Source organism: Bufo bufo, chromosome 1 (genome assembly GCF_905171765.1).
Source record: "Bufo bufo chromosome 1, aBufBuf1.1, whole genome shotgun sequence".
Taxonomy (NCBI): domain Eukaryota; kingdom Metazoa; phylum Chordata; class Amphibia; order Anura; family Bufonidae; genus Bufo; species Bufo bufo.
In genome coordinates this window covers 715,068,275-715,212,453 of record NC_053389.1, presented here as the reverse complement: position 1 = coordinate 715,212,453, position 144,179 = coordinate 715,068,275, and the positions used below count along the sequence as shown (strand labels likewise).

At 42.1% G+C, this 144,179-nt stretch overlaps 1 protein-coding gene across 1 annotated transcript; it reads left to right on the top strand.

The window, feature by feature from the left end:
• Positions 1 to 65,368: 65,368 nt before the first annotated feature.
• Positions 65,369 to 111,901, top strand: LOC120987176 (cartilage intermediate layer protein). The gene is given in 27 exon segments (XM_040415783.1): positions 65,369 to 65,464; positions 71,187 to 71,244; positions 92,592 to 92,704; positions 98,821 to 98,916; positions 100,320 to 100,589; positions 102,880 to 103,065; positions 103,577 to 103,885; positions 105,571 to 105,679; positions 108,302 to 108,459; positions 108,807 to 108,857; positions 108,860 to 109,089; positions 109,091 to 109,237; positions 109,239 to 109,657; positions 109,659 to 109,710; positions 109,712 to 109,798; positions 109,800 to 109,862; positions 109,864 to 109,953; positions 109,955 to 109,990; positions 109,992 to 110,057; positions 110,060 to 110,129; positions 110,132 to 110,199; positions 110,201 to 110,420; positions 110,423 to 110,611; positions 110,614 to 110,760; positions 110,763 to 110,870; positions 110,873 to 110,931; positions 110,933 to 111,901. Coding segments are annotated over 25 exon segments (3,354 nt in total). The 5' UTR covers positions 65,369 to 65,464; positions 71,187 to 71,244; positions 92,592 to 92,643; the 3' UTR covers positions 110,996 to 111,901.
• The last annotated feature ends 32,278 nt before the right edge of the window (positions 111,902 to 144,179 follow it).

The following is a 144,179-nucleotide window of genomic DNA, read 5'->3' as shown; positions in this document are numbered from 1 at the left end:
TCCATGAACTCACTATGCCCATCAGCGAATACCTTGGGGTGTCTTCTTTCCAAAATGGGGTCACTTGTGGGGTAGTTATACTGTCCTGGCATTCTAGGGGCCCAAATATGTGGTAAGGAGTTTGAAATCAAATTCTGTAAAAAATGACCAGTGAAATCCGAAAGGTGCTCTTTGGAATATGGGCCCCTTTGCCCACCTAGGCTGCAAAAAAGTGTCACACATCTGGTATCTCGGTATTCAGGAGAAGTTGGAGAATGTGTTTTGGGGTGTCATTTTACATATACCCATGCTGGGTGAGAGAAATAACTTGGCAAAAGACAACTTTTACAATTTTTTTATACAAAGTTGTCTTTTGCCAAGATATTTCACTCACCCAGCATGGGTATATGTAAAATGACACCCAAAAACACATTCCCCAACTTCTCCTGAATATGGAGATACCACATGTGTGACACTTTTTTGCAGCCTAGGTGGGCAAAGGGGCCCACATTCCAAAGAGCACCTTTCGGATTTCACCAGCCATTTTTTACAGAATTTGATTTCAAACTCCTTACCACACATTTTGGCCCCTAGAATGCCAGGGCAGTATAACTACCCCACAAGTGACCCCATTTTGGAAAGAAGACATCCCAAGGTATTCGCTGATGGGCATAGTGAGTTCATGGAAGTTTTTATTTTTTGTCACAAGTTAGTGGAATATGAGACTTTGTAAGAAAAAAAAAAAAAAATCATCATTTTCCGCTAACTTGTGACAAAAAATAAAAAGTTCTATGAACTCACTATGCCCATCAGCGAATACCTTAGGGTGTCTACTTTCCGAAATGGGGTCATTTGTGGGGTGTTTGTACTGTCTGGCCATTGTAGAACCTCAGGAAACATGACAGGTGCTCAGAAAGTCAGAGCTGCTTCAAAAAGCGGAAATTCACATTTTTGTACCATAGTTTGTAAACGCTATAACTTTTACCCAAACCATTTTTTTTTTACCCAAACCTTTTTTTTTTATCAAAGACATGTAGAACAATAAATTTAGAGCAAAATTTATATATGGATCTCGTTTTTTTTTGCAAAATTTTACAACTGAAAGTGAAAAATGTCATTTTTTTGCAAAAAAATCGTTAAATTTCGATTAATAACAAAAAAAGTAAAAATGTCAGCAGCAATGAAATACCACCAAATGAAAGCTCTATTAGTGAGAAGAAAAGGAGGTAAAATTCATTTGGGTGGTAAGTTGCATGACCGAGCAATAAACGGTGAAAGTAGTGTAGGTCAGAAGTGTAAAAAGTGGCCTGGTCTTTCAGGGTGTTTAAGCTATGGGGGCTGAGGTGGTTAAACACGAACAACAATTAGTACAGGATACTAATCTTGTTATCCCAAATAATACGGTTAGTGTAGACAAATCCAGTATACTAAGCTCCGGACCACACCAAGCAGCTCATAAAATACCACATAGACTTAATCCACCTCAGAACAAGTACTAGAAAAAACGTAAATCTAAGTACACATACACTAACAGCAAAAGGTCTACCAATCACTATGGACCACGCACACATCACAAGCCCCAATACCACAAAATACCACCCAATCAATTTCGACAACATACCCAGAGTACAAATAGTTCCTCATATCAACCTTCTGTTACCACCGAAAATATCACTAGAACACCAAATAATATGCCTCCCAAAAGTGATTATTCACCCAGTGTGGATACACCTACCCATCCATCTGGCTATTTCATGGATTCTTCTAACCTGGAATTCAATACCCCGCTACCCATACCAGGTAGATTGCTCATACCTACAATGGATAAAACACTTATTCCATTTGTCTCTCCGTCTACTATTTTCCCCAAGGACATTATGGCTGAATGTGGCCCTCTCAATTTACCACTGACTTTTCTGTCCACCCTCATATACTTTAACAAAAACTGGAATTTCATTACTATCAAAAGGGCTATCTTTTTGTCCAACGAGTAAGATTAATGGATTTGATCTATTTTTAGATCTTAATCGTTTCATAAAAAAACTCACTGTAAAAAGACATTTCAAAATCCAAAAAAATACCTCTAGAGTGTCACAACCTGAACAAAACATCACATCACCGAGTAATGACCCTTCTGAAACAATGCCCTCAGGTCTTAAACCAATATCTAACTTCTACTCTACTCACCATAAGGGTAATTTTCCGGACATATTTTATTCTGTGGTGTCAGATGAATTTAGATATATGAACCAGTAGTCTAATATTAAACATTACCTCAAACCATTTGAAAAAGTAGCTTTGAAAAAACTACAATCCAACACTAACATTATTATTAGAAACGCAGACAAACGCGGGGGCAAAAGAGTGAGAATCCAGCAGTCCGACTGCCCCCCGGAACAATGCCAGAAGATGCCAGTAGCTCAAAGGTTAAGAAATGACAAGCTCAGATTCTTGTCTACAAATGTTCGCAGTTTAGGGAATAAGATCAATGATCTTGAGGCTATAATGGCATCTAAGAATATAGATACGTGGTTCAATGGGAATAATGACTGGGATATAACAATATCAGGGTTCTCTCTATACAGGAAAGACAGAGAAGGCAAGAATGGGGGAGGGGTGGCCCTGTATGTGAAAGATAGCATGAAATCTAAATTGATACAAGTTAGCGAGACCAATTTAGAGTCAGTTTGGGTTACCTTGCAGCTTGATAATCATAAGGTAACTCGTGTAGGTGTGATATATAGACCACCTAACCAAGTCAAATAATTAGATGATCTACTAGTTGAGGAAATAGCTAAAATGACATTGAAGGGGGAAGTTATCATTATGGGAGACTTTAATCTTCCTGAGGTAAATTGGAAAACCAAAATAGCTAGTTCTGCCAGGAGTACAGATATTCTAAATTCCCTACTGGGATTATCTCTACAGCAAGTAGTTGAGGAGCCAACCCGGAATGAGGCCATTTTAGATTAAGTATTCGCAAATGGGAATTTGGTATCTGATATTACTGTAGGGGAAAGCTTGGGATCTAGTGATCACCAGTCAGTGTGGTTTACTATAAGTACAGTGACTGAGTCACACCACACAAAAACAAAAGTTTTAAATTTTAGAAAAACTGACTTTTCTAAAATTAGATTAGTGGTATATGAGTCCCTATCAGATTGGAACAGTTTCAATGGAGTCCAGGAGAAATGAGACTACTTAAAAGTGGCACTATTGAAGGCAACAGAAAATTGCATTAGGCTTGTCAGTAAAACCAAAAAAAGGAAGAGACCACTGTGGTACTCAGCAGAAGTGGCCAAAATCATTAAAAACAAAAATATAGCATTTAGTATTTATAAAAATATAAATAAACGAGGATGACAGGCAAATTTATAAGATTAGGCAGAGAGAGGCCAAACGAGTTATAAGAGCTTCTAAAGCACAGGCAGAAGAGAAATTAGCTCAGTCTGTGAAAAAAGGCGATAAGACATTCTTCAGATACATAAATGAAAAAAGGAAACTAAAACAAGGAATTACCAAATTAAAAACAAAAGAAGGAAGGTATATGGCAGAAGATAAAGAACTAGCTGACTGCCTCAATGAAAACTTCTGTTCAGTTTTTACAAAGGAAAATGAAGGAAAAGGACCTCAGTTAGGAAAGAAGACTAATGAATCTTTTGATGCATGTGTCTTTACAGAGGGAGACGTTCTAAGTCAGTTGTCTAAAATTAATACAAACAAGTCACAGGGGTCTGATGGGATACACCAAAAGCTATTAAAAGAGCTCAGCGGCGAACTAGCAAAGCCATTAACAGATTTATTTAACCAATCACTGGCAACAGGAGTCGTCCCAGAAGATTGGAAATTGGCAAATGTTGTGCCCATTCACAAGAAAGGTAGTAGGGAGGAATCGGGCAACTATAGGACAGTAAGCCTGACATCAATAGTGGGGAAATTAATGGAAATCATACTTAAGGAGAGGATTGTGGAACATCTAAAATCCCAAAGATTGAAAGATGAAAAACAGCATGGGTTTACTTCAGGGAGATCATGTCAAACTAATCTTATAGATTTTTTTGATTGGGTGACTAAAATAATAGATGGCGGAGGTGCAGTAGACATCGCATATCTGGACTTTAGTAAGGCTTTTGATACTGTCCCACATAGAAGGCTTATCAATAAATTGCAGTCTTTGTGTGTGGACTCCCATATTGTTGAATGGATTAGGCAGTGGCTGAGGGACAGACAACAGAGGGTTGTAGTCAATGGAGTATATTCGGTCCATGGTCTTGTTACCAGTGGGGTAACTCATGGATCTGTTCTGGGACCCATATTGTTTAATATCTATGGTAAGGTGTGTCTTTTTGCTGATGACACAAAGATTTGTAACAGGGTTGATGTTCCTGGAGGGATACACCAAATGGAAAAGTATTTAGGAAAACTAGAGGAATGGTCAAAAATCTGGCAACTAAAATGTAATGTTGATAAGTGCAAGATAATGCACCTGGCGCGTAAAAACCCAAGAACAGAATATAAAATCAGTGATACAGTCCTTTCCTCAGTATCTGAGGAAAGGGATTTAGGGGTCATTATTTCAGAAGACTTAAAGGTAGGCAGACAATGTCATAGAGCAGCAGGAAATGCTAGCAGAATGCTTGGGTGTATAAGGAGAGGCATCACCAGTAGAAAGAGGGAGGTGCTCATGCCGCTCTACAGAGCACTAGTGAGACCTCATTTGGAGTATTGTGCGCAGTACTGGAGACTATATCTCCAGAAGGATATTGATACTTTGGAGAGAGTTCAGAGAAGAGCTACTAAACTAGTACATGTTTTGCAGGATAAAACTTACCAGGAAAGATTAAAGGACCTTAACATGTATAGCTTGGAAGAAAGACGAGACAGAGGGGATATGATAGAAACTTTTAAATACATAAAGGGTATCAACAAGGTAAAAGAGGAGAGAATATTTAAAAAAAGAAAAACCGATACTAGAGGACATAGTTTTAAATTAGAGGGGCAAAGGTTTAAAAGTAATATCAGGAAGTATTACTTTACTGAGAGAGTAGTGGATGCATGGAATAGCCTTCCTGCAGAAGTGGTAGCTGTAAATACAGTGAAGGAGTTTAAGCATGCATGGGATAAGCATATGGCCATCTTTCATATAAGATAGGGCCAAGGGCTATTCATAGTATTCAGTATATTGGGCAGACTAGATGGGCCAAATGGTTCTTATCTGCCGACACATTCTATGTTTCTATGTTTCTATGTTTCTAATGCCCTCAGGTCTTAAACCAATATCTAACTTCTACTCTACTCACCATAAGGGTAATTTTCCAGACACCTTTTATTCTGTGGTGTCAGATGAATTCAGACATATGAACCAGGAGTCTAATATTAAACATTACCTCAAACCATTTGAAAAAGTAGCTTTGAAAAAACTACAATCCAACACTGGGGGTGACAGAAGCCCTTTAATCAAATCAGCCGAATCGATTTTAAGCAAAAAAGAAAAAGAATATATTTTAGTAAAGGGACCAACTTTGGCCATCTTCTATCATCTCCCAAAAATCCACAAGGATATCAATAATCCCCCTGGGAGACCAATTATTTCGGGAGTCTCCTCCCTAACCCGAAATTTATCTCACTATATTAATATATTTCTACAAATATATTTCCTTAATCTCAAATATTCCTGAAGGATTCAACATCTCTCATTACACAACTAAAAGACATCAAATGGGAAAATACCTATTATTGGCTCACTTTGGACGTTTCCGCACTATACACCAATATATCACATGACTTAGGGATAAAATGTACGTCCACTTTTTTTGAAAAAGACCATCAGATGCCTAATCAACAGAAGGAATTCATCAATAAAGGAATAGAGTTCATTCTCACACACAAAATCTTTGTATTTCAGAACCAAATTTACAAACAAATACGGGGGACCGCTATGGGTACTCGCTTTGCACCGAGTTATGCTAATCTTTTCATGGGTGCGTTCGAGGACACTTTCATTTATCAAACAAATTTTTGGTCTTAAAATATTACTTTCTTCAGAAGATATATACAGGGGAAACTTTTCAAGATGGGTGGTGACCATGGCGGCCATTTTGAAGTCGGCCATTTTGAATCCAACTTTTGTTTTTTCAATAGGAAGAGGGTCATGTGACACATGCAACCCTCTTCTCCCACTCTTCACACACTGATAGCAACACCGCAGGAGAAATGCTAGCACAGGCTTCCAGTATCCGTAGTTTCAGGTGCTGCACATCTCGTATCTTCACAGCATAGACAATTGCCTTCAGATGACCCAAAAGATAAAAGTCTAAGGGGGTCAGATCGGGAGACCTTGGGGGCCATTCAACTGGCCCACGACGACCAATCCACTTTCCAGGAAACTGTTCATCTAGGAATGGTGCACCACCACATTATGGGTGTCAGGTCTGAGCATTCCTAGATGAACAGTTTCCTGGAAAGTGGATTGGTCGTCGTGGGCCAGTTGAATGGCCCCCAAGGTCTCCCGATCTGACCCCCTTAGACTTTTATCTTTTGGGTCATCTGAAGGCAATTGTCTATGCTGTGAAGATACCAGATGTGCAGCACCTGAAACTACGGATACTGGAAGCCTGTGCTAGCATTTCTCCTGCGGTGTTGCTATCAGTGTGTGAAGAGTGGGAGAAGAGGGTTGCATGTGTCACATGACCCTCTTCCTATTGAAAAAACTAAAGTTGGATTCAAAATGGCCGACTTCAAAATGGCCGCCATGGTCACCACCCATCTTGAAAAGTTTCCCCCCTCATATATACTAATGTGCCACAAACAGGAAGTTAATATCACCAACCATTCCCATTTTATTAAGGTGTATCCATATAAATGGCCCACCCTGTAGATGATTTGATCTTCATCTGGGATCGAGACCAAATTTCCATAGAAAGATTAATTTCCCATCTAAATGCTAATGACTGGGGTATTTCCTTCACAGGGGCATACAACAGGGGTAAAATAGAATTTTTCAATGTAGAGATTTTCACCCAGGGTAACAAAATCAGAACACGCACATTTTTTTTAAAAGTGGATAGTAACAGTTACATTGACTACACCAGTACACACTATGGGAAATGGAAACATAATATATCCCTTTTAGTCAATTTAAGAGGATAAGACAAAATTGCACATTAGAAGAAGATTTTACCCAACAATGCGATACTCTGGCCTCTAGATTCAGCCAAAAGCGGTACCCTGACAGTATTATCTCCGGTACTAGAAGAAAAGCATCCACACTGACACAATTGGAATGCCTTGCCCCCAAACCGAAACAAGAAAAAGATATTGATAAAAACTCATATAGCTATAATTTCATTACCACTTACAATCAAAATCACAATGCCATAAACACAGCCCTAGGGAAGCATTGGCATATTCTCAAGAGAGACCCTATTCTCAGTAAAATCATTCCGGATGTACCTTATTTAACTTATAGAAGAGCAAGTAAGCTGAAAAATATTCTTGCACCCAGCAAGATAATCCGTATATGAAATTCCAGTAGTAACCCAGATAGAACACATCTCAAAGGCAGTAGAAAATGTGGACATCCTAGATGTTTGTGTTGTATGATTATTTGTCAGAAAACCACTTTCAACAGCAGGGTCAATGGGGAGTCTTTCCCTATTCTTAGCAACCTAAACTGCGACTCCACACATGTGATTTACGTACTGGAATGTCCATGTAATTTACAATATGTTGGACATACCATTCAAACACTGAGAAATAGATTAAATAAACATCGCTCTAACATCAGAAAAAAGTACCTTAAACATAGTGTCTCTAGACATGCGGCTGATGGCATGAAGGCAGTCCGGTTGGCTTTACGATCACGCCAATAGAATAAATCCCGCGACACCAACAGAAGGACGTCCAGTATATCAGACGACGAGAGATTAACCTTATTTTTTTCCTTTTTCATTCTATTAATATTTATTTATTTTATCTATATATATTACTATATTAATTCATTCATATACAAACTCCTTTTAAGGGCTCTTTCACACTTGCGTTGTCCGGATCCGGCGTGTACTCCATTTGCCGGAATTACACGCCGGATCCGGAAAAACGCAAGTGAACTGAAAGCATTTGAAGACGGATCCGTCTTCAAAATGCGTTCAGTGTTACTATGGCAGCCAGGACGCTATTAAAGTCCTGGCTGCCATAGTAGTAGTGGGGAGCGGGGGAGCAGTATACTTACAGTTCGTGCGGCTCCCGGGGCGCTCCAGAATGACGTCAGACCGCCCCATGCGCATGGATGACGTGTCCAATGTGATCACGTCATCCATGCGCGTGGGGCGCCCTGACGTCACTCTGGAGCGCCCGGGGAGCCGCACGGACGGTAAGTATACTGCTCCCCCGCTCCCCACTACACTTTACCATGGCAGCCAGGACTTTAGCGTCTTGGCAGCCATGGTAACCATTCAGAAAAAGCTAAACGTCGGATCCGGCAATGCGCCGAAACAACTTTTAGCTTAAGGCCGGATCCGGATTAATGCCTTTCAATGGGCATTAATTCCGGATCCAGCCTTGCGGCAAGTGTTCAGGATTTTTGACCGGAGCAAAAAGCGCAGCATGCTGCGGTATTTTCTCCGGCCAAAAAACGTTCCGGTCCGGAACTGAAGACATCCTGATGCATCCTGAACGGATTTCTCGCCATTCAGAATGCATTAGGATAAAACTGATCAGGATTCTTCCGGCACAGAGCCCCGACGACGGAACTCTATGCCGGAAGAAAAGAACGCAAGTGTGAAAGAGCCCTTACCATCAATTTTTTTTATATACCATCTATTTAATATCCAATTTTTTGTATACACAATATCAATTATATTATTATCTTTTATTTATATAAAAATCAATTGTAAGTGCATTGTTCACCATTGTCCGATTTATAAACCTTCCTGTGTGATGCTGCACTGCTGGAGTCCCCAACTCTATGGTAACGAGTCATGTGACCACGGGAGCGGCGGTCATGGGACTCCCTTAAACATGACATGCGCCTTTGACCGCCAGAATTCTTGCTATCAGGTAGGCATTTTGTGCGGCCGCAGGCGCCCCATCCACGTGATCAGCCCCAACCGACATACATGTTGTATGCCGACCCTTCCTCTCTACCCACCTGAGACTGGTCACATGGTCCAGCCATCTGCCTCCTCCAGCGCCGGACTAGCGATCATGTGACCGCTGGACTAGCGATCATGTGACCTACTAATATACTATTTATTTATAGTTTTTTTAATATAAAATGCAGCTCGTTTTGGAATGGAATTCACATATAGGATCTGCAGATGTGTATGGAAGATGCACATATATCAAAAGTACAATTTTAATAAGAATATGAATTTATGCTAATGATCCAGCACCTGTGGACTGCCCCACACCTATGAGACAGCCCACAGGCTTGGTTTTTTGGCGTTTCTTAGGGTTTAAAAACCCACATGTATAATGTGTATAGAATTACTCTGTAACTTGATGAAGGGGACCTCAGATTCCCTAAAATGCGTCGCTTTATGTATATGCATTGCGCTAATTCTTGTCAATAAAGATCTCTTAATACTTCATAGACTGTCTACGCCAGTGATCTTGCGCCATAGCAGAATCTTCTTCTCCTCAATATACATTATGGCCCCTCATAGTGCCTACCAGTGTTATAAATGGCCACCAATATTGCCCCCAGTATTATAAATGGCCTCCCATAGTGCCCCCAGTAGCATATATGGCCCACAGTGCCCCAAGTAGCATATGTGCCCCCATAGTGTCCTCAGTATAAATATCTGTTTCTACATATATAATGGTAGTGATGGCCATTAAAATAGAATACCTCAACCACTTGCACGCACAGTGACACTTGCTTTTCACTGGAGGCAGCAGGACCTGATGCTCCCAGCATGATCATGTGACGTCATCACACTGGAAGCGCAGGTCCTTCTGTATTCAGTAAGAAGTGAGTGTCCCTGCATGTGCAAATGGTTGAGGCAAGTATTTTTTATATTTTAAACCCTGAAAGACCATTTGTTTCACTAGGGTAAACATTTTGAATGGCCGTTAGATGGGTGCACTACTGTCCAAAGGCCCGTTATTTACTAGTAAATATGTTTCACTCTGGAACCTTACTGTGATATCACAAGTGTACTTCAATCAAAAAATAAGTTACAGTCAACTAAACCACTGTGAAAGATGTATATGTCTTGCCACCAGTGTTTCTCTCTTATGGATCACCTGTATGATTGCATAACTGACAACAAAACTACCTAGCTGTTTTCTATGGTTAGTGTAGACTACCCACAGGATCTTCCTCTCCTAAATGTTATTTGTGCTGACTCTTCTAAAACCTTTTTTTGGATCTCTTGATTGGCCTTATCCTATGTGCCAATGTACCATGTAGTTCACTTCTCATCATCCGATATATTGCTTGGAATCCTTGGTCCCCTCTGATTTTATGAGATGAAAAAATATGCTTCTCTCAGGAACCAATTTCGCTTATCCTTTTCTCTAAAGCAGTATCATAAGTCATAAGTCTGCTTTAGGAAAATTTTTGGAATGCCATTTGGGAATTCTGCTTTTGAAGCCCACTGAGTTCTGAGTTTTGGTATACCTAGGTTCTCAGATATCCATCTGCCATTTTTTAGAGGTTGATATTTAAAAAGTTCAGTTGCATTTCATGAATTTCACATGGAAATATGGGGTCAAAGTTGTTTGGGGAACACAAGAACTTTTCAAAAGGTATCCCTTGTTAACCCAAGGACTCATTAGCACATGAAGGTGCACTAGAAGCGGTAACCATGAGCTGATGATAGAATGTTATGTGGTCAAGTACAAAGTTATTGTGTTGACTTAGGTGGGTATCTTATATAGCCAAACTGCTCTTCATTGTTTCAAACCCTAGATCAGAGGATGGTAACCTCTGGAACTCCAGCTGTTTCGAAACTACAACTCCCAGTATGCTAAATTCATTTCTATGGGAGTTCCAAGAACATCCAAGCAAGTATACATCTATAACTTGCTTCACCTTGTGGCGTCCTATTAGTCAAGATACAGTATTGTGACTAGTGATGTGCAACAGGGGCAATATTTAAATTTGCAATATTTCGTGAATATTTGGGCAAATATTTGTCATGAATTCGCCATTATTTTCTTGATTGCGAAAATCTGCAATGTAATATGCACGTATTGCGCGCGTAATACAGGTGTGGGTCACTTTTGCTACATTTTTCAAGCTGCTAGAAGTTTCCTGGGACTGGAGAAAATGGTTGGCACGGCAGAACATTACAATAGCTTTATATGCAGATAGAATGCTCCAATATATTTGTGATTGCGCAAATCGGCAATTAGTGATACGCATATTTTGGCGCCATACGTGCAACTTCACATTTTAACAGGTCTGACTACATATTACTGATTGGTGCACCAAGTATTGTTGTGAACTTGTGGTATCACAGCACTATTTCTGTAGCATGTATGTATGTATGGACAGAATAGCTACACTATATCACTATCTAACCTACACTATCTCCCACTAACTATCTGTATTAAATATATAAGCTAACTATCTAATGTAATGACACAGGAAAGCAGAGAGCACAGCAATGACACTGCTGTCTCTCTCAGAATTGAGTACAAAAAACCCTTATAGTACCGAGGTAATCCAAAAAGAACATAATTTTATTAGAAAATCACAAGACATGATTGACACAAGTCACACAAAGAAATTTAACACAGGTCACAATACATGAACGTATTAAAAACCAAGAGGACCGATGGTGGACTGCTGGTATATATTAATAAAGTGCACATGCACTAATCTTGACGGGTCATCAGTAAAAAGGTGTATTACACCTAACCACTATGGCTCCAAATTACATGATACAACCCATATGCATGTACTGTACAACAGATACCAAAATTTGGGGGTGATAATACACACCACAAAGGCTAACTGAGGCAATATGGTGACTAGAATTGTAATAGGCACATAGAAAATACTGACCAAGCAGCTTTAGTATACCACACAGGAACACCACCGGTCCGCTCCCCAACGCACGTTTCGCTTTTTCAAGGGGTAAAGGCGAAATAATTAAACACAAATAATTAAATATTACCATGTTTTTATTGAACACACCATGAAAACATTCATAGTGCAGGTGGAAAAAGTATGTGAACCCTTAGACTAATGAGTGAGGTGTCAGCCAACTGGAGTCCAATCAATGAGACGAGATTGGAAGTGTTGGTTACAGTTGCCCTGCCCTATAAAAAACACACACCAGTTCTGGGTTTGCTTTTCACAAGAAACATTGCCTGATATGAATGATGCCTTGCACCAAAGAGCTCTCAGAAGACCTACGATTAAGAATTGTTGACTTGCATAAAGCTGGAAAGGGTCATAAAAGTATCTCCAAAAGCCTTGCTGTTCATCAGTCCAGGGTAAGACAAATGGTCTATAAATGGAGAAAGTTCAGCACTGCTGCTACTCTCCCTAGGAGCGCAGACTGCTCAATGAGGTGAAGAAGAATCCTAGAGTGTCAGCTAAAGACTTACAAAAGTCTCAGGCATATACAAACATCTCTGTTAGCGAATCTATGATACGTAAAACACTAGAAAAGAATGGATTTCACGGGAGGATACCACAGAGGAAGCCACTGCTGTCCAAAAAAACATTGCTGCACGTTTACAGTTTGCACAAGAGCACCTGGATGTTCCACAGCAGTACTGGCAAAATATTCTGTGGACAGATGAAACCAAAGTTGAGTTTTTTAGAAACACACAACACTACGTGTGGAGAAAAAAAGGCACAGCACACCAACATCAAAACCTCATCCCAACTGTGAAGTATGGTGGTGGGGGCATCATGGTTTGGGGCTGCTTTGCTGTGTCAGGGCCTGGACGGATTGCTATCAACGAAGGAAAAATGAATTCCCAAGTTTATCAAGACATTTTGCAGGAGAACTTAACGCTATCTGTCCACCAGCTGAAGCTCAACAGAAGATGGATGTTGCAACAGGACAACGTCCCAAAGCAGAGAAGTAAATCAACAACAGAATGGCTTAAACAGAAGAAAATACGCCTTCTGGAGTGGCCCAGTCAGAGTCCTGACCTCAACCTTATTCAGATGCTGTGGCATGACCTCAAGAAAGCGATTTACACCAGACATCCTAAGAATATTGCTGAACTGAAACAGTTCTGTAAAGAGGAATGGTCAAGAATTACTCCTGACCGTTGTGCACGTCTGACCTGCAACTACAGGAAACGTTTGGTTGAAGTTATTGCTGCCAAAAGAGGTTCAACCAGTTATTAAATCCAAGGGTTCACATACTTTTTCCACCTGCACTGTGAATGTTTACATGGTGTGTTCAATAAAAACATGGTAACATTTAATTCTTTGTGTGTTATTAGTAGTGATGAGCGGCAGGGGCAATATTCTAATTCGCGATATTTCGCGAATATTTGGGCAAATATTCGCCATATATTCGAGAATTCGCAAATTCATGATCTCTAAGCATTATTTTCTTGATTGCGAAAATTCGCATAAAATTCGCCTAAAGAATTCGCATAAAAATTCGCATGAACTGGTATTTTTATAAAAAATCGAATATTCGCGATTACAAATATATTTTGCGATATTCTAAATATTCGCGAATTCTCGAAGTGCCGATATTCGCGATTAAAATTCCTAATTCGAATATTCGTGATCAACACTAGTTATTAGTTTAAGCAGACTGTGTTTGTCTATTGTTGGGACTTAGATGAAGATCAGATCACATTTTATGACCAATTTGTGCAGAAATCCATATCATTCTAAAGGGTTCACATACTTTTTCTTGCAACTGTATATGCACAACTGCATATGGGTTTGAGCACTTCCTGCCTGTTTAACACTAGAGATGTCGCGAATATAAGATTTTCCGTGAACGGGAGGAACCGGGCGAACCGCCATAGACTTCAATAGACAGGCGAATTTTAAAACCTACAGGAACTCTTTCTGGCCACAATAGTGATGGAAAAGTTGTTTCAAGGGGACTAACACCTGGACTGTGGCATGCCGGAGGGGGATCCATGGCAAAACAACCATGGAAAATTACGTAGTTGACGCAGAGTGTGGTAAGTTGAATTCGCAATGCGATTAATATAACCTGTATTAATCGCATTGCGATTACAACTTAGATCTGAGTTCCTAATGGTTGTATTGCTAGAATTAACGAATATAACGAATAGAGCACTATATTCTCAATCTTCATTATATTCTAGCAATACAACCATTAGGAACCCAGCTCTAAGTTGAATTCGCAATGCGATTAATATAACCTGTATTAATCGCATTGCGATTACAACTTAGTCAAATTTGTGACACTGCAGCTTCAGAATGAATCTAAGATGGATGCTGTCCTTGCTTTTTGATAGGAGGTGGGAGGGTCTGGGAGGAAGGGTATGCTGATTGGCTGGAATGTGTCTGCTGACTGTGAGGTACAGGGTCAAAGTTTGCTCAATGATGATGTATAGGGGGCGGACCGAACATCGCATATGTTCGCCCGCCGCGGCGAACGCGAACAAGCTATGTTCGCCGGCGAATAGTTCGGGACATCTCTATTTAACACCACGCTATTCTTGTTAGGAGGTTCTTATATAGTAAAGGGGTAGGCAACTTTCCTATTGGTTGCTAGGGATGCTGCTAAGCTCAGACAAAGACATTGCAGCCTTCTCATTGGCCTACAAGCAAGAAGCATGGCGGGTTAATGGGTTCAGATGGAAAAAAAATCAATAATATTCACGAATACGAATATATAGCACTATATTGTAAATCTTCGCAAATTCTCAAAGTGGCAATATTCGCGATTCGAATATTTGCACCCAACACTAACTGTGACATCACAAGTAGCTTTTAGTTAGGTAAGCAGCTTTGACATCACAATAAGGTTTTAGTCAGGTAAACTGCTGTGACATCACAAGTAGGTTTTAGTCAGGCAAGTTACTGTAACATCACAAATTGGTTGTAGTCATGTAAACTACTGTGACATCACAAGTAGGTTTTAGTTAGGTAAACTGCTGTGACATCACAAGTAGTTTTTAGTTAGGTAAACTACTGTGACATCACATGTAGATTTTAGTCAGGTAAGCTACTGTGACATCACAAGTAGATTTTAGTCAGGTAAGCTATTGTGACATCACAAGTAGGTTTTAGCCAGGTAAACTACTGTGACATCACTAGTATATTTTAGTCAGGTAAACTACTGTGACATCACAAGTAGGTTGTAGTCATGTAAACTGCTGTGACATCGCAAGTAGCATGTAGTCAGGTAAACTGCTGTGACATCACAAGTAGGTTTTAGTCAGGTAGGCTACTGTGACATCATAAGTAATTTTTAGTCAGGTAGGCTGCTGTGACATCACAAGTAGATTTTAGTCAGGTAAGCTATTGTGACATCACAAGTAGGTTTTAGCCAGGTAAACTACTGTGACATCACTAGTAGATTTTAGTCAGGTAAGCTATTGTGACATCGCAAGCAGGTTGTAGTCAGGTTAGCTACTGTGACATCACAAGTAGGTTGTAGTCATGTAAACTGCTGTGACATCACAAGTAGGTTGTAGTCATGTAAACTGCTGTGACATCACAAGTAGGTTTTAGTCAGGTAGGCTACTGTGACATCATAAGTAATTTTTAGTCACGTAAGCTGCTGTGACATCACAAGTAGATTTTAGCCAGGTAAACTACTGTGACATCATAAGTAGGTAGTAGTCAGGTAAAATGCTCTGACATCACAAGTAGCATGTAGTCAAGTAAACTCCTGTGACATCACAAGTAGGTTTTAGTCAGGTAAACTGATGTGACATTGCAAGTAGGTTTTAGGTAAACTGCTGTGAAATATTCAGCTACTGTGACATCACAACTATGGGGCACATTTATGAAGACGGAGGTTTTAGATGCTGGTCTTAATAGAGGCCCATAGCTGACGGTGGATCTGCCAAAGTTATAAGGAGGAGCCGGCCTCTCCATAACTTTAGCGCATCCAGCACCAGTTCTAAATGTAAGACAGCTTCCGAGCTGTCTTACATTTAGACCATTTTCTACATCTACAACAGGCATAGAAAATTATGAATGAGGCAGGCCTGCTGGCCCATCCCCTTCCCCACCCACGCCACGTCCACTTTTATAGACCTGGCGTGTGCAAGGGAGAAGTCGCAGAAAGTGGCGCAACTAACCACTGCGCTGCCATCTGCGCCTCAAATACATCTAATTTTGGCGGATTTCAGATTAGTAAATGACCCTGTGCATCAAAAGTAATCCTAGTGTGTAATGTTGTGCATCACAAGTACTTTGTATTGTATACTGTACAACACTGTGGAGATACAGTTGCAAGAAAAAGTAGGTGAACCCTTTGGAATGATATGGATTTCTGCACAAATTGGTCATAAAATGTGATCTGATCTTCATCTAAGTCACAACAATAGACAATCACAGTCTGCTTAAACTAATAACACACAAATAATTAAATGTTACCATGTTTTTATTGAACACACCATGTAAACCTTCACAGTGCAGGTGGAAAAAGTATGTGAACCCTTGGATTTAATAACTGGTTGAACCTCCTTTGGCAGCAATAGCTTCAACCAAACGTTTCCTGTAGTTGCAGTTCAGATGTGCACAAAGGTCAGGAGTAATTCTTGACCATTCCTCTTTACAGAACTGTTTCAGTTCAGCAATATTCTTGGGATGTATGGTGTGAATTGCTTTCTTGAGGTCATGCCACAGCATCTCAACCGGGTTGAGGTCAGGACTCAGGACTCTGACTGGGCCACTCCAGAAGGTGTATTTTCTTCTGTTTAAGCCATTCTGTTGTTGATTTACTTCTATGCTTTGGGTCGTTGTCCTGTTGCAACACCCATCTTCTGTTGAGCTTCAGCTGGTGGACAGATGGCCTTAAGTTCACCTGCAAAATGTCTTGATAAACTTGGGAATTCATTTTTCCTTCGATGATAGCAATCCATCCAGGCCCTGACACAGCAAAGCAGCCCCAAACCATGATGTCCCCACCACCATACTTCACAGTTGGGATGAGGTTTTGATGTTGGTGTGCTATGCCTCTTTTTCTCCACACATAGTGTTGTGTGTTTCTTCCAAACAACTCAAATTTGGTTTCATCTGTCCACAGAATATTTTGCCAGTACTGCTGTGGAACATCCAGGTGCTCTTGTGCAAACTGTAAACGTGCAGCAATGGTTTTTTTGGACAGCAGTGGCTTCCTCTGTGGTATCCTCCCATGAAATCCATTCTTGTTTAGTGTTTTACGTATAGTAGATTCGCTAACAGGGATGTTAGCATATGCCAGAGACTTTTGTAAGTCTTTAGCTGACACTCTAGGATTCTTCTTCACCTCATTGAGCAGTCTGCGCTGTGCTCTTGCAGTCATCTTTACAGGACGGCCACTCCTAGGGAGAGTAGCAGCAGTGCTGAACTTTCTCCATTTTTAGACAATTTGTCTTACCGTGGACTGATGAACAGCAAGGCTTTTGGAGATACTTTTATAACCTTTTCCAGATATATGCAAGTCAACAATTCTTAATCGTAGGTCTTCTGAGAGCTCTTTTGTGCGAGGCATCATTCACATCAGGCAATGCTTCTTGTGAAAAGCAAACCCAGAACTGGTGTGTGTTTTTTATAGGGCAGGGCAGCTGTAACCAACACCTCCAATCTCATCTTATTGATTGGACTCCAGTTGGCTGACACCTCACTCCAATTAGCTCTTGGAGATGTCATTAGTCTAGGGGTTCACATACTTTTTCCACCTGCACTGTGAATGTTTACATTGTATGTTCAATAAAAACATGGAAACATTTAATTCTTTGTGTGTTATTAGTTTAAGCAGACTGTGATTGTCTATTGTTGTGACTTAGATGAAGATCAGATCACATTTTATGACCAATTTGTGCAGAAATCCATATCATTCCAAAGGGTTCACATACTTTTTCTTGCAACTGTATGTGTATAATATAATCGAATAATAATAAAGTCATCTCATAAAATTGACAGTTTTATTGGCAGAGAAAACTTTAGTCCTATGTAGTAGCTGATACGCATAGACAAGCAGGAAATACTTTTTCTAGGAAAGCATACATTTCTGATACCCCCAATGTTATAGTGCAAGAATTCCTCATTTTTGCTTTGCATCACCAAATATCACCATGCCATAATTCTAGATCATCAGATGTGTGAATCATCAAGGCCTAAGTATCAATGTGTCACGGTTTAGAGCGCATGGGGGGAATTTATCATAGACATACAGTAAGTCTATGATATCCCCATGTACTGCTGGAAGCTGCACCTAATTCATGACGAGGCTCGCGCCTCATCATAAATGAGGTGCAGCTCTGATAGTCCGTAAACTGAAATCTATACCATGTCCCCTTTTCTGGAAAGTGGCAAGGGCATCAGAGAAATGGCATTTGTGCATGACGGGTTGGGGGTGATAAATGCATTGTACATGTATTCATTTCCCAGGTATAATAACCCATACAGAATATAACTTTTACAGCTGCAAAAGTCTAAACTGAAAATACAGGAACAATTAATATGTCATCAACTAAGAAACACGCATATATGGTTGGAAACGTGAACCTTCTATACATATTTAATGTCTGCGCTGTTTTCCCCATGTAACCCATCCAGCTTCATTACCAATTTCTGGTTTGAACCTCTAGTCACAACTTCCTCAGTGAGCAAATTCCATAGTCTGATAACTTTTTGGCTTTTTCAAGGGATATTATTTGTCATTGTGGTGGAATTCACATTTTATTATTGATGGATATCTACTGCACGGTTAACAGATAAAGAGGGTGTGCGTGTACTAAATAGAACATGTCACTGCTTGTAAAGATGCAAAAAAATAGAAAATAATAAATCTTTATTGATAGTATCTTATAAAAATAGGGTGGCACCGACTCACAGGCCTCAAAGACATAAAGGGTCCCCCAGACTCAATAATGCTCATAGAGTGTATTAGTCCCCATAGATATCGGGAGGCTGCACGTCCAGGAGGACGATATCAAAGTAATAGAAAGGACCCTCCAGTATTGGTGTTAGGCAGAGCGTTCCCTATAGTTAGTGGCGTAAACTCTGTCTACACTCTCTCATAATAGGGGCATTGCTAGGGTCTCATAAGATCCCGGGCCGAAGCCCCAATGCATATGGCCCAATTCTCTAAGTCGACCAACCGACCCCTAAGCCCGCTATGCAGCTATACAGCACCACGTACCTTTCACATCCAGTTCCTCCCAGGTAACGTCTCCTCTGATGTAATCTTCTCTGTCATCATCTTCTCCATTCCGTCCGGACAACTTCTCTCAGCCGCGCCTCGTCTCTACAAAGTGTGACACACAGACATCTTAGCTTTCCTCATTTTTCAGTACCCCCAAATACTATCCTGAAGAAAAATGAGTGCCCCCCATAGTAATAGTGCTCCTCATAGTCCCACCAATTCCCTTCTAGAATGCCCTTATTAGTAATACTGCCCTCTACAGTGCCCCCAACTGTGATAATGCTCCCTAAGAGTGCCCCCATTAGTTGAAGAGCCCTCCAGTATTAATAATGCCCTTACAGAACCCCTAGTAGAAATAAGGCCCCCCTATTGTTACTCCAGTGGTAATAAAGCTATCTACTAACCCCTCAGTAGTAATAAGACCACACAGTGCTCTTAGTAGAAATAATGCGGATCTATAAGTCCCTCCTATAGAGCCCCCAGTAGTAATAAGAACACCTAATGTCTCCTGGATTTAAAATGCCCCCACAGTGCCCCCAGTATTTATAATGCCCCCTACTGTTATAATGCTCATTGCTCACCTTGAAGTGCCCCAGTATTTATATCGTCCCCTACTGTTATAATGCTCGCCCTGAAGCCCTCCCAGTATTTATAATGCCCCCTGCAGTGCCCCCTGTAGTTATATTCCTCTGTTTACTGTTCTCAAAATTTATAATTCCTCAGCCCCTCCTGTGGCAGGCGTAGCACTATGAAGTGCCTTTTCCGCTGTGGCATTAGAAGAATTTTGATATCTCTGACTGTCTATTACTCTGTAATTACTCTAGCGACGTTCTATGGAAACAGTAGGTTTAAAGAGCACACCAAATGCTTGAAATAACTTCTTTATTAACTTCAACTTTTCTTCATATAACACTGCCGGCTCCGCAGCAGATAGTCCATGTACATAACACGTGTTGAAAAGATATCACAAAATGGCGGTATGATTAAGATGGTGGTTCAACTGTTCAATCTTGTCATTTAACATAAAATGGTGGATATATTTCTCTCTTCAGTATCTGTACTGTCAATTTGTTATTTAAGCACGTTATGATCTCTCTGAGAGGTATATCTGAGGTCTAACTAACAGTTCTACTTGCAGTATGCAGTTAGCAGTGACTATTTGCAGATTGGTTGAGTATGATCTGGTATGGTTGCATGCAATTTGGATTGCAATATGGAATCTGAATGCTTGCAATTGTATGCTTACAATTTGTAGCTTGCCATTTGTATGGAACTGTAAGTAAACACTTATATATCTAGTTCAGTATACAGTTCTAAACACAATACTAACAATATGAACATTATATAACTGTTTTAACTACCTATTTTGGCCTCTTGTTACCATAAAACTCAGCTCTCAGTGGAGTGAATGTCTCTTCAGCTCCTGTCTCTGGTGAATAATGATTCCAGCAGCTCCTGCTAGGGGAATTCCCAGAAAGGCTGTGTGTGAGGCTGGCTGTGATTGGTGAAAACTCTTGCTGCGTGAGAAACTGGCTGTGATTGGTCTAGACTTCTGCCCAGCAACAACAGATTAACACTATGCTTTCTGTTGTTTCTGCTGTCACTGAGCTTACCTTACATTCCAAAATGAATCTTAAAGGCATATTATCTTTTTCTGCTTCTGTGAACACAATATATAACAGTTATATGACATCCAAAACATGAAGTCACAGTAAATAACTCTGCTTTTGTCTCTAACACATAAACATAGGAGCTGTATTAAGGTTATTGGCAGGTCCAGCTGCATAAACACACAAGCTATATTAGCAAACTAGGACAGGTCTTAGCTGGCCAGCTACATCTCCACCATACAGTCCCATGTAAATAAGATTATTTCCCTTCTCCGCCATAGAGTGCCATGTAAATACCATCACACCATCTCTCCAGCCCCCTCCAATATACAGTCCCATGTAAATAACATCCCTTTCTATCTACAGCCCCCTCTAAAATACAGTCCCATGTAAATAACATCACACCATCTCTCCTGCCCCCGTCAATATACAGTCCAACATAAATAACATTACCCCCTCCCCAGCCGCCTTCAACATACAATCTCATGTAAAGAAAAACATAACCCCCTCCTCAGCCGCCTTCAACATACAGTCCCATGTAAATAACATCACCCCCTCAATATTCAGTCCCATGTAAATAACATCACTTTCTCCCCCAGTCACTTTCAACATACAGTCCCATGTAAATAAAATCACCCCCTCCCCAGCCACCTCCAACATGAAGTCCCATGTAAATCACATTACCCCTCAACATTCAGCCCAACATAAATAATATCACTCCCTCCCACAGCCACCTTCAACATATAGTCCCATGTAAATAACATCACCCTGCCCCCACTACCTCCAACATGCATTCCCATGTAAATAACATTACTCCCTCAACTTTCAGTCCCATGTAAATAACATCACTCCACCCCACTGTTCCATGTAAATAACTTCCCTCCCTTCAGCCCTAACATACATTCCCAGTTAAATAACTACAACTCCCAACATTGCTCTGCCTCTCACACTGAGAAATCTACCCCTTTACTTACATCTCCTCATGTAGCAGAACTCACCGTAGCTTCTTCCCAGGACTTATCTTCACTGCTGAGCCGTCCTCTCCTGCACTGGTCACATGACGGTGACATCATCGCAGGTCCTTTTCAGCTACTGCATTTAGCACTGATCACATGACCTGTGATGTCATCACAGGTCCTTCAGCTCTTGCAGGGCATTAGATTCAATTGTATTGCAGTCCTGAGGATGGCAATACAGTTGTATCTATCAGGCAGGCAGTACATGGGACAAAACATCAGGGACCCAGGACCCAAATGTTTTAACCTAGCAACGCCCCTGTCTGACACGCCAATAAAGTGGAGAGGCGTCCTATACACCCTATTACTGCAGTGCTAACTTGGCACTGGCCAAATGCTAAAGTTAGCACTGCAGTAATAGGGTATATAGGATGCCTCTCCACTTTATTGGTGTGTCAGAGAGTGTAGACAAAGTTGGGACACCACTAACGCTGCCTCCATTCACTCTGACTCGGTTTCCATTACACCCTATAGGGAACGCTCTGCCTAACACTAATACTGGAGGGTCCTTTTTATTACTTTGATATCGTCATCCCGGACGTGCAGCCTCCCGATATCTATGGGAACTAATACTCTCTATGCCACCCTATTTTTATAAGATACTATCAATAAAGATTTATTATTTTCTCTTTTAGCGTCTTTACAGGCAGTGACATATCTACTGCACATGGATAATCTAAAAGCAATGTATATAATTTATATAGCAGCAGGAATAATAATTAATTTAGCTTTTGTCGTCCTCTTATTGTAGGTTTGAGTTACATAGTTGATAAGGTTGAAAAAAGACAAAAGTTCATCAAGTTCAACCAAGGGATAAGAGGGGACGCGAATCCCAGAAGGAAGTGAGACTAAGATTTCTACAAGTTTTCATAAGCATTAATGTTGTTTACTTTTAAGAATTTATCTAAAAACACTTTTTAAAACTGTCCACTTCTTCTGCTGTGACCACGTCCTGAGGAAGTCTATTCCACAGTTTCACAGTTCTTACAGTAAAGAAGCTTTGACGCTTCTGGAGACTGAACTTTTTCTTCTCCAGTCGTGGCAGTGCCCCCTTGTCTTTTGAGGGCATTTTACATGGAACAGTATTTCACCGTATTTTTTGTATGGCCCATTTATATATTTGTATAGGTTAATCATGTCCCCCCTCAGACGTCTCTTCTCAAGACTAAATAAATTCAATTATTTTAATCTATCTTCATAACTAAGACCCTCCATGCCCCTTATCAGTTTAGTCGCTCTCCTCTGTACTTTTTCCAGCTGCAGTGCGTCCTTTCTATGGACTGGTGCCCAGAACTGAACTGCATATTCTAGTTGAGGCTGCACCAACGCTTTGTAAAGTGGTAATATTACATCCCTGCCCCATGAGTCCATGCCTCGTTTAATGCATGACAGTATCCTGGTGGCCTTAGAAGCAGCTGATTGACATTGTATGCTGTTATTTAATCTACCATCCACAAGGACACCCAAATCTTTCTCTATAAGTGACTCTCCCAGTGCAACATCACCTAGGACATATGAAGCACAGAGATTATTACTACCAAGATGCATAACTTTACATTTGTCCACATTGAACCTCATTTGCCAAGTTGATGCCCAATCACTCAGAGTGTTTAAGTCAGCTTGTATTTTATGGACATCTTCCATAGACTGTACAGTACTACATAGCTTAGTGTCATCTGCAAAAATAGATGTGGTGCTATTAATCCCAACCTCGATATCATTAATAAATTAAATAATAGAGGGCCCAGCACTGAACCTTGGGGTACACCACTTATAGCCCGGGACCATTCTGAATAGGAATCATTGACCACAACTCCCTGGACATTGTGCTTTAGCCAGTTTTCAATCCAATTACAAACTATACTTTCCAAGCCTATAGACCTTACTTTACCTATTAAACGTCTATGAGGGACAGTATCAAATGCCTTTGCAAAATCCAGAAACACTACATCCACAGCCGCCCCTCTGTCCAGGCTACTACTCACCTTCTCATAAAAACAAATCAAATTAGTCTGACAACTTCTGTCCTTGGTAAACCCATGTTGGTTATCACTTATAATATTTACAGTCACATACTCCTGTATATAGTCCCTTTTTCCCCACAACAGAAGTTAAACTAACTGGTCTATAAGTACCTGTGGAGGACCTAGATCTTTGAATATGGGCACCACATTTGTGCCAATCACTTGGCACTGTACCAGTACCTAGAGAATCTTTGAAAATTATAAACAGTGGCACAGCAATGACTTAACTGAGCTCTTTAACCACTCTTGGGTGTAATCCATCTGGACCAGGAGCCTTGTTCACATTTACCTTATTTAACTTTTCTTGGACCATATCTACAGTTAGCCAATTGAGTATATTACTGGATGTACTAACAGCCCCAGCACCACAGATATCAGCTTCTATGTCTTCTTTTGTATAGACAAAGCTAAAAAAAACATTTAGTAACTCTGTTTTTTCCTTATCTTCAGTGACTACCCCCCCTTTACCATTATTTAGGAGACCTACCTGCTCGGACCTTGGTTTTTTAGCATTTATATATTTAAAGAATTTTTGGGGATTTGTTTTGCTCTCTTTTGCCACCTGCTGTTCGTTTTGTATTTTTGCTAATTTTATCTCCTTTTTACAGATTTTATTAAGCCCTTTGTAATCTTGAAACGATACAGCTGACCCCCTCAGATTTGTATTTTTTAAATGCCCTTTTTTTGTCTTTTATTGCCCCTTTTTACCGTAGCTGTAAGCCATGGGGGGTTTAATGTTAGCCGTTTATACTTGTTACCTAAAGGAATAAATTTTTCAGTGCAATTACTCGAGGGGATTTAAAGCTCTCCCATTTAGCCTCAGTATTATTATTTGACAGTAGCTGCTCCCAGTCTATGCCCTGAAATGCTGCCCTCAATCCAGGGAAATTAGCCTTTTTTAAATTTAGTGTCTTTGCTCTGCCTGACAGAGTTTGCTTCTTATAGTTTAGGGGGAATATAATTATATTGTGGTCACTATTACCTAGTTTTTCTCGAACAGTAACATTTCCAACAAGCTCTGCATCATTAGAAATTACCAGATCCAACAGAACATCGCCCTTAGTGGGAGCTTCTACAAACTTGCCCATAAAGTGGTCCTGCAGCAAATTGAGGAATTTTCTCCCCTTTGCGGTTGAGACAGAACCATGAACGCGGTCAATGTCTGGGAAGTTAAAATCTCCTATTATGACCACTGTACCAGCCAGTGCAGCCCGCTATATTTGGTTATACAGTTGCGTTTCTATCTCTTCTGTGATGTTAGGGGATCTATAGATTACACCAAGTAATATTTTTTCAGTGTTTATATCCCTTTGAACTTCCACCCATAAGGTTTCCACATCCTCACCCACAATTGCCTCTTTCACACTTGTCTTCAGATCACTTCTCACATACAGGCACACGCCACCTCCTTTTCTATTGACCCTGTCTTTCCTAAATAGTGTAAAACACTTAATATTTACAGCCCAGTCATGCAAAGAATCCAACCATGTCTCTGCCACACCAACTACATCTATGTGTTCTTCTAGTACCATAACCTCCAGCTCCCCCATTTTGCTAGCTAGACTTCTGGCATTTGTGAAAATACATTTTAAATTACTTTTACCTGTAAAATGAATATCTGATATTTTTGGGTTACCTTGGTTGATGTTTGTATGTACCAGGTTCTTGTTACCAGCAGTTCTATTTTTCATCGGTGAATAGTTCTGCCCAGTCTTCTCCTTACTTTCCTCACTAACCCCAGCCCCCACTAAATCTCCACTGTCCCCTCCTATATCCCACTCTCTATCTACACTATCTACCCCATTATTAGTATGACCACCCACCCTCCCCCCAGATCCTAGTTTAAATGCTCCTACAGCCATCTAACCATTTTTCCCCCAGGGCAGTTGCACCCCCCCCCCCCCCCCCATTAAGGTGCAGCCCGTCCCTATTGTAGAGCCTGTAACTGACAGAGAAGTCGGCCCAGTTCTCCATGAACCCAAACCCTTCCTTTCTGCACAAGATTCTGAGCCACTTATTTAACTCACTAAGCTCCCGTTGTCTCACTGGTGATGCTCGTCGTACTGGTAGTATTTCTGAAAACGCTACCTTGGAGGTCCTGGACTTGAGCTTCTCTCCTAGTTCCCTAAAATCATTTTTAAGGACCTTCCATCTCCCCCTGACTTTGTCATTGGTGCCAATGTGTACCACGATTGCCGGGTCTTCCCCAGCCCCACCCAGCAATCTGTCAATTCGATCCGCAATATGTCGAACCAGAGCACCCGGAAGACAACACACTGTTCGGCATTCGCGGTCTCGGCGACAGATGACCCTGTCTGTCCTCCTAATAATAAAGTCCCCTACCACCAGCATCTGTCTAACCTTTGCTGCACTCCTTTTCCCATCCTTCCTGCAGCGGTCATCCTCCTGTTTGCTAGGAGAAATGCCCTGCTGCAGTGTTGCTGGCCCTGGACTTTCATCCCTAATATCAGCCAAACAGGCATATTTACTAGGGCGTTCCAGCTCAGGACTAGCCTCCCTGGCACTTTTCACTCTACCCCTTCTTCCTACATTAACCTAACTGCTGACCTGATAGTCCTGATCTTGCCCTCCCCTTCCCGCCTCCATTTCACTGACCCCAGTCAGTGCCTGCACATTGAGGTCTAAGCCTCTCTCCAGGTCTGCAATGCCCCTAAGTGTTTCAATCTGCTTATTTAGGTCTAAGATCTGGGCTTCCAAATATGCAACATGATTGCATCTAGTGCAAATGTATTCACCCTTGAATGGCTCTTCAAGGCACGCATACATTGCACAGGACACACACTAGGTAGTATTGTCCATGGAGCACATGTAAATGGGGATGAACAGTGAAGAAGGAAAACAGTAAATATGAGCTAGAACTAGACCGTCCGCTGTAGTTGGAGAACTAGCTAGAATCAAGCAAACAATACAGAAGGAAAGTCTATCAAACCTTAGTTTCTTGCTCCTTGTCTTAAACTCTGGTTCTTTAAACTCCACTTATTCACAAGCCCACTTAGTACAGCAAGCACAGGTAGTGCGAGTTGCAGTATGGGTTTTTGAAATGGGATTTATTGCAGAGCACTAGAAACGAAACACAATTTATCTGTATATGTCAGCAATGAACCATCTAAGCTGCGAGGCTGCGCAGCTTTTACAATGCTCAGGGCTTCTGTAGACCTTGTCACTGCCACAAGCCGGCCTCAGACTAGCACTCATAACGTTCTGAGGCTAGTATCAGGACGATCTGTGTGAGGCTCAAAGCTGGTGCTGCCTCCTCCCTCTTGCAGAGTTGCAGCTACCAGAAGAGGAGGAGATCACAGCAGCGCAGCAAGAAGAAGGAGGAGACGGCGCCAGGTTTGAGCCTTGCACATAGGTCGATACGTCCAATGTCAGGTGACTCTGTGATACCCATGCACATAGGACTTGAGGTTCCATCTACTACGTTATCTGTACACAGAGAGTTATCACTGTGTTATCTGTGTTGTTACATAGGAGTGCTGGTAATGACTATCTTATTTGTAATACAGATATCACTGACCGTATCTGTTTTGCGTCCATAAACTGCAAAATACGGACCAAACACATTTTTTTGCAGACCAGAATAGGACATGCTCTATCTCTTACGAAACAAACATACAGATGCTGACAGCACTCAGATGACTTGTTTTCAAGTTCCAGTGGCTACAGTGCAAAGTATTATAAAAAAAATACAAGATGTTCCGCACTGTGGAAAATCTCAGAGGACGTGGTCGGAAGCCAAAAGTGACACCTGTGCTGGCCAGGAGGATAGTTAGGGAGGTGAAAAAGAATCTAAGGATCACCACCAAGGCCATCCTGGTGAATCTGGGCTCTGCTGGTGGCAATGTCTCAAGGCAGACATACACTGCATTCCACGAATGCAGACCAAGGAGGACCCCACTTCTCCACATTAGGCACACAAAAGCTCGCTTGGCCTTTGCAAAAGCTCATCTGGACAAAGAAGAAGGCTTCTGGTCTTCTGTGTTATGGTCAGATGAAACCAAAATTTTATTGTTTGGTCACAATGATGTTTCCTTCATTTGGCATAAAAAAGGAGAAGCCTTCAATCCAAAGAACACCATCCCCACTGTCAAACATGGTGGTGGGAACCTAATGCTTTGGGGGGGGGGGGGGGGGAATTTCAGTCAATGGACCAGGGAACCTAATCACAGTAAGCGGCACCATGAAAAAAGAGCAATACATAAGGATTCTCAACGACAACATCAGGCAGTCTGCAGAGAAACTTGGCCTTGGGCACCAGTGGACATTTCAGCATGACAATGACCCAAAACACACAGCAAAAGTGGTGAAGAAATGGTTAGCAGACACAACAACATTAACGTTTTGGAGTGGCCCAGCCAGAGTCCAGACTTGAATCCAATTGAGAATCTGTGGAGGGAGCTAAAGATCAGGGTGATGGCAAGAAGACCCTCCAACCTAAAAGATTTGGAGCTCATTGCTAAAGATGAATGGGCAAAAATACCTGTGGAGACATGCAAAAAGCTGGTCTGCAATTATAGGAAGCGTTTGATTGCTGCAATAACCAATAAGCAATAACCAATAAAAGATTTTCTATTGATTATTGAGAAGGGTATGAATAATTTTGGACTTTTTGCTCAAATGTAAATAAAAGCTGAGAAATGTTTTTTTTTTCCACAATAATGCCTCTTGTACATCGTCTTATTATCTTGTGTGAGACACCTATGTCATTTCCAGTCAAAAAATTACTTGCTGGTTGAATAAAAGTAACTTTAAGTCAAAATTTGCAAGGGGTATGAATAATTATGGGCAGCACTGTAAATACAGTGGATATAAAAAGTCTACACACCCCTGTTAATATGTCAGGTTTCTGTGCTGTAAAAAAATAAGACAAAGATCAATCATTTCAGAACTTTTTCCACCTTTAATGTGACCTATAAACTTTACAACTCAATTGAAAAACAAACTGAAATCTTTTAGGTGGAGGGAAGAAAACAAAAAAACTAAAATAATGTGGTTGCATAAGTGTGCACACCCTCTTATAACTGGGGATGTAGCTGTGTTCAGAATTAAGCAATCACATTTAAAATCATGTTAAAAAAAGCAGTCAGCATACACCTGCCATCATTTAACCCCTTCAACCCCGGGCCTGTTTTCACCTTCCTGCCCAGGCCATTTTTTGCAAATCTGACATGTGTCACTTTATGTGGTGATAACTTTAAAATGCTTTTACTTATACAGGCCATTCTGAGATTGTTTTCTCGTCACATATTGTACTTTATGACAGTGGTAAAAATAAGTAAAAAAAATACATTTTTATTCATAAAAAAATACAAAATGTACCAAAAATGTTGAAAAATTTCCAAATTTCCAAATTTCAATTTCTCTACTTTTATAATAGATAGTAATACCTTCAAAAATAGTAATTACTTTACATTCTCCATATGTCTACTTCATGTTTGGATCATTTTGAAAATTACATTTTATTTTTTGGGGACGTTAGAAGGTTTAGAAGTATGGAAGCAAATCTTTTTAAGGACCAGTTCAGGTCTGAAGTCACTTTGTGAGGCTTACATAAAAGGAAACCACCCAAAAATGACCCCATTTTAGAAACTAAACCCCTCAAGGTATACAAAATTGATTTTACAAACTTTCTTAACCCTTTAGGTGTTCCACAAGAATTGATGGAAAATGGAGATGAAAGTTCAGAATTTCACTTTTTTGGCAGATTTTACATTTTAATCAATTTTTTTCCAGTAGCAAAGCAAGGGTTAACAGCCAAATAAAACTCAATATTTATTACCCTGATTCTGCGGTTTACAGAAACACCCCACATGTGATCGTAAACTGCTGTACGGGCACATGGCAGGGCGCAGAAGGAAAGGAACGCCATATGGTTTTTGAAAGGCAAATTTAGCTGAACTTGTTTTTAGATGCCATGTCCCATTTGAAGCCCCCCTGATGCACCCCTACAGTAGAAACTCATGGATAAGGTGCCAGTTTTATTGGTACTATTTTGGGGTACATATGATTTTTTATTGCTCTATATTACGTTTTTTGTGAGGCAAGGTAACAAAAAAAATTATATTTTGGCACCGTTTTTATTTTGACAGCGTTTAACCAAGGGATTAGGTCATGTGACTTTTTATAGAGCAGATCGTTATGCACGTGGCAATACCTAATATGTCTATTTTTTCTTATTTATTTAAGTTTTACGCAATAGCATTTTTGAAACCGAAATAATGATATTTTAGTGTCTGAGAGCCATAGCTTTTTTATTTTGTGACCGATTCTCTCAGGTAGGGTCTCATTTTTTGCGGGATGAGGTGACGGTCTAACTGGTACTATTTTGGGGGGCATATGCCTTTTTGATCACTTGCTGTTGCAATTTTTGTGATGTAATGTGACAAAAATGTATTTTTTTTACACAGTTTTTATTTTTAATTTTTTTACGGTGTTCACCTGAGTGGTTGCGTCATGTGATATTTTTATAGAGCTGTTTGTTATGGATGTAGCAAAATCTAATATGTATACTTTTTTTTATTTTTTTCACTTTAGCCAATAATAGCAGTTTTAAAGCAAAAAATAATGATATTTTAGTGTCTCATAGTCTGAGAGCCATAGCTTTTTATTTTTTGACCGATTCTCTCAGGTAGGGTCTCATTATTTGCGGGATAAGGTGACGGTCTGATTGGTACTATTTTGAAGGGCATACGCCTTTTTGATCGCTTGGTGTTGCACTTTTTGTGATGTAAGGTGACAAAAATGGCTTTTTTTTACACCGTTTCTTTTATTTTATGGTGTTTATTGGACAGGGTGGATCATGTGATACCTAATATTTGTGGGTTTTGTTTGTTTTTTCAGTTTTTTATTATAAAATAAGAGTAAAGGGGTGGTTCTTTTTCTTTTTTTACTTTATTAATTTTATTACTTTATAAATTTTATTAAAAACACTTTTTTTTTAACTTTTTTTTACTTTACTTTATTCATGACATTCACTTTTGGGGGTCTGATCCCCTCTGCAATGTATTACAATACATTTGTATTGTAATGCATTGCCTGTTAGTGTATGACACTGAGTCATACATTAACAGGTTGCCTAGGAGACCCAGCCTGAGGCTGGATCTCCTCGGCTCCCGTAGAAGGCAGTTCCCGATGCCGTGCAAGGCATTAGGCAGCCTCTGCACGGCATCTCCCTCACCCGTCACAAACCTCTTCTATGTCGCGGACAGCGCGGACCGCGGTATAGAAGGGGTTAATCTACCACGGACTGCCGGGCCTCTGCAGATACAGCAGGGGCCTGGCTACCACGGACTGCCGGGCCTCTGCAGTGATCGCGCGCGCACCGCTCCGGTGCCCGCACGATCACTATGACATACTATTACGTCAAATTGCGGGAACTCAGTGGTTCCCACAACGTAACAGTACGTCAAAGGTCAGGAAGGGGTTAAAGTCCCTCTGATTAACCCCAAATAAAGTTCAGCTGCTCTAGTTGGTCTTTTCTGAAATTTTCTTAGCCGCATCCCACAGCAAAAGCCATGGTCCACAGAGAGCTTCCAAAGTATCAGAGGGATCTCATTGTAAAAAGGTATCAGTCAGGAGAAGGGTACAAAATAATTTCCAAGGCATTAGATATACCATGGAACACAGTGAAGACAGTCATCATCAAGTGGAGAGAATATGGCACAACAGTGACATTACCAAAAACTGGACGTCCCTCCAAAATTGATGAAAAGACGAGAAGAAAACTGGTCTGGGAGGCTACCAAGAGGCCTACAGCAACATTAAAGGAGCTGCAGGAATATCTGGCAAGTACTGGCTGTGTGGTACAAGTGACAACAATCTCCCATATTCTTCATATGTCTGGGCTATGGGGTAGAGTGGCAAGATGAAAGCCTTTTCTTACGAAGAAAAACATCCAAGCCAGGCTACATTTTGGAAAAACACATCTGAAGTCTCCCAAAAGCATGTGGGAAAAGGTGTTATGGTCTGATGAAACCAAGGTTGAACTTTTTGGCCATAATTCCAAAAGATATGTTTGGCGCAAAAACAACACTGCACATCACCAAAAGAACACCATACCCACAGTGAAGCATGGTGGTGGCAGCATCATGCTTTGGGGCTGTTTTTCTTCAGCTGGAACTGGGGCCTTAGTTATGCTAGAGGGAATTATGAACAGTTCCAAAGACCAGTCAATATTGGCACAAAACCTTCAGGCTTCTGTTAGAAAGCTGAACATGAAGAGGAACTTCATCTTTCAGCATGACAACGACCCAAAGCATACATCCAAATCAACAAAGGAATGGCTTCACCAGAAGAAGATTTAAGTTTTGGAATGGCCCAGCCAGAGCCCAGACCTGAATCGGATTGAAAATCTGTGGGGTGATCTGAAGAGGGCTGTGCACAGGAGATGCCCTCGCAATCTGACAGATTAGGAGTGTTTTTGCAAAGAAGAGTGGGCAAATCTTGCCAAGTCAAAATGTGCCATGCTGATAGACTCACACCCAAAAAAACTTAGTGCTGTAATAAAATCAAAGGTGCTTCAACAAAGTATTAGTTTAAGGGTGTGCACACTTATGCAACCATATTGTTTTATTTTTATATTTTTTCTTCCCTCTACCTAAAAGATTTCAGTTTGTTTTTCAATTGAGTTGTATAGTTTATAGGTCACATTAAAGGTGGAAAAAGTTCTGAAATGATTTATCTTTGTGTTATTTTTTTACAGCACAGAAACCTGACAGTTTAACAGGGGTGTGTAGACTTTTTAGATCCACTGTATATATATACAGTACAGACCAAAAGTTTGGACACACCTTCTCATTCAAAGAGTTTTCTTTATTTTCATGACTATGAAGGCATCAAAACTATGAATTAACCACCTCAGCTCCCCTAGCTTAAACACCCTTAATGACCAGACCACTTTTTACAATTCTGCACTACACTACTTTCACGGTTTATTGCTCGGTTATACAACTTACCACCCAAATGAATTTTACCTCCTTTTCTTCTCACTAATAGAGCTTTCATTTGGTGGTATTTTATTGCTGCTGACATTTTTACTTTTTTTGGTATTAATCAAAATTCCCCGAAATTATTGCAAAAAAATGACATTTTTCACTTTCAGTTGTAATTTTTTTTAAAAAAAAACAACATTTCTATATAAATTTTTCTCTAAATTTATTGTTCTACATGTCTTTGATAAAAATAAAATGCAATAAGTATATATTTATTGGTTTGGGTAAAAGTTATAGCGTTTACAAACTATGGTACAAAAATGTGAATTTCCGCATTTTGAAGCAGCTCTGACTTTCTGAGCACCTGTCATGTTTCCTGAGGTTCTACAATGCCCAGACAGTAGAAAAACCCCACAAATGACCCAATTTCGGAAAGTAGACACCCTAAGTTAGCGTAAAATGATGATTTTTTTTTTTTCTTACAAAGTCTCATATTCCACTAACTTGTGACAGAAAATAAAAACTTCCATGAACTCACTATGCCCATCACGAAATACCTTGGGGTGTCTTCTTTCCAAAATGGGGTCACTTGTGGGGTAGTTATACTGCCCTGGCATTTTAGGGGCCCTAATGCGTGAGAAGTAGTTTGAAATCCAAATGTGTTAAAAATGCCCTATGAAATCCTAAAGATGCTCTTTAGAATTTGGGCCCCTTTGCCCACCTAGGCTGCAAAAAAGTGTAACACATGTGGTATCGCCATACTCAAAAGAAGTAGGGCAATGTGTTTTGGGGTGTATTTTTACATATACCTATGCTGGGTGAGAGAAATATCTCTCTAAAAGACAACTTTTCCCATTTTTTTATACAAAGTTGTCATTTGACAGAGATATTTATCTCACCCAGCATGGGTTTATGTAAAAATACACCCCAAAACACATTGACCTACTTCTCCTGAGTACGGCGATACCACATGTGTGACACTTTTTTGCAGTCTAGGTGCGCAAAGGGGCCAAAATTCTGTTTAGGAGGGCATTTTTAGACATTTGGATTCCAGACTTCTTCTCACGCTTTAGGGCCCCTAAAATGCCAGGGCAGTATAAATACCCCACATGTGACCCCATTTTGGAAAGAAGACACCCCAAGGTATTCCGTGAGGGGCATGGCGAGTTCATAGAAGATTTTCTTTTTTGGCACAAGTTAGCGGAAATTTTTTATTTTTTTTTTTTCTCATAAAGTCTCCCTTTCCGCTAACTTGTGACAAAAAATAAAATCTCCCACGGACTCAATATGTCCCTCAGCGAATACCTTGAGGTGTCTACTTTCCAAAATGCGGTCACATGTGGGGTATTTATACTGCCCTGGCATTTTAGGGGCCCTAATGCGTGAGAAGTAGTTTGAAATCCAAATGTGTTAAAAATGCCCTGTGAAATCCTAAAGGTGCTCTTTAGAATATGGGCCCCTTTGCCCACCTAGGCTGCAAAAAAGTGTAACACATGTGGTATCGCCGTACTCAGAAGAAGTAGGGCAATGTGTTTTGGGGTGTATTTTTACATATACCCATGCTGGGTGAGAGAAATATCTCGGCAAAAGACAACTTTTCCCATTTTTTTATACAAAGTTGTCATTTGACAAAGATATTTCTCTCACCCAGCATGGGTATATGTAAAAAGACACCCCAAAACACATTGCCCTACTTCTCCTGAGTACGGCGATACCACATGTGTGACACTTTTTTGCAGCCTAGGTGCGCAAAGGGGCCCAAATTCCGTTTAGGAGGGCATTTTTAGACATTTGGATTCCAGACTTCTTCTCATGCTTTAGGGCCCCTAAAATGCCAGGGCAGTATAAATACCCCACATGTGACCCCATTTTGGAAAGAAGACACCCCAAGGTATTCCGTCAGGGGCATGGCGAGTTCATAGAAGATTTTCTTTTTTGGCACAAGTTAGCGGAAATTTTTTTATTATTTTTTTTCTCATAAAGTCTCCCTTTCCGCTAACTTGTGACAAAAAATAAAATCTCCCACGGACTCAATATGCCCCTCAGCGAATACCTTGGGGTGTCTACTTTCCAAAATGGGGTCACATGTGGGGTATTTATACTGCCCTGGCATTTTAGGGGCCCTAAAGCGTGAGAAGAAGTCTGGAATATAAATGTCTAAAAAATTTTAAGCATTTGGATTTCGTGAGGGGTATGGTGAGTTCATGTGAGATTTTATTTTTTGTCACAAGTTAGTAGAATATGAGACTTTGTAAGAAAAAATAAAAATAAAAAATCAATTTCCGCTAGCTTTTGAAAAAAAATAAAAAATCTTCTATGAACTCGCCATGCCCCTCAAAAGTGATCTTTTCATAGCGCCGCTGCAATTTTAGGGTGTTTTTGCAGTGATCAGAAAAAAAAGAAATTCTGGCACTGCGGTGGGGCGGACTGAATGCAAGTGTGCGCACAAGATCAGGCCTGATTGGGCGAACACTGCGTTTTTTGTAGAGCCTATAGAACATGTCCTATTCTTGTCCGCAATTGCAGACAAGAAAAGGCATTTTCTATATAGTTCTGGCACTGTGCGGATCCGGAAAATGCGGAAAGCACATTGCCGGTGTCCGTGTTTTGCGGATCCGTGGTGTCCATGTTTTGCGGATCCGCGGTGTCCGTGTTTTGCGGATCCGCAAAACACATACGGACGTCTGAATGGAGCCTTACAGGGGGGTGATCAATGACAGGGGGGGTGATCAGGGAGTCTATATGGGGTGATCACTCCCCTGTAAGGCTCCACTCAGACAACCGTATGTGTTTTGCAGATCCGTGGATCTGCGGATCCGCAAAACACATACGGACGTCTGAATGGAGCCTTACCTGGGGGTGATCAATGACAGGGGGGTGATCAGGGAGTCTATATGGGGTGATCACTCCCCTGTAAGGCTCCATTCAGACGTCCGTATGTGTTTTGCGGATCCGCAGATCCGCAAAACACATATGGACGTCTGAATGGAGCCTTACAGGGGGGTGATCAATGACAGGGGGTAGCACCCCCCTGTAAGGCTCCATTCAGACATCCGTATGTGTTTTGCGGATCCGTGGATCCATGGATCCGCGGATCCGCAAAACACATACGGATGTCTGAATGGAGCCTTACAGGGGGGTGATCAATGACAGGGGGGTGATCAGGCAGTCTATATGGGGTGATCACCCCCCTGTAAGGCTCCATTCAGACGTCTGTATGTGTTTTGCGGATCCGTGGATCCGCAAAACACATACGGAGGTCTGAATGGAGCCTTACAGGGGGGTGATCAATGACAGGGGGTGATCAGGGAGTCTATATGGGGTGATCAGGGGTTAATAAGGGGTTAATAAGTAACAGGGGGGGTGTAGTGTGGTGGTGTTTGGTGCTACTTTACAGAGCTGCCTGTGTTCTCTGGTGGTCGATCCAAGCAAAAGGGACCATCAGAGGACCAGGTAGCAGGTATATTAGACGCTGTTATCAAAATAGCGTCTAATATACCCTTCAGGGGTTAAAAAAATTGCATCTACAGCCTGCCAGCGAACGATCGCCGCTGGCAGGCTGCAGATCCACTCGTTTACCTTCGGTTCCTGTGAACGCGCGCGCCTGTGTGTGCGCGTTCACAGGAAATCTCGCCTCTCGCGAGTCCAGGAGGAATAACAGGGCCGCCGCCAGGACGCAATCCTACGTACGGCGGTCCTGTAGTGGTTAACACATGTGGAATTATATACATAAAAAACAAGTGTGAAACAACTGAAAATATGTCATATTCTAGGTTCTTCAAAGTAGCCACCTTTTGCTTTGATTACTGCTTTGCACACTCTTGGCATTCTCTTGATGAGCTTCAAGAGGTAGTCCCCTGAAATGGTCTTCCAACAGTCTTGAAGGAGTTCCCAGAGATGCTTAGCACTTGTTGGCCCTTTTGCCTTCACTCTGCGGTCCAGCTCACCCCAAACCATCTCGATTGGGTTTGTTTACTTAGCTGCTTTTTTCTTGCCATAATGCCATGCTTTTTTCTTGCCATAATACAAATTCTAACAGTCTATTCAGTAGGACTATCAGCTGTGTATCCACCTGACTTCTCCTCAACGCAACTGATGGTCCCAACCCCATTTATAAGGCAAGAAATCCCACTTATTAAACCTGACAGGGCACACCTGTGAAGTGAAAACCATTTCAGGGGACTACCTCTTGAAGCTCATCAAGAGAATGCCAAGAGTGTGCAAAGCAGTAATCAAAGCAAAAGGTGGCTACTTTGAAGAACCTAGAATATTAAATATATTTTCAGTTGTTTCACACTTGTTTGTTATGTATATAATTCCACATGTGTTAATTCATAGTGTTGATGCCTTCAGTGTGAATCTACAATTTTCATAGTCATGAAAATAAAGAAAACTCTTTGAATGAGAAGGTGTGTCCAAACTTTTGGTCTGTACTGTATATATAGATATATATATATCTATATATATTTTTTTTAATATATATATATATATATATATATATATATATATATATATATCTCAATCCTCACACTTTGTTGCACATTTTGTACATTTAATGGATCTATTTGATTAAAGAAACCATTGTAGAATAAGCTGATGTTGAATGTTAGTTTTTGTAATCTTGTTGAATACCTGATGTGGATCTATTGGTGAGACGGACTGTTGCATTCCTTGTGGATTAATCAGAGGGACATTGGTGCTTCTTTTACATTTACACTGACTACCACTGCCATTAGTCATTAAAGATGAAAGGATTAGTCAATGAAAGCGTTTGCTTTCTAGGAAGGAAATTTTTCTTAAAAAGAACATGTCACGTTGAACATGGTGTCTGAGCTGCATGCAGCATGTTATAGAGCAGGAGGAGCTGAGCAGATTGATGTATAGTTTTATGGGAAAAGATTCAGTAAAACTTGCAATTTATACATTTAAATTCCTGCTCATTCTGGGCTTTGAAGTTCAGGAGGCTGTCCTATTAGTGATTGACAGCCTGCCCTCTATGACTGTGTATACAGAGAGAGCTGTCAATCACTGATAGACCGCCTCAGTCATTTCAAAGTCCAGAATGAGCAGGAACTCAAAAAATACAGGTTTATCAGAAAATATTCAGTATCACCACACCAAATAATCATGCACAGCATATAATAAATCCAACAGAATCTTTATTAGTACATATTGGAGAATATCATAGATAAAATTACAGCGGCATATATACACAGAGAAAAGGAGAACCATAAAATAGGTCAAATATTGAATATACAAGCTCCTAAGTTCGTGATACTCAGGTAAGCATCTATCATACTTCTGAAATCACAATATATATCCAGTAAAAAACAACAAGCGGAGGTCAATTATTCAATAGATGAAAGCTAGTATCCCATAAATAATAGTAGGACAATACAAAGTGCAAAGTGCCATAAATACCACATAGACAATAAAAGGAGTATAAATTGTAATAAATAATACCGACCAGAATGGTTCACAAACCCCAACGCACGTTTCATGTGTAGCTTCCTCAGGGGTAGCCTCCCTAGAATTGGTGGTGGACCTGCTGAAGTTATTTAGAGGCCACACCTCTACATAACTTCGGCGGATCCACCGCCAGTGCATGGGCTTATTAAGACTGGCGACTAAAACGCCAGTCTTAATAAATGACCCCCTAATTGTCTTATTATTAATATAATAGTACTGCATAATATTATCCTGCCATGTTTGACCAGTGGCTCTGGTTGGTTCCTTAAAGGGTTATTCCTATCTGAGACAATGGGGGCATATCGCTAGGACACGTCCCCATTGTCTGATAGATGGGGGTCCCACCTCTGCGATTTGCACCTATATCGAGAACGGATCGTGGAAGGTGGTGGCTGGAGGACCCCGGGTTTCCCCAAGTCCGGCCACCACCAAGCGCTCTCCCAGTAGTAGTGAATGGGAGAGTACTGTGCTTGCATGGTCACAGCTCCCATTCATTTCTATGGGTTCGACGGAAATAGCCGCACATGTTGGTTTGGCATGTATTTTATTGCAGATTTGGCTGCGTATTTCATGTTTTTCATCACAATGGTTCAAGTTTACAGCAGATCAAGAGGAAATCAGTGAAAGGTAGGTTATGTTGGGGATTTGTGGATATATCATTTTAAATCTAAGTTGATTTGTTTTTGCAGTATGTGAATGAGATTTTGTAAAACCCCTTTTACCCCATAGAAAATCTGTAGCAAATTGACCACTTTTAAGCATGGCTTAATACTGTCTACACTTATGCTCAGTAAAACATGAATCAAAGACCTATTCCCATCTTATAAGTGATGTCATATTGCTAGGATATGCCACCCCTGTGATTGCTGTGGAGTCCCACCTCGTGAGCCATCATTAATCCTGAGAATGAAGGGGTATACAATGTGCCATCACTTTATAAAAGGGAAAACCCTTTTAAAGGGGTTTTCGGGTAAAAAGCCGCACATCCCCGCTGAAGCCAGTCATTGGCTGGAACAGTACATGTGAGCATGCCCATAGCCAGCCGGATGTTAACAGTGTCGGGACGGGAAGGTGGAGAAAGCGAAGGTGCTGCAGAGGACCGGAGCGGCGTGGAGCAGGTAAGTATGAATCTTCTGTTTCAAGGGCCATGTTTGCAGGAACTTGTTAAAAAAAATTATTTTTTACTGGAAAACCCCTTTAAAGCACAATTAATATGAAAAATAAAGCCATAATAGGACACATCAACAGCTGTTAGCCCACTTCATGTTAGGCTACTTTCACATCTGCGCTTTCCCTTTCCGCTATTGAGATCCGTCATAGGATCTCAATAGCGGGGGAAAACGCTTCCATTTTGTCCCCATTCATTGTCAATCGGGATAAAATTGAACTGAATGGAACGGAGTGCACCAGAATGCATTCCATTCAGTTTGGTTCTGTCCTCATCGCGGACAGAATAACGCTGTATTATCAAAACGGAAGCGTTTTTGCTGATCCATGACGGATCCAGAAAAAACGCTGGTGTGAAAGTAGCCTTAGTTCCCAACTACTGACAGAGTTTACACACAGCAGAGAGAATATGAAAGAAGTGAATGCCATAAAAATTCATCTTTGAACAAGAGTGGTCTACAAAACACCCAAAAATGTTGCTGTTAATACTATGTGCCCTGTTAGCATAATCTGAGGATTTTTAAGGTTAGCAAGAAGAAAGTAACACTTTGGCTGGAAATTCTAGAAAGGGGCCATATACTGTGCCTCATAGGTCATGATCAAGCTCTAGCATACCAGTGTATAAATGTATCGATGTACAGTAAGTTGTCTCATATGTTGGCCAGAACGTTAGTTTGCATATATTATGAAGGATTTATTAAGGATCTGTCATGTCTAGGAGATATTAGTAATGTTATACCTTGGAGTTTTGTGGCCAGTCAAAGCAGAGGAACGCAATTTAATAGCAGTACACTGAGACATACTGAAAGCTGTAATATGCTGTTTCAACACCTGGTGGGCCAACATAAGCATTCAAGTCAAGCACTTCCAGGCTTCCTGTCCTCTGCCATGAAACACAGGCAATAATGTCACAGAAGCTTCATGGTGGTGCTTAATGAAAGAGATGCAACATCACATCAGAACTGTTTGTATAACAGGTCATTTGAGATCTTACAGGTTGGAGTTGTCATCACAAAACGTCACTTTCCAGTCTCAGAAATGAATATATAGTAAGTGGCATTCATGACCTCTGGATGAAGGTCATTGGTGCCATGACTGGCCTGAAGCTTCTAGAAGCTAGGGTCGTAGACAGTTCAGAGTTGTTATGTGACAATACAGCATCGTGTTAACTTACCATTGGTTGTGCTGTTTTAGGGTGGGGTCTTCATGGCTTGGTGTTGCTCATTTGCTATTTTATCCCTGCCATTTGTTATTTGCTCCTGGGCGGAGAACATACCATCTTTTGCCCTGAAAATAAATGAAGAATGGATTTCCTTTTAAATCAAATCCGTCAGCTTGCAGACACAGAAAGATGGCACTGGCTGTAGGCCCTCCTCACTCAGCCTGCCACATACCACCACCCTGATGATGTTTTCACTGCCTGGACCTGTCAATCAAAGTGCAGAAGGTGCTGCAGTTGCAGATAAAGCTGAGCCTCTAGGTGTAATGGAAACACCCTCGTTGCTCCTAAAGGCTCATTTGCATATGTAAAAAAATCATTTTCTCAGCAATGTGGGAACATATGAACATAAGACCAACAGAGATGTCTTCAGCTGCCAAGCGGACATGTAACAGGTCAACCAGTTTTGTAGGTACAAATCTGATGACAGATGCCCTTTAATTACTTTCACCCTCTTCTGTACCCGCTCTAGTTCAGCTATGTCCTCCTCATACACAGGTGTCCAAAATTGTACACAAAAGTGGATATTTATACTGTTATATTTTGCGCCATTTCTATTTTGTGCCACATTTATCAATAGTGTATTCTTTCATTAAAGGGAACCTGTCATCAACTTTATGCTACCCGTACTAACGACAGCACAAAGTAGTGACAGATGAGTTGATTTCAGTGGTCTGTCATTTAAAAGTTTAAAGTAAATGGTTGCCGAGAACCAACATCACAATCATTGCAGACTGGGCCTGGGAAAGAGTCCCGGCCACCTGAGAAGAGTCCTGGTTATCCATGAAGTCCTGCTCTCCTGCCCACCTGCTGATGGCTGACCGTCTTCTACCTAGTTTTCTCCCTTTCTCTCTAGGAGAGAACTGCCAGTCATCAGCAGATGGGTGAGAGAGCAGGAGATTATAATAACCAGGACTCTTCTCAGGTAGATTTGACTCTTTTCAAGGCCTGTACTGCAATGATTATGATGCTGGTTCTCAGCAACCACTTACTTTTAGCTCATGACTGACACACCGCTGACATCAGCATTTCTGTCACTATTTTATGTTGCCCTCAGTGAGGTCAGCATAAAGTTGATGACAGGTTCTCTTTAAATGTATCGTAAACTGTGAATGATGCCTAAAAGGTGTTTAAGTTGTTAAATGCACCCAAGATTGTGAAGATCTGTCATATTTTATTTTGCCTGAGGCAGTCTGTAGGGAATATGTGACAAACTGCACCATGTGGTGATGTAAGTGGCAACCTTGTGACACAATGAGCCACAGGGAGCCTATTCACTACACAATATGCCACAGGAACCATTTATTGCCATGTGTACATCCAGATTGCAGTACAGATAGCAAATCAACAGAATGCCAATGAGGCAAGATGTTGGAACCTTACCTAATAGACACATACCGTTACAGGCACAATTACTCAGCCGTTAATAAAATGGCCCTTTCTGAAAAGGACATTGTGATTGCAAATTTGTCACACTGTTGTAGAGCCGAAACATGATTAAACACATACCACAGGTCATGAGTAATTACTGCAATTAAGGAAGTAAATTTCCCAGCACCCATATCACAGATAGGAAAAAGTAAGTGTAATCACCACTAACCATGAGTCACGCAGCGCAGCATGTCAGGGGGGAATGTTACTTATGTTTTTAAGTGGCTCTATGGTTGTGATTAGAAGAGCGTACTTCAGATGCATCTCTCAATATACCGTTTTCATTAAATGACTGCCATTATACATGTATGTAGAGGTTTATTTAGGGGTCACCCCCGAACAAAGCACAGAATCCTGTCAGAGTTTTAACATTCTATGCTAGATAATAATCGTTCACTTTACGAAACAGCACAGATAACGCAGGCATGGCTATCTGAGTACAGAAAATGTAGTAGTGTTACCTGCAGTCCTAGGTAAAACCACAGATGGCACTAGTGCTGATAATGTGTTAGTGTTACCTGCAGTCCTAGGTAAAACCACAGATAACACTAGTGCTGATAATGTGGTAGTGTTACCTGCAGTCCTATGTAAAACCCCAGATGACACTAGTGCTCATAATGTGGTAGTGTTACCTGCAGTCCTATGTAAAACCACAGATAACACTAGTGCTAGTGCTTCAGAAGTAAGTGTTACTTCTCTTTTATATTTTGTTGTTTCCCCTCTGTCTTTTGTTACTAGGCCTCAGGGAGACGCTTGTTCTTTCATATTGGAAGGAACAGGTTGTCTCAAGCCCTGACACTATTCCAGGGCAATTCAGGGTTTCCAGGGTCATAGGTTCCAGTGTATGAACATTCCTACCCTCAAGGTCTGTTCATACGGATAGGAGTCAGGGCTAGGATTAGGGTTTTATAGGTGGTGTCTGTTTCATTCCCTAGCTTTGAGGCCTAGTTCCTTTTGCCTTCCCTCCTGTTTTCGGTGTGGTGTTCCCTCCCACATCACTAACGTGACACACACTGTAATGAACGACGACACGCACAGGGAGGAAAACAGGGAAAGCCCTGCCCAAGGGAGAGGGAAAGGTGGTGACCCCTAACTCACCTTGCGGCTGGCACCTGACTGCCCTGACGTCCCTAGACGGGTTCCTCACCCGTGCGGCGATCGCGTGCCTAAACCCTGGCTTTCCCTAATATGAGCCCTGGATAATGAACAGGCCGGTGGGATCGCTAGTCCACACCACTATCACTAAGAGGGAAACACCAGGGAGAGGACAGACAAAACATACAAACACATACACTCAGGTGGGCGACCACAATAAACCAAAAAGGTCCAACAGGGATCTGGAGGGTAGCGTACTGGACCAACTACCAGCGAACGCAGCAACACAGCTCCAGAAGGTCAGAATAGATGTCCAGGCAGGAAGCTCTATCTCTGGCAACCAGAGAAGTGTGAGAGAGAAATATAAGGAGGTCTGGGAGTGCTGGACAAGGAACAGCTGAGGAGAAGGAGCTACGGATCCCTGAGTGAGCCAAAAGGGTTTGCTAAGCAAACCCAGAAAGCTACCATAAGGAAAACAGCCCTATCTTAAATAGAGCGTGCAGCCAACCGCTGCGACTTCCTGACCCCGGGTATAACGGAGTCAGGCGTGGTCCTCGACACCCTCGTGACAGTACCCCCCTCTCTACGAGGGGCCTCCGGACACTCAGGACCAGGTCTCCCAGGATGAGAGGCATGAAAAACCCGAACTAACCTGTCGGCGTTTACCTCAGACGCAGGAACCCACATTCTTTCCTCGGGACCGTAACCTCTCCAATGCACCAGATATTGAAGAGAGCGGCGGACCCGACGAGAATTAACAATTTTGGATATCTGAAATTCTAGGTCCATCCACGACAACAGGAGGGGGTGGCAGCGGTGATGGTTCTAGAGGTGGAACATATTTTTTGAGTAACGACTTATGAAAAACATTATGAATTTTAAAAGTCTGAGGTAACTCCAGGCGAAAAGCCTCGGGGTTGATGATGGCTACAATTTTGTAAGGGCCAATAAACCTAGGACCCAGTTTCCAAGAGGGAACCTTCAATTTAATATTCCTAGTAGACAACCACACATAGTCATTCACTCCTAGGTCCGGACCTGGCGACCGTCTCTTATCAGCCATGCATTTGTATTTACCTCCCATATTTTTCAAGTTAGCTTGCACCTTCTGCCATACCGATGAAAGAGATGACGAAAACCGTTCCTCTTCGGGAACCCCAGAAGACCCCCCCTCTTTGAAAGTACAGAATTGGGGATGAAAACCATATGCACCAAGAAATGGTGACTTGCCAGTGGATTCCTGACGACGATTATTTATGGCAAACTCAGCTAACGGTAAATATGATGACCACAACTCTTGGTTTTCAGACACAAAACATCTTAGATATGTCTCAAGGTTTTGGTTGGTACGCTCAGTCTGTCCATTCGACTGAGGATGGAAAGCTGAGGAAAAGGACAAGTGTACCCCCAAACGGGAACAAAAAGCTTTCCAAAATTTAGAAATAAACTGGGTACCCCGATCCGAAACAACATCGGAGGGGACCCCGTGAAGCTTCACGATTTCACTGACGAATACCTGAGCAAGAGTCTTAGCATTAGGTAGTGCGGGTAACGCAATGAAGTGTACCATTTTGCTAAACCTGTCCACTACTACCAAAATAACTGTTTTACCCGCAGACAAAGGTAAGTCAGTGATAAAATCCATTGACAGATGTGTCCACGGTCTATTGGGAATGACGAGTGGTAATAGAGACCCTGCAGGACGTGTATGTGAAACTTTTGCGCGCGCACAGGTAGAACAAGAAGACACAAAATCCAATACATCCTGACGCAACCTTGGCCACCAAAAACGACGAGACAATAGTTCCAAGGTTGCTTTACTACCCGGGTGCCCAGCAAGTGCCGAATTATGATGTTCCTTTAATAATTCGAAACGTAAGTTCAACTGTACAAACAATTTCTCTGAGGGTAAGAGACCGGGGCGTCCCCCTGGGCCTCTAACACCTTCCCCTCCAAAACAGAGTGTACCGCAGAAACAACCACTCCTCTTTGAAGAATGGGTACCGGATCACTCACATTACCCCCTCCAGGGAAACAACGAGATAGTGCATCAGCCGTGGTGTTCTTTGCCCCAGGACGATAGGTAATCGCAAAGTTAAACCTGGTAAAAAATAGCGACCACCTAGCCTGTCTAGGGGTGAGACGCTTAGCTGATTCGAGGTACAGAAGATTTTTGTGGTCCGTAATTACAGTGACGGGGTGGACTGCCCCCTCTAAGAAATGACGCCACTCCTCAAACGCAAGTTTAATAGCTAATAGTTCCCTATTGCCAATATCGTAGTTCTTTTCTGCTGCAGATAGTTTTTTAGAAAAGAAAGCACAAGGACGCCATTTGCCAGGAGACGGACCCTGAGACAGCACCGCCCCCACTCCCACCTCTGACGCATCGACTTCAACAATAAAAGGCTGAGAGACATCAGGTTGGACCAGTACAGGTGCTGAGGTAAACCTCTCTTTTAGAGAGGAAAAAGCAACTTTAGCGGCGTCAGACCATTTAGAAAAATCAGTCCCCTTCCTAGTCATGTCAGTAAGCGGTTTTACAATAAGTGAATAATTTTTAATGAATTTCCTATAGAAATTCGCGAAGCCCAAGAACCGTTGTAGTGCTTTGAGGTTCTCAGGAAGATCCCAATCTAAAATTGCCTGGACCTTCCTAGGATCCATACGGAAACCTGACGCAGATAAAAAATAACCCAGGAATTGTATCTCCTGAACGGCGAAGACACATTTTTCAATTTTAGCATATAATTCATTCGTCCGTAGGACCTGCAGTACTTGTCTGACATGCACCTCATGTGTTTTCAGATCGGACGAATAAATTAAAATATCATCTAGGTATATTACCACAAACCTGCCGATTAGATGACTAAAAATGTCATTAACGAAATGTTGAAAGACGGCAGGAGCATTGGTCAGACCGAAAGGCATAACTAGATTTTCATAATGCCCCTCAGGGGTGTTAAACGCTGTCTTCCACTCATCCCCCTCCTTAATACGAATCAGATTGTAGGCACCCCTAAGATCAAGTTTGGAGAACCACCTAGCACCCGCAATCTGATTAAACAGGTCAAGAATGAGAGGAAGAGGGTATGGGTCTCGGATGGTTATCTGATTTAATTCGCGAAAATCTAAGCAAGGACGCAGGCCCCCATCTTTCTTTTTAACGAAGAAAAACCCTGCAGCCACGGGTGAAGAAGAGGGTCTGATGTGTCCCTTAGCCAAGCTCTCGGAGATATAATCTTTCATGGCTTGTCTCTCTGGACCCGAAAGATTATATAACCTGGTCTTGGGTAATTTTGCGCCGGGAATAAGGTTAACCGGGCAATCATAAGGACGATGAGGTGGTAACTTCTGACAACCCTTTTCAGAAAAAACATCCTCAAAGTCCGAAATAAATGTAGGTAGGGTAGTTATGGAGGCGACTAAGCAATTGCTATTTAAGCAATTTTCTCTGCACTGCTCACTCCACTCCAATATCTCCCTGGCCTGCCAATCCACCACTGGATTGTGCGCTACCAATCAGGGAAGACCCAGCACTACCGGAGTGGGAAGCCCCTCCAGAACATAACCTGAAAGCATCTCGTTATGGTGGTCCCCTACCCGAAGGTGTAAATTATGAACCATGTGCGTGAGGTTTCTCTGAGACAAGGGAGCAGAATCAATAGCAAATATGGGAATGGGTCTCTGTAAAGTACAGAGAGACAAACCCAAAGTGCGGGCAAAATGGGCATCTATCAAATTTACCCCTGCTCCACTGTCTAGAAAGAAAGAAATAGTCTTATCTTATCACTAAAAATAATAACCGCTGGCAACACAAATTGCGATGTACGTATGGAGGAAACGTATACCCCCCGGCTGACATCCTCCACACAGCCTGGGGTTAGTAGTTTTTCCGACGGTCTTTTGTTTCTGAGGAAAGAAGGACAGACATTAATGAAATGACCTCTCTCCCCACAAAAAAAAAAAAACCCACGCCTACGGCGAGCCTCAGGAGGACGGACCTGACGAGTAGTTCCTCCTAGCTGCATAGGCTCGTCTAAGTCCGTACAGACTAACTGCTGCTTGGGAGGGGTTACCAATTGCTCCGGTTTTTTCAACCTGACCCTAAGGCGTCTATCTATTCGGATAGAAAGGGACATAACCGCATCAAGGGAAAAGGGGGTCTCATATAATGCAAGCGCATCCTTAACCCTTTCTGATAACCCAGAGCAGAACTGACTCCTGAGAGCCGGGTCGTTCCATTGGGTATCCGTAGCCCACCTACGGAATTCAGAGCAATACTCCTCTACCGGCCGCTCTCCTTGTAAGAGTCTCCGTAATCTTGATTCAGCCAGGGCGACTCGGTCAGGGTCATCATATATGAGACCCAAGGCCCCAAAAAACTCATCCACTGACCGAAGAGCCTGGGAATCAGCAGGTAAAGAGAACGCCCAGGACTGCGGATCCCCCTGCAGCAGGGAAATAACAACCCCCACCCGCTGATCTTCATTACCAGAGGAGTAAGGGCGCAGTTTAAAATATAACTTACAGGCCTCACGGAATGTCAAAAACTTGTCCCTTCCCCCAGAAAATCTGTCAGGGAGAGGGACCTTGGGTTCCGCAACAACCTGGTTACCAGTAGCAACCGCTGGGCTTGCAGTCAGTTGTAATTGCTGCTGTTGCTGGAGGACCGACGCCTTCAATCCTACCACCTCCAAAGACAGGCCATGAAATTGTTTGGACAGAGCAGCAATTTGATCCATACTGGATTCTAAGTAGGTAAAAAAAATTTTTTTTTTTTTTTTTTTTTACCTACACAAAATAATGGCCAGAGATAATGTAATGAACGACGACACGCACAGGGAGGAAAACAGGGAAAGCCCTGCCCAAGGGAGAGGGAAAGGTGGTGACCCCTAACTCACCTTGCGGCTGGCACCTGACTGCCCTGACGTCCCTAGACGGGTTCCTCACCCGTGCGGCGATCGCGTGCCTAAACCCTGGCTTTCCCTAAAATGAGCCCTGGATAATGAACAGGCCGGTGGGATCGCTAGTCCACACCACTATCACTAAGAGGGAAACACCAGGGAGAGGACAGACAAAACATACAAACACATACACCCAGGTGGGCGACCACAATAAACCAAAAAGGTCCAACAGGGATCTGGAGGGTAGCGTACTGGACCAACTACCAGCGAACGCAGCAACACAGCTCCAGAAGGTCAGAATAGATGTCCAGGCAGGAAGCTCTATCTCTGGCAACCAGAGAAGTGTGAGAGAGAAATATAAGGAGGTCTGGGAGTGCTGGACAAGGAACAGCTGAGGAGAAGGAGCTACGGATCCCTGAGTGAGCCAAAAGGGTTTGCTAAGCAAACCCAGAAAGCTACCATAAGGAAAACAGCCCTATCTTAAATAGAGCGTGCAGCCAACCGCTGCGACTTCCTGACCCCGGGTATAACGGAGTCAGGCGTGGTCCTCGACACCCTCGTGACACACACACAGGGACAGACACACACACAGGGATAATAAAAACAACAAGTGTATGGGGCGCAACAGCATGTTTTCCAAGTTAATAGAATAAAACTGCAGAATTGGTATAAAAAAGAACAATCTTATCTTTTAGCTCATAAAAGGTATACACATAGGAGGTATACACAATGATTAAAATTATCATCCTAAAACATACGCTAAAAAATCATAATAGGCCAGTTGAATCAAATATGTCACTTACTTCACTAGGGAGGGGGGTGTACAAGATAAACTCAAGACACTTGACACCCGCTCCTCCCTCGCCGAGATCGCCTGTAGTATGTTAAAACCACCACATCCACAAGAATGATGACCCGGGGTACTTCCAAACATAAGGTGCTTTATTAGAAAAAAGCTCAATGCGTTTCAGGGAATGTATATAAAATCCCCTTCTTCGGGAGCATAGACAGTGAACAGACATTGAAAAACACACACTTAAATAGGTGCACAGAAGTAGCACTTGATTAGTCACATGAGGTAGCACATAATTAGTTACATGACGTTCAGGTTAATTTTCGGACATGTGATTTCTAGACCAGAAATGCATTCTATTTTTTATTGGAGTACATAATGACATACCACCTCATGGGGCATACCATCTGAAAAGGTCTCTTGAAAAAGGAAAAACTAACAAGAAGATAACATAGACAAATATATAAGAGCAGCAATTATCTCTCACAAAAATACAATTTATAAAAAGATATAATATTAATAAACCACAATTGTGCCTTAAAAAGAACCTATTCCCAAGGGGTATAAAAATAATAGATATGATATGTAATAAATAAAATCATAATAAAATATGATAATAAATATAATTATAATAATAGTAAATCTAATGATATGAATGATAATAAATATGATATATGATACATTGAAGTGACATAATATGGGGGGGATTCATATATTTAAACAGATTACGGATATAATCCGATGTATGATGAATAAAATCAGAATGAAATAACATAAAATAACATAATGATGGACATAATGATATGTATGGTAATAAAAAAAAAACATTAAAAAATTATAATCAATAATTTGCATATTCCAGGGTTTCGTTGAGTCTATAGGGGGGTTAGAGTGTTAAACTGAAGAATCCAAAACATCTCCTTTCTGCAGAGTTGTACGTAGGAATTTGGTATACAATCTATAGGTGTTAATCTCAAACCACTGGGATCCCCATTATGATTCTATGAAAAGTGTTTAGATACACTGTGTTTGAGGTACTGATGGTTAATATTTGAACAATGTTGGTTCAGTCGTTCTCCTAGTGTTTGGGTTGACTATATTGGAGACAGCAAGGACATTGTAACATGTACTTGATATCACTGGGACCACAGTTCATATAATGTTTCAGTTTGATAATTTCTCCTGTATTCGTTATCAATACCTCATCAGTATTATGAGAGATAGTTTCACAACACTTGCAGTGTCTGGAGCCACACCTATATGAACCCTTTTTGTTTGAGTCATCACATTCACTAGGTGCGTGATTTTGGGCGTGATGGAGCTAACAGATTTTTTAATGTACGAGCTCTGAGAAAAATGACAGTTGGTTGCTTGGGTAGATCATCCCCTATAATGGGGTCCTTAAGAAGAATAGACCATTGTTTTCTTAAAGTTTGCTTGATTCGACTATGATCTGAATTAAATCTAGTAATGAAATTGGAGCGATATGCTCCATTGTTTTCTTTGTGGGCCCGTGGTTTTAGACATTCAGTCTGGCTTTGCTGCATACATTTTCCCTTAGAGTCTTGGATAAGACCAGAAGGATAGCCTTTATCCAAAAATCGATTCTGTATGGTGATCAGTTGATTTTCAAGTGTAGTGTTGTCACACATATGGAATATTGAGTTTCCATTTCTTGTAATGGCAACTATAAAAATCTAAATAGCTGTTTGCGTCTACACTTTTGAAATGATTACTGGTAGTGATGTGGTTGTTTGCAGAGGACAGATCGAGATTCAAGAAAATTGCAGTATGGGGGTTTATGTGGGCTGTAAATGTTAATTAATCTTCTTAATGAAACTATCCAATGTCCTGAGGTCACCTTGCCGGATAAAAAAGATGTCATCAATGTATCTTTCATAAAACCTGATGTTGGTATGGTCAAGGAATCCCTTATTTCATTCGAATGCTCCCATAAAGAGATTAGCATTGTAGGGGGCAAATTTTGTCCCCATTGCTGTCCCACGTTTCTGCAGGTAAAAATCTCCTCTATATTGAAAGCAATTGTGTTTCAATATATAATCTATTGAATCTAATAGAAATTCTCTCTGTTTATGTGAAACATAAAAGTCCTCTATAATGAAGCACTCTACCGCCGTAACACCTAATTCATGGATGATGTTGCTGTATAACGATGATACATCCATGGTAACCCAAAACATGTTGGGCTCCCAAGTGAAATTCTGTAAAAGTGTAATCAGGTGACTGGAGTCTCTTAGATAAGATGGAAGGTGCAAGACATATTTCTGAAGATAACTATCAATGTAAGCAGAAAGATTAGAAGTGAGGGAATCAATACCAGATATAATCGGACGGCCAGGGGGATTGGTGAGAGATTTATGGATTTTTGGAAGATAGTAAAAATACGGTAATGACAGATGGTGTACCTTCAAAAATGGTGTCTCGTTCTTGGTGAGGATTTTATCATTATGGCCTCTGTCGATAAGCTCAAACAGTTCATTTTTTAAAAGATCTGTAGGGTCCTGACTTAGTTGTTCATAATAGTTTGGGTCTGAAAGTATTCTGATGGATTCAATATTATAAGCAGAAGAATCTAAGATAATAATACCTCCTCTTTTGACGCATTCTTGATGACAACTTCCTTATTAGAGCTGAGGGATTTGATGGCTCTACGTTGGGAACAGGATAGGTTATGAGTAGGGTTGAGCGAACCCGAACTGTAAAGTTCGGGTTCGTACCGAACTTTAGGATTTTAGGACCCTGGACCCGAACCCGAACATTTCCGTAAAAGTTTGGGTTTGGTGTTCGGCGCTTTCTTGGCGCTTTTTGAAAAGGCTGCACAGCAGCCAATCAACAACCGGTTAACTGTCTGACCTTAGAAGCCATCACAGCCATGCCTACTAATGGCATGGCTGTGATTGGCCAGAGCAGCATGTGACCCAGGCTCTATATAAGCTTGAGTCATGTAGCGCTGCACGTCACTCTGCTGTTACAAGTGTAGGGAGAGGATGCTGCTGGACTTGTGATTTCAGGGAGAGAATAGGAAGAATATAACTCAGCGATCTACCTAGAAATAGTTGTGTGGGTGCAGGACACAATCATTTTACCCTGCCCTGAGGCCATTGACCAAAAAAAAATATAACTTTTATAATTCTGTTAGTTAGGAGGGTGGTGGCGGCGGCCATTATATGCATGCTCAGTGCACCAGCACTGCATTTGAGCTTTTGGGACATTGCAAATCACCATTTTTTTGGGCAAGCTACAACATCTGTATTAGTCAGTGTGCAATTTAAGGTAGAAACACACCCATCATTTTCTGGGGTTTTAAAAACACACTATTTTTTTTCAAAAAATAGTATTTTCTAGATCTGCAAGTGTAAAATTCAAGTTTAATATATACAGCTTTCATATTCTGTTACCAAAAAAAGACCTTTTTGGCAATCTACAACATCTGTATTAGTCAGTGTGCGATTTAAGCTAGAAATACACCCATCATTTTCTGGGGTTTGAAAAACACACTTTGTTTTCAAAAAACAGTATTTTCTATATCTGCAAGTGTTAAATTCAAGTTTAATATATACAGCTTTCATATTCTGTTACCAAAAAAAGACTTTTTTGGCAATCTACAACATCTGTATTAGTCAGTGTGCAATTTAAGGTAGAAATACACCCATCATTTTCTGGGGTTTCAAAAACACACTATTTTTAAAAAATATATATATTTTCCTGATCTGTAAGTGTTAAATTCAAGTTTAATATATACAGCTTTCATATTCTGTTACCAAAAAAAGACTTTTTTGGCAATCTACAACATCTTGATTAGTCAGAGTGCAATCCTAAGCTAGAAATACACCCATCATTTTCTGAGGTTTGAAAAACACACTATTTTTTTTCAAAAAACAGTATTTTCCAGATCTGCAAGTGTTAAATTCAAGTTTAATATATACAGCTTTCATATTCTGTTACCAAAAAAAGACTTTTTTGGCAATCTACAACATCTTGATTAGTCAGTGTGCAATTTAAGCTAGAAATACACCCATCATTTTCTGGGGTTTGAAAAACACACTTTTTTGACAAAAAAACACTATTTTCAGGCCTTGCAGCATCAGCACATGTGAAATTACAGGCTTATATACTGCTGTCAAATTCAGTTGTTAAACAAACACTCGTTTGGGCACAAAAAATTTAGTTGGCAGCCTTTGATGCAGATGTCATTGTAAGATACACCCTTAATACATTTGGGTTACATTCAGAGATTTTAAATACCGCCATTTGGTGCACCAATATTGAATTCAGGCCTACACTGGTTCAGGCCCTGTGAGATACTCCCTCTACATACAGGGGTTTGATTCAGGGATTTGAAATACAGCCATTTGAAATACAGCCATTGTGTGCAAATAAATATTTACTTCAGGCCTACACTGGTTCAGACCGTGTGAGATACTCCCTCTACATACAGGGGTTTGATTCAGGGATTTGAAATACAGCCATTTGAAATACAGCCATTTTGTGCAAAGATATATTTACTTCAGGCCTACATTGGTTCAGACCGTGTGAAATACTCCCTGTACATACAGGGGTTTGAATCGGGCATTTTAAATACAGCCATTTGAAATACAGCCATTGTGTTTCAAATAAATATTTACTTCAGGCCTACACTGGTTCAGGTCCTGTGAGATACACCCTCTACATACAGGGGTTGGATTCAGGCATTTAAAATACAGCCATTTTGGGCAAAAAAATCTTTTATTGAGGCCTAGTCTGGTTCAGGCCGTGTGAGATACCCCCTTTACATACTGTCGTTCTATTCTACTATTAATTAAACACCCATTCAGGGCAAGATCCTAAATTCGAAAAATATGAGGAGAGCGTCAAATAAGGGACGTTGCCCAGGTCGTGGTGCTGCTGGTGGAGCTCCTGTTACAGGGAGAGGATGTGGTCGATCTGTGCCAGCTACATGCACAAGCCAAACCCCTTCCTCAGGTGCGAGTAGGCGACAAAACCTGCAGCGGTATTTGGTCGGGCCTAATGCTGCTCTACGAATGGTGAGGCCTGAACAAGTACAGGAGATAGTAGATTGGGTTGCTGACAGTGGATCCAGTTCCTTCACATTGTCTCCCACCCTGTCTCCTGCTGAAAGACCACAGTTGGCACCTGATGTCCATCAGTCTTTCACCTCACCCCCTTGCAAATCAGCCAAGCAGTCTGAGCCCCAAGTCATGCAGCAGTCTCTTCTGCTTTTTTAAGACTCTGTTAGCAGGGTTTCCCAGTGCCATCCACCTAGCCCTGCCCCAGAAGTGCAAGATATTGAGTGCACCGATGCCCAACCACTTATCTTTCAAGATGAGTACATGGGAGGACCATCACAGCACGTCTCGGATGATGACAAAACACAGGTGCCAACTGCTGGGGCTTTCAAAAGTGTGCAGACCGACAAGGAAGTCAGGGGTGAAGACTGGGTGGAAGATGATGTGGAGGACGATGAGGTCCTCGACCCCACATGGAATCAAGGTCATGCGAGTGACCTATGTAGTTCGGAGGAAGAGGCAGTGGTAGCACAGAGCCACCAGCACAGCAGAAGAGGGAGCAGGGTGCAAAAGCGGAGCGGCCGTCCTCTTGACAGTACGCCTCCTACTGCCCACCGCAGCAAGGGACCGAGCACACCAAAGCCAGCTCCAAGGAGTTCTCTGGTGTGGCAGTTCTTCAGACAATGTGCTGATGACAAGACACGAGTGGTCTGCACGCTGTGCAATCAGAGCCTGAAACGAGGCATAAACATTCTCAACCTGAGCACAACCTGCATGACCAGGCATTTAAGTGCAAAGCACGAGCTGCAGTGCAGTAGACACCTCAAAAACCAAGAAAGGTCTCTGGCTCCTCCTGCTTCCTCTTCTGCTGCAGTCGCGGCCTCTTCATCCACCTCTGGAGTGACAGTGCCACCTGGCACCCCGCAAACAGAGGATCTGCCAGCAACACCAACACCTGGGTCACCAAGCATCTCCACAATGTCACATGGAAGCGTTCAGCTCTCCATATCCCAAACGCTGGCGAGGAAGAGGATGTACCCCCCTATCCACCCGCGATCCCTAGCCCTGAATGCCAACATTTCTAAATTACTTGCCTTTGAAATGCTGTCATTCCGTCTGGTGGAGACAGATAGTTTTAAAGGCCTTATGGCTGTGGCTGTCCCACAGTACGTCGTGCCCAGCCGCCACAACTTTTCAAGGCGAGCCATCCCTTCCCTGCACAACCGAGTAGGGGACAAAATCAGTTGTGCACTGCGCAACGCCATCTGTGGCAAGGTGCACCTGACTACGGATACGTGGACCAGTAAGCACGGTCAGGGCCGTTTTATCTCCATAACAGCACACTGGGTAAATGCAGTGGCAGCTGGGCCTGAGCGGATAGTAGTTTGGCATGTCCTTCCACCACCGAGGATTGCAGGGCGCTTCAGTTTGCCTCCTGTTGCTTCCTCCTCCTACTCTGCTTCCTCATCCTCTACCAGCTCCTCATCCGGTCAGCGTAACACCTTCACCACCAACTTCAGCACAGCCAGGGGTAAACGACAGCAGGCAGTTTTAAATCTTATCTGTTTGGGGGACAAACCCCACACCGCGCAGGAGCTGTGGACGGGCTTTGAACAACAGACCGATAAGTGGTTTGTGCCAGTCAGCCTCAAGCCCGGCCTGGTGGTGTGCGATAATGAGCGAAATCTCGCAGCAGCTCTGGGACTAGCCGGTTTGATGCACATCCCTTGCCACAGATGTGCTGAATTTGGTGGGGCAGATATTCCTTAAAAATTACCCTGACATGTCAGAGCAGCTGCATAAAGTGCGGGCCGTCTGTGCACGCTTTCGCGTTCTCACGCTGCTGCTGCTCGCCTGTCAACGCTGCTGCGTAACTTCGGCCTTCCCACCTCATATGCGACGTGCCCACAGACTGTGCGAGCAGCAGCAGGCGATAGTGGAGTTTCAGCTGCAGCACGCACGGGTGAGTCGCTCGGCGGAACAGCACCACTTCACCACCAATGACTGGGCCTCCATGCGAGACCTGTGTTCCTTGTTGCGCTGTTTCGAGTACTCCACCAATATGGCCAGTGCCGATAACGCCGTTCTCAGCGTTACTATCCCACTTCTATGCCTCCTTGAAAAAAACGCTCCTAGAGATGATGGAAGAGGATGTGGCACAGGAGGCGGAGGAGGAGGAAGAGGGATCATTTCGTAGGGTTTCCGGCCAGTCATTCCCAAGTGGCTCCGAGGGTGGGTTCCTGCACCCACAAACCCAAGGTACACAATTGTCCAGCCAGGGCACAGTTCTGGAGGATGAGGAGGTGGAGGAAGAGGAGGAGGAGATGGAGGAGGAGGAACCATGTTCACAGCAGGGTGGCACCCAGACCAGCTCATGGCCATCACTGGTGCGTGGATGGGGGGATACAGAGGACAAAAACGATACACCTCCCACAGAGGACAGCTTTTCGTTGCCTCTGGGCAGCCTGGCACACATGAGCGATTACATGCTGCAGTGTCTCCGCAACGACCGCCGAGTTGCCCACATTCTAACTTGTGCTGATTACTTGGTGGCCACGCTGCTGGATCCCCGTTACAAGGACAATGTACCACCCTTAATTCCGTCACTGGAGCGTGATCGTAAGATGCACGAGTACAAGCGCACGCTGGTAGACGCGCTGCTTGTGTTATTCCACCTGACAGCGGGGGCACAGTGGAAGCACAAGGCGAAGGCAGAGGACAAGGAAGAGGTCGCCAACACAGCTGGGGCACCGCCAGCACCTCAGAAGGCAGGATTAGCATGGCCGAAATGTGGAAAAGATTTGTCAGCACGCCACAACAACCAGCACCACCAGCTGATATGGAACGTCTTAGCAGGAGGCAGCATTTCACCAACATGGTGGAGCAGTATGTGTGCACACACCTACACGTACTGAATGACGGGTCTGCCCCCTTCAACTTCTGGGTCTCCAAATTGGGCACATGGTCTGAGCTTGCCCTTTATGCCTTGGAGGTGCTGGCCTGCCCTGCAGTTAGTGTATTATCTGAACGTGTGTTTAGCACGGCAGGGGGCGTCATCACAGACAAGCGCAGCCGCCTCTCCACAGCCAATGTGGACAAGCTCACGTTCATTAAAATGAACCAGGCATGGATCCCTCAAGACTAGTCTGTACCTTGTGCAGAATAGACATGTATACCGGCACTAAGTAGCCATTGTTATACTGCAGCGCAATTGCTCATGTTTGTATTTTGGATATTTCACACTCTTTTGGAGTGTACCTTAATTTTACAAAATTAAATTAAAACCAAAAACCTGTGTTGGCTATCTCGTCCTCCTCCACCGCCGCTTCCACCTACTCTGCTACGTCCACTGCCTCCTCAAACTCCTCCTCCATATGGAACTCCACCTTATAAATCAAATTATTTTTTTTTGTACGTGTTTTTTTTTATATCATTTCACTACTTTGTCATTTACATTTTCGGGTGAAATTCACAAATTTTTGGGTGTATAGTACCACTGCTATACCTAGTAGACAGGTTAAACAAAAAAAAACTAAAATTGTCATTTACTTTTTCCGGTGAAATTAACAAATTTTTGGGTGTATAGTACCACTGCTATACCTAGTAGGCCGGTTAAAAAATAAATTAATTGTCATTTACATTTTTGGGTGAAATTCACCAATTTTTGGGTGTAATATACCCCTCCTCTACCTAGTTGACAGCTTAATGAATTTCAATAATTTTTCTGTTACATTCTTGGGTTGACATTATACAATTTTAGACCTGAATAAACACCTGCTATGCATAGGTGACAGGGAATAAAATTTAATAAATTATTCAGTAATTAATGCACACCACATCCTTTCATTCAATGCTTAAACTTTAATAATTTCTCCCATATTTCAACTCTAATTTTAAATTTGAAAAAATGAATCCTCCCTTGGATGTGGTCTCTCTTTCTCACACTCCCTCTCTGGCCTGGAACCCTGATTCCCCGCCACCCGTGATCACCATTTTAGGCGCATAAAAGAACATCGAAAGTTGATAGAGCAGATATTAAATTGGATCGTGAACATCACGGGGACGTGCGACATGGTGGGGCAGTAAGTGTGCACACGCCTACACGAACTGACTGACAGGGGTCAGCCCCTGCAACTTCTGGGTCTCCAAATTGGGCACATGGCCTGAGCTTGCCCTTTACCCCTTGGAGGTTCTGGCCTGCCCTGCAGCCAGTGTATTGTCTGAACGTGTGTTTAGCATGACTGGAGGGGGTTATCACAGGTTATATTTCCCAATGTTTTGGGGTGTACCCTAATTTTAAAAATAAAATTTTAAACCAAAAAGCAGTGTAGGCTACCTCCTCCTCCTCCACCGCCGCTTCCACCTACACCGCCACGTCCACCGCCTCCTCAACCTCCTACTCCATATGGACCTGGTCCTCCTAGATCAAGATTATTATTTTTTATTTTTACGTATTTTATGTTATTTTAAGTAATTTCCCTATTCACATTTGTTTGCAGAGCACTTGCCATGCTCTTAACCACATTTTGACGCCATTTGCCCTCTAGCCCTTTCCATGCCATTTTTACAGCCATTTTAGAGCTCAAAAGTTCGGGTCCCCATTGACTTCAATGGGGTTCGGGGTCAAGTTCCGGTCAATTTCGGGTCCCGAACTCAAACTTTTTTCCGAAGTTCGACCGAACCCGTGGAACCCGAACATCCAGGTGTCCGCTCAACTCTAGTTATGAGTATAGTTAGTGGCTATTTTATTATTATCTGTTAATTTTTGCATGTCAGCAAGGACCAGGTTATAGAATGTCTCTAAGTGTGGACCTCTATCTTCTATTGGATAGAACGTGGATTTAGGTCGAAAACTGGATGAAATGGGGGCATTCATTAGTATGTCATACAGCTGTTCTATAGCATCATAGTCACCATTGATATCTCTGACTGGTTCTTCTAACGCACGGGTGTCAAACACAAGGCCCGCGGGTCGAATCCGGCCCGCCAGACCTCGTCATGTGGCCTGCGCAGCCGTCGCCGGCCGCCAGCCTTCACCTTTTATTCTCGCTTTTTTTTTTTTTTTACACAAGAAAGCCGCCTCTTCAGCGCATGCGCGGCAGCCTACAAGCCCGAGAACGTCTGCCCTCTAGCGGCGCCGGCCGTTCTACACAGGAAATAATTGTACCGTATATCCTAATTGCTTGTGTAGAATGCAGGCAGGCCGGGCGGGCGGCAGCGTAACTCCCTGATGTCACGTGCCTGCACCGCCTCCTTTATGAATGAAGCAGGCGGCGCAGGCAAGTGACGTCAGTGAGTGACGCGCCGGCCGCCCGTCCTGCCTGCCGGCATTATACACAAGCAATTAGGATATACGGTACAATTAGGAGTGAGGGGGGCATGTTTAATAACTTTTAATTCAATAATACATTTTATATTTGTATACTGGGGGCGGCGGCGGGGGGGGGTTTACACGGAATCTGTGGATGGCACAGTTAAGGGGTGGGGGTCTGTGGATGGCACTGTTATGGGGTGGGGGGTCTGTGGATGGCACTGTTATGGGGTGGGGGGTCTGTGGATGGCACATATATAACACTGCCATCCACAGATCCCCCCCCTGTAACAGTGCCAGCCACAGATCCCCCCCTGTAACAGTGTCTGTCATCCACAGATCCCCCCATAAGTGTCTGTCATCCACAGATCCCCCCATAAGTGTCTGTCATCCACAGATCCCCCCATAAGTGTCCGTCATCCACAGATCCCCCCATAAGTGTCCGTCATCCACAGATCCCCCCATAACAGTGTCCGTCATCCACAGATCCCCCATAACAGTGTCCGTCATCCACAGATCCCCCCATAACAGTGTCCATCATCCACAGATCCCCCCATAACAGTGTCCGTCATCCACAGATCCCCCCATAACAGTGTCCGTCATCCACAGATCCCCCCATAACAGTGTCCGTCATCCACAGATCCCCCCATAACAGTGTCCGTCATCCACAGATCCCCCCATAACAGTGTCCGTCATCCACAGATCCCCCCATAACAGTGTCCGTCATCCACAGATCCCCCATAACAGTGTCCGTCATCCACAGATCCCCCATAACAGTGTCCGTCATCCACAGATCCCCCCATAACAGTGTCCGTCATCCACAGATCCCCCCATAACAGTGTCCGTCATCCACAGATCCCCCCATAACAGTGTCCGTCATCCACAGATCCCCCCATAACAGTGTCCGTCATCCACAGATCCCCCCATAACAGTGTCCGTCATCCACAGATCCCCCCATAACAGTGTCCGTCATCCACAGATCCCCCATAACAGTGTCCGTCATCCACAGATCCCCCCATAACAGTGTCCGTCATCCACAGATCCCCCCATAACAGTGTCCGTCATCCACAGATCCCCCATAACAGTGTCCGTCATCCACAGATCCCCCCATAACAGTGTCCGTCATCCACAGATCCCCCCATAACAGTGTCCGTCATCCACAGATCCCCCATAACAGTGTCCGTCATCCACAGATCCCCCCATAACAGTGTCCGTCATCCACAGATCCCCCCATAACAGTGTCCGTCATCCACAGATCCCCCCATAACAGTGTCCGTCATCCACAGATCCCCCCATAACAGTGTCCGTCATCCACAGATCCCCCCATAACAGTGTCCGTCATCCACAGATCCCCCCATAACAGTGTCCGTCATCCACAGATGTTTAAAAAAATAATAAAATTACTGTCTGTTACCAAAAATCATTTTTCAATAAATTGTACAATAATTGTACATTTGAATATCTACTTGCCATTATTCTGACTATGTTTCTGCTTTCAGAGCTAGTTATTACTTACATTATTACAAAAAACAGTAATAATTGAATGCAGTGACAATAATTTATGATAATAAAGAGTGGACACATAGTCCTACAGATACAACCGGCCCTTTGAGGGTGACCAAACTGCTGATGCGGCCCCCGATGAATTTGAGTTTGACACCCCTGTTCTAACGTATCGGATTTAGGAATAAAGGGGGTATGGTTTTTAAGCCATGTCGTTCTAGTGTTAACTTGCGGATATATTGATTTAAATCGACAATAATTCTAATAAATCTGGACAACTCGTAGGGCAAAATCAGAGTCCCTTGGATAGGACTTCAAATTTATTCCTTTTTTAAAGTGTATTTGGATAAATTATAAATATCCTTGTCGCTTAATAGACACACACAGGGACAGATACACACAGGGACAGACACACACAGGGACAGACACACACACACAGGGACAGACACACACACAGGGACACATACACACAGGGACGGACACACATACAGGAATGGACACACACAGGGACAGACACACACACACAGACACACACACAGGGTCAGACACGCACACACACAGGGACAGACAGGGTCAGACACACACACACAGAGACAGACACACACACACACAGGGACAGACACACACATACAAGGACACACATACACACAGGGACACACACACAGAGACAGAAACACACACACAGGGACAGACACACACACAGACACATATATATAGACAGACACCTGTGCGATGGTGAGATCGTAAACCAACTAGGGGGTCATTTTTTGCGGGATGAGGTGACGGTTAGATTGGTACTATTTTGGTGGGCATACGCCTTTTTGATCGCTTGCTGTTGTACTGTTGTTGCTGTTTGTGATGTAAGGTGACAAAAAAATGGTTTATTTAGCACAGTTTTTATTTTTTACGGTGTTCATCTGAGGTGTTAGGTCATGTGATATGTTTATAGAGCCGGTCGATACGGACGCGGAGATACCTAATATGTTTTTTTTTCCCCTAAATTTTTACCAATTTTTTTTCTTAACTTTATTTGGGGAAAATGAAGTTTTTGTTTATTTTTACTTGAAACTTTTAATTTTTTGGGGGGGAAACTTTATTTTTTCAACTTTTTTTTTCACTTTATTTTTTGTCCCACTTTGGTACTTCAACTTTTAGGGGTCTAATCCTTTACAATTCATTCCAATACTTCTGTATTGGAATGCATTGGCTGTATGAGCAAAGCCTCTTTCACACTACCGTATGGCTATTTCAGTGTTTTGCGGTCCGTTTTTCACGGATCCGTTGTTCCGTTTTTTTGTTTCCGTTGTGTTTCCATTTCCGTTCCATTTTTCCATATGGCATATACAGTATACAGTAATTACATTAAAAAAATTGGGCTGGGCATAAAATTTTCAATAGATGGTTCCGCAAAAACGGAACGGATACGGAAGACATACGGATGCATTTCTGTATGTGTTCCGTTTTTTTTTGCGGACCCATTGACTTGAATGGAGCCACGGAACGTGATTTGCGGGCAATAATAGGACATGTTCTATCCTTAAACGGAACGGAAAAACGGAAATACGGAAATGGAATGCATACGGAGTACATTCAGCTTTTTTTGCAGAACCATTGAAATGAATGGTAGTGTTAAAAAGGCCTAATACAGTGAGTATTACTTATACAGCTTCCGGCCTGTGAGATCCAGGGGGCTGGATCTCACAGGCACGTCACAGGAAGGCAGCGCCGATGCCTCAGGAAGGCATCGCGCGGCCTTCCATGTCATCGGGTCTCCCCTACAGCCCCACGGGGACCCGATGGCACCTGGGCCCGCCGCGGCCGCAACTTATAAAAGCCGCAAACCCCTGTCTGAATTGAAAAATTAAAAGTGAACAAGGCCCCAGGTCCCGATAGATTACACCCTGTAGTTCTAAAGGAGCTCAGTTCAGTTATTAATCAGGGGGAGAAAAACAGAACTGGATCGCACATTCACAATGCTATGCTTTGATCTAATTAAACTTGCTTCTCAGCGCTATATTAAAGTGTACAGCCCCCATACTTCATGCTGTACAAGAGGCATTAGTGTACGTTTTGATCAAAAGGCATAAGCCCACTCACCACGCCAAGGTCGCCTCTTTGAGTGGGACCTACTCTGACAAAAAGGCGCAGCGACAATGCAGTGACAAAGCGGCACTGCCCTATTAACTTATGGCTCCATGCACAATGCTGACAACAAACACATTTTAGACAATTGTATATGTCCAACTTTGTAGTAACAGTTTCGGAAAGGCCCTTTTATGTTCCAGCATTACTTTAAACCTGTGCACAAAGCAAGGTCCATAAAGACACCATTCAACGAGTTCGGTGTGGAAGAACTTAAGTGTTCCTCACAAAGTCCTAACTTTAAGCCCCTCAAACATCTTTGTTGGATGAATTGGATGCAGTTGCAGGCCAGACTTTCTCATCCAACATTAGGGCCTATCCTTGCTCTTTTGAATTAATGGGCACAAATTCCCACAGATACTCTCCAAAATCTTTTGCAAATCCGTCCCAAAAGGCTGTTTTAGCTGCAAAAAAGATGTCAAGACCTTATTAATGGACATGGGTTTGGAATGGGATGTCCAATAAGTTGTGATGGTCAGGTATCCACATACGTTCAGCCATACAGTGTATTTTATATTATTGGTCATATATCCTGTATGTACAATGGTAATTTTTAAAGGGGGTTTATGCCATGATTGATGTAAAAAAAAATGAAAATCAGACACCATACAGGACATGACAATCTCTTTCTAACAAAGCTAGAACGAGTCCTGTACCTCACATGGATCCAGAGATTTCAACATTCACTGCTCCAATTATTCTGCTAGATTCTCCTCAGCCTGGCAGCTCAGAGAGTGTGTTCTTTCTGATACAGCTCTCTTTTTGTAACTGCCACAGCTTCTAACAGAACAAATAGCTGGTGGCCGGTGAACAACGGACAAAAAAAATAAGGAAAAGAACAAACAGCAGGTGGCGCTATAAAGATCATTAAATGAAAGTATTTAGATCCAGGTGCTGGTGTGAAAAAATGTAGAATATGTTTCATGATGCAACCCCTTTAAATATAAGTGAAGGTGTATAGATGGAGGGTGGGCCCTCAGGGTTTATTTGGTGAGCCCAAGAGAACTCAGCCTGACACTACTGTACAGTCAATGACATTGATCAATAATGTAAGAAAGATGATTTGCAAAGGGAGAATGAAACAATGTACCATAAGGGTGCACATCCCAAAATACATTAGCAAAATCTAAAAATTCGCAAAGGTGTTACCCCATTGTGAATTGATTTTACAATGCCTTTAATACATTGTTATTCAGGATCATCCTTTATGGCACAGATTTGGATTAAAAGTGGTACAAATTTTTATAGATATGTGCAATTTTCATAACCAATATTATGCCAATTCTTACTTGAAAAATGGGCCCCAATGCACAGTTCAGCCATCAAAAATGGCTCTGGGTCTACAGAGTCAGCAGTACAAGTGGCTCAAGGATGAGTTTTGCATTGTACATATACAAATCAACTTATATTTAGGTGCTGACATGCCCAAAGTAAAGTCACAGACTGAGCCTCTATGGCAGTAAAGTATTGAGCCGTAGGCACTCCATATAGTGCAATACGGTGTTTCTTTAAAAGAGGTAGTCTCACTTCAGCAAGTGGCATTTATCATGTAGAGAAAGGTAATACAAGGCACTTACTAATGTATTGTGATTGTCCATATTGTCTCCTTGGCTGGCTGGATTCATTTTTCCATCACATTATACACTGCTCGTATCCAGGGGTTACGACCACCCTACAATCCAGCAGTGGTGGTCATGCTTGCACACTTTAGGAAAAGGCACTGGCCTCTCTGGTAACTGGGACTGTGGGAGTCTACATAGTCTAGTGATTTTTCCTATAGTGTGCAAGTACGGCCACCGCTGCTGGATTGCAGGGTGGTCATAACCATGAAAATGAGCAGCGTATAATGTGATGATAAAATGAATCCAGCCAGCAAAGGAAGCAATATGGAGAATCGCAATACATTAGTAAGTGTCTTGTATTTATTTTCTCTACATAATAAATGCTATTTGAAGCTCCGTATGAAGATGTTCTCTCCTAGAAGCATTCTGTAACATATATATTTATCTGACCTGCTTCTGAGAACATCAAGAAATTCTTTCCATTTACTGGAAAATATGTCTGACTACCAAGCCATTACTGCCATTGGATATTGTTGTCATATATTGGCATCCCTACAATCCTTAATATTTTGCTGCGTGGTAAATTATTATGGTACTTCAAAAAATGGGTTGAATTGTGACAAAAGGGAATAAAACGGGAACATTCAGGTCTTAGAAGCACATTCAAAAACAACAGAACTTTATTGGATTAGAATAGGAAGTTTGTGCATCTTTAGCATCTGATCGCCAGAATATAGTCAGTTTCCCATAGGGGTCTACAGTATATGGTAGGGTGCCCTCCTGTCTTGTCTGATGTCATGAGATGTGTCTATACCCCTGTTGAAAGCTTTCTGTGATTTCTTTGCTTTCCAGATCTGGTTTCTTCTATGTCCTGTGGCTGCCAGCCACTCCCGAGCTGTTAGCTGAGCTGCTATATAAAAAGACCCCCGCACAGCTCCAGAGGAGAAACTCAGTTCTGCAGGACAACTGGAGACACAAGCAGATTTGGTAAGACCATACACTTGACAACACTAACTCTCTATTACATATGTAAAAACAGAACAGGAAACCATGTATAACATGCGAAACAGGTTAGAATGTTAGAACAGTTTAAATGGAAAAGAAGTCCAGCTCAGGTTAAAATGTTAATAGTATAAAAGATAGATGACAGATAGATTGTTAGATAGATAGATAGATAGATAGATAGATAGATAGATAGATAGATAGACAAATATTAATTTGTATTTTTATTTTTACTATTAATTTTGAACTTTGTTAAACTTTTTGTTTTATGTGACATTTTACTAACATTCAGTTGCCTTGAAGTTGAAAACCCTTTTCAGATCTCACTTTTTGTTGTGTGTGACATCAGGTATTATCATATTGGTTGTGGAGTTACATTTCTATGAATTATTTATGTATGATTATACAAGTTATTTGATGGAACTTTTTGAACCATTGTGACTGGGCATCTGATCCTAATGTATTATTAGTCACGGTCTAAATCACTGACTAAACAAGATAAAAAAGCTCAAAGTTTTCTTATGCTGTATGTAAAAACCCGTAGTATTTTGTAAGTCCATAGAGAGCACTGTGGCTGTCATATGTATATATGTAGCATCCACATTCTACTCTTGAATTTTTACGTACAAAGTTAGAGCAGCTTTACTGCCATATCATATGAACTGCATTTCTACTTAACTTTAGAAGTCCTTTCAAGTTTATTTGTGTCTGCTGAGAGAAGAATCTGATGGCTATCCCTCAGACTTGTATGCAAAATTACAGATACATACACTGTGGCATGGAGTGGTCATTTGATAATGTTCTGGATAGGCGCAGTGTGCTCTGTCAAACTTGATTTACCCTGAGGGCAGCAGAGAAATATGTTGATTATGTTTTTTTCCAATAACCCCTTAAGAACCGGGACAATTCTGTTTTTACATTGTCATTTTTGACTCTTTGCCTTCCTGGAGCCATAACTTTTTCAGTTTTCTGTTCACATAGCTATGTAAAGGCACATGAATGTGCCATGTTTCGCAAAACGGATAAGAATAGGACATGATCTATAATTTTTGTGGGGCCACGGAACGGAGCAACTGAGTGATGTCCGCATCTTTTGCGGCCCCATTGAAGTGAATGAGTCCACATCTGATCCTCAAAAAATGCAGCTCGGATGCGGAACCAAACCACGTTCGTGTGGATGAGCTCTAAGGGCTTGTTTTTATGTGGGACAAGTTTTACTTTCTAATGGCACCAATTTATACTGCATGCAATGTAGTGGGAATCTAGAGAAAAATTCCAGATGGGGTAGAATTGGAAAATAAAGCATAGTTTAATGGGTTTAATTTTTTCGAGTGTTCCCTGTGCAGTCAAACTGACCTGTTACCTTTATTCTGCAGGTCAGTATGATTACAGAGATACCACATTTATATGGTTTTTCTTGTCTTAATTTTTTTTTTTATAAATAAAAAAAATACAAAAAACTTTCAAAAAACATATTTTTTCTTTGCATCACCATATTCTGACCCCCAGAACTTGTTCATAGTTATGCTTACAGAGCTGTGTGAGGGTTTATTTTTTGCGGCGTCATCTGTAGTTTTTACTGACCATTTTGGAGTGTGTGCAACTTTTTGATCACTTTTTATTCATTATTTTGGTGGGGAAATGAAGTGACAAAAAAAACTGCAAATCCACCTTTTTGATTTTCTTTTTCCATTACAGCATTCACCACATGGGATACATACGTTTTGTTTTTAATAGTTTGGACATGCAACGTTCTGTGGTGGATAGATCAATCACTGAAGTCACTTCCAGAAGATGTTTGCTTCTGAAAAAGGCTTCATACACATGAACATAAATCTTCATCAATGTGCTATCTGCATACTTTGGGGACAGCACTCTGACTAGTGTTGAGCTTGAATATTCGAATATCGAATTTTTTTAGCGAATATCGGCGCTTCGCTAATTCGCGAATATTTCGAATATAGTGCTATAAAATTCGCTATTTCAAATATTCATTTTTTTTTTAATTGTAATATTTTTTTCTTTCCCACTTCCCAAAAGTAGTTCTTACCTGTCCTTAGGATTCCTGGCTTCCTGGCTTCTCCAGTCAGTGCCCGTTTCCGCTTCTGCCGACTTCCGTGCTCATGGAGCGTCCCCATCACCATGGGAATGTCTCCATACTAGAATGTACTGTCGGATTTGAGAATTACGTTGAAATCGCAATGCGATTAACATAACTTGAATTAATCGCATTGGGATTTCAACTTAGACCTGGTTTACTATAGTTGGCTTGGTAGAATTAGCGAATATGGCGAATGTATTCGTCATATTCCTCAAAACGAAGATAACGAAGTATTCTCCATCTTCGTTTTAGCTCCATATCCGTCAACTTCGCTAATTCTAGCAATCAAATAGGAAAGTTGACTATAGAGACAGCTGTGTTTAATTCACTATGCGATTATATTACTTAGCTTTTTTTTTAATAAATGGAATAATTATAATACTTGATAATTATTATAATTATTCTATTTATAAAAATAAAAAAAATCGCATAGCGAATTAAACACAGCTGTCTCTATAGTCAACTTTCCTATTTGATTGCTAGAATTAGCGAAGTTGACTAATATGGAGCTAAAACGAAGATGGAGAATACTTTGTTATCTTCGTTTTGAGGAATATGACGAATACATTCGTCATATTCGTCATCTTCGCTAATTCTAGATATCAAACCAATAGGAAAGTAGCCTTAAGTTACAATCGCAATACGCGATTATTTAAATCCCATATTAATCGCGATAACTAGAATAATGACGAATATTCGATTTCGACGAATATGAAACGAATATTCTATCGAATATTCGCGAATTTCGTCGAAATCGAATATGGCACCTGCCGCTCATCACTAACTCTGACCCATTCATTGTTATGCTGCCATGTGCACTTCCATATTTTTTGCTGTGTGGTTGTTTAACAAATTATAGAACATGTCCTATTGTCTACATTGGGGATGAGAATTGTACATAGTATAAGTATCAGTACTTTGCAGATCCATTGTTGTAGACTGAAATACAGACACAGCCTTGTGCATGAAGCCTGAACATAATGAAAGAGAGGAGCATGTAAAACCTTGTTTTATTAAAAACATATTTTCGGCATAAGTATTAATTTAGGGTGTTCTCACAAAGTGCTGAGACCCATGCAAAGTGTACACAGGGTGCTGGCTGCATTATTTAACACATACAGTATGTATATATATATATATATATATTTTTTTTTTTTTTTTTTTTTTTTATATATACCGTATACTGGTATATACTGTGCAGCACGTCCAGGTCTTTATTATGAGATATTAGAAAATGTTTCATGGAAGGAGAATAACAGGAGAGCACCACAACTCCCAGCCTGTCCAGAACGTTATTATGTGATTACAGAGAGGAGGCATAAGAGGAGAGAGCTACAACTCCCAGTATGTTCAGGCTATTATTATGGGATATCAGAGGTCATTTCAGAGAGGGGGTATAAGAGGTGAGGACAACAACTTCCAATGTTTCTCAGGCTCACCACCATTTCTCCCCTTCAATACTGAGCTGCCCCCTTCTGCACTGATCACACGACGATGATGTCATCGCAGGTCCTTCAGCTCTTTCAGTGTAGCACATACAGAGCAGGTCTTGGTTGGTAGTCTCTGCTGTTGTTTCTTAGCAGAGTCATTACAGTTGGAGGGAGAAGGGGGCGCGCTGCTCCCTCCTCCCAGACCCAGGCACGTGTCCTTGGTGCCTAATTTTAAATACAGCTCTTCCTGCACTCCAGAATTTTTGCTTCAAAAAGTCACAAAGTAGAGTTTTGTGACTTTTTGGGCTTATGTGCCCAAACATTTTGTGACATTTAGCATTTTTACAGCCCTCACTCCAGTTTTGAAAAGTGGGTGGGAAAGTGGTCATGGTTAGCCTGTTGTGTCCAATTAAGGCAGATTCATCTGAGACTTTTTAAAAAGTTGCAAAAAATATTATAATCTCACTTCGGTGAATGGGTTGGCATAGAAAACAGAGTACCATGCCATCTCAAGACAAAAATGTTCCACTTAAAGACGCACCGAATATATCAAACTGTATGACATTTCATAAATCTCCCTAATGTATGAAATATCTATTGCTTGCTGCATGCTGTAGAATGACTATGGAAAGTTATACTTGTGTCTATCACAAAGCCTTTGGGAATCATGATAATACAAAAGGGTCTTCTTCACCCCTGTGCAGGCTGAGTTTGGTCCACCAGAGCACTAGAGAATCATACATTGGGCCCAGGCTTTAACAGAAAAATGGGCCCCAGTGGTCCATCGGAAGACAACCCAAATTAGACCTGACTTTGGAGCCAATCACTTGCCACTAGGGTCTCCTTTTTAAGTCAATTACAAACTTAAAAATTAGATCTTATTGATGATTTGTACTGTGTACAATAATAAGATGCAGGATTGCAATGCAATTAAAAGTGGACATAAAGCTGGCTATTCACATAAGATTTATGTCAGTACGGCCACCCTAAATCATCCTACTGACTTTCACACAATGGTAAGTTGGATTTCAACCGCCTGATCCTTTTGCTTTCGGAGGAAATAAGCCGCTGCCTGGACCTTTCTCCCCATTCACTACCATACTGCATGCATAGCCGAGCATTGATGGGTCAGAAGATATAGCTGTCGGCCAAATGAGCGTTCTGTCCACAGTTATCTCTTGTATATTGCCAGCTTATCATGTTCCGTATATATATCTACAGCGCGCCCAAGGGGCTCTCTAGATCAGGGATGCCCAACCTACAGCTCCCAGCATGCCCAGACTGTCAGCCTACAGCAGAGCATGGTGGGAGTTGTAGTTTTACAACAGCTGAAGGGACACAGGTTGAGCAACCCTGCTGTAGATGATTTCCTTATTACACTGTCTTAGCGGTGATATAAGTATAGCTACTGTATCAAAACCTATGTGCTAATTCTATAGGTGTGCTGCCATCAATTGCTTCATAAATACTTTCGCTACTTTCAACTGAAGTTAACTTTGTATCATCTTGGAAACATTACATTAGCTTTGCCAGTTGTTTTGACTAAAGCAGTCCTTCTGGTATGTAGAATACATGACATGATAAGTTTTTTTAGCTATTTCTTTAGTTAGTATCTTTTTTACTTAAATGTAGCCCTTATATGTATTTGTGTGTGTAAGACTACTTTCACACTCGCGTTTTGGCTTTCCGTTTGTGAGATCCATAATGCGCTCTCACAAGAGGTCCAAAATGGATCAGTTTTGCCCTAATGCATTCTGAATGGAAAAGGATCCGCTCAGAATGCATCAGTTTGCCTCCGTTCAGTCTCCATTCCGCTCTGGAGATGGACACCAAAACGCTGCCTGCAGAGTTTTGCTGTCCGCTTGACGAAACTGAGCGAAACGGATTCGTCCTGGCACACAGTGTAAGTCAATGGGGACGGATCTGTTTTCTCTGACACAATCTGGCAAAATAGAAAACAGATCCGTCTTGGCTATGTTACAGATAATACAAATGGATCCGTTCATGACGGATGCATGCGGTTGTATTATTGTAGCGGATCCGTTTTTGCAGATCCACGACGGTTTCGCCCAAAACGCGAGTGTGAAAGAAGCCTAAAAATGTCTGAAGAACAGATCATCAGGAGGATATTGTACAACTCATTTGACTTCTTTGCTTTATTTGATTTATTCTGTAGGCAAAACGACTATCGGAGCCATAAGGAATTGTGAATTGGTCTACAATACAACGCACAGGTAAAGTCGGAGCTATGTCTTCATTCTGGTGGCGGTCCCAGACATTTAATCCACACCAATACTGATGGCATATCCTAGAGTTAATATGTCAGTTATTATTTGTATGAAACCCGTTACATTTTTTTGAAGTTCCTTTAAGGAACAATGGATGAATGCAAGTATGTTAATGCAATGGGGAAATTTACTAATCAAAATGTGCCAGAATTCTGGTGTAATTTGTGGGGGAAAAAAATAATAAACTGGCATATATGTCTTCTGCCACATTTAATAAAGGTGTTAGCAACTTTCTGGTTATTGTTGACTAATGTGTTTGTAAGATGCCTTAATGTCTTGCAAATATAGCCTTTGTTGAAATTCTGCACCTTTTTCTATATTTCATAAGGTATACCGCCTTGTTTACCAAGTCTTTTGTGCTGTCGTATACAGTATGAGGCAAAACAGGCACAATGGGGAAAAAAACAAAAAACTTTACTGACCTTTTTGATCCCCTCTGCTGCTGTTTCAACATTTATCAGTTCCAGGCAGGTTTCCACCTGCTGATTGCAGCTGTCCTCCTGACCTACCCCTTAGGCCCCTTTCACACGGGCGAGTTTTCCGTGCGGGTGCAATGCGTGAGTTGAACGCATTGCACCCGCACTGAATCCGGACCCATTAATTTCTATGGGGCTGTGCACATGAGCGGTGATTTTCACGCATCACTTGTGCATTGCGTGAAGATCGCAGCAAGCTCTATTTTGTGCGTTTTTCACGCAACGCAGGCCCCATAGAAGTGAATGGGGCTGTGTGAAAATCGCAAGCAAGTGCGGATGCGGTGTGATTTTCACGCACGGTTGCAAGGAGACGATCGGGACCCGATCATTATTATTTTCCCTTATAACATTATTATAAGGGAAAATAATAGCATTCTGTATTCAGGCTGGAGGGGTCAAAAAAAACCAAAAAAATTATTTAACTCACCTTAATCCACTTGTTCGCTCAGCCGGCATCTCTTCTGTCTTCATCTGTGAGGAATAGGACCTTTGATGACGTCACTGCGCTCATCACATGGTCCATCACATGATCTTTTACTATGGTGATGGATCATGTGATGGACCATGTGATGAACACAGTGACGTCATCAAAGGTCCTATTCCTCACAGATGAAGACAGAAGAGAGATGCGGGCTGCGCGAACAAGTGGATTAAGGTGAGTTAAATTATTATTCTTTTTTTTTTAACCCCTCCAGCCCTATTGTACTATGCATTCTGTATTCAGAATGCTATTATTTTCCCTTATAACCATGTTATAAGGGAAAATAATACAATCTACACAACCTTGAACCCAAACCTGAACTTCTGTGAAGAAGTTTGGGTCTGGGTACCACAGTCAGTTTTTTATCACGCGCGTGCAAAACGCACATTGCAATTGGGTACCTACTCGCGCGGGTTTGCCGCAACGCATCCTGACCCTTATCCGGACACACTCGTGTGAAAGAGGCCTTAAGGTTGAGTTCACACAAGTGTCTTCAGTCCAGGACACACACTCCGCGTGACGGCTGTATTTCCCAGAATGAACACTGCTTATTTGACGCAAACTCACAATATCATAATGATTTATGATGCTGTGAGTACCTGCCTGACCGCGGCATTATGTGAGCACAGTACAGCAGAACCGCCATACGGTATAAGGTACATAGGAACGCACAGCATCATAAGTAATTATGATGCTGTAAATTAGCTCAGAGGAGCATTCCAGGAATCGCAGTCATCACACATCATACTATTGTGTGAAACTGGCCAAAAGAATGAAATTATTCAAAAAAAAATCATCTAAAGCATCTTTTGGACAATCCCTCCTCAGCAGGCAGTGTCATCATTGCCTACTGATGGCTTTTTGAGACCTACACATCATGAATCTTAATATTTCTACAAATGGCGTGCACATGAAGGTAATTTCCGTCTTTACACTCTGCTATTATCATGATGATCATTTGGAGACTTCTCTTTTTGCAAATCTTCACTATGTGAACAAGGTCTGGCACATGAACCAGTAGTTGGAATATATTTTTTTATGTAGACTCCAAGGTGGGTCATGACAATGTCGGTGAGGAGGCAGCTGGCAGGACACCACACACCATAGTGCATGACATCATGATGCCTCATCCAAACACATTTCATGACAATGGTGCAATGTAGTGAATGAATGCCAGGCTTCCCTGTGAACAAGGATCCTTTATGTAAACTCCCGCAGCCAGTTAGAGGTTCTGTGTCCGTGAACCAACAATCATATGTTACGCATTACACAACATTAATGCATAACATAATCGTTATAATGTAAAATCAAAATGCTCTGAACACCATATGTACAATACACGTTCCAGGGTGGAATAGAACACAGAACATAATACAGTCATTACATGCATTTGTTATTACATCCATTGGTTTAGCTGGACAAGAAATGCTGAATGGCATTAGTGTGCCAATGTCAGGAGGGTTCGAAAAATAAAGAGATACAGAACCCTTCGAGAGTAAAGCTAAGTTCACACTTCCGTTATTTGGTCAGTTATTTCCATCAATTGTGAGCCAGAGCCAGTAATGAAGCCTACTGAGAGATCAGGTAGAATCGAAAGATCTGCACCTATTCTGTGTTTTTGACCAACACCTGGTTTTGGTTCACAATAACTGATGGAAATCACTGACTAAATAACTGAAGTGTGAACTTGGCCTAAAAGGGAAAATGGGTGCAAGCCCCAATAGATGCTAGGTCCACTTGTAGCTCCTCATTAGATTAAACGGAAAAAAAAGGAGAGGCAGCACCCATATTGCAATGGTGGAAATAAGCTGTGGTCTTTTAATCCATATCACGGCAATCCGAGTACATGCTTGATGAAGGTTTAATATAGCCGAAACGTTGCATATACTCAGATTGACGTGATATGGATTAAAAGACCACAGTTTATTTTCACCATTTCAATACGGGTGCTGCCTATACTTTCTTCTTTGTTTGATCTCAATGTCAAGATGGCCTTTGAGACTATCATGAACAGAAAGTCGCCATATTGTTATTTAACGCAGCAGTAGATTTGCATTTTTTGCACTTGCTTTCCTCAAGGAGAGATATTTGGGAAGAACTTGGGAACATTGATAACAGTAACTACAGTAACTTTAGCATATAATTTTAAGGTTATTGCCTGCTGTAAAGTGTATGCTCACTTGCCATTATTGTTATCAACATTAAATGTTATAACTAATATGCAGTATTTTTTCCCAATTTCATCATTCATTTACATACAGTGAGAGAACTGTTTTGGACTGAGCTGTGGTACCCAGTAAAACAGCCATTTAGAATATACCCAGAATCAATTCATTTTTCTCATAAAATTAGACAACAGCCTTGAAAATTGAAGGGGTGTTCTGGACCTGCAAACCTACCTTAATTATGCATGTGTTGCCTACAGAAGAAAGTTTCTAGTATACTGACAGTCTCGATGTTACTGTTCGAAATCCAAGTCACGTATCACTCCATAGCCCAGGTTTCCGGTCTGGGCTATGGATGGGGGATTTACTTTGGACGGCGCCAGAACTCTTTGTCTCCCTGGTGCAGGCACTAACTCTTGGATACAACTCCTTTGCACATGCACAAGGGAGACAAATAGTTCTAGCCCTGTCCCAGCAACATGACTACTACTCCACCATCACTACTCGTCTATAATACTGCTACACCTATGGCATTACATCAGCTTCGACATCTCCATGTCTGCTGCTCTACTCATCCATTGACACTACTCCTGCAGCTCTGACACCCTTGTGCTGTAGAAATATATCTCTTGCCTCTCGTGCACTACAACTGCCCAAATTTCACTACCCCTCCTAGACTTCTACTATTCCTATGACAACAGCGTTACTAGAATCGAAGCCACTAAAATCACCACCCCACTTAGTGATCTCTCCATCTACGCCAATTCTGTGATATTTCATCATTCATAAAACTCCCATATTTCTTAGTATTTTTTATTTTATTATTCACACCACCTCCCCCATCTAGGCAGCCATGGCCCTGTAAGCCTTAGGGCTCATTCACACGACCGTGGTTTTGTTCCACATCCGAGCCGCATGGGTGCGGACCCATTCACTTCAATGGGGCCGCAAAAGATGCGGACAGCACACGGAGTTCTGTGGACCCGCAAAAATTATGAGTCATGTCCTATTCTTGCCTGTTTTGCGGACAAGAATAGGCATTTCTATAATGGGCCTCCTGTTCCGTTCCGCAAATTGCGGAAGGCACACGGGTGGCATCCATGTTTTGCGGTTCCGCAATTTGCGGACCGCAAAAACGGCACGGTCGTGTGAATGAGCCATTATTGTTACACCTCTGCACATGGTGCACTACTCTCTAGTAACTGAAAGACAGTAGGATTCTGACCTTGAAGAGGAGCCGTCAACTCTCCTGACAAGTCTGTTTATGGTAAATACTTGTATTCCACATGAAATAACAATTAAGGAGCATGCTTAATTATATCTCTGTGTTGGGCCGTTCCTCTGTTATTCAACTCACCTGTCTCTACTTTATACAAAAAATAAAAACTTTCATAAACTCACTATGCCCATCACGAAATACCTTGGAGTGTCTTCTTTCCAAAATGGGGTCACTTGTGGGGTAGTTATACTGCCCTGGCATTTTAGGGGCCCAAATGCGTGCAAAGTAGTTTGAAATCAAAATCTGTAAAAAATGGCCGGTGAAATCCGAAAGGTGCTCTTTGGAATGTGGGCCCCTTTGCCCACCTAGGCTGCAAAAAAGTGTCACACATCTGGTATTGCCGTACTCAGGAGAAGTTGGGCAATGTGTTTTGGGGTGTCATTTTACATATACCCATGCTGGGTGAGATAAATATCTCGGTCAAATGCCAACTTTGTATAAAAAAATGGGAAAAGTCTTTTGCCAAGATATTTCTCTCACCCAGCATGGGTATATGTAAAAAGACACCCCAAAACACATTGCCCAACTTCTCCTGAGTACGGAGATACCAGATGTGTGACACTTTTTTTCAGCCTAGGTGGGCAAAGGGGCCCACATTCCAAAGAGCACCTTTCAGATTTCACCAGCCACTTTTTACAGATTTTGATTTCAAACCACTTCTCACGCATTCGGCCCCTAAAATGCCAGGGCAGTATAACTACCCCCCAAGTGACCCCATTTTGGAAAGAAGACACCCCCAGGTATTTCGTGATGGGCATAGTGAGTTCATGGAAGTTTTTATTTTTTGTCAGAAGTTAGTGGAATATGAGACTTTGTAAGAAAAAAAAAAAATCATAATTTTCTGCTAACTTGTGACAAAAAATAAAAAATTCGAGGAACTTGCCATGCCCCTCACGGAATACCTTGGGGTGTCTTCTTTCCAAAATGGGGTCACTTGTGGGGTAGTTATACTGCCCTGGCATTCTAGGGGCCCTAATGTGTGGTAAGTAGGTAAATGACCTGTGAAATCCGAAAGGTGCTCTTTGGAATGTGGGCCCCTTTGCCCACCTAGGCTGCAAAAAAGTGTCACACATCTGGTATCTCCGTATTCAGGAGAAGTTGGGGAGAAGTTGGGCAATGTGTTTTGGGGTGTCTTTTTACATATACCCATGCTGGGTGAGATAAATATCTCGGCAAAAGACAACTTTTCCCATTTTTTTATACAAAGTTGGAATTTGACTAGGATATTTATCTCACCCAGCATGAATATATGTAAAATGACACCCCAAAACACATTGCCCAACTTCTCTTGAGTACGGCGATACCAGATGTGTGACACTTTTTTGCAGCCTAGATGCGCAAAGGGGCCCACATTCCTTTTATGAGGGCATTTTTAGACATTTGGATCCCAGACTTCTTCTCACGCTTTAGGGCCCCTAAAATGCCAGGGCAGTATAAATACCCCACATGTGACCCCATTTTGGAAAGAAGACACCCCAAGGTATTCAATGAGGGGCATGGCGAGTTCATAGAATTTTTTTTTTTTTGCACAAGTTAGCGGAAATTGATTTTTTATTTTTTTTCTCACAAAGTCTCCCTTTCCGCTAACTTGGGACAAAAATTTCAATCTTTCATGGACTCAATATGCCCCTCAGCGAATACCTTGGGGTGTCTTCTTTCCAAAATGGGGTCACATGTGGGGTATTTATACTGCCCTGGCATTCTAGGGGCCCTAAAGCGTGAGAAGAAGTCTGGAATATAAATGTCTAAAAAATTTTACGCATTTGGATTCCATGAGGGGTATGGTGAGTTCATATGAGATTTTATTTTTTGACACAAGTTAGTGGAATATGAGACTTTGTAAGAAAAATAAATACATTTTCGCTAACTTGGGCCAAAAAAATGTCTGAATGGAGCCTTACAGGGGAGTGATCAATGACAGGGGGGTGATCAATGACAGGGGGGTGATCAGGGAGTCTATATGGGGTGATCACCCCCCTGTCATTGATCACCCCCCTGTCAGGCTCCATTCAGATGTCCGTATGTGTTTTGCGGATCCGATCCATGTATCCGTGGATCCGTAAAAAACATACAGACATCTGAATGCAGCCTTACAGGGGGGTGATCAATGACAGGGGGGTGATCAATGACAGGGGGGTGATCAGGGAGTCTATATGGGGTCATCACCCCCCTGTCATTGATCACCCCCCTATAAGGCTCCATTCAGATGTCCGTATGTGTTTTGCGGATCCGATCCATGTATCAGTGGATCCGTAAAAATCTTACGGACGTCTGAATGGAGCCTTACAAGGGGGTGATCAATGACAGGGGGGTGATCAGGGAGTCTATATGGGGTGATCACCCCTGTCATTGATCACTCCCCTGTAAGGCTCCATTCAGACGTCTGTATGTGTTTTGCGGATCCGATCCATGTATCCGTGGATCCGTAAAAAACATACGGACATCTGAATGCAGCCTTACAGGGGGGGCGATCAATGACAGGGGGGTGATCAATGAAAGGGGGGTGATCAGGGAGTCTATATGGGGTGATCACCCCCTGTCATTGATCACCCCCCTGTAAGGCTCCATTCAGACGTCTGTATGTGTTTTGCGGATCCGATCCATGTATCCGTGGATCCGTAAAAAACATACGGACATCTGAATGCAGCCTTACAGGGGGGTGATCAATGACAGGGGGGTGATCAGGGAGTCTATATGGGGTGATCACCCCCGTCATTGATCACGCCCTGTAAGGCTCCATTCAGACGTCCATATGCGTTTTGCGGATCCGATCCATCTATCAGTGGATCCATAAAAATCATGCGGACGTCTGAATGGAGCTTTACAGGGGGGTGATCAATGACAAGGGGTGATCAGGGAGTCTATATGGGGTGATCAGGGGTTAATAAGGGGTTAATAAGTGACAGGGGGGGGTGTAGTGTAGTGTGGTGCTTGGTGCTACATATTGCTGAGCTACCTGTGTCCTCTGGTGGTCGATCCAAACAAAAGGGACCACCAGAGGACCAGGTAGCAGGTATATTAGACGCTGTTATCAAAACAGCGTCTAATATACCTGTTAGGGGTTAAAAAAATCACATCTCCAGCCTGCCAGCGAACGATCGCCGCTGGCAGGCTGGAGATCCACTCGCTTACCTTCCGATCCTGTGAACGCGCGCGCCTGTGTGCGCGCGTTCACAGGAAATCTCGGCTCACGCGAGATGACGCCAATCGGCGTTAGCGTAGCCTGGCAGAGCCGCCGCAATGACGCCTTTCGGCGTTACATGTGCGGCAAGCGGTTAATAGTGCAGGGAGAGACATCAGCAGGCGCTAGGTACAGTGGTAGACAAGACTTAAAAACTTTTATTTTGCTGTATAGAAGTTCGTGGAAAGGATAGGGAGGAATCATTCCACAGTATTGAAGCAAGACAAGGTTCACAGGGGAGTTTACAGCCTTGGTAATAGGAACAATCCTATTACACCTTGCTGCACTGACTGGGGATCCAAATTGCCATTATACAGCTCTGTAATTCCAGCAAATTCTTGTTATTGGGGTGCAAGTGATGTTTGATACAGCCATTAACAGGGTTTATTACAAGGAAAGATTTCTACAGTAAGTCTTATTTGCCCTTGTGCGGTGCAGTTATATGTTCTAAAGCATTTTTTGGCTTGTATTAGTGGGAAAAAAGGCTTATTGGCCATTGTGTGGTGAAGTGAGAAAATTACAGCCTTTTGTGGCGTGTATTAGTGGCAAAAAAATATATATTTGCTGTTCAGCTGTGCAGTTATATGTTCTAAAGCCCTTTTTGGCGTGTATTAGTGGCAAAAAAAAATATATTATTTGCAGTTTAGCGGTGCAGTTATATGTTCTAAAGCACTTTTTGGCGTGTATTAGTGGCAAAAAAAATTATATTATTTGACGTTCAGCGTTGCAGTTATATGTTCTAAAGCCTTTTATAGCGTGTATAAGTGGGAAAAAGTAAGGGCCTATTTGCCGATCAGCGGTGTAGTTATATGTTCTAAAGCCCTTTTTGGCGTGTATTAGTGGCAAAAAAAATCGATATTATTTGCCGTTCAGTGGTGCAGTTATATGTTCTAAAGCACTTTTTTGCATGCATTAGTGGCACAAAAAAAGTTTTTGGCGTTGTGTGGTGAAGTGAGAAAATTACAGCCCTTTTTGGCGTGTATTAGTGGCAAAAAATAAATATATTATTTGCCGTTCAGCGGTGCAGTTATATGTTCTAAAGCCCTTTTTGGCGTGCTTTAGTAGCAAAAAAATTTATATTATTTGCCGTTCAGCGTTGTAGTTATATGTTCTAAAGCCTTTTGTATCGTGTTTTAAGTGGAAAAATGTAAGGGCCTATTTGCCAATCAGCGGTGCAGTTCTATGTTCTAAAGCCTTTTTTGGCGTGTATTAGTGGCAAAAAAATCTATATTATTTGCCGTTCAGCGGTGCAGTTATATGTTCTAAAGCACTTTTTTGCATGTATTTGTGGCACAAAAAAAAAGTATTTGACATGTGGTGAAGTGAGAAAATTACAGCCCTTTTTGGTGTGTATTAGTGGCAAAAAAATATATATTTGGCGTTCAGCAGTGCAGTTCTATGTTCTAAAGCCCTTTTTGGTGTGTATTAGTGGCAACAAAAATATATATTATTTACCGTTCAGCGGTGCAGTTATATGTTCTAAAGCCCTTTTTGGATTGTATTAGTGGAAAAAATATATATTTTATTTGCCATTCAGCGGTGCAGTTATATGTTCAAAAGCCCTTTTTAGTATTTGGCGTTGTGTTGTGAAGAGAGAAAATTACAGCCCTTTTTGGCGTGTTTTAGTGGCAAAAAATGCATATTTGCCATTCAGCGGTGCAGTTATATGTTCAAAAGACTTTTTGGCGTGTATTAGTGAAAATAAAAAGGGCTTATTAGCCATTGTGTGGTGAAGTGAGAAAATTACAGACTTTTTTGGGGTGTTTTAATTTCCTTTTTATTTATTTATTTGATCTAACAGTATGTCAGACAGAGAAGTGCCAGGCCCTGCACAGGGGAGTGGCAGAGGCCTAAATGTTTCTGGCGCAGGCACAGGTCGCAGCAGAGTAAGGGGGCATGGCAGCAGGAGTCACAGCGAGAGGCCTAAGCTCCCGGTGTCATCTAGCAGTCATGTCTTGACCAGCAACGAAACGGTTCTTGAATGGTTGACTCGGTCATCCACTTTGTCCCAAGTGACATCAGACACCCCCAGCCAAGAGTCGGTGGGTTCGTCAGACACAACTCTTAGTTGGCATGGCCCTGGAGCAGGCCCTGTGCCCTCACCTGTCCTCAACCTGCCTCTGTCCTTTTCTGTTCCCTCAGCCAGAGATATTATATGCTGTGGGCTCAGCTCCACTATACAACGAGGACGAGTTGCTAGAGGACATTCAGCAGCTACTGGCAAGTCAAGATGTGACGGAGACAACCACCGCTTCCTCCGGTAGATGGGCAAGTAGTGATGAGGAGAGTGGCGTGGGAGCTGGTGTTGCGAGCAGTCAGGCTCCTGACCCAGAGACCATTGAGGAGGAAATCAGTGACGTGCAGAAAGTACTCAATGAGGATGATGTAGCTGATCGCACTTGGGAGCCAGGTGAATTGGGGGATTCATCATCATCGGGAGAAGAGGGTGGCAGTTTGCCCGTGAGGCAGCAGCAGAGCCAGCAAGTCGCTAGTGTGGCCAGAAGTCAGCAGGGTGGCAGCAGTGGGAGGTCGGGAGCCAAACATGCCCCAGGTAGACCACCCGCTTCGCAGGAGCCCACCTGCCCAGAAAGTAGTGGTGCAGGGGTTCACGGAAGCAGCGGCGATAGCAGTCAGTCAGTGCGTAGTGTTGGGGGTAAAATCACCTACTCGGCAGTGTGGCAGTTTTTTGCTAAGCCGCCGGAGGAAGTGAACATGGCCATTTGTAGAATCTGTGGGCAGAAGGTGAAGCGTGGCTAGGGTGCCAATGTTGGCACCATGGCCCTGCGACAACATATGCAGCGTCACCATAAAGTGTCCTGGGAGAACCATGGCTCCGATGTGGTGGTCCAGCCTTCCGCAGCAACTGCTGCATCACCCAGTGGCACGCACCCGGTCAATGCTCCACCACCTCAGCCGAAGGGAGCTGTCTGTCCTTCCCATCATCTGCTGGTCCTGATGCTTCTGCTGCTCCTCCTCATCAGTCATTCCGTCAGCAATCGATCACTGAAGCGATTGCTAAGAGACAACAGCTGCGTGCACTCATCCAACGGAGCAGAACTGAATGTGCTCCTGGCCAAGTTGCTGGTGCTGCAGTCCCTCCCTTTCCAAGTGGTGGACTCTGCACCTTTCAGAGAACTGATGGCTTTTGCCGAGCTGAGGTGGAGAGTCCCAAGCCATAATTTCTTTGCCAAAAAGGCAGTACCAGCCCTGCACACGTATGTAGAACAGAAGGTGGGCCAGTCTTTCAGCCTGTCGGTGTCTGCCAAAGTGCATGGCAGCGCCGACGTGTGGAGCTGTAACTACGGTCAGGGACAATACATGTCCTTTACGGCCCACTGGCTAAATGTGGTTCCTGCACAGCCACACCAGCAACTTGGCCAGGTGACGCTGCTTTCGCCTCCACGTTGTCACACCGTTGGTCCTGCAACAGTGTCCACCGCTGCCTCCTCATCCTCCACCCTGTCCTCAGCCTCCACTGCAGGGACAATTCACAGTGCCCCTCCAGCATACCACATGTGCAGGGCATGGCGGTGTCATGCTGTTCTGTACCTCGTTTGCCTGGGCGAACTGAGTCACACAGGGGAGGAACTGCTCTGTGTCCTCCATCAAGAAATTGAATCCTGGCTTTCCCGCGGTGTCCGACAACGGGAAGAACATGGTGTCGGCACTGCATCAAGGAAGGCTGAGTCATGCGCCCTGCATGGCACATGTGTTAAATCTGGTTGTCAAGCTGTTCCTGAAGTCTTTCACCCATCTTCAAGACATCCTAATAATGGCCAAGAAACTTTGCATGCACTTCAGCCACTCGTATACCGCAAAGCACAGCCTCCTTAAGCTGAGGCGGCTGAACGGCATCCCCCAACATAGGCTGATATGCGACGTTTCTACTAGTTGCAATTCCACCCCCCATATGTTAGACCGACTATATGAACAGAGAAAGGCCATAAACGATTTCTTGATGATCCAAGCAGACAGGAGTACTCCCCTGTGTAACTTTGATGTCAGCCAGTGGCAGCACATGCGTGACACCTGCCGTTTGCTCAGGACCTCCCTGCTTCTAGCTCTTGGGCTAATGAGAAGGCTGCAATATCTATGACTTTAGGAGTAGTGTTGATTGCGAATTTTCGTACTGTGAATTTTTATCACAAATTTTTCAATTGCCGATTTACGCAATCAAGAAAATATGGACTAAGATAACAAATTCTCGAATTCGCGAATATATGCAAACATTCGCGAAATATCACAAATTTGAATATTGCCCCTACCGCTCATCACTAAATTGGAGGAGGAGGACATTGGAGCAAAAGCAATGTGTAGCGAAATGGGTGGTTTTTCTACACAGGTGACAGGAGAGGAGTAGCAGGAGGAGCTACAGGGCGATGAGGAAGACGAGGTAGAGGACCCAGACACACAGTGGCAGTATGCAGTGGAGATGGAGGCAGGGAGTCCCTCCGAGTCACTTGCACAAATGGCCCGATGCATGCTCACTTGCTTGCGTAGTGACAACCGAATTGTCACTATTCGGCAGAGGGATGACTTCTGGCTCTCCACCTTGTTGGACCCTCGCTACAGGGTGGAGGGGTAGGAGCAGTTGCAGCTTCATCACCAGGAATTTGAGTCTAGAGTCGCTGATGAGCAGCTTTCTTCACCCACCTAGTGAAGAAACTACTCAACAGCAGCAGAAGCTAGACCTGGAGCAAGACCTAAACCAGCAGTTGGTGGCATACTTGGACAACACCCTGCCACCCCATATTGAAGATCCATTGGACTACTGGGCAACCAAACTGGATTTGTGGCCGCAACTGGCAGAGTTTGCCCTGGAAAAGCTGTCCTGCCCGGCCAGTAGTGTGGGATCAGAGCGGGTGTTTAGTGCAGCAGGGACCACAGTTACCACAAGAAGAACTTGCCTGTCCACCCAAAATTTTGAGAGACTGATCTTTGTCATGATGAATCAAGCGTGGATCAGCCAGGATTTCCACCTACCAATGCCTGATGCATCAGACTAGATCATCCATGTTGCCACACCAACACTTTGACAAAAGAGACCGGTTTCTTCTGTCTACCTGCCTCAGCTGTATTCTGATGCTGTCACCCGCCTGATGCCACACATCTGATGCCAAGTGCTCCTTCTTTCACCCACCATCTTCAGCTGATACTGGTATTGCCACCCACCGCCCCACTCTGTCACCGGGTCACTCTGTGGTCTCCTGATGCTGCTGCCACCTTCACAATATGTCACCTTGCCACTCTGTGGTCTTCTGATGCTGCTGCCACCTCTACACTATGTCACCTTGCCACTCTGTGGTCTCTTGATGCTGTTGCCCCTCCGCACTGTCACCTTGCCACTCTGTGGTCTCCTGATGCTGCTACCACCTCCACACTATGTCATTTTGCCACCCTGTGGTCTCCTGATGCTGCTGCCAACTCCACACTATGTCACCTTACCACTCTGTGGTCTTCTGATGCTGCTGCCACCTCTACACTATGTCACCTTGCCACTCTGTGGTCTCCTGATGCTGCTGCCACCTCCGCACTATGTCACTTTGCCACTCTGTGGTCTCCTGATGCTGCTGCCACCTCCACACTATGTCATCTTGCCACTCTGTGGCCTCCTGATGCTGCTGCCACCTCAACACTGTCATTGTTCCACCATGTGGCCTCCTCCTGATGCTGCTATCACCTCCACACTGTCATTGTGCCACCCTGTAGCCTCTTCCTGATGCTGCTGCTGCCGCCACCTCCACACTCTGTCATTGTGCCACTGTGGGGCCTTCTGATGCTGCTGCCACCTCAACACTGTCATTGTGCCACCTTGTGGCCTCCTCCTGATGCTGCTGCTGCCGCCACCTCCACACTCTGTCATTGTGCCACTCTGTGGCCTCCTGATGCTGCCACCTCTACACTCTGTCATTGTTACACCTGTGGCCTTCTCCTGATGCTGCTGCCACCTTCACACTCTGTCATTGTGCCACTCTGTGGCCTCCTGATGCTGCTGATGCCACCTCCACACTGTCATTGTGCCATTCTATGGCCTCCTCCTGATGCTGCTGCCACCTCTATACTCTATCATTGGGCCACTCTGTGGTCTCCTCATGCTGCTTCCACCTTACCACTATGTCATAGGGCCACTCTGTGGATTTCTCATGCTGTTCCCACCCTCCCCACTTCATGACTGGGCCACTATTTTGCTTTTCCGACCGGCTGACATTATCATTTATTTGACCCTTCTTCTGATCTGTCAGAAGGAAGTGCTGATTTGGTCAAATATCATCTACTTTTCTGCATCTGTAATGCACTGAAGATTTTCTCTCTATGATGCCGTAAAATCTGCAGTGTATCCACTACATGTGAACACATCCTTATGCATTAGGGTACGGCCATGCATTCAGGTTTCTTGATGCAGTTTTGGAAGCCAAAACCAGGAGTGAATAAAAAAAAAGTGCAGAAGTCGTATTTGTTTTTTATACGTTCTCTTCTTTCATGATCCACTTCTGATTTTGGCTTGCAAAAGGAGCCTGACCTTGTGGTCCTACCCTTATAGCACTGATTGTGTTTCGCTCATCCAGTAGATGCGGCTGCTCTTTTAATAGGACGGAAAACTCGTATTAATGTTAGAAGTTAAAACGGAGATTGTCAGTACCATCGTCAGCCAGTTAACAAGAGGAAATGTGGAACACGTCCTCATTAGACATTGGCAGACGTTTCTGGAGGATGTTGTTTCATGGTAAAATAGTGCCAAGGATACTAATGGCACGTGTGGCAGCCTGGCGGGGGTGGTAGATATGTACCTATACAGATGTGAGTATACATATTTTTATTGGAAGACATGCAGGGAACTAATTCAGGGCTTCTACCTCAAGGATACCAGGAGCAGATGGCAGCAGGGCCATAAGTAAGTAATGAAAAACCCAGACGTTTCTCCGAAATCACTCCTCTATCAGATGAATGCATCCAGAGCGAGAGAAGCTATAAGCTTACAGCCCAGTGAAACATATAGCAGAGGACTGTTCCAGCGTCTCCCTTCAGATAGCGCTGATGTATAAAGCAGCCTGTGTTCTCGTGACATCTTCAAACAATAGCACTGCATGATGTCACACACCTTCACGCAGTCAACTGGTTAGGGCATACGATTAGACGCTTGGTTAACAAGTAGCACTTTTGTAATTTATGTCAGTTTTTTTTGTTTCTTATTTCAAGGTTAAAAAAAGTAGAAATTTGGCCGACAGACTAAATAAAAGTCTTACTTTTCCTTAGATTCGCAATGAATGGGGTTTAGGCCTCTTGCACCCATGAATGGATGTCTGTTGCATAAAAAACACCAGCAAATGAGAAAAAAAAGTAAATGTCATGGACCCAAAAAAAAACGCATCACAAGTGAAGAATGCCGCCTGTACAAAAAAAAACTTTGTACTGTGCTTCAGGATGACAATAGACTTACAGCTAACATCTTGAAGTGTAGTTTTTGCCTAAAAATCTCAGCAAAAATGGTAAAAATAAAAATAAAAAAAATGTGAAAATGCTGCAAATAACTTATGTATGAAACCAGCTTTAATAAAAAAAAATAAGTTCACAGTAGAGCAGCACTATTTTACCTAGTTTAGGCTTATCCTTTTAGTAGGAAAAGAGTCCTCAGAGGGACACGTGGGTGCAAGCAGTGTCGGACCCCGGCTTGTAATCCCAGAAGTACATCCAAAAATAAATCCGCAGAACTCCTTCTGTTCAACGCAATGTGATGTATTTAGTAACCAAAACGCATCAGTAGAGAATACGATGTTTCAACTCTTCTGAGTCTTTTTCAAGATTTTTGCGTTGAATGGAAGGAGTGCTGCGGCTTTCTTTTTTTGATGAAACCAGCTTTGGGAATATATCACTAGCTGTAGCAACACATGTAACCCCCTTCCGTACCCCGGCTGAAAGTAAACAGGCCACTCTTCTATGATTTAAAGCTGCAACTTTGCCCTTCTAGGTGCAGTTACCATATAGAGGTTGCTGGAAGTTTCGTTGGGTGCCTGTTCAAGGTTTATCTCCATTCGGTGGCACTAAACAGCGAGCAGGTCAGCGGCATTTAAAGTGAAAAACTTTGGCAAAAACCGCTGTGGTTTCTGTTGTGGAATATGCTGCAGATTTTACCTCTGGATAATCCGCTGAACATACCCTTTTGTAGAAAAAAACACCATCTCCAGATGTTAGCTAAAAGTCTACGATGGGGGCGTTGTCATTATTCCTAGAGGCTCTGCTCTCTCTGCAACTGTCACACCTGTCACACCCTCTCCACATTGATTGACAGAACCAGGTATGCGTGATCACATTTACACTGCCTAGGCCTATCAAAGTGCAGAGGGTGCAGCAGTTGCAGAGAGATCAGAGTCTCTAGGTGTAACAGCAACACCCCCGTTGCTCCTATAGGCTCATTTGTATATATAAAAAAAAAAGTTTTTCTCAGTAATGCGGGCACATATGTACATAGGACCAACACAGATGCCTTCAGCTGCCAAGTGCACATGTAACAGGTCAGCCAGTTTCATAGGTACAACCTGCTGACAGATGTCCTTGAACACTGGTAACACTGGCGTTCAGTTCAATTTATGATCAAGATATCACCATTTGCAGATTTAGAGCATGGCAAATCTGCAGTGAAATCTCCCTGTGTGGCTATACCCTAGAAATGGACAGAATCCAATATATCATCCATGAGGTTCTCTCCGTGGAGCTTCCCATAACAGCTGTTTTTTTCTGGTTTCATGTTTCTCTCACAAAAGCAGATTGATTCTACAGACGTCTACCAATCTTCCCATTTCCTGGGGGTGGGGGGTTAGCTGACAGAACAAAAGGTGTGTGAAGCAGTTGTTTTTTTGACACTTGAGGATTTTCAACTTCTGGCCTAAAGCTTTCTCCACTGAATGCTAATCTGGGCGTAGGCAGCAGATGACTTTATAGTCTTTCCAAGTTATATGAGACATAGATGTAGGCAGAGTAAAATGTCACAGAGACACTTATTGATATTTAAAGACACCTATCATCTGATGTAATGTCTCAAAGGACAGGAGTAGTGCTGCCCTCAGGTAACTATAATCTATGGTGCCAATGGAATCACAAAGATTTCATAGTGTACTAATATATTGGTTTGTTGAATCCTCAGTGTCATATGTGTTCATTGGCAAAGAAATGCAATAAAATATGGTCAGTCTGGAGAATTTAATTTGAAGTGCGGAGGTGGAAATGACTAGGGAATTTCTGCCAAGGCGATGGAACAATTTTAAGATCTCCACAAAATCTAAGAAAGCACCTTTCTCTGCAGAATCAGTTAGAAGTGACACATGTGATGTAGAGCAAGCACTGAAAACACAGGATGTTGTCTGCATCTGAACACACAGCATTTAAGGGGTTATCCGAGACTAACAAATGCTCCCCCATACGCCCGGGCCCCTCACCCTGAATCTACTTACCTGGCTCCCTGCGCCGCTCCTGGTCCCCGCACTGCCGCATCTGCTTCTCCCCATGCGTAGATGAAAACATCTGGTGTCGGGGGGAAAGAAGGGCGTGCCTCCCTACCATTGTGAGTGACGTTAGAGATGCACGCCCTTCTTTCCCCCCCGACAACGGATGTTTTCATCTGCGCACAGGGAGAAGCAGCTGCGGCGGTGCAAAGACCAGGAGCGGCACAGGGAGCGGAAAGTCAGGTAAGTAGATTCAGTGTGAGGGGCCCGGCATATGGAGTAGCATTTGTTAATCTCGGATAATCCCTTTTTTCAAGACACAGCAGCACTTTGGTCCATTGGCTGTACCAATTTAACCCATGGACTTGATTGGTGTTTTAGGGAATAAAATTGTTCTTCCCCTCTTCTCTTTGGAAATGTACAAATAACGTGACAACTAAATATTCCCATTCCTCTAGGTAATGTCCCTATAGAGTGCTGGCAGTGTCATACCACAGAGGCACACGTCCAAATTAAAGGGGAAATGGTAATTAGAGATGAGTAAAGTTTTGAAAAATTCTATTCGGCAGCTTCTACGACATTGTACGAGAAATTTGATTCATTATTTGTCTAAATCAGATATACCCAGGCCACTCTGTCTTAGGGTACGGCCACATGGCGCAGTCGTGCTGCTGGCGTGTTGCTGCCATGCTGTGGAGTAGAACCACGCAGCCAATTAGCCCGCAGCTGCCTTTCATTTAATAATAAAGACCGATATAAGATATAGTGTATAGTGTATAGTCCTTCTTCATTGTTAATGGCTGTCTGGCACCTTTAATGCACCTTTAAACAGGGCCTGTACCCACTTCTCCAACCCCAGCACTCCCTTGCCCCACAGGTGGGAGCCCTTTTTTTGCCATCTGCTTTTCCTCCTTTTCTACATCATCTAATATTGATGAGAATATGTCATCAGGAACATCCATCTCTCTGCATCTTGCTGACTTTTTTCTAGTACATGGAGACTTTGAAGGATGATTTGGAAGAAATAAAGCCAGCAAAAAAATGAGGTTGGTCATCATTAAGACCTGGCCCCCCTAAGGGGTGCAGACTGGATGGTATTGGTTGGCAGGCTGGCAGTGGAATAATAAAGACTTCCACCTTATTGGTATTGAATTATATATCTTAGTTTATGGCTTATGTAGGAATAAGTAAATGTAGGAATAAATAAATGAAATTGACGTAGAATAAGTCTCCCTGCACTGTCCCTGCAGTCTCCCTGGACTCTCCCTGCACTGTCCTTGCAGTCTCCCTGCACTGTCCCTGAACTGTACCTGGACGCTCCCTCTCCAATATTTTTCTATTAATCATTTTAACAACACTGTCCCTAGTGCATGAGCGCTTGCCACGTCTCTCCCAATGCTCAGCTCACAGGAAAATGGTGGAGACTGCGTGGGATGAGGGTTTTTTAGCACTGCGACATCACAAGGGATGGCTATCTGCATATTGGCTGGCTGCACAGCATTATGGGTGACCTTGCTTTCCCGGGCTTGTCTCCTCCACACTTAGTTTCACTTTGTAACACATGCAGACGCCATTTCCGAAAATAAATCTGATTTGAATGCTTCGCTTTGCTCAACGCTAATGGTAATGTCCAATTATCTATTTATTTGTGTATCTACAGACAAAATAGGAGTGGCACAAGATAGAGTTATGAAAAGATTTGCCAGCATTGTTTATTTTATAGGGAATGCAAGTATAGGCTGCTATATAAATGTGACATATTACATCCAGTCACATCCATATTACATCCAGTATCCTAATATCATCTTCAAGGGGTTCTCCAGTCATTTCATTTATTCAGTGCATGGTAATACCCTGTGGAAGGAAGATCTTTACATAGTACTTACTTGTCCCTTATTCTGCCAATGCCATCGCTGTTTCTTTTCCTGTTCAGCTGCATTTACTATACCTGGATGGAAGAGCCTGCAGCACGACAGATGGGTAAGTACTATGTAAAAGAACTTCTTTCCACAGGTTACTACCAAGCATTGATTAGACAAGAGGACTAGAGAACCCTTTCAACATACACCATGGGGCAAGTTATCATGAGGATGAGTTTGCGTTGCTGTAATTTGTGCCGTGTGTATGTTACTGTGGTTGAGAGAATGTATGGAGCGGGCTGCTGTGCTAAGCCTGCACCATGCACGGCGATTGCTGGCTATTCAATACAGCAGGCCCCAGCCACAGTAATGGGGAATGGCAATCTCACTGAACCCCATCATATAACACCTCAGATGTCGCGATCAACAGTGGTCACGGTATCTGTGAGGTAAGGCAGAGAAATGCGGCTCCTTCTGTCTTCCAATCAGAGCCACCAACAGTGAAATTGTGGGGCTCCGATCATTTACCATGGCAGCCTGAAGTCTTCCAGGCCTACCATGGTAAGCCCCCTGCTGAACTGTGTACGAAGCACAGCTCAGCAGGAAGCACATCAGAATCCTATTCACCCTAATGGATCTCTATTAGGATGAATAGTTCAGGGGATCAAAAAATCCCAGGTTCTAGCAAGTTAATACTGTAAAAATATTAAAAGTTCACCCCCTTTCCCAATTTGACATACAAAAATATATTAACAATAAAAAATATGCATATCAGGTATTGCCATGTCCAAAAATGTCTGAACTAATAAAATATTTAAAAGAATTCCTGTGTGGTGAACGAAAAAAAAAAAAAGAAAACCGCATGATTCGCCATTTTTTAGTCACCCTAAAAAAACTGTGATCAAAAAGTAAAATGTACCACAAAAATGGTACCAATAAAAACTACAGTTCGTTACACACAAAAAAGCCCTCATGCAGCTCTCTAAACCAAAATATATATATATTTTTTTAAAGTAGTAAAAAAAAAAAAACTATACAGGTTGGGTATCGCCATATTCATATTGTGCTGCAGAATAAGGACATTGTTTCATTTTTAGCGCACAGTGAACACTGTGATGTAAAGACCCGAAAAATTTTGGCAGAATTGTGGGTTTTATTCAATTTAACCCCACAAAGAATTTATTTTCCGTCTTCCAATAACAGATAGGGTAAATTAAATGGTGCCCTTAAAAAATACAACTGATCCCACAAAAAATAAGTCTTCATACGGCTATATGAACACAAAATTTCAAAAAGTTATGGCTATTGGAACATGGGGAGGCAAAAACGAAAATGCAAAACCAAAAATGGGCCTGGTATTTAAGGGGTTAAACATAACATTTTATTTTTTGCTGTGTTATTGCAGATTTTGTGCACATTTTCTTACTGGGGAAATGTCATGCCTTTTTTGCATCCTATTTAAAACCTAATTAACATAGGTAACCAAGGCTACTTTTAAACTCTTGTTCGAAAGTGTCGAAAGATGTGTAAAAATCACAAAATGTTGAAAAATGTGCACCAAAATGGTGCGCACTGTGCACCAAAATGTGCAACTTTTATTCTGCCGGAAATATGGCACAAAAAGAATGATATATTCCCTCCACCCAGCAGAAATATCTACCAGCATTTCCTCAGCTTGTCCAGATATGACCCATTCCAGAATGGAGTCTTGTATAGACAATCTACCAAAGAAGGAGGTATAACAACGGTGGCATACACTCCAGAGTGACAGTCACATAGTAACTGCATTATCATGTATTAGACTATGATGTGTATGAACATAGCCAAGCTCCCTAGCCCATAGCTGGGTTTAAACGGCCTCTGGCTCCCAGTCATACTAGTGGGACCGATTGCCCACAGTGGGCATTGTAAACACATTTTTTCATAAATTGCACTCCTCGGCTGAATCGAAACGTTAAAGTTTACTACCTTTGAAAGTGCAAATAGAGAGCTCTTGGAATCAACCCTTTAAGTCAGCCTCAGAAATGTTTGCAACTTTTTAAAAACTGTGCCTCCATTTTATGTGGATGATTGTGGAAAACAATTATTCTTGAGTAAAAACATGTTATATGTTGAACTTTACCAGCTACCTCATTCCTCACCTGACTGGTTCCTGCCTTGCACCTTACTTCTAACATCAAAGGCACCCCATCTTCCAATAGGCTGGAAACCCCTACAAGGGTGCACCAGGGTAAAAGGTGTACTCCCTCCTTACTATACACAACCCAGGGGATCTCTGGAGCAGGACAGTCGCTACCCTAAGTAACACCCCCATCCTCACACCCTTACCACTCTCGTCATCTACCCTCATGCCTCCCACTCGGGCCCTATATGAAGAATACATATTTAATGGATGTTGATAAAATGTGTTGGCAGGTGTTTGCTGTCTTGGACCAGTGAAACCCAGGAGAAGACGCTCTAGGGTACGATGCGACCTGGCTTATTAATTTGCCTGCTGCTCTTAGAGGTGGCCTATGTAACTGGACAAGGTATGTGTTCATTGTACAAGATTTCCTAATCTGGTAGCATTTATGTGAGGATAATGATTTGCACGGGTTACAGATGTCTTGAATAAATCAAGAATAAGGAACATTCATTTCAGATTTATCTACTGCCATTGGGGAAATGTTACCATGTACTTTGTGGTGTTTTCACGCACTTGCAGCTGTCTGCATCATGTCAGAGTGATATGTTTCTTTCAAACCTGTGTTGACTTAATGCACATTTATTTTACATTAATACAATGCAGCAGTTCACATCAGGGAATGATTATGACTTGTAGAAGTAATTATTAATGATATTCATAATAATAAGTATCACAATGTTACTGGTTGATGCAAGCAAAAAGGAAAAGGACAATTTTTTTGACCAGAAAAAAAACCCTGTGCTAACATAAATTATAATTAAAGAATCAGACTACACAGGGTTTGTTTGTAGTCTGTATCCATGGAGATGTATCTGTAGATACATTATGCCAGTCTCAATGAAAGGTTTGTAGAGACACAAGCTTTTTAAATATTTTAGCTTATTTTCTGCCAGTCCATGTACCAGAAAAGCAAATATATACCAGCTGTGAGCTGCTGTGGATTTGAACTACAATTTACGCCAGTGTCTGGTGTAAATTATAGTGAATTTGTTAGGCCAGACCCCTCCCACCATACCCAACCCACTTTTCTCATTGCTTTCCAAAAGTGAAAAAATCACAAATTATAACGCAGATACTTTTTTACACTATTAAAACGGTGTAAAAACAATGATCAATTTTCCCCAAAAAGTAGGACATTCTTCATCAAGGCTATTTCTTTACTGATTGGGATGGTGGACATACCCTTTAAATTTAACAATATGACCTATATTTAAATTAATTAATTAATTAATTAATTAATGAAAGTATTAGGATAAGGGCAAACAATGCGATTCCAGTCGGGCTCGTTGCAGGCAGGCAAACAATCTGGCTACTATAGGTGGCCATGGTGATCGGGCGTTTGGCCTTACCCTTAGGGTGTCTGTTCATGGAGCAGTCTGTGCTGCATAGCAGCATCCATGCGCTTCACCCATACAAGCTACACAGTCAAAAACTGCATCAAAAAGCCACAATTTATGTTAAAAAATGTGTGCAGTTTTGCTGCAAGGTAACTTGGCTCTATGTGTATGAATAGCCTTATTTATCACAATATTGTTGCATCGGTCTGCTATAAAAAAGAATCACCTGTCAGTAGTTAAGAAGTTCAAGCCTATCTACTTCTTCCACAAGTTCAGTGGAGTGCTAATAGGACTAATGTTTGTGATCTGTGATCAAATATCCAGCAGACTTGGAGTTTTTTGCAATGATTACATTATGATCACATCACATGTGTTACGGGGCCATGACCTTTTTGTTGTACTACTGTACCAAAGTCATCATGTAGCTGTCACGAATACAGGGGAGGGGAGGGACACAGAACTAGGCCTCAAGACTAGGGAGAGGGAAAAGGTCACCTCCTGGGAAGCCCCTAAACCTGGCCCTGACTCCTGTCAGTATGTATAAACCCTAAGGGGGGGAAATACATACGCTGTAACCTAGGCCCTAGGAGCCTTGAAATGCCCTAGGTAGTGGCAGGGAATGAGACTTCTGGTTCCTTCCCAGGTGAACGAACCAGCGACTCTCTGAGGCCTATTAACAACAAGAACAGGGGAACAATCAAATACAAAGAGCAGTACAACTTTTGTTATAGAAAATGGATGAGCAGGAATACAGGTAAGGTCCACATACCAACTCTTCCAAATCCAAGCAGATATATCAACCGCATGGTATGAAGTGTGAGACCAAACTAAGTAGGGAAAGCAGTAATGACCACGGGCTGCACCTGGCAAGAGGTGTGGTCATTACCAAACCACAACACTGACAATCAAGAGTTAACCTCACGTGCAGTCAGTCTCTCCGATCTTCTAACCTCTGTCACAAAAGGTACCGTGACAGTAGCCCTATAAAACTACATTTGGTATATTAATCCCCAAAACATTTTTAAATATATAGATGCTAAAAAACAAAGGTCAAAGCAGGTAGTTCCCCTAAATAATGGTAACGGGTGTATGGTCACTGAGAATCAGGGAAAGGCAGAGTAACTAAATGATTTTTAGCTCTATATATGAAAGAAGAGAAAGGAGATAATGTCAGTGGTGCCAGAGTTTTTAGTACATCTGTTAATATACTAAATTGGCTAACTTAAGGAACCCAGTTCAGTTATTGCTATGCCCCTGGTCATAATTTTTTGCAATTCTTTAGTGACTGACACAGTGCCAAGCGACTGGAAAAAGTTAGATATGGTGCCGATTTTCAAAATGGGCACCATATTGTAGATGAGTAAGCTTAACTTCTGTTGCAGGAAAAATGTTTTAAGGACTCTTTAGAGACTATATACAAAAGTATGTGACTGGTAACATCATAAGTGATAACCAGCATGGGTTTATCAAGGACAGAAGTTGCCAGACTAACCTGATTTGTTTTTATGAGGAGGTGAATAGAAGCCTGGACAGAGGAGTGGTTGTGGATGTTGTGTTCTTGGACTTTGCAATGGCATTTTATACTGCCCATCATAGACATTTAATAGGTCAAATAAGGTCACATAGACTTAGAAAGTATAGTTTGTAATTGAATTGCAAACTGGCTGAAGGACCGTGTCCAGTGAGTTGTGGTCAATTATTCCTATTCTGAATGGTCCCTGGTTATAAGTGGTGTACCCCAAGGTTCAGTGTTGGAAAAATATATAAAAAGTAATAAGAAATTATCAAAAGGTCATACACACTCTAAAGTGATATCAGTAAAAACTACAGATCTCCCTGCAAAAAATAAGTCCTCATACAGCTCCATAGACATAATTATAAAAAATTATGAAGGGTACAATATGGCAATATTATTTTTTTTTTACATATTAAAACACAAGAAAAGGTATACAAACGTGGTGTAATCGTACTGTGGTATAATCGCTGTAATCATACTGACCTGGAGAATAAAAGTACCAGGTCACTTTTACCATCTAGTAAAAACAAAACCCATAAGACTCTTGTGGAATTGATGTTTTTTTCCAATTCCCCCATATTTGGATTTTTTAACAGCTTTTTACTAAAGTTATGGCTCCAGGAAGGCAGGGAGTAACAAATTAAAACACAAAAAAACTGAAAACCCAAGGGTCAGGAAGGGGTTAAGGGGTTATTAGAGATAAACAAATCAATTGTAAAATAATAAAATTGTCCTCGATGTTTCCCAAAAATTCTGATTCTAGCCATCTTCACATCTTTTGCAATTCAATTCAGACAAATCTTTGAAAATAGCAACCACCATTTTACAGTTCAGAACACAGGCATTTGCCACCAAAAAAGGAAAATATTTGGACCACATTTTCATTTAAAAATAAAATTTGACAGTGCAGTGTGTAATTAAACAGTCTATTCGTTACCACCGGCTACCATCCCGTTTACCCATAGTCACACATGCTGATATTACTTTGACATTACCAATACTGTATTGGCATTAAAGAGCTTGGAAGGGGTTGGCCACAGTCCTACAAGAGTGTCATACATGACTTTTCAGGGAAATCTGAGCACTTTTGATTTGGATAGAGTTTCTACATCACCAAATCAAATCTGCCAAACAATTTTCTAGCATTGGATCCAAAACTAATTTCAAGAAATTCGCTCAATTCTAGAGGTTACCTCAGTAAAGATTGACTGCATATTACTAAGATATGGCATCAATATCTCATCAGTAGAACGGAGTAGCCAATGGCCTACAGCACTACCTCCAAAAAAAGCCAAGAGAGGCCTACAGGAGAGACAAGAGTGACACGGTGTTTCCCTAGCTGTGCTACCACTTCATTCCACAGCACTTGGACTCTTTAATGGAGTCAGGTACATTAAAATGTGATATAAGCTGAACAGTTTAGTCCCATACAGAAAAGTATCTTGTTTGACTATAGTAAATGCCCACTTAAAGACTGACAGGGGGATGTGTTCACGTGTGTGATTATTTAGAGTGCAGTTTACACTTCCTGAATTAGATGTTCTCACGATGGAGCAGCTGTTACATGATTTCCAACACTGCCACCCATCCCTGGAATTCACCACTGAAGAATTATCCTTGTTTCTACGGGGTCTAACTATAGAATACTTGAGATCAAGTGGCCAAGGCATTATTTTTGGGTTCTTGACATTCATTGGATGTCAAATAATAGTTGAAGAATTGTCTTCTTCAGACGCATGATGATGTTGAGTGGGTCATCCTTAAATAACCTGCTAGTCAACAGTACAAAAAAAAACCCAACCCCAACAGTGATTTATATTGTACTCCAACTAGTACATGCATGTCTATATTTATCATGACTTGAATGGCTTTCAAGTGCTAAAAGTAATAGTTATAACATCTTTAAAGGGAAACTACCAGTAGAAATAGATAAACATTTGTTAAATTTCATTTAGGTTTAGGTCACTTGGTGAATTTTGGCTGCATGGCATTAAGATTGCACCAGCACGTTCACCTAACAATAATGAACATGACAAGAAGAAATGCAACAGTTTGGATTTCTGTTTACTGTGGAAATGTGGTCAAAGCAACTTGCGACTCATAACGCAACCACATTCTTGTTGTCTTGTTTAGCGCAACTACACGTCGCATGTAGTCCTAGCCTTAAATACCTACAGTACTTTTATGCTAATATATGATTCATTGAGTTTACAAGCCAAAATTCTGAGGTTGCTCTACTAGAAGATTCTGTGTGACAACATGTCCGTCAAGCTTAGTGTTCTAATGTAGACACTGGACATTAATACTGCCCCCATGTGTGTTAGAGTACGACCACATGGTGAGGTTTTCATTAGTTAAATAAGAGGCAGCTCAGGCTTAATTGGCTGCGCGGTTCTTGGCCGTGTGGTTGTGTTCTTTTATGTTGCAGCATGATTTTAGAGTTTTATTTTGTGGCAAACTTATCTAATATATTTCACCCCATTTTTCATTCTTGTCACATTTTACCAAGGTGTGGTCATTGTTACATTTGTGGCTTACAATTTACACCAGTCTGCTGGTAGTGCATTTTATTTAAGTTGCATTTCAAAAGTAACTTCACTCAATCACTATATCTACTTGGCTAACATAAAGCGCAAAGTAGCACAAACAGAGATTTATTTTAAGCAAAAACTTCAAAGGTATTACAGGATTACAAAAACATGTTCCACAAAAATAGAGCCACGCCACATCGATGGAGCAGAGTGGCAATGCTAGACTCTACCCATAGGCAGGGGTGGCACCGTTTTTTTGTTTTTTTTATAAACAACTGCGTGAACCAATTGTTTTTCAGTTTCCCCCCAATAGAGGAGATGTCTAAATACCAGAAAAAAATGGCAAAAGCTTCAAAATGTTGCATTAAAAAAATGCAATAGACCTGAAAAACTTCACCTAATTAACAAAAACACTAGTAGCATAAAAACACACGCATGTCCTGCTTTTCATATTATTTATACTGAAAATGACCCCAGTGGGATGTTATGTGTCTCTAAATCACAATTGACATGAATATCTGTACATCCTAATTGACTTGAACAGTGGATGTTATGTGGTAGCTTTATTTCATTATATTACATAGATTAACCAATGTCACATTGCAATCTCACATGCGATCATTCAATCCATTCCTTTTCTATTTAAAACTACTGTACCTAGTAGGTTTCACACAGACGTAATCATCCACCTGCATTTCTAATAAATTTAAGGGAATCATATGAGAATCCTCAAGAAGCAACTGAACAGCTCCTGTCCTGAGTAAATACGTAGTCAGGAATTTTAACATATTCCATACAATATTGTATCAAATTCATCTCTTTCCTGGGACTCTCTAGAACCTCCTCTTGAGGATCCAACAAAACCTGTTTTCTTTTATGAATAATCCTCCTATAGATGAACAAATCCTTAATGGAAGTCAGAGCTGCTAGAGGCACATGGAATCAATAACCATAAGGCAGAACTCGCGAGTAAGACAGCAATACATAAAGCCATGGCCAGGTTGCCAAGATTCCTATAAAAACTGGATACCTTTACAAATTGTCCATACTCCGATAAACATGTTCTTACTTGCAGGACCTCGAAAAGGAGATGCTGTGCTGAGTCATTCCACAAGGAAAATTCGTCCCGGGAAAGAAATCTTACTAGGTCCAGTAAAGATCAAAGCCGATGGTAAAGAAATTACCTTATGATATATAATATAAATTATGGCAGTAATTTATGACCAGATAATCGTCACTTTTGTGAAGTATATCTGGCGCAGATTCTGGCGCATTCCATGGTGTGGCAGAATCTGTGAGTTTTTCCCCGCTCGTGCCAGGTCAAAAACGTGGGAGTGGCATGGGCAGGGGGCCCATCTCATTCATCATTTTCTATGTCTGGTTTAGGTGTAGAAAATGGTCTAAATGTAAGACATCAAAGAAGCTGACATTTAGAATCGGGCTGATGCGCCAAAGTCATGTAGAGGGCAGCGCCTCTTCATAACTTTGGCGGATCCTGAGCCAGCTATGGGGCTTTAAAAAGACCAGCGTCTAATACGCCAGTCTTAATAAATATGCCCCTATGTACCTATGATATATGTACCTATAATATCACATTGAGGATAAAGGTTGAGAATGGCACATAATCAAAAAAGTGAGAGATGTTGCTTACGCACACAAGCGTATTATGGCTCCTTACAATCTGCAAACCATAACAGCTGTCCCGTAGACATCTACGGTATATGTTGATATGTTAGTTACATCTATATGCTTACGATACAGAACAATACATAGGGGGTATGTATTGTTTACTAACATCCTACACCAGTTTATTGGCGTAGAAACATCACAAATTTAGTTGTAAGTGCCATTTTGCAACAAGATTTGCAACTTTTTAGCTATTTACAACCCACCACATGCTTTTCCAAAGTGGGCAGGGTGTAAGCAGTAGGAGCAGGCCGTGGGCGAGAGCTCAACTCTTTAACCAACACATTACTGTACATTGAAAATCTACTCCAGCTCCTGGCGCACAAACAGCAGAAGATGCAACACATTTCTCAAAACGCATGTACCTCTTAATAAATCGGTTGGATCTTGAACCAGCGGGGTTTTTATAAAAGTTTTTTTTACTGGTCATTAGTATCTGATCGGTGGGTGTTCCAGGTGTTTGAGAAGGTACTGGTGCTCGCAGTAGCACAGAGGCCTTCTCACAGCTTTGCCTAGGCCATGCTACGTCACATTCATCAGTCACATGGCCTAAGTGCCACGCCCCCCTTACTTTATAGAAGAAGTAATCAATGAGGACTTAAGTCTTGTGAATGAATAAATCTTGTAGAACCCCCCTACCCTTAGTTTATAGGAGTGGTAATCAATGAGGTCTTAATAATTGAACAGAGCTCTTTCTTCCACTTTCTTCTACCTGTCTCTTTGACTTTTACTTCAGATAAGCATAGAATTCATAACAAGTGTTCAATATCCCTCTCTTTATCAAGGGAAGGTCATTATGGTTTCATTCAACTTTATCTAGTGTAAATGTGGTGATTTCATTACCTGTGTCATGTGTGTTTCTAATTCCTTCATTCTGCTACTGTTTAGAGTTTCAGCAGTGGACAACCTGGTTCAACATTGATCACCCAGGTGGCAATGGAGACTATGAGCGCCTGGACGCCATCAGGTTCTATTATCCTAACAGGGTTTGCCTGAAACCTCTGCGTATGGAGGCACGAACTACAGAATGGGTCCCAGCAGGAAAGACTGGAGAAGTTGTGCACTATAGCCTAACAAAGGGATTTTGGTGTATCAATACAGAGCAACTGGAAGGCAAAAACTGTTCCAATTATTCAGTCCGCTTCTTGTGTCCCGTTGGTGAGTTCATGCTTTATTCATTTTTTTATCATCTACAAAACAATTGAACTTCTATGATGTGTGAATGGTGAGGGTTTGTTGAGATAATCTGGATTATGTGCATAATGCAGCATAAAACATTTGGTGAGTGTGCAGTACTTACCAAGTTTATATTGCATTTCAATATTAGCCTTTACAATGGTATAATACATTTAACATTGGAGATTTTTTCATGTAAGTTATTAATGTGACCATTTCAATATGAGTGAGTGTGGACTACTGTATAATGTTTCCCAAGCTGAGTTTAGGATATAAATAAGTGGGATTCTTTGGGTACAGAAATGACTTTTGAATATGCATTTCTAAGATGGATGATAGTCCTTATGGTCCACTTTTCTGCCAGCTTTAAAGCCGATACATTTTTTTTCATGTGGTTGTTTAGTCTGTAGTCAATTTTATTAATTGCCAATCAGTAAAACTTCTTTGAGTTGACCACTAAAAATTGCAGCAAAAAACAATCTACTAGAGAAGCTGTCCTTTGAAGATATAGTAAGTAAGGGAAATCTGATCTAGAATAAAGATGGTTCTCTTAACGTGGAGATCTTTTGAAGAGGTTTCACTGTATCAGCTGTAATATTTGGTATTTAAACCACACATAAATATACATGGGTCAAAAGTTTTCCTGAACAAATCATATGTTCCATGGTGTGGTCTGTTTTGTAGCCCTATGTATACTGTTACAGTATATCAGGTGACAGCTGTTCTGGAAAACTTGAATATATGTAAATGAACCTTGCACTATTAATCTACCTGAACACACCTGTACACAATGCAGGTCCAGGATCTGCATGCGGCCCAGCACTATATGCCTAATAGCATGTACTATGTCGGTTGCCAATAATAGGTACACCTAGCAATTACCGATGAATCGCATGTGGATACCACTCTATCTTGTACAGGCAGCCTAACACAAAGTAATTAATTTGCTATGAACTGACCTGACCAGCATTCTGATATGTTTTTATTGGGTTGCTGATTGTTAAACATGTTGTGCAGCTGGTAAAGTTTTATAAAAGGGTCAGCAAGGCGTAAAAATACAAAAAAAATCCCCTGCTGTGTCTCTTCCAACGCTTCCCAGGTCCCCTACTACTAGGTCACTCTTGCTACACGGAAAATGACCATCAATTATTGGCTGAGGCAGGTCACTACTCCGACCAGTGATTGGCTAAGTGGGCATTCTAGAGGGACCAGTGGGAACTAGGAAGCACCAGACCAGAAGCTGCGGAGGATCAGCTTAAAATCGGTTGGGAGGTGCCAAGTGTCCGACGCCAACCAATCTGATACTGATGGCCTATCCTGAGGTTAGGCCATCAATATTGTTTAGCCCTTTCTTGACATTTGACATACACGTGCATCACAATGGAGGAACGGGTGTATGGAGCAGACTCAGAACTATTGCAATGTATCATACAAGTGATCAAGCAACTGCAGGTTCAAAGGGGACTGAAAATATAGAAAATCAGGTAAATACAGTTTTTATAAATATTTCAAAAGAACAAATATATTAAACATTAATTATTTTTTATCATATTAAAAAAAAATATGTAATTTGTATCACCATGTCTGAAAATCTCTGCTCTATTAAAATGTCATGTTATTTCCCCCGCACAGTGAACACTGTTAAGAAAAAAGTCCCCAACGCCTGAATATGTTGTAATTTTTTTTGTCACTTCACCTTCCAAAAAATGTAAGAAAAAAATTGTCAAAAATGTATATGTATCTCAAAATGATACCAATTAAAACAGAAATTGGGTTCTTACATACCTCTATGACAGGAAGAATAAAAATAGTTATGGGTGTCAGAATATGGAGACACAAAGCCATTAGTTTTTTAAATTTTTTAGTAGTAAAACAAAACAGAAGCTATGAAAATTTGGTATCACCATAATCATACTGACCCTAAGAATAAGTTTGTCATGTTGTTTTTACCACATACGGGACACTGTAAAAAAATTTTTTTAAAGTTTCACATTAAAAGTACTTGTCCCACCGAACAAACCAAGCCCTCGTATGGCTATATCAACAGAAAAATAAAATGTTTCTGGCTCTTGGAAAGCAGGGAGGCAAAAATGAAAAAATAAAATTGGCTACGACAGTAAGGGGTTAATAATCATATTTTCTGGTTGTACAGTACCCCTTAACTTGGCGATATGTGCATGGTATAAATTTATTTCGAGCTAAAGAGAGGCATGTAGTTATTGCCTTGTAGAATAAAACTCTGTATAAATACACATTCAATCTTCTGTTACAGTTCTACATCCCACTGTTCCAAAAGAGACATGGTCAGAATGGTCCCCATGGAGTGCGTGCTCAGCCAGATGTGGTAGCAATGGCATGCAGGTACGGAGAAGGACCTGTTTAGCGGAGGATCATTGGCAAGACCACTGTAATGGACCCACAGAGGAGGGACGCATGTGCACTGGGGCGCTGTGTACAGGTAACAGCAGAGATAGACTGCCTATAGACTCTACAGGGAAATTTCTCTGTGTGCGCTGATGCCCAGGGGGCTGGCTGAGCCCTTCTCATGGCCGCATACCAGGTACATAACGATCTGATGCTCTCATCATTCATTTTGTGAACCACTGTAGGGGCAGTATTTTGTGCTGCACTGTAGTACTTGGTTCTGCTGGGGCAGTATTTTGTGCTGTACTATGGTATTTGGTTCTGCTGGAGCGGTATTTTGCACTGCACTAAGGTATTGCTGGCCCTGCCTAGTTCTGTTGTCCCTGCCTACTTGTGTTGCTCCGCCTTCTGTCAATTTGGACATGTCTACAACATGGAGCCACTTTTAGATTTTTTTCCAGGGCCATTTTAAGTTCTCAGTCTGCCCCTGGGTAACAGGAAATCAGTCTTAACCACTCTACATGACTTTAGTATTTCAGATCAACCACTTCTCAACTAGTCACCCCAAATTTTTATGTTGTATTCATTCTTATTACTCTTCACAGTGTGTAATCTCAGCTGTCCTATGGGCAAAGCGAGCGCAGACTGCAGTGTGTGCGAATGCAAGAACCAAATACTGTATGGCACAGTCACCCTACCAGACGGAGCGCCCGCTGCTGGTGTTAATGTGTACGTCATATCTAGGAAACCCAGAGTAAAAGCTGTATCTGATGCACAAGGGCATTTCCGCGTGGTAGGGTTATGTCCCAACAGCACATTGCAGTTGAAATTGGAAAAATACTCTGTGGTGAATGTGAGAACTCCTAAAAGTGAAGGATCATCTTCATCTATCAATATCAGTATGAAGAGGAGAGGTAAGAGTATTGTAGTAATATTCTATTTTCTTCTCACATAGGTAAGAAGCAGACATTTCTGATCAGCATTTCACTTGGAAATATTGATATCATTGAGACTTTCTTTGTATGTAGTATGTCTGATATTTCAACAGCTCATCAACACTGGGCCAATCGCAAAAAAATGATAATCAGGTCAAATCCTGCAGGTTTTCCTTCTGTATGCAAATTTTATACAGGAATTCACTTACTGAGCAAAGCTCATTTAACAACACAGATACCTTTTCCACAACACAATTAAAGAGATCTTGTAGGCTTCTGATATTGATGACCTATTCTCAGGATAGGTCATTAATATATTAGATCAGTGAGGGTCTGACACCCGCACCCCTACCGATCAGCTGTTCCCTGCAGCCTCTGGCTCAGGAACTAGATCTTGAATGGAACAGGAAGCACAGCTCCGTTCAATGTGTAGTGGCCGTTCTGGGTACTGCAGCTCACTTCCCATTCCTCCCAACAGAATAATAATTAATAATAAACACACTTGACAACCATTTGGAATAAATATTGGTCACTATGTTTATTCAGGGTTACACCAAATAAAATAATTAAAATGACCACAAATATTAATGAATATTAAAAACCAAGTTAAAACAACAATAAAATTTATGTTCATGGATCAAGTCCACTGAGCCCAAGCTGTTCGACAACACCTCAACAAATAAACATTGTGACAAAATAAATAATAAAGGAGAGTAGGAGGGTTGCAGGTTGAAATAGCTCCTTTACAAAAATGACAGCCAATACCCTGCTTAGCGCACATATAAAGGGGGATTTCCCCACCTTCGCCACCATCCTTCCAATAAGATTAAATGAATATTCCTGCTGTAGTCTTCACCAATCTGTTGCCCCCAGTAATTGCATGGCTACGCAGGAAGACCTCAGGAACTTGCTCGTACCACAGCACAGCTGACCTTAATTTTTCATATACCTGAAAGAGAATATGGAGAGACAAGGAGGGGGGGAGGCAACAGCAAGAACAGCACCCTAAGATATTAGCATTGAGAAACTATTTTACCATGTGCACCCCAAGCTAGGATGTTCTGGGGGGGGCCTTTAACATTCACTTCAGTGGTAACCGAACTGCAGTAACCCAGCATGGCCACTACGCTCTGAATGGAGCTGTGCCTCCTTTCTGCATTCAAGAGCTATGTCCTGAGCCAGAGGCTGCAGGGAACAGCTGATTGGTGGGGGTGCAGGATGTTGCACCCTCAACAATGGGATATTAGTGGCCAATCCTAAAGATAGTTCATCAATATCAGGTGACTGGAAAATCCCTTTGACTACTCCATTTATAAATTGTGTTATTTAGGGTAAGGCCAAACTGTTGGGTCACCCTGTGGCCAGCCCTGTGCAGCAGACAAAGCCCACCTATTTTTTGTGTGGCCATTGGTCCGCAAGCGGCCAGACGTTTTGACTTTATAGTGTTATTGGCACAAGTCTCATTTTGAATCCACATTCAGTATATCTCTATGCATTGGCCACTTCACTGTGATAACTGCAAACAATCTTTATAGAGAACTTGAAAATGGGGTCTGATCTTCAGACACTATGATTTACAGAAGGAGATTTTTAGCAGATAGAGTCCTTTATCTGTTGTCAGGTAGAATATGAGTCCAAATATCTCTTATTCTTTATCTCCACAGAAAAGCCGTACATTATAGAAAACCCTGAAGCCAAGGTGAGGAGAGTGGGGCAAAGTGTGACATTCTGCTGCAATTCTGTGGGGAAGCCAGCAGTAGAACAGTACCTGTGGTAGGTAACATTTTCCACATATTTTATCTGTACCTAAATGCAATCAGCATTCTTGTATGAAGTTGCCATATGTAAAATAAAAAGGGCATGAAATCTCAGAATATGATGCATTGCAGTGGGGTCATGGCCGTCTTTAACAAGGGGCAAAAGGGGCAGCTGCCCCGGGCCCAGTTACTCCTGGGGGGCCCAAGGCAGCTGCCTCTTGAGCCCTGCTGGCCACTGCCCCGGGTGTCAGGCTGTCAGCTACACAGGGGGGTGCTGCCATACCTGCCTGCCGGCCCTCCAGGCAGCGAAATGGGAGAGCTGTGATTCTCTTAGGAGAAAGGACCTTAGATGACATAATCACCATGTGACCAGTAACATAGCGATATTACTGGTCACATGGCTATGAGGTCATCAAAGGTCCTTTCTTTCTACCAGGAGTGTTTCTGCAGGAAAAAAAGTTTGCCTTAACTGTGAAGCATTTTTTGTGAAGATTACATCAGGAAAATGTGACAGGGGCTGTTATGCGAATATACTGTAAGCTACTGTATACTGTGGGGGGCTGTATACTGTGAGGTGCTGTATACTGTGGGGTGCTATCCTGCTCTACTGTATACTATGGGGTGCTGAATACTGTGGGGTGCTGAATACTGTGGGGGGCTGCATACTGTGGGGTACTGTATACTGTGGGGTACTGTATACTATGGGGGGCTGTATACTGTGGGCTGCTATACTGCTCTACTGTATACTGTGTGGTGCTGTATACTGTGGGGTGCTACACTGCTCTACTGTATACTGTGGGGTGCTGTATACTGTGGGGTGCTATACTGCTCTACTGTATACTGTGAGGTGCTGTATAATGTATATCGTGAGGTGCTGTATACCGTGAGGTGCTGTATATTGTGGGGTGCTATACTGCTCTACTGTGTACTGTGGGGTGCTGTATACTGTATACTGTGAGGCGTGGTATTCTGTATAGTTTGGGGTGCTGTATACTGTGGGGTGCTGTATACTGTATACTGTGAGGTGCTGTATACCGTAAGGTGTTGTATATTGTGGAGTGTTATACTGCTGTACTGTATACTGTTGGGTGCTGTATACTGTGGGGGTCTGTATACTGTGGGGGGCTGTATAGTGTGGGGGGCTGTATAGTGTGGGGTGCTGTATAGTGTATAGTTTGGGGTGCTGTATACTGTGAGGTGCTGTATATTGTGGGGTGCTGTATATTGTGGGGTGCTATACTGCTTTACTGTATACTGTGAGGTGTTGTATACTGTGAGCTGCTGTATACTGTGGGGTGCTATATTACTCTACTATATACTGTGGGGTGCTGTTTACTGTATACTGTGAGGTGCTGTATACCGTAAGGTGCTGTATACTGTGGGTGCTGTATATTGTGGGGTGCTATACTGCTCTACTGTATACTGTGGGGTGCTGTATACTATGGGGGGCTGTATACTGTGGGGGGCTGTATAGTGTGGGGTGCTGTATAGTGTGGGGTACTGTATAGTGTATAGTTTGGGGTGCTGTATACTGTGAGGTGCTGTATATTGTGGGGTGCTGTATATTGTGGGGTGCTATACTGCTCTACTGTGTACTGTGAGGTGTTGTATACTGTGAGCTACTATATACTGTGGGGCGCTGTATACTGTATAGTGTGGGGTGCTGTATACTGTGGGGTGCTGCATATTGTATAGTGTGGGGTGCTGTATACTATAGGGTGCTATACTGCATACTGTGGGGTGCTGTATACTATAAGATGCTATACTGCATACTGTGGGGTGCTGTATACTATAGGGTGCTATGCTGCATACTGTGGGGTGCTGGGGTGCACTGTATCGCTAGGGTGAGCCGAGCCTCGGTCTCCTTCCTGCAGAGCGGTGCCCACTTCCAGCCTGAGCCCAGCTGCCCAGAGCACTGATCCTGAGCCGCTGGAGTCTTCAGAACTGGAAGTATTTACAGTCATTCACTGTACTCTATGAGGTGTGAGGATTTTTTTTGTGTGTGTGTTGTGGTGGAGGGCGTGATTGCATGCTAGGGTGGGGGAAGGCGGGATCTCAGGGGCTTAAGTAAATTTTTGCCCAGGGTCCAATCAATATTAAAGACAGCCCTGAGTGGGGTACTACATTCAAGCTCCTCAATGTCTGGTCATTTCCTTCACCCAAGATAGGAAATCTACCCCCAGCCCCCCTCCAACCCCCCTCCCTTTTCACTTGTATATAGCTTATAGACATTCACTTCTAGAACCCCCAGCATTTTTCTAAAATTAATTCTATGGATAAGAAGTACTATAGATATATGAGATAATATTTATACTGAATAATTTAACACCTACTTTAATTATAAGAATATTAGAAATCACCAAGGAGTTATGTGACTGTATAAGAGAGAAAGCCTGCAGGCAGAGTACATGTATGCTGGTCATGAAATTCTGAGTTTACTTTGTATATTCTTAATAATTTATAGTAGGAAGTACATGATTCATTATTATATACTTTAGCTATTGCAGAGCCTTGAAAAGTAAGGGGGTGCTTTCTGTCCACCATGGCTTGATTGATATGAAATGTATTTTAGCACCTTTTAATGTAACACTAATATTTAGTTTCCATTTGTTTCTAATTGTATAAAAAAAAAAATCAGGTACCATAATGGAACCCTTTTGGACCAAAATAAACATAAATCTAGCAATGAGCTGACCCTTCGAAAGCTCAAGGTGAGCCAAGCTGGAGAGTACTATTGCAAGGCTAAAAATGATGCAGGATTTGTAAAGTCCAGCCCTGCCAAGCTTACTCTCATTGGTGAGTTGAAATATGGATATAGAAAAATACTTGCAATTCGTAACAGATTGAATAATGATGCTTCAGTAAATAAGTCTTTGAACTATTATTTTTATGTTTTAAATTGTGCTTAGCTTTATGTGTTTTTCTGACAAATAAATTGACTTTATATTGTGATATTCCTGGAGATGTAAAAAAAAAGTTTACATTTTTTATTTTTTTTCAAGTGCGTATTTTCAATTGCTTGCTTGTCATAACCATTATGTGGTCAATCTGCTATTAATCTTATTGTGTATGGCTGTCTTTAGTGTGGTGAATGCACGTTTTGTTTGTAAATTGTCATGCTAAAAATGACTCTTTTTCTACAGATCAGGATGCTCCTGCCTGCAATCCAAATCCAGAGATTCATCTCATCCAACTTCTCATGACTGTTTTCAAAATGCCACTAATTCGTTCTACTACAATGTTGGGAAATGTCCGTCTACATTTTGCCCTGGGGATCTGGGACAATGGACTAAGAGCAAGGACAATGTGCCCTACTGCTGCGGGATTAACTGAGACAGAAGTAAAGAAGTCTCCTGTCAGGGTTATGTTCTCCCAATTAAAGTTGCTGTGCAGTGTGGTTGCTTAAAGTGTACAGACACCAAAATTAATTGTTCGTGGAAGGGCAATAGCATCTGATACTGGAGAACCCATGCGATTTGGACACATTATACATGGGAAATGCCAGGGTTTAGCAATGACAGGTTATAAAGGCACCTTTTCAATTCAGGTTCCTGCAGAAACAGAGAGGTTGGTTTCTTACTTTTGTTGACCGGCTACAAAAATTTGTTAATACCACGAAAGTACTTCCATTCAATAAAAACGGGAGGTACTGTTTTTACATGAGGTTCTTCTTCTCAGGAGAAAAGAGCCGGTCCCATATTGGACTCATGAAGACAAACCAGATATCTCTAGGAGATGTAGAAAATGATGATCCTATAGCTGAACTGGAAATTCCACCAAATTCTTTCTATCGACAAAATGGAGAGATCTACAATGGAAAAGTAAAGGCATGTGAACATTTTTAGACCCAAGAAACATTATCAACAGCCAGAGCTGCACAAAGTGACTTAAATTTTGTCAATGAAGAAGGGATACATGCCACTACGCTCATATGGTTGTTCTCAGTAGATTTTACTGATGAGAAAGCCATTGAATCCCTGAATGCTGGAGCAGTAAGTATACCTTGACTCTTCCCAAGTCAAAATGTCAGAGCACCTTGAAAGCATGAAAATTATGGTCTCTAAATCCAGAAACTGGACTTTGGGAAGAAGAAGGAGACTTTCAACAAGCAAGAGTACGGCGAGGTATAAGAGAGTGAGAGGACCTTTCTTGTAGGCAACATGGAAAATAGGGAGAGAAGATTGTTTAACCTGGATGTTCCCTGAAAGTCGAAGATGTTATGTGAAAGTTCGTGCATATAGAAGTGAAAGGTTCTTGCCAATTGAACAAATAGAAGGTGTAGTAGTAAACCCTAATCAACATGGAACCTATGTCAGGATTTGCATCCAAATCCTCGAGCTTGGGGACGTTTTGACAGTGCTATAACTGGTCCAAATGGGGCATGTTTACCTTGCACTTTTGTGATGACAAAAGCCCAGATGCTTACTCTGCGTTTGTAACTGCCACTTTACTAGGAGAGGAACTGGAGCAGTTCAATCTTCTCCAAAGTTTAACCCAAATATAATTGGTGTCCCACAACCCTACCTAAATAAACTGAAATTATAGAAGAACAGATCACGATGATCCAAAAGTCAAAAAGACAGCTTTCAGCATCAGTGTGGCCAAACCAACTCCAAATGTTGCTGAGGAGAGCAACGGCCCTGTTTATCCCTACAACAAACTTCTAGAGTGTGAAGAGGCCCCTTATAATGCTGGACATTTTAGATTTTACAGAGTAGAAGGTGATAGATATGACTTCAACACTGTATCATTTAATGAAGTGACCCAATGAGCTGGACTGCAGATTACTTAGCCTGGTGCCAAGCCCCCCCCCCCCCGCCCTTCCCCCCCCCCCCCCAAATGGAATACAGAGCTTGTTATATGAAAGTTAAAATTGTTGGGCCTCAGGAAATTATTGTAAGGTCTCGAAATATGGGTGGCACACATCCACAAACAGTTGGCCAACTCTATGAATTCGAGATGTACGGAGTACCAGAGACTTGGAAGAATCTAATCTCTCTACAGCATGTGTGGAATTTAAATGTAGTGGTATGCTGTATGATCAAGACAGGGTAGATCGTACACTCGTGAAGATTGTCCCTCAAGGAAGCTGTCGGAGGTATCCATAAACAGCATGCTTCATGAATATCTTGTCAATCATCTTCCAATGGCAGTTAACAATGACACCAATGAGTATACTATGCTTGCTCCTCTTGACCCACTTGGACATAATATGGCATTTATACAGTTACTGATCAGGATCCAAAAACAAGCTAAGAGATTGCCCTTTGGTAGGTGCTTTGATGGCTCATCTGATGGGACTTCGAGGGTGATGAAGAGTAATGTAGGGTAGCCCTTTCTTTTACTGTTTGGATCAGGATGTTGGCAGCAAAGTGTCTTTCGTGGGAATGGACTAGGCTGCATCAAAGTGCATCTAGACAGGGAGGCAGAAATGCAAGGCAAACAAAGAGAAAGTAGTAGAAACAGGTCAACAGTCAGAATAACCTCTCTTTTAACAACAAGACAGCGCCAGTTCAGATCAGTAAGAACAGAACAAAAGCCAGCACAGGCTTCTACTACACTCCTTTACTTCATGGCTATAAGAGAGTTTTCAGGAAAATTCCAGACTCATTTGCCAAGGTGTGATGTACAGAATTATAGCTTAATTTACTACATAATCAAACATTTTTAATTTAGAAGAAAAATTAAACAATGAGAATATCCTAATAAATTGCAGCCAACAGCTAAGATACAAAATCAACAGAAGTATCTCCTATCTTTTACAAACTCCATCGTTTTTGGAATATTGCCTTCTTTTTTTTTCTTTTAATCAATTATGCTGAAAAATAATGAATGTACACTTGCGTTTTGCCTACTTAATGCTTATTTCATCTGACTTGTGGATCAGATTTAATGGCTTCCTTTCTTCTGTCATCCTTTGATTTGTATCTTTTAGCATTCAAAAACTGCCTCCTCCATTGGGAACTGATAAAATAATGTATAATTTATTTCCCACCACTAGTACAAAGCAATAATATTTTTCCAGATGTGAGTCCCACTAAAGATTAAAGTGGAACCAGAACTAGAATGTGACTAATCTTCTTACAACTGACCTAAATTACATCCAAAATATTTTACCGTAATCCTAAGGCAAAATCCATACAAACTATTAAGGAGACCAAGTGTTCTAGAGACTGTATATTCAGATTCCAGAACCCAGAGCAAAAGGTCACATATGCTCTGATAAATGCAGTATTGTACAATGTACATAATTATTTTACTAAAATCTTTAAAGGAGTTTTCTACTATCACTATGGCTTTAAACAGATATACACATGCAGTTATTATCTCATGTACATCGTCCCCATGCTTTTCTTTACAATTTGGACTCTCCTGATCTTTTCTAACCATATAAGCTTATCCCTCTGGTTTGTTTCCATCCTGTATGTAGAATTTCCCTGTTGCTGTATCCGACCAAACCCACACTTGTCTTTTCTCTGCCACAGCTCCAGCATCGTCCCTAACAATACCCAGCTAGTTTATAGCTCCTCCCACCAGCTAGTTACATAGACACTACCCTATCACTGCCCCTAACAACACCCAGCCTAGTTTATACCTCTCCCACCAGCTAGTTACATAGACACTTCCCTATCACTGCCCCTAACAAGACCCAGCTAGTTTATACCTCCTCCCACCAGCTAGTTACATAGACACTACCCTATCACTGCCCCTAACAACACCCAGCTAGTTTATGGCTCCTCCACCCACTAGTTACATAGACACTCCCCTATCCACTGCCCTAACACCCAGCTAGTTTATAGCTCCTCCCACCCAGCTAGTTACATAGACACTTCCCCTAAACACCCAACTAGTTTATAGCTCCTCCCACCCAGTTACATAGACACTCACCTATCACTTCCTCTAACACCCAGTTTATAGCTCCTCCCACCCAGCTAGTTACATAGACACTCCCTATCACTGGCCTCTAACATCCAGCTAGTTTATAGCCTCCTCCCACCCAGTTACATAAACACTCACCTATCACTTCCCCTAACAACACCCAATTAGTTTATACCTCCTCCACCCAGCTAGTTACATAGACACTCCCCCTTATCACTGCCCCTGCCTGGACATGAATAAGGAAATAAGAAAGAGCTGCATGGACAAGGTCATGTGACCACAGCCCAGAACGGGAGATAGGAGCAATAAAGGTAAAATAAACAATTACAGCCACCTTCATAAATGATTATTTAAAAGGATGTTGATGCAAACCAGAAAACCCCTTTAAGTTACTTTTCCAAACAAATGTATCAAAAATGTTTCTATAATATTCCCATATAAAACAAAGCTATTTTCTTTTACCCACTGATTTGAAATTAAACTGACTTTACAACGAGCAGAGCAAGTTCTGGCCACAGCCTCGGGAGTGGAGTGGCTATTTGCCAACATTAATGAGTAGGAAACATGGTTTCAATCAATGTTCACTGAAAATGTGCTATGGCTATCAGTTCAGTTGTGCATATTGGTTGCTTCCTTTCTTGAATTGGCTGTTCCCCTGTGGAAAATTATTCACATTAAATTTTTAATCTGTAATACTGTACTTGAAAATGTAAATAGCATTTTATTTATTTTCTTTTTTATTATTTCTTGTAATTGTACCTGACTGAATCTTTTTTTTTTTTTTGCCTTTACTGGATAATGTGGAGGCTAGTAAAATGTTACTGTAATTATTAAAACAGGAAAGTAATAAATAAATCCTGACTAAAGACGAGTTAGTGTGTGGAAGTCAAACCATTTTCAAATATTGTGCCATATAAGAGTTTTGGCGAGAACAATGGTAAAATACACTTCTGTAGCTATAATGTTAATGTTAATATAATATATATACAGTACAGACCAAAATTTGGACACACCTTCTCATTCAAAGAGTTTTCTTTATTTTTATGACTATGAAAATTGTAGAGATTCCCAATGAAGGCATCAAACTATGAATTAACACATGTGGAATTATATTCATAACAAACAAGTGTGAAACAACTGAAAATATGTCATATTCTAGGTTCTTCAAAGTAGCCATCTTTTGCTTTGATTACTGCTTTGCACACTCTTGGCATTCTCTTGATGAGTTCAAGAGGTAGTCCCCTGAAATGGTTTTCACTTCACAGGTGTGCCCTGTAGGTTTAATAAGTGGGATTTCATGCCTTATAAATGGGGTTGGGACCATCAGTTGCGTTTGAGGAGAAGTCAGGTGAGGATACACAGCTGATAGTCCCCTACTGAATATGACTGTTAGATTTTGTATTATGCAAGAAAAAAGCAGCTAGTAAAGAAAAACGAGTGGTCATATTACTTTAAGAGATGAAGGTCAGTCAGTCAGCCGAAAAATTAGGGAAAACTTTGAAAGTAAGGGCTATTTGACCATGAAGGAGAGTGATGGGGTGCTGCGCAGATGACCTGGCCTCCACAGTCACCGGACCTGAACCCAATCGAGATGGTATGGGGTGAGCTGGACCGCAGAGTGAAGGCAAAAGGGCCAAAAGTGCTAAGCATCTCTGGGAACTCCTTTAAGACTGTTGGAAGACCATTTCAGGGGACTACCTCTTGAAGCTCATCAAGAGAATGCCAAGAGTGTGCAAAGCAGTAATCAAAGCAAAAGGTGGCTACTTGAAGAACCTAGAATATGACATATTTTCAGTTGTTTCACACTTGTTTGTTATGTATATAATTCCACATGTGTTAATTCATAGTTTTGATGCCTTCCATAGTTATGAAAAAAAAGAAAACTCTTTGAATGAGAAGGTGTGTCCAAACTTTTTGGTCTGTACTGTATATAAAAAAATATATATATATACAGTACAGACCAAAAGTTTGGACACACCTTCTCATTCAAAGAGTTTTCTTTATTTTCATGACTATGAAGGCATCAAAACTATGAATTACACATTTGGAATGATATACACAGCAAACAAGTGTAAAACAACCTGAAAATATGTCATGTCTAGGTTCTTCAAAGTAGCCACCTTTTGCTTTGATTACTGCTTTGCACACTCTTGGCATTCTCTTGATGAGCTTCAAGAGGTAGTCCCCTGAAATGGTTTTCACTTCACAGGTGTGCCTTTGTCAGGTTTAATAAGTGGATTTCTAGCCTTATAAATGGGGTTGGGACCATCAGTTGCGTTTGAGGAGAAGTCAGGTGGATACACAGCTGATAGTCCTACTGAATAGACTGTTTAGGAATTTGTATTATGGCAAGAAAAAAGCAACTAAGTAAAGAAAAACGAAGAGTGGCCATCATTACTTTAAGAAATGAAGGTCAGTCAGTCGAAAAATTGGGAAAACTTTGAAAGAAAGGGCTATTTGACCATGAAGGAGAGTAGAGTGGGGTGCTGCGCCAGATGGCCTGGCCTCCACAGTCACCGGACCTGAACCCCAATCGAGATGGTTTGGGGTGAGCTGGACCGCAGAGTGAAGGCAAAAGGGCCCAACAATTGCTAAGCTCTCTGGGAACTCCTTCAAGACAGTTGGAAGACCATTTCAGGGGACTACCTCTTGAAGCTCACTCAAGAGAATGCCAAGAGTGTGCAAAGCAGTAATCAAAGCAAAAGGTGGCTACTTTGAAGAACCTAGAATATAACATATTTTCAGTTGTTTTACACTTGTTTGTTATGTATATAATTCCACATGTGTTAATTCATAGTTTTGAAGCCTTCATAGTCATGAAAATAAAGAAAAACTCTTTTGAATGAGAAGGTGTGTCCAAACTTTGGTCTGTACTGTATATATATATATATATATATATATATATATATATATATATATAAAAATAACCATTCTTAACACAAGCCTAAGTTTTAGGTTGTGCAAAAGTTGCAGTCATCCTCTGGCTCTGGTATGATAGAGGGATAAAGGACCTATCTGTCTCCTATGAAGACTCCAGTATTTTAAATGGCACACTGTAGGTTTGCCATTGGGACCTAGAAATGCAGTGGCCCAGGGAGGAGAGTGTGGAGAATGGTGTTGTAATTGTCTCTGAGGGTGGTTAAAAACTGACATACCACAGTTGCACTCTCCACTCTAGTGCTCCCTAGGACCATGTAGTGACTGCAGGTGCACCTTTTCTTCCCTTGGGGCACACACTGGTATTGGGGTTCCAAGTTGGGGTGCCCTTAATGGTATATGGATTAGTTGGGTGCAAAAACGGATATAAAAAAACGGAAGCACTCCTAAATTCTTCAAAGAAGTAATGGTACTTATTAATACAACACTGAGACGGGTGTGAAAGGAGTGCGCTTCTTCTTTACTCTAACATTGACCTATAAGGCTGAGTTGAGTTATTTGGTTAGTTTTGGTCCCGTAACCTGCCCCAATAAGTGAAGTGTGCAGTGATTTAAGAGCGACGCCACTGTCTGCATGTCATACTCGACTCACAGTATTTTTTTCACTACCACAGCATGTTACTGCAAGGCACAGTGTTCTACACCACTATAAAGGCTCTCTGCAGCCAGGAAATAGCCGTTTTTAACGTAATTTGCCCGCAAATAAATTCGGATCGAACCGAATTTTTTTAGAAATTCGCTCATCTCTAGTCATTCCCATCGGAGACAGCTACCAGCTGTTACCAAAAGTCTCTGGCGCTGGGAGTAGCACTGTTAACAGAGCCATAAGAAACAGCTCTGTTAAAACGTAGTGCCCGTTCTGGGTTTCCTGCAGCTCAGCTCCCATTCAGTTCATGGATTTTATATTTTCATTTCGGTAGCATAGGAGAATGAGATGCTCTCTAACATGGGATACGGTCTATCCTTTATAACCTTTACACCTCACACAATCAGGTTACTGTTGTCCTAACAGTCACTGGTAGAAATAATTACAAAGTGATGCGTTACACTAGCCTTGTACATTGTTATGCATCCGCCAGAATTTTGCCGTTTTGCTACTGAAGATGCAGAGGATTGTAGGGCTACGTTGTCTCCCCACCAGTGCTAATTAGATGGGCAATCACTCTATAGGAGAAACAGAAAGTGGAAGACCAGGCTGGAAGAGAAATGGACCGTAAGGTCACAGGACGCTGCAGAAGAGTGGACGGGGTCATGGGACTGCATTCCATTAAGAAGTGAGAGATGCACAAATTAGATTAAATGCATTACCTATTGCCTGTTAGTGACATAAATTAGCAAATTCGAGAATTTGTGATCTCAGTCATTATTTACTTGATTGCAAAAATCGGCAATGTAATATATTCGCCAATAAAATTTTGCAATTAGAATATTCACGATCAACACTAAGGGGCTAGGCAACTTTCCTATTGGTTTGTAGGATGTTGCTAAGTGCCCGATATTCACGATTATAATATTCGCGATTAACACTATTCCCCAATACGAATCTATAGCACTATATTCTTAATATTCGCGTATTCTCTGAGTGGCGATATTCGCGATTAAAGTTCGCAATTCAAATATTCGCGCTCAACACTATTGCCTGTCTAAATTGACAGCTTTCAGGGTTTGTTTGCCTGTGGCCATCTCAGAATAGTAAGGCCTCATGCACACGACCGTATGTATTTTGGGGTCCACAAAAACGGATCAGCAATAAATACGAACGGAACAGCATGGCCCCTAATAGAATAGTAATAGCCTTGTCCATAATGCGGACAATAATAGGACATCTATTTCTTAGCGAATGGAAATACAGAAACGGAATGCACACGGCAGTACCTTCCGTTTTTTTTGCAGACCATTGAAATGAATGGTTCCGTATATGGTCGCAAATAAAACGGAACGGAAACGGAATGAAAATATGTTTGTGTTGCAAGAGGCCTAATACTCATGAGAATCCCAGATCATTGATGTTTCCACTAGAGCAGGATTACGATTTTTAATGTAATAAAACATATATATTCCTCTCCACAGGACAGTGTCTTTGTGGATTTTCCATAGCAGAATATAGTGACAGTGCAACAAGGAGTAACGTAAAAGAGACATTCTGGTAATGGGAAAAATATTTGAGTAATGCTCTCTAAAGGTTGCCTCATGAGTTTGCCTTCTGAATGACATTTACACAACTTCCTCCCTTCATTTTAAAAGTTTTATTTCTCGAGCAGAATGTGAATAAAGTATATATAATATATATAGATATAAATATATATATATATACTGAGAAAAAATATAAACGCAACACATTCGTTTTGCTCCCCATTTTGCATGAGCGGAACTCAAGATGTGAAATATTTTCTACATACACAAAAGACCCATTACTCTAAAATATTGTTCACAAATCGGTCTAAATCTGTGTTAGTGAGCAATTCTCTTTGCCGAGATATCCATCCCACCTGACAGGTGTGGCATATCAAGTTGCTGATTAGACAGCATGAATATTGCACAGGTGTGCCTTAGACTGCCCACAATAAAAGGACACTCTGAAATGTGCAGTTGATCACTGTCACGGCGGGGGAGAGGGGGAAAACCCCCACCGTGCGGTGTCAGAGGGTAAAAGGGGTATCAGCCTGGCCAAAACTGAGTAATAAGGGAGCATGTCACCTCCTACCGCGTTCCCTAGTCCTCCCCCTGACTCCTCACCGTATGAGGCGGACCCTGATGGTAAGACGACTCATACTCAGGATTCCTAGAGACCCTAAGTCACCATGGTAATCCTTCACCAAGGAGCAGGGAAGAGACGACCTGTTCATCCCAGTAATGGAGGAACAGGAGACTCCTATCTGAGGCCAGGCTGCAAGGAGAGGGGAACACATACAGCATATGGAGATGGCAGGTAAGCGGAAACCAATAACACACTGACTGGAACCCGTGCACTAGTGCTGCTGTCCACACCAACATTAAAGGACACAGCACACACCACAAACCACCACAGGAACCCAGGACACCCATAGCTGCAATAACATGAGACAGAGGAATGGTCTAGTAAACATGCTGGACACCAAACACCACCAGACATTGTAACACCAAACTAGATATACAACACCCTAAACAAACCCACTCCATACAAATAGGGACATTAAGGAAGGAGGACACCTGGGATAACATTGCAGAAGACCCACACCCAATAAGGTGGTTAACCCCTTCCAGCACCGGACAGAGGAGGAAACAACTGACAGGGGAAGTGCACACACCAGCATAAAAAGCTACACGTTGCCGCAGGCAACAACATGCTAGGCAACCATGTAACGGCACACACCACAAAGGCATGTGACACTGCCCCCGCATGCTGAAACAGCAACACGTTGCCACAGGCAGCAGCAAGCATGGCATAAGTGTCCCAGCGCACACCAAAGGCATTGAAAATCACACAGCACAATGCACAGATAAATAGTGGTAGGTTGTGGTGGCTCACTAGCAAGTAGTTAAGGTTATGGTGCTGCAAGCTCATATAGAGGGATCACCCCACCCCTCTCATAAAAAGCAAATGTAGTAATAGGAAAATGAGCGAGCACTCATACACTTGGCAACCAAATTGACATATGCAGAAAATATTTATTAAATCCCCATAAATACAAGTAATAAAATTTATAAGAACAATGTAGCAATAATATACAACATTACAATCACATATATTGTGGTAGATATAATCGATACTATATTCGATAAAAGTATATTCGATAAAAATATTAGATAGATTGAATAGTAGAAAATTCATTGTATAGAGTATTCGATAGAATATTCAATACCACTCAATAATATACACTGCTCAAAAAAATAAAGGGAACACAAAATAACACATCCTAGATCTGAGTTAATGAAATATTCATCAGAAATACTTTGTTCTTTACACTGTTGAATGTGCTGACAACAAAATCACACAAAAATTTAAAATGGAAATCAAATTTTTTACCCCATGGAGGTCTGGATTTGGAAGTCACACTCAAAATTAAAGTGGAAAAACACACTACAGGCTGATCCAACTTTGATGTAATGTCCTTAAAACAAGTCAAAATGAGGCACAGTAGTGTGTGTGGCCTCCACGTGCCTGTATGACCTCCCTACAACGCTGTGCATGCTCCTGATGAGGTTGGCGGACGGTCTTCCTGAGGGATCTCCTCCCAACTCCTGGACAGTCTGTGGTGCAACGTGACGTTGGTGGACAGAGCGAGACATGATGTCCAGATGTGCTCAATTGGATTCAGGTCTGGGGAACGGGCGGGCCAGTCCATAGCACAATGCCTTCGTCTTGCAGGAACTGCTGACACACTCAGCCACATGAGTCTAGCATTGTCTTGCATTAGGAGGAACCCCAGGGCCAACCGCACCAGCATATGTCTCACAAGGGGTCTGAGGATCTCATCTCGGTACCTAATGGCAGTCAGGCTACATCTGGGCGAGCACATGGAGGGCCTTTGCGGCCCTCCAAAGAAATGCCACCCCACACCATTACTGAACCAATGCCAAACCGGTCATGCTGGAGGATGTTGCAGGCAGCAGAACGTTCTCCACGGCGTCTCCAGACTCTGTCACGTCTGTCACATGTGCTCAGTTGTGAACCTGCTTTCATCTGTGAAGAGCACAGGGCGCCAGTGGCGAATTTGCCAATCTTGGTCTTCTCTGGAAAATGCAAAACGTCCTGCACGGTGTTGGGCTGTAAACACAACCCCCCCCCTGTGGACGTCGGGCCCTCATATCACCCTCATGGAGTCTGTTTATGATCGTATTGAGCAGACACATGCACATTTGTGGCCTGCTGGAGGTCATTTTGCAGGCTCTGGCAGTGCTCCTCCTGTTCCTCCTTGCACAAAGGCGCAGGTAGCGGTCCCTGCTGCTGGGTTGTTGCCCTCCTACGGCCTCTCCACGTCTCCTGATGTACTGGCCTTCCTCCTGGTAGCGCCTCCATGCTCTGGACACTACGCCTGACAGACACAGCAAACCTTCTTGCCACAGCTCGCAATGATGTGCATCCTGGATAAGCTGCACTACCTGAGCCACTTGTGTGGGTTGTTAGACTCCGTCTCATGCTACCACTAGAGTGAAAGCACCGCCAGCATTCAAAAAGTGACCAAAACATCAGCCAGGAAGCATAGGAACTGAGAGTGGTCTGTGGTCACCACTGCAGAACCACTCCTTATTGGGGGGTGTCTTGCTAATTGCCTATAATTTCCACATGTTGTCTATCCCATTTGCACAACAGCATGTGAAATTGATTGTCACTCAGTGTTGCTTCCTAAGTGGACAGTTTGATTTCACAGAAGTGCGATTGACTTGGAGTTACATTGTGTTGTTTAAGCGTTCCCTTTATTTTTTTGAGCAGTGTATATCACACCAGAAACTTCAAGTATTGTCCAGATCTTATATATGCTGTTATTTGGGAAAGAGAAGGTATTTTCTTCTAGAGCTCTATCCCAATGGGAAACTGAATGTCACTGAAAATGTTGTAGGTGTATTCACTGGGAGTGCAATATGTTCATAAAGTGTCCACAGGAATCCTGAAATGTGAAAAGTCTCTTATAGCATATCCTTTTAAGGTCGATGTAAGCTTTTGAATCGAAGAATAAATCATTATTAGGCTTACCGTCTAGCGTCTGCTGTCTCCCTATTGCTTCAATGGAGCTTTAAATATTTGCCGGCTTATTCATCGCTCCATACAGCAATGCTGGTTTAGATTTTGCGGGAGTTCCAAAGATCGCGGGAGTTGCCACTCTGTTCCGCAATTTCCTTCGGTGTAGCTTTCGAGGTAAGAATAAATATCCTTTACTGTAGAAATTTCTTCTGTATGGCCCATACAGTATTATTGGAGGTTTTTCAATGCAGGTACATCACTTGTTTCACCATACGCGTTTCGGGTAGATTCACTCTCCCTTCCTCAGTGGTCGAGTGTCTGCCTGCTCTGCCTCCATTTTTATCCACTCCTTAATTGCTTCCCAAATCTCGGACACCTGTTGTTCAGCTACTCCAGTTGGCCAGGGATCCTCCCACATAATCAGGAGATAATTCTATACAGCCCTTGATTTTTTATTTATTATTTTTGTGTCTTATTCAGCAGACGCTAGACGGTAAGCCAATATCGATTTATTCTCGATTCAAACCTTATATCGACCTTAAAAGGATATGCTTTAAGAGACTTTTCACATTATCAGGATTCCTGTGGACACTTTATGAACATATTGCGCTCCCAGTGAATACACCTACAACATTTTCAGTGACATTCAGTTCCCAAATTGGGATAGCGCTCTAGAAAGAAAATACCTTCTCTTTCCCAAATAACAGCATATATAAGATCTGGACAATACTTGAAGTTTCTGGTGTGATATTTATTATTGAGTGGTATGAACTATTCTATCGAATACTCTAACATTGAATTTTCTACCATTTCTAATCTATCTAATATTTTTATCGAATATACTTTTATCGAATATTAGTATCGATTATATCCTACCACAATATATGTGATTGTAATGTTGTATATTATTGCTACATTGTTCTTATAAATTTTATTACTTGTATTTTATGGGGATTTAATAAATATTTTCTGCATATGTCAATTTGGTTGCCAAGTTTATGAGTGCTCTCTCATTTTCCTATTACTACCAATGCCACAGATGTTTGAGGGAGCGTGCAATTGGCATGCAGAATTTTGCAGTACATCAACCGGCCTCACCACCGCAGACCACGTGTAACCACACCAGCCCAGGGACCTCCACATCCAGCATGTTCACCTCCATGATTATCTGAGACCAGCCACCCAGACAGTTGCAGTAACAATCGGTTTGCATAACCAAAGTATTCTGCACAAAACTGTCAGAAACCATCTCAGGGAAGCTCATCTGCATGCTCGTCATCCTCATCAGGATCTAGACCTGACTGCAATCTTCGTTGTACCAACTTGAGTAGGCAAATTCCTCACATTCGATGGCGTCTGGCACGTCGGAGAGGCGTTCTGTTCACGGATGAGTCCCAGTTTTCACTGTTCAGGGCAGATGGCAGACAGCGGTGTGTATGTGGCGTTGTGGGATGTGAGCGGTTTGCTGATGTCAATGTTGTGGATCGAGTGGCCCATGGTGGCAGTGGGGTTATGTTATGGGCAGGCGTATGCTATGGACAACGAAACAGGTGCATTTTATTGATGGTAATTTGAATGCACAGAGATACTGTGACAAGATCTGAGGCCCATTGTTATGCCATTCATCCAAGACCATCACCTCATGTTGCAGCATGATAATGCACGACCCCATATTGCTAGGATTTGTGCACAATAATTGGAAGCTGAAAACATCCCAGTTCTTGCCTGGCCAGCATACTCACCGGACATGTCACCCATTGAGCATGTTTGGGATGCTCTGGATCGGCGTATACGACAGCGCATTCCAGTTCCTGCCAATATTCTGCAACTTCGCACAGCTATTGAAGAGGAGTGGACCAACATTCCACAGGCCACAATCAACAACCTGATCAACTCTATATGACGGAGATGTGTTGCACTGCATGAGGCAAATGGTGGCCACACTAGATACTGACTGGTTTTCTGACCCCCTTCCCTTCCCCAGTAAGGCAAAACTGTGCACATTTCAGAGTGGCCTTTTATTGTGGGCAGTCTAAGGCACACCTGTGCAATATCCATGCTGTCTAATCAGCACTTTGATATGCCACACCTGTCATGATTATCTCGGCAAAGGAGAAGTTCTCACTAACACAGATTTAGACAGATTTGTGAAAAATATTTGAGAGTAATGGGTCTTTTGTGTATGTAGAAAATGTTTCAGATCTTTGGGTTCAGCTCATGCAAAATGAGAGCAAAACCGAATGTGTTGCGTTTATATTTTTGCTCAGTATACATATATATATATATATATATATATATATATACAGTATATATATATATAATATGAAAATCCACGGCACACCTCTGTAAATGATGAAAAATGTGTCTTTATTCACACATGTCACAGCAGTGACGTTTCGGTCCCCTCACTGAACCTTTCTCAAGCCAAGTGAATAACAACAGTGCTTGTGCATATATATATAGTGCTGCCCATAATTATTCATACCCCTGTCAAATTTTGACTTAAAGTTACTTTTATTCAACCAGCAAGTAATTTTTTTTACGGGAAATGACATAGGTGTCTCTCAAAAGATAATAAGACAATGTACAAGAGGCATTATTGTGGAAAAAAAAACATTTCTCAGCTTTTATTTATATTTGAGCAAAAAATACAAGATGTTCCGCACTGTGGAAAATCTCAGAGGATGTGGTCGGAAGCCAAAAGTGACACCTGTGCTGGCCAGGAGGATAGTTAGAGAGGTGAAAAAGAATCCAAGGATTCCCACCAAGGCCATCCTGGTGAATCTGGGCTCTACTGGTGGCAATGTCTCAAGGCAGACAATCCAACGGACACTGAACACTACTGGGTTCCACGGATGCAGACCAGGCACACAAAAGCTAGCTTGGCCTTTGCAAAAGCTCATCTGGACAAAGAAGAATACTTCTGGTCTTCTGTGTTATGGTCAGATGAAACAAAAATTTAATTGCTTGGTCACAATGATGTTTCCTTCATTTGGCGTAAGAAAGGAGAAGCCTTCAATCCAAAGAACACCATTAGAGTTGAGCGAACACCTGGATGTTCGGGTTCGAGAAGTTCGGCCGAACTTCCCGGAAATGTTCGGGTTCGGGATCCGAACCCGACCCGAACTTCGTCCCGAACCCCATTGAAGTCAAAGGGGACCCGAACTTTTTGGCACTAAAAAGGCTGTAAAACAGCCCAGGAAAGGGCTAGAGGGCTGCAAAAGGCAGCAAAATGTAGTTAAATCCCCTGCAAACAAATGTGGATAGGGAAATGAATTAAAATAAAAATAAAATAAATAAAAATTAACCAATATCAATTGGAGAGAGGTCCCATAGCAGAGAATCAGTCTTCATGTCAGCAGAAAATCAGTCTTCATGTAATAGCAGAGAATCAGGCTTCACGTCACCCAAAACTGGAACAGTCCATTGTCAGATATTTAGGCCCCGGCACCCAGGCAGAGGAGAGAGGTCCCATAACATAGAATCTGGCTTCATGTCAGCAGAGAATCAGTCTTCATGTCATAGCAGAGAATCAGGCTTCATGTCATAGCAGAGAATCAGGCTTCACGTCACCCACCACTGGAACAGTCCATTGTCAGATATTTAGGCCCAGGCACCCAGGCAAAGGAGAGAGGTCCCATAGCAGAGAGTCTGGCTTCATGTCAGCAGAGAATCAGTCTTCATGTCATAGCAGAGAATCAGGCTTCACGTCACCCACCACTGGAACAGTCCATTGTCAGATATTTAGGCCCAGGCACCCAGGCAGAGGAGAGAGGTCCCATAGCAGAGATTCAGGCTTCATGTCAGCAGAGAATCAGTCTTCATGTCATAGCAGAGAATCATGCTTCACGTCACCCAACATTGGAACAGTCCATTGTCATATAATTTAGGCCCCGGCACCCAGACAGAGGAGAGAGGTCCCATAACAGAGATTCAGGCTTCATGTCAGCACAGAATCAGTCTTCATGTCATAGCAGAGAATCAGGCTTCACGTCACCCACCACTGGAACAGGCCACTGATGGGATATATGTGACTCCATTTTGTCTCATTCAGCCACGTGTATTACATTTGGTTTTTGCACTACAAAACCTCCCTCCCCCTTATGGAATGTGTGAAACTTCCTGTGCTGTTTCAAGAATATCCATACATTCCTTAGTTTGTAAGTTTGAACAGCCTTCTAACCATATAAGGTCATCTGGCTCAACTGTCTGCTGGCCTATGTGTATATACCTGATTGGTCAAATGCTGTTACTATGAGTCATCTATTATGTTAATGCAGAGCTCATGTGTGATCGATACCATAGGTCGAAAACTAATGCTAACATATGATTGGATGTCAAGGAAGCTCAACCCCCTCTATTATAACTGTTTGCCAACTGTGGAATAAACCAGAATGGATTAGAACTACACACGTCTTCAGTGATCATCTGATTCATTCTCCTGGTACCGGTTAGACTTAATTCAAGCTGATCACCGAAATCATGTGTCAGGGACACGTTAGGCAAGAGAGTATATTGCCCAACAGCCACTGTCAGATATTTTTAGGCCCCAACACCCAGACAGAGGAGAGAGGTCCCATAACAGAGATTCAGGCTTATGTCAGCAGAGAATCAGTCTTCATGTCATAGCAGAGAATCAGGCTTCATGTCACCCACCACTGGAACAGGCCACTGTCAGATATTTTTAGGCCCCGGCACCCAGACAGAGGAGAGAGGTCACATAACAGAGATTCAGGCTTCATGTCAGCAGAGAATCAGTCTTCATGTCATAGCAGAGAATCAGGCTTCACGTCACCCACCACTGGAACAGTCCATTGTCAGATATTTAGGCCCAGGCACCCAGGCAGAGGACAGAGGTCCCATAGCAGAGAATCTGGCTTCATGTCAGCAGAGAATCAGTCTTCATGTCATAGCAGAGAATCAGGCTTCATGTCACCCACCACTGGAACAGGCCACTGTCAGATATTTTTAGGCCCCGGCACCCAGACAGAGGAGAGAGGTCCCATAACAGAGATTCAGGCTTCATGTCAGCAGAGAATCAGTCTTCATGTCATAGCAGAGAATCAGGCTTCATGTCACCCACCACTGGAACAGTCCATTGTCACATATTTAGGCCCAGGCACCCAGGCAGAGGAGAGAGGTCCCATAGCAGAGAATCTGGCTTCATGTCAGCAGAGAATCAGTTTTCATGTCATAGCAGAGAATCAGGCTTCATGTCACCCACCACTGGAACAGGCCACTGTCAGATATTTTTAGGCCCCAGCACCCAGACAGAGGAGAGAGGTCCCATAACAGAGATTCAGGCTTCATGTCAGCAGAGAATCAGTCTTCATGTCATAGCAGAGAATCAGGCTTCACGTCACCTACCACTGGAACAGTCCATTGTCACATATTTAGGCCCCGGCACCCAGGCAGAGGACAGAAGTCCCATAGCAGAGAATCTGGCTTCATGTGAGCAGATAATCTGGCTTCATGTCAGCAGAGAATCAGTCTTCATGTCATAGCAGAGAATCAGGCTTCATGTCACCCACCACTGGAACAGGCCACTGTCACATATTTTTAGGCCCCGACACCCAGACAGAGGAGAGAGGTCCCATAACAGAGATTCAGGCTTCATGTCAGCAGAGAATCAGTCTTCATGTCATAGCAGAGAATCAGGCTTCATGTCACCCACCACTGGAACAGGCCACTGTCAGATATTTTTAGGCCCCGGCACCCAGACAGAGGAGAGAGGTCCCATAACAGAGATTCAGGCTTCATGTCAGCAGAGAATCAGTCTTCATGTCATAGCAGAGAATCAGGCTTCATGTCACCCACCACTGGAACAGGCCACTGTCAGATATTTTTAGGCCCCCGGCACCCAGACAGAGGAGAGAGGTCCCATAACAGAGATTCAGGCTTCATGTCAGCAGAGAATCAGTCTTCATGTCATAGCAGAGAATCAGGCTTCATGTCACCCACCACTGGAACAGGCCACTGTCAGATATTTTTAGGCCCCGGCACCCAGACAGAGGAGAGAGGTCCCATAACAGAGATTCAGGCTTCATGTCAGCAGAGAATCAGTCTTCATGTCATAGCAGAGAATCAGACTTCACGTCACCCACCACTGGAACAGTCCATTGTCACATATTTAGGCCCAGGCACCCAGGCAGAGGAGAGAGGTCCCATAGCAGAGAATCTGGCTTCATGTCAGCAGAGAATCTGGCTTCATGTCAGCAGAGAATCAGTCTTCATGTCATAGCAGAGAATCAGGCTTCATGTCACCCACCACTGGAACAGGCCACTGTCAGATATTTTTAGGCCCCGGCACCCAGACAGAGGAGAGAGGTCCCATAACAGAGATTCAGGCTTCATGTCAGCAGAGAATCAGTCTTCATGTCATAGCAGAGAATCAGGCTTCATGTCACCCACCACTGGAACAGGCCACTGTCAGATATTTTTAGGCCCCGGCACCCAGACAGAGGAGAGAGGTCCTATAACAGAGATTCAGGCTTCATGTCAGCAGAGAATCAGTCTTCATGTCATAGCAGAGAATCAGGCTTCATGTCACCCACCACTGGAACAGGCCACTGTCAGATATTTTTAGGCCCCGGCACCCAGACAGAGGAGAGAGGTCCCATAACAGAGATTCAGGCTTCATGTCAGCAGAGAATCAGTCTTCATGTCATAGCAGAGAATCAGGCTTCATGTCACCCACCACTGAAACAGGCCACTGTCAGATATTTTTAGGCCCCGGCACCCAGACAGAGGAGAGAGGTCCCATAACAGAGATTCAGGCTTCATGTCAGCAGAGAATCAGTCTTCATGTCATAGCAGAGAATCAGGCTTCATGTCACCCACCACTGGAACAGGCCACTGTCAGATATTTTTAGGCCCCGGCACCCAGACAGAGGAGAGAGGTCCCATAACAGAGATTCAGGCTTCATGTCAGCAGAGAATCAGTCTTCATGTCATAGCAGAGAATCAGGCTTCACGTCACCCACCACTGGAACAGTCCATTGTCACATATTTAGGCCTAGGCACCCAGGCAGGCAGAGGAGAGAGGTCCCATAGCAGAGAATCTGGCTTCATGTCAGCAGAGAATCTGTCTTCATGTCATAGCAGAGAATCAGGCTTCATGTCACCCACCACTGGAACAGGCCACTGTCAGATATTTTTAGGCCCGGCACCCAGACAGAGGAGAGGTTCATTCAACTTTGGGTTGCCCCGCAATATAATGGTAAAATGAAAATAAAAATAGGATTGAATGAGGAAGTGCCCTGGAGTACAATAATATATGGTTAAGGGGAGGTAGTTAATGTCTAATCTGCACAAGGGATGGACAGGTCCTGTGGGATCCATGCCTGGTTCATTTTTATGAACGTCAGCTTGTCCACATTGGTTGTAGACAGGCGGCTGCGTTTGTCTGTAATGACGCCCCCTGCCGTGCTGAATACACGTTCAGACAAAACGCTGGCCGCCGGGCAGGCCAGCACCTCCAAGGCATAAAAGGCTAGCTCTGGCCACATGGACAATTTGGAGACCCAGAAGTTGAATGGGGCCGAACCATCAGTCAGTACGTGGAGGGGTGTGCACAGGTACTGTTCCACCATGTTAGTGAAATGTTGCCTTCTGCTAACACGTTCCGTATCAGGTGGTGGTGCAGTTAGCTGTGGCGTGGTGACAAAACTTTTCCACATCTCTGCCATGCTAACCCTGCCCTCAGAGGAGCTGGCCGTGACACAGCTGCGTTGGCGACCTCTTGCTCCTCCTCTGCCTTCGCCTTTGGCTTCCACTTGTTCCCCTGTGACATTTGGGAATGCTCTCAGTAGCGCGTCTACCAACGTGCGCTTGTACTCGCGCATCTTCCTATCACGCTCCAGTCCAGGAAGTAAGGTGGGCATATTGTCTTTGTACCGTGGATCCAGCAGGGTGGCAACCCAGTAGTCCGCACATGTTCAAATGTGGGCAACTCTGCTGTCGTTGCTCAGGCACTGCAGCATGTAGTCGCTCATGTGTGCCAGGCTGCCCAGAGGTAAGGACAAGCTGTCCTCTGTGGGAGGCGTATCGTCATCGTCCTGCGTTTCCCCCCAGCCACGCACCAGTGATGGGCCCGAGCTGCGTTTGGTGCCACCCCGCTGTGAACATGCTTTATCCTCATCCTCCTCCACCTCCTCCACATCCTCGTCCTCCAGTAGTGGGCCCTGTCTGGCCACATTTGTACCTGGCCTCTGCTGTTGCAAAAAACCTCCCTCTGAGTCACTTCGAAGAGACTGGCCTGAAAGTGCTAAAAATGACCCCTCTTCCTCCTCCTCCTCCTGGGCCACCTCCTCTTCCATCATCACCCTAAGTGTTTTCTCAAGGAGACATAGAAGTGGTATTGTAACGCTGATAACGGCGTCATCGCCACTGGCCATTTTGGTGGAGTACTCAAAACAGCGCAACAGGGCACACAGGTCTCGCATGGAGGCCCAGTCATTGGTGGTGAAGTGGTGCTGTTCCGCAGTGCGACTGACCCGTGCGTGCTGCAGCTGAAACTCCACTATGGCCTGCTGCTGCTCGCACAGTCTGTCCAGCATCTGCAAGGTGGAGTTCCACCTGGTGGGCACGTCGCATATGAGGCGGTGAGCGGGAAGGCCGAAGTTCCGCTGTAGCGCAGACAGGCGAGCATCGGCAGGATGTGAACACCAGAAGCCCGAACAGACGGCCCGCACTTTATGCAGCAGCTCTGACATATCGGGGTAGTTGCGAATGAACTTCTGCACCACCAAATTCAGCACATGCGCCAGGCAAGGGATGTGCGTCAAACCGGCTAGTCCCAGAGCTGCAACGAGATTTCGCCCATTATCGCACACCACCAGGGTGGGCTTGAGGCTCACCGGCAGCAACCACTCGTCGGTCTGTTGTTCTATACCCCGCCACAACTCCTGTGCGATGTGGGGCCTGTCCCCCAAACATATGAGTTTCAGAATGGCCTGCTGAAGTTTACCCCGGGCTGTGCTGAAGTTGGTGGTGAAGATGTGTGGCTGACTGGATGAGCAGGTGGAAGAAGAGGAGGAGGAAGCTGAGTAGGAGGAGGAGGAGACAGGAGGCAAAGAATGTTGCCCTGCGATCCTTGGCGGCGGAAGGACGTGCGCCAAACAGCTCTCCGCCTGGGGCCCAGCAGCCACTACATTTACCCAGTGTGCAGTTAGGGAGATATAGCGTCCCTGGCCGTGCTTACTGGTCCACGTATCTGTGGTTAGGTGGACCTTGCCACAGATGGCGTTGCGCAGTGCACACTTGATTTTATCGGATTCTTGGTTGTGCAGGGAAGGCACGGCTCTCTTGGAGAAGTAGTGCCGGCTGGGAACAACATACTGTGGGACAGCAAGCGACATGAGCTGTTTGAAGCTGTCTGTGTCCACCAGCCTAAATGACAGCATTTCATAGGCCAGTAGTTTAGAAAGGCTAGCATTCAGGGCCAGGGATCGAGGGTGGCTAGGTGGGAATTTACGCTTTCTCTCAAATGTTTGTGAGATGGAGAGCTGAACGCTGCCGTGTGACATGGTTGAGATGCTTGGTGACGCAGGTGGTGGTGTTGGTGGTACATCCCATGTTTGCTGGGCAGCAGGTGCCAACGTTCCTCCAGAGGCGGAGGAAGAGGCCGAGGCGGTGGCAGCTGCAGAAGAGGCCGAGGCGGCAGCAGCAGAAGAGGTAGCAGGGGGAGCCTGAGTGACTTCCTTGTTTTTAAGGTGTTTACTCCACTGCAGTTCATGCTTTGCATGCAGGTGCCTGGTCATGCAGGTTGTGCTAAGGTTCAGAACGTTAATGCCTCGCTTCAGGCTCTGATGGCACAGCGTGCAAACCACTCGGGTCTTGTCGTCAGCACATTGTTTGAAGAAGTGCCATTCCAGGGAACTCCTTGAAGCTGCCTTTGGGGTGCTCGGTCCCAGATGGCGGCGGTCAGTAGCAGGCGGAGTCTTTTGGCAGCGGGTGTTCTGCTTTTGCCCACTGCTCCCTCTTTTGCTACGCTGTTGGCTCGGTCTCACCACTGCCTCTTCCTCCGAACTGTGAAAGTCTGTGGCATGACCTTCATTCCATGTGGGGTCTAGGACCTCATCGTCCCCTGCATCGTCTTCCACCCAGTCTTGACCCCTGACCTCCTGTTCAGTCTGCACACTGCAGAAAGACGCAGCAGTTGGCACCTGTGTTTCGTCATCATCAGAGACGTGCTAAGGTGGTATTCCATGTCCTCATCATCAGGAAACATAAGTGGTTGTGCGTTAGTGCATTCTATCTCTTCCACCCATGGGGAAGGGCTAGGTGGATGCCCTTGGGAAACCCTGCCAGCAGAGTCTTCAAACAGGCATAAGAGACTGCTGCATAACTTGAGGCTCAGACAGTTTCCCTGATAGCATGGGGGTGATGTGACAGACTGATGGGCTTGGTTTTCCATGCGCCACTGTGCGCTTTCTGCAGAAGACTGGGTGGGAGATAATTTGAATGTGCTGGATCCACTGTCGGCCACCCAATTGACTAATGCCTGTACCTGCTCAGGCCTTACCATCCTTAGAACGGCATTGGGCCCCACAAAATATCGCTGTAAATTCTGCTGGCTACTAGGACCTGAGGTAGTTGGTTCACTAGGATGTGTGGCTGTGGCAGAACGGCCACGTCCTCTCCCAGCACCAGAGGGTCCACTAACACCACCACGACCATGGTCCGCGTCCCTTACTAGATGTTTTCCTCATTGTTACCAGTTCACCACAATAAGAAAAAATTATTTGGCCCAAATGCATTGAATTCAAATTCAGGCCTTTTTTTTACAGACACCTAACACTATCTGGCTATCTATTTAGGTACCGTATTACACTAAGTACAGGCACAGCAGTAATGACAGATTTAGCTGAATAAAATTTGAGGCCTATTATTTAGGCGCGGGGGTGACAGGTATTCGTTTACGGACAGAATTAGACTTGGATCTGCACAGTAGCGTGTGTGTGAAGTTATTGAGAATTACCCCTATCAGCACCTTGATCTAATATACCCTTTTAGGGATAGATTTTAAAGTAGGCCTGATACAGCAGAAACCACTAATTTAGAGAATTGCAAAAATTGGGAATTGTATTTCAACCAGAACAAAAACTGTGCTTTGACGGACACTAAATAAACTTGACCAGCTAAAGCAATAATGACAGATTTGGATGAATATAAATTTGAGCCTATTTTTTAGGCTGCTGGGGTGACAGGTATACGTTTACACACAGAATTAGACTTGGATTGCACTGTAGCGTGTGTGTGAAGTTATTGAGAATAACCCTATCTGCACCTTGAATCTTATATACCCTTTTGGGGATAGATTTAAAGTAGGCCTGATACAGCAGAAACCACTAATTGAGAGAATGCAAAATTGGGAATTGTATTTCAACCCAGAACAAAAACTGTGCTTTGACGGACACTAAATATACTTGACCAGCTAAAGCAATAATGACAGATTTTGGATGAATATAAATTTGAGGCCTATTTTTTAGGCGCTGGGTGACAGGTATACGTTTAACACAGAAATTAGACTTGGAATTGCACAGTAGCGTGTGTGTGAAGTTATTGAGAATAACCCTATCTGCACCTTGAATCTTATATACCCTTTTAGGATAGATTTAAAGTAGGCCTGATACAGCAGAAACCACTAATGAGAGAATTGCAAAATTGGGAATTGTATTTTCAACCCAGAACAAAAACTGTGCTTTGACGGACACTAAATAACTTGACCAGCTAAAGCAACAATGACAGATTTGATGAATATAAATTTGAGGCCTATTTTTTAGGCACTGGTGACAGGTATACGTTTACACACAGAATTAGACTTGGAATTGCACTGTAGCGTGTGTGTGAAGTTATTGAGAATAACTTTGTGACAGGCTCAGCTTGACCCTGATGTAGGATATAGCCAAAAAATAACCACACTATTGATGGTTAAATGCACTTTGTGACAGGCTCAGCTTGGCCCTGATGTAGTATATGGCCAAAAAATAACCACACTATTGATGGTTAAATGCACTTGGTGACAGGCTCAGCTTGACCCTGATGTAGGATATAGCCAAAAAATAACCACACTATTGATGGTTAAATGTACTTGGTGGCAGCTTGTGCTTGCGCACCACAAGACACAAAATGGCCGCCGATCAACCCAGAAAAAGGTGAATGAAAAACGCTCTGGGCAGCCTAAAAACAGTGAGCAATTGAATAGCAGCAGTTCAATGATCCACAGCTGTAGATCGATCACTGAATGAAGTCTTTTGGAGGAGTTAATCACTGCCTAATCTCGCCCTAACGTCGCAGCTGCAACCTCTCCCTACACTTGTAACAGCAGAGTGACGTGCAGCGCTACGTGACCCAAGCTTATATAGAGGCTGGGTCAAATGCTGCACTGGCCAATCACAGCCATGCCAATAGTAGGCATGGCTGTGATGGCCTCTTGGGGCAAGTAGTATGACGCTTGTTGATTGGCTGCTTTGAAGCCTTTCAAAAAGCACCAAGAAAGCGCCGAACAACGAACCTGAACCCAGACTTTTACGAAAATGTCACGGACACCCCAAAATTTGGTACGAACCCGAACTATACAGTTCGGGTTCGCTCATCCCTACTGACCATAAATTGTGACATCATAATGGAATCCGGGATACTACCATCTGCTAGCCATACATTGTGTCATCATAATGGAATCCTGGATACTATTATCTACTGACCATACTTTGTGATATCAGAATGGAATCCGGGATACTATCATCTAATAACCAAACATTGTAACGTTGTAATGGAATCTTGGATACTATTATCTACTGACAATACATTGTGACATCATAATGGAATCCGTGATACTAATATCTGCTGACCATACATTGTGACATCATAATAGAATCTGGAATACTTCTATCTGCTGACCATACATTGTGACGTCATAATGGAATTCGGGATACTACCATCTACTAGCCATACATTGTGACATCATAATGGAATCCTGGATACTATCATGTGCTGACCATACATTGTGACATCATAATGGAATCCTGGATACTATCATCTGCTGACCATACATTGTGACATAATTATAAAATCTGTGTTACTACCATCTGCTGATCATACATTGTGACATCATAATGGAATCCTAAATACTATTATGTTTTGACAAAACATTGTGACATCATAATGCATTCCCGTATACTACTATCTGCTGACCATACATTGTGACACCAAAATTAAATCCGGGATACTACCATCTGCTAGCCATACATTGTGACATCATAATAGAAACCGGGATACAACCATCTACTGACCATACATTGTGACATAATAATGAAATCCGGAATACTACCATCTGCTAGCCATACATTGTGACATCATAATGGAATCCTGGATACTATTATCTGCTGACCAAACATTGTGACATCATAATGGAATCCTGGTTAATATTATCTACTGACAATACATTGTGACATCATAATGCATTCCAGTATACTACTATCTGCTGACCATACATTGTAACATCATAATTGAATCCGACATACTACCATCTGCTGACCATACATTGTAAAAATTATATTGGAATCTGGTATACTATCATCTGCTGACCATACATTGTGAAATCATAATGGCATCCGGGATACTACTATCTGCTGGCCAATGGCCATACATTGTGACATCATAATGGAATCCTGGATACTATTATCTGCTGACCATACATTGTGACATCATAATGGAATCCTGGATACTATCATCTGCTGACTATACATTGTGACATCATAACAGAATCCGGGATACTACCATCTGCTAGCCATACATTGTGACGTCATAATGGAATCCGTGATACTACCATCTGTTGACCATACATTGTGACATCATAATGGAATCCGGGATACTAACATCTGCTGACCATATATTGTGACATCATAATAGATTCTGGGATTCTATCATCTGCTGACCATACATTGTGACAACATAATGGAATCCAGGATACTACCATCTGCTAGCCATACATTGTGACATCATAATAGCATCTTAGATACTATTATCTGCTAACCAGACATTGTGACATCATAATGGAACCCTGGATACTATCATCTGCTGACCATAGATTGTGAAATCATAATGGAATCCTAAATACTATTATCTTCTGACAATACATTGTGACATCATAATTGAATCCGGGATACTACCATCTGCTGACCATACATTGTGACATCATAATGGAATCCGGGATACTATCATCTGCTGACCATGAATTGTGACATCTTAATGGAATCCTGGATACTATTATTTGCTGACCATACATTGTGACATCATAATGGAATCTTGTATACTATCATCTGCTGACCATACATTGTAACGTCATAATGGAATCTGAGATACTACCATCTGCTAACAATACATTGTGACATCGTAATGGAATCCTGGATACTACCAACTGCTAGCCATAGTTTACGACATCATAATGGATACTATTATCTACTGACCATACATTGTAATATCATAATGGAATCCGGGATACTACAATTTGCTAGCTATACATTGTGACATCATAATGGAATCCTGCATACTATTATCTGCTGACAATACATTGTGACATCATAATGGAATCATGGATACTATTATCTACTGACAATACATTGTGACATCATAATGGAATCCGTAATACTACCATCTGCTAGCCATACAGTGTGACATCATAAAGGAATCCTGGATACTATTATCTGCTGACCATACAGTACATTGTGACATCATAATGGAAACCTAAATACTACCATCTGCTAGCCATACTTTATGACATCATAATGGAATCCTGGATACTATTATCTGTTGACCATACATTGTGACATCATAATGAAATCCAAAATTCTTTTATCTTCTGACAATACATTGTGACATCATAATGCATTCCCATATACTACTAACTGCTAACCATACATTGTGACATCATAATGGAATCTAAGATACTACCATCTGCTGACTATACATTGTGACATCATAATAGAATCCGGGATTCTATAATCTGCTGACCATACATTGTGACATCATAATGGAATCCTGGATACTATTATCTGCTGACCATACATTGTGACATCATAATGGAATCCAGTATACTACCATCTGCTAGCCATACATTGTGACATCATAATGGAATCCTGGATACTATTATCTGCTGACAATACATTGTGACATCATAATAAAATCCTGGATACTATCATCTGCTAACTATACATTGTGACATCATAACGGAATCCAGGATACTATTATCTGCTTACCATACATTGTGAAGTCATAATAAAATCCTGGATACTATCATATGCTGACTATACATTGTGACATCATAACGGAATCAGAAATACTACCATCTGCTAGCCATACATTGTGACGTCATAATGGAATCCTGGATACTATTATCTGCTGACAATACATTGTGACATCATAATGCATTCCCGTATACTAATATTTGCTGACCATACATTGTGACATCATAATTGAATCCGGGATACTACCATTTGCTGACCATACATTGTGACATCATAATGGAATCCGGTATACTATCATCTCCTGACCATAAATTTTGACATCATAATAAAATCCGGGATACTACCATCTGCTAGCCATATAATGTGACATCATAATGGAATCCTGGATACTATTATCTGCTGACCATACATTGTGACATCATAATGGAATCCTGGATACTATCATCTGCTGACTATACATTGTGACATCGTAATGGAATCTGAGATACTACCATCTGCTAACCATACATTGTGACATCATAATGGAATCCTGGATACTACCATCTGCTAGCCATACATTGTGACATCATAATAGAATCCTAGATACTATTATCTGCTGACCAGACATTGTGACGTCATAATGGAATTCTAAATTCTTTTATCTTCTGACAATACATTGTGACATCATAATGCATTCCAGTATACTACTATCTGCTAACCATACATTGTGACATCATAATGGAATTCAGGAAACTACCATCTGCTAGCCATACATTGTGACATCATAATGGAACCTGGATACTATTATCTGCTGACCATATATTGTGACATCATAAAGGAATCCTGGATACTATCATCTGCTGACTATACATTGTGACATCATAACGAAATCCGGAATACTACCATCTGCTAGCCATACAATGTGACATCATAATGGAATCCGTGATACTACCATCTGCTGACCATACATTGTGACAACATAATGGAATCCAGGATACTACCATCTGCTAGCCATACATTGTGACATCATAATAGCATCTTAGATACTATTATCTGCTAACCAGACATTGTGACATCATAATGGAACCCTGGATACTATCATCTGCTGACCATAGATTGTGAAATCATAATGGAATCCTAAATACTATTATCTTCTGACAATACATTGTGACATCATAATTGAATCCGGGATACTACCATCTGCTGACCATACATTGTGACATCATAATGGAATCCGGGATACTATCATCTGCTGACCATGAATTGTGACATCTTAATGGAATCCTGGATACTATTATTTGCTGACCATACATTGTGACATCATAATGGAATCTTGTATACTATCATCTGCTGACCATACATTGTAACGTCATAATGGAATCTGAGATACTACCATCTGCTAACAATACATTGTGACTTCGTAATGGAATCCTGGATACTACCAACTGCTAGCCATAGTTTACGACATCATAATGGATACTATTATCTACTGACCATACATTGTAATATCATAATGGAATCCGGGATACTACAATTTGCTAGCTATACATTGTGACATCATAATGGAATCCTGCATACTATTATCAGCTGACAATACATTGTGACATCATAATGGAATCATGGATACTATTATCTACTGACAATACATTGTGACATCATAATGGAATCCGTAATACTACCATCTGCTAGCCATACAGTGTGACATCATAAAGGAATCCTGGATACTATTATCTGCTGACCATACATTGTGACATCATAATGGAAACCTAAATACTACCATCTGCTAGCCATACTTTATGACATCATAATGGAATCCTGGATACTATTATCTGTTGACCATACATTGTGACATCATAATGAAATCCAAAATTCTTTTATCTTCTGACAATACATTGTGACATCATAATGCATTCCCATATACTACTAACTGCTAACCATACATTGTGACATCATAATGGAATCTAAGATACTACCATCTGCTGACTATACATTGTGACATCATAATAGAATCCGGGATTCTATAATCTGCTGACCATACATTGTGACATCATAATGGAATCCTGGATACTATTATCTGCTGACCATACATTGTGACATCATAATGGAATCCAGTATACTACCATCTGCTAGCCATACATTGTGACATCATAATGGAATCCTGGATATTATTTTCTGCTGACAATACATTGTGACATCATAATAAAATCCTGGATACTATCATCTGCTAACTATACATTGTGACATCATAACGGAATCCAGGATACTATTATCTGCTTACCATACATTGTGAAGTCATAATAAAATCCTGGATACTATCATATGCTGACTATACATTGTGACATCATAACGGAATCAGAAATACTACCATCTGCTAGCCATACATTGTGACGTCATAATGGAATCCTGGATACTATTATCTGCTGACAATACATTGTGACATCATAATGCATTCCCGTATACTAATATTTGCTGACCATACATTGTGACATCATAATTGAATCCGGGATACTACCATTTGCTGACCATACATTGTGACATCATAATGGAATCCGGTATACTATCATCTCCTGACCATAAATTTTGACATCATAATAAAATCCGGGATACTACCATCTGCTAGCCATATAATGTGACATCATAATGGAATCCTGGATACTATTATCTGCTGACCATATATTGTGACATCATAATGGAATCCTGGATACTATCATCTGCTGACTATACATTGTGACATCGTAATGGAATCTGAGATACTACCATCTGCTAACCATACATTGTGACATCATAATGGAATCCGGGATACTACCATCTGCTAGCCATACATTGTGACATCATAATAGAATCCTAGATACTATTATCTGCTGACCAGACATTGTGACGTCATAATGGAATTCTAAATTCTTTTATCTTCTGACAATACATTGTGACATCATAATGCATTCCAGTATACTACTATCTGCTAACCATACATTGTGACATCATAATGGAATTCAGGAAACTACCATCTGCTAGCCATACATTGTGACATCATAATGGAACCTGGATACTATTATCTGCTGACCATATATTGTGACATCATAATGGAATCCTGGATACTATCATCTGCTGACTATACATTGTGACATCATAACGAAATCCGGAATACTACCATCTGCTAGCCATACAATGTGACATCATAATGGAATCCGTGATACTACCATCTGCTGACCATACATTGTGACATCATAATGGAATCCGTGATACTACCATCTGCTGACCATTCATTGTAACGTCATAATGGAATCCGGGATACTAACATCTGCTAGCTGTACATTGTGATATCATAATGGAATCCTGGATACTATTATCTGCTGACCATACATTGTGACATCATAATTAAATCCTGGATACTATTATCTGCAGACCATACTTTGTGACATCATAATGGAATCCTGAATACTATCATCTGCTGACTATACATTGTGACATCATAATGGAATCCGGGATACTAACATCTGCTAGTTATACATTGTGACATCATAATGGATTCCTGGATACTATTATCTGCTGTCCATACATTGTGACATCATATGGAATCCAAAATACTATTATCTTCTGACAATACATTGTGACATCGTTAATGCATTCCAGTATACTACCATCTACTGACCAAACATTGTGACATCATAATGGAATCCGGGATACTACCATCTAATGAATAAACATTGTGACATCATAATGGAATCCGGGATACTATCATCTGCTGACCATAAATTGTGACATCATAATGGAATCCTGGATACTATCATCTGCTGACTATACATTGTGACATCATAATGGAATCCGAGATACTACCATCTGCTAGCCATACATTGTGACGTCATAATGGAATCCGTGATACTACCATCTACTGACCATACATTGTGACGTCATAATGGAATCTGGGATACTACCATCTGCTAGCCATACATTGTGACATCATAATGGAATCCTGGATACTATTATCTGCTGACCATACATTGTGACATCATAATGGAATCCTGGATACTATTATATGCTGACCATACATTGTGACATCATAATGGAATCCGTGATACTACCATCTGCTGACCATACATTGTGACAACATAATGGAATCCAGGATACTACCATCTGCTAGCCATACATTGTGACATCATAATAGCATCTTAGATACTATTATCTGCTAACCAGACATTGTGACATCATAATGGAACCCTGGATACTATCATCTGCTGACCATAGATTGTGAAATCATAATGGAATCCTAAATACTATTATCTTCTGACAATACATTGTGACATCATAATTGAATCCGGGATACTACCATCTGCTGACCATACATTGTGACATCATAATGGAATCCGGGATACTATCATCTGCTGACCATGAATTGTGACATCTTAATGGAATCCTGGATACTATTATTTGCTGACCATACATTGTGACATCATAATGGAATCTTGTATACTATCATCTGCTGACCATACATTGTAACGTCATAATGGAATCTGAGATACTACCATCTGCTAACAATACATTGTGACTTCGTAATGGAATCCTGGATACTACCAACTGCTAGCCATAGTTTACGACATCATAATGGATACTATTATCTACTGACCATACATTGTAATATCATAATGGAATCCGGGATACTACAATTTGCTAGCTATACATTGTGACATCATAATGGAATCCTGCATACTATTATCAGCTGACAATACATTGTGACATCATAATGGAATCATGGATACTATTATCTACTGACAATACATTGTGACATCATAATGGAATCCGTAATACTACCATCTGCTAGCCATACAGTGTGACATCATAAAGGAATCCTGGATACTATTATCTGCTGACCATACATTGTGACATCATAATGGAAACCTAAATACTACCATCTGCTAGCCATACTTTATGACATCATAATGGAATCCTGGATACTATTATCTGTTGACCATACATTGTGACATCATAATGAAATCCAAAATTCTTTTATCTTCTGACAATACATTGTGACATCATAATGCATTCCCATATACTACTAACTGCTAACCATACATTGTGACATCATAATGGAATCTAAGATACTACCATCTGCTGACTATACATTGTGACATCATAATAGAATCCGGGATTCTATAATCTGCTGACCATACATTGTGACATCATAATGGAATCCTGGATACTATTATCTGCTGACCATACATTGTGACATCATAATGGAATCCAGTATACTACCATCTGCTAGCCATACATTGTGACATCATAATGGAATCCTGGATATTATTTTCTGCTGACAATACATTGTGACATCATAATAAAATCCTGGATACTATCATCTGCTAACTATACATTGTGACATCATAACGGAATCCAGGATACTATTATCTGCTTACCATACATTGTGACATCATAATAAAATCCTGGATACTATCATATGCTGACTATACATTGTGACATCATAACGGAATCAGAAATACTACCATCTGCTAGCCATACATTGTGACGTCATAATGGAATCCTGGATACTATTATCTGCTGACAATACATTGTGACATCATAATGCATTCCCGTATACTAATATTTGCTGACCATACATTGTGACATCATAATTGAATCCGGGATACTACCATTTGCTGACCATACATTGTGACATCATAATGGAATCCGGTATACTATCATCTCCTGACCATAAATTTTGACATCATAATAAAATCCGGGATACTACCATCTGCTAGCCATATAATGTGACATCATAATGGAATCCTGGATACTATTATCTGCTGACCATATATTGTGACATCATAATGGAATCCTGGATACTATCATCTGCTGACTATACATTGTGACATCGTAATGGAATCTGAGATACTACCATCTGCTAACCATACATTGTGACATCATAATGGAATCCTGGATACTACCATCTGCTAGCCATACATTGTGACATCATAATAGAATCCTAGATACTATTATCTGCTGACCAGACATTGTGACGTCATAATGGAATTCTAAATTCTTTTATCTTCTGACAATACATTGTGACATCATAATGCATTCCAGTATACTACTATCTGCTAACCATACATTGTGACATCATAATGGAATTCAGGAAACTACCATCTGCTAGCCATACATTGTGACATCATAATGGAACCTGGATACTATTATCTGCTGACCATATATTGTGACATCATAATGGAATCCTGGATACTATCATCTGCTGACTATACATTGTGACATCATAACGAAATCCGGAATACTACCATCTGCTAGCCATACAATGTGACATCATAATGGAATCCGTGATACTACCATCTGCTGACCATACATTGTGACATCATAATGGAATCCGTGATACTACCATCTGCTGACCATTCATTGTAACGTCATAATGGAATCCGGGATACTAACATCTGCTAGCCGTACATTGTGATATCATAATGGAATCCTGGATACTATTATCTGCTGACCATACATTGTGACATCATAATTAAATCCTGGATACTATTATCTGCAGACCATACTTTGTGACATCATAATGGAATCCTGAATACTATCATCTGCTGACTATACATTGTGACATCATAATGGAATCCGGGATACTAACATCTGCTAGTTATACATTGTGACATCATAATGGATTCCTGGATACTATTATCTGCTGTCCATACATTGTGACATCATATGGAATCCAAAATACTATTATCTTCTGACAATACATTGTGACATCGTTAATGCATTCCAGTATACTACCATCTACTGACCAAACATTGTGACATCATAATGGAATCCGGGATACTACCATCTAATGAATAAACATTGTGACATCATAATGGAATCCGGGATACTATCATCTGCTGACCATAAATTGTGACATCATAATGGAATCCTGGATACTATCATCTGCTGACTATACATTGTGACATCATAATGGAATCCGAGATACTACCATCTGCTAGCCATACATTGTGACGTCATAATGGAATCCGTGATACTACCATCTACTGACCATACATTGTGACGTCATAATGGAATCTGGGATACTACCATCTGCTAGCCATACATTGTGACATCATAATGGAATCCTGGATACTATTATCTGCTGACCATACATTGTGACATCATAATGGAATCCTGGATACTATTATATGCTGACCATACATTGTGACATCATAATGGAATCCTGAATACTACAATCTGCTGACCATATATTGTGACATCATAATGGAATCCTGGATACTATTATATGCAGACCATACATTGTGACATTATAATGGAATCCTGAATACTATCATCTGCTGACAATACATTGTGACATCATAATGGAATGCGGGATATTAGCATCTGCTAGCCATACATTGTGACATCATAATGGAATCCGGGATACTATCCTCTGCTGACAATATATTGTGACGTTATAATGGAATCCGGGATACTATCCTCTGCTGACAATACATTGTGACATCATAATGGAATCCTGGATACTATTATCTGCTGACCATACATTGTGACACCATAATTGAATCCGGAATATTACCATCTGCTGACCATAAATTGTGACATCATGATGGAATCCGGGATACTACCATCTGCTAGCCATACATTGTGACATCATAATGGAATCCAGGATACTATTATCGGCTGACCATACATTGTGACATCATAATGGAATCCTGGATACTATCATCTGCTGTCTATACATTGTGACATCGTAATGGAATCTGAGATACTACCATCTGCTAACCATACATTGTGACATCATAATGGAATTCTGGATACTACCATCTGCTAGCCATACAT